At 41.6% G+C, this 135,078-nt stretch overlaps 3 protein-coding genes across 18 annotated transcripts; all 3 read left to right on the forward strand.

Annotated features, from left to right (window-relative positions):
- The first annotated feature begins 467 nt into the window (after positions 1-467).
- On the forward strand, positions 468-63,521 carry KDM7A (lysine demethylase 7A). Of its 3 annotated transcripts, XR_011147992.1 has the most exons (21): positions 468-610; positions 26,283-26,368; positions 32,294-32,411; positions 33,303-33,463; positions 35,124-35,265; positions 35,525-35,711; positions 37,649-37,811; positions 40,454-40,541; positions 41,279-41,385; positions 43,589-43,680; positions 46,699-46,788; positions 47,663-47,872; positions 49,300-49,424; positions 49,934-50,091; positions 53,235-53,332; positions 55,589-55,737; positions 55,874-56,082; positions 56,427-56,512; positions 57,610-57,886; positions 58,494-58,950; positions 61,358-63,521. XR_011147992.1 is itself a non-coding variant. In XM_069003185.1 (20 exons), exons 1-20 carry the CDS (start codon positions 495-497, stop codon positions 58,586-58,588), a joined length of 2,757 nt encoding a protein of 918 aa, XP_068859286.1. In that variant the 5' UTR covers positions 468-494; the 3' UTR covers positions 58,589-63,521. The 3 variants fall into 3 exon arrangements, 2 of the variants coding, with proteins under 2 accessions (XP_068859286.1, XP_068859287.1); XM_069003185.1 differs by having other exon boundaries at positions 58,494-63,521; XM_069003186.1 differs by having other exon boundaries at positions 55,592-55,737; positions 58,494-63,521.
- A 15,887-nt stretch (positions 63,522-79,408) lies between these two features.
- LOC138104222 (cystine/glutamate transporter-like) lies at positions 79,409-104,877 on the forward strand. Of its 14 annotated transcripts, none has more exons than XM_069003196.1 (16): positions 79,410-79,617; positions 80,681-80,743; positions 81,711-84,656; positions 86,424-86,688; positions 88,735-88,861; positions 89,417-89,488; positions 89,618-89,733; positions 90,370-90,528; positions 94,131-94,230; positions 94,319-94,363; positions 94,560-94,683; positions 95,001-95,104; positions 96,954-97,050; positions 97,860-98,009; positions 100,297-100,471; positions 101,272-104,877. In XM_069003196.1, the coding sequence occupies exons 4-16, from the start codon at positions 86,496-86,498 to the stop codon at positions 101,334-101,336; spliced, it is 1,527 nt and encodes a 508-aa protein (XP_068859297.1). In that variant the 5' UTR covers positions 79,410-79,617; positions 80,681-80,743; positions 81,711-84,656; positions 86,424-86,495; the 3' UTR covers positions 101,337-104,877. The 14 variants fall into 14 exon arrangements, with proteins under 14 accessions (XP_068859302.1, XP_068859297.1, XP_068859298.1 ...); XM_069003197.1 differs by having other exon boundaries at positions 81,711-84,482; positions 86,422-86,688; XM_069003187.1 differs by having other exon boundaries at positions 81,711-83,674; positions 84,378-86,688.
- A 417-nt stretch (positions 104,878-105,294) lies between these two features.
- Positions 105,295-113,544, forward strand: LOC138104225 (protein mono-ADP-ribosyltransferase PARP12-like). The gene is made up of 9 exons (XM_069003202.1): positions 105,295-105,509; positions 106,774-106,814; positions 107,701-107,836; positions 108,316-108,436; positions 109,461-109,545; positions 110,350-110,425; positions 111,099-111,229; positions 112,636-112,787; positions 113,213-113,544. Exons 3-9 carry the CDS (start codon positions 107,777-107,779, stop codon positions 113,491-113,493), a joined length of 906 nt encoding a protein of 301 aa, XP_068859303.1. The 5' UTR covers positions 105,295-105,509; positions 106,774-106,814; positions 107,701-107,776; the 3' UTR covers positions 113,494-113,544.
- The last annotated feature ends 21,534 nt before the right edge of the window (positions 113,545-135,078 follow it).

The raw sequence follows: 135,078 nt of genomic DNA on the forward strand, positions 1-135,078 counted from the left end.
TCCCGGGAGGGGCGGCACGTGCGCGCCCCGCCCCGCCCCGCGCGCTCCACGGGGAATCGCTCTGCCCCCCCCAACCCTGGCCGCGCATGCTCAGTCCCCGCCGCTTCGGGCGGCGCGGGGCGGGGCGCGGCGGTGTTCTGCGGGGCGCAGGCGCGGCGGGGACGGTCGCCAGGCGGGGCGGCCGGGGCGGGCCTTCCCCCGCCCCTCTCCCATCCCCGTCCCCATCCTCCTCCTCCTCCCGCCTCCGCGGGGGCCGGGTGACGCACGTGCGCGCGCCCCCGCGCGCTGTTGTCCGCTCGCTCCCGTGCCGCCCGCCCCGTGCGCGTGCCTGCCGGCGGCGGGGGGCGCGCGCGGCGTGCGGGGCCGGCACGCGCGCTGTTGTTATTGGCGGCGCCGCCGCGGCCGCGGCGGAGGGAGCGGGGCGGGGGGGGAAACGGGACGGGACGGGGAGGAGCGGAGCGGGGCGGGCGGCTCAGTCAGGGAGTTCTTTAAAGATGGCCGGAGCGACGGCCGCCGCTGCGACCCCCGTGTACTGCGTGTGCCGCGAACCCTACGACGTGAGCCGCTTCATGATCGAGTGCGACATCTGCAAGGACTGGTTCCACGGCAGGTAAGGCGCCGCGAGCCGCGCCGGGGCCGGGCGGCGCGGCGGGGCAGCCGCCGGGGCGGGCGGCCGGGCGACACCGGGCACAGGCGGTGGCAGTCGCCTTCTCCCCTCCCGCCGGGGGGGACAATGGCTGCGCGGCGGCAGCACGGGGGGAGCGGCGGGCGCTCGCCCGGTCCGGCTTCCCCCCCCCCCCCCCCCCGCTCCCGGCGGGGACAGTGCCGGCGCCGGCGGGGGCGGTCGTCCCCGGGCACATGGGTCCGCGGCTGCGAGGGGGCGGACGGGCCGGGCCAGGCGGCCGGGCGGGGGGGGGCCAGTTACGAAAGAGCAACAGATGCGGGGCTGGCGGGGCTGGGGCCACCCCGAAGTTGTGCCGACTGTGCGGAGGCGTCGCGTGTCCCCCCGCGACCCGGGGGGGTCTCTCCCGGGACAGGGCGGTCTCCCAGCGGAGAAGTGCGGGCGCTGGGGCTGTCCCCGGCCGGGTGCGAGCTCCAGGCTGCCCGTGCGTTTTGTTCGGGGGGCGGCAGAGGAGGAGAAAGAGGGTCGCTCCGCGCCGCTCGCCGCTTTGACGTTTCCAGCCTGGTCCCGAGCGGCCGCCGCCGCCGCGCGTGTGATTTGCGAGCCGAGCGTGTGAATAATAAAAGGCCCGTCGGCAGCCGCTGCGAGCGGCAGGAAGCGGCGGCGGTGGGGATTCACGGGCAGTTAAACAAAGGAGCAAGTTGGGGGCCCGCGGCAGCGGCGGCAGCGGCTCGGCCGGGCCAGGGTTGCGGGGCCGCTCGGTGCCGCCCCCGCCGTGCGGGGAGCGCCGGGGCGCGCGCGGCGCCCGTGATTGACAGCCCGGCGTTTAAATACCCCGAGCGGCGACAACAACAGCGCCGGCCGCCCGCGCCGCGCCCCCTGCCGGCCAGGGCCCGCAGCGCCGCCCCCGACCCTGCCCGCGGGGCCGTGTGCGGGGTCGTAGTTGTTTGGGTTTGCTTTTCTCTTCATTTATTGTCCCGTTTCTTCCCCTCAAATGGTAAAAGACAAACGCCGGCAAAAAGTAGGTTGTGTATCTGGGTGTTGCTTAACAGTAATTGTTACAGACGGGTGTTTTCTTACCACCTTTTAGGACGAAAGGAAGGTTCCCAGCATTTCAGATGTTTACTCGTGTGTACGTCGAGTTGGTTTGTTCTTTGTACATGGGCTTCGAACTGCAGTATAATAGAAAGTGTGAAAAGGGCTCTGTAAACAGTAAAAACTGTCAAAGCAGGATTGTTGTACCTTAAAAACAACCTCTCATTAATATTTTTAACTAGACTGCTACTACTGTTGCCAGTACTGTTGTTTAGAGCAAGACATACAACAGCTCTTTTGGGTTACAACAGCTTAATACGAGTTTGTCAGAGCTCGGTCACTGCCTGCAATAAAGGTGCAGGCATCGCCTGAAGGTGTTTGTACAGTTACAGGTTCTTTCTCTTCCAAGTCTTTTTCTGCATTTGTGTAGTTGCTCTTTCAGAATGTCCTGGCAATTGCTCAGGTTCCATGCAGGCTTAACTTAAATGCCAGCTTTGTGCATCAGTATTACTGGGGTATGGGTGAATTAAATTTCTGAAATTGTTATGAGGAGGAAAGCATTACCTGATTCAAAGGTGGGACAGACCACTTGGTAGCTTTCTTGGATCTTGATCTGCAGAAAGCTCCACACAGGCTACCGTGATTGAGCTCTGTCATGTAATGGGTAGAAAAAGCCTGCTAGCACTGAACTGCTTTGATAGTCTGAAACCCTAAGAGTGGAAAATAAACAAGCAGGCCAGCAAGAGCTGGCAACAGCCATGCTGCTTTGGGATTTAGCTGCATGCTCACCCAGTCCCATGACTAAGGAACAGGTTTTTGGGAGACACGTTGCCCCCTGCCAGCTGTGGTCTGCTCTGGGAGTGCCTTTCCCCTTGCTTTAAGAGTGTCTGAAGACTGTTACATAGCTTGTAAAAGAAAACACACTCTCAAATCTTGAAGTTTTTGGTGAACTTTGTAGTTTCCTATTTTCTTGATTTTATATTTTTTCTTTTTTTTTCCCCTGGCCTGTGGAATGGGACTGATGTGTCTTCTGTGTTAAGAAACATATGAACCCAGACTGTGGTGTGCTAGCGTGATACCTAGCACATATTATTGGATTGCAGACTCTTTGCTGCCTTCCTGTGTACAGTCAAGAGAGTGCCTGAGCAGTACAGTGGAGGCAGTACAAAGTCTGTTCTGGCAGATTGTTACTTAGTCCCTTTAAATTTTATGTGATATTTTTTTTCTCTGCGTTCTTCATGTGCTTTCTGTCTTCAAATGACTTGTACTTTGGTTTGCTGTTATCAATGTATTAGTACTATGAAATATGCATTTTATTGCTGCTGGCAAATATTTGTGTTAAAGCAAATGTTTTGTTGTGCCTGGCAAGGCTGTGAACCTGCATTGTGGGTTTCAGTTACTCTGAGTGGGCCTAACATCCAGCCACAGTCTGGTGTAATTACCCCTTGTGAACAAAAGAGCGTAACGCGGGTGCCTGCGCACTGTTTGAGGCTTCGTCGCCTTCCTGAATGGCTTGCAAGAGTGCAGAGACTACAGAGCTTTAGATTTGACAAACTGTCAAAGCTTTCAGATGGGCAAATCCATTTATATTTTAGATAATTTTTGTGTTTTCCCCATCTTTTTCTCCGCTTTAAATAAAAATGTCACATTAAGCTGATTCCCGCTTTCTGGCTTGTCTAGAATGTACTCCAGCTAGAATGCAGCATAAAAAGTCCTTTATACTGCTCTGTGTGCTCAACTTTTTCTTGGATCTGTTCCGTAGCTCTTGAAACCTCTCTAATTTCTTGGTTTCATCTTCAAATGATATGTATCATTCTATGATACTTCTCATGCTGTCTCTGCCTTCCTTCGTTTTTTGATGCTTTGCCTCAGTTATTAGGTTAACTACACGCTGTCATCTTTTCTTGAATGTGTTTTTTGCTGTGATGTATTCTGTGCATAAGTTACATATCTTTTTTTAAACTGATCTTGCAGTCAGCTCTGTTCTTGAAATACATTTGTGAAATTTGTAGAAATCCTATTGTCAGCTTTGAAATTTTTGTCCTTTTTTCTGTCCATGATATGTGTACTTGACTCGATTTACATGCATTGCGCAGATGTGACTTATTCCTGTAGACTAGATTTCAGACAGGTCAGAACAAACTGAAATTTAAGCATATAATTCAGGTTTTGTCTGCACAGTGTAATGTTGTTTGTAATGTTTCAGGAGTAAAGTACTGTAGAATTGGCCTTTTGAGGAGGTTGGCTTTGTAAAGCTGCACTGGTACCATACTAGTTGAAAAGGAGTGTGGGGAAGTCAGTCAGGTAAACTGAGAGTTAAAAATGCCGATGGCCCTACAAAGTCTTCTCTGTAGCACTTTTCTGGGGATGTTTTGTTTCTCAGCAAACACAGTGAACTTCTAACTTGCCTTCATGATGAATAGGTTAAGAAGTTATCAAATGTGTGCATGTCAATTACAGTAACGATCTCTGTTTTTTGAAATGCCTGCAACCTTTCTAATGTATATTTTTACATTTAAAAAAGATGTTTGTTTTTTTTTTTTTAAACAAAGGAAATGTTTTACTATTCAAAGTTAGAGCAATGGGGCATAGAAAGGGAAAGCATCCTTTTTTTTTGTTTGTTTAAGATTAGCACTTCACCTGAAAATTTTGTAATGGTGTCAACTTTGGTGTCTTCCCCCTCAAAACCAAGATTTTTTTTTTATGTTTACAGAAATAAATATTTAATTTCAGCAGCTTAGAGTGCAGTAAGGGAAATACAGCACTAATCTGTATGTATGTACGTGCTTCTGTTGCAGAGCAAAGTCAGATTGATTAAATTTATATGGAATTGTTTTTAAATTGATAGCTCTTGTTCTCAGGATTAATTCTGTATTTTGTATAGTCTTGAAAGAATCAGCTTTTCCCTTTCCTAGAGCAGTTCATTGATGGTATTTTGCCATTAGGTGTTTGATGTTTTTTACAGCTTTGTCATTATTAGAAAACATTTAATAACATCATTTGAAAAGAAAGGTGATTCGTGTACTGTTTGAAGATTATCATTTAAACTGCAGATGCCTTGAGGCCTTTTTTCCTCAAATAGAGGAAAAATTCAATGCCAAAGTCACATCTGAGCGAAGTTCACGTAGAACATGTTTTTTCTGATATTGTATAGATTTGAACGTGTCTTTGTTTGGTGTCTGAAGAAACACAAAACTTCTCAGCCACTCCTTAATATGATCTTGATGTAAAATCAAGGTTTCCCTCTTACAGCTGTTAGGTTACGTGGTACAGGTCTCTCAGTATGCACTGATTTGTGCTCTGAAGGCAGGCTTTCTCCTTAAGAAAAGAAGGCAATGCATGTGCTATAGTGACTACTTTTCCTGAATTGGTTCTTTGTTTTGGAGCTTTATACATGAGGTTCTGCACGATGGGCTTCGCCAACTCTTTGCTGCTGAAAGAGGCTGTCCCGCTCCTGGCTGCATGCTACTATAATTCCTCTTTTGCTGGTTCAGTGCTTGCCTGATTGGTAAATCAACTCTGCTCAGAAAACTGACAGAACCCATTCTCTTTCAGGGTTAGCTTTTTGTTGGGTTACTGAGCTGAGTGGGCTCGTCAAAGGCTAGGATGAGTCCGAGAGTGTTGCAAAACACTTGGAGGAATGTGTTGTTGGAGATGATACTGCTGGGAGAAGACAGAAGAGTTGTTCATTTTTCTTTCTCACTGCCCACTTGGGATTGATAGCTCACCCAGTTTTGTAGAGCCTTGTTTTTGTGTCTCAGTCACCATGTGTGATTCTGCCCAGACCCAGTTGCTCAGCTAGTGGGGTCCAAGGGAATCAAGGCATTTCCAGTGCAGCTGCAGGAGCACAACCCCAGAACATCATCTGTTTGCAGGGGTAGGTGAAGCTCTTGTATCTGTCTTGGAGTTGGAGAACAAGGCAATGGTGATGCTCATGTCAGGGAGATTGGAGAGAGACCTTTACAAATGTTTTCTGGTGCAGATCTCTTTACGGGAAATTAACGCCTTGTAGTTGACACATTCAGGGCTTGAACTGAATCAACAAATCTTTGTCTGGTCAACAGGGCTTTGGTCTGGCACCAGAGAACTCTCAAGCTTGACTTTCTGGCTTTTGTGATGTATAAGCCTTAAATTCTTCATGTGGCAATTTGGTGTATCTTAGGGAAGTGTTTTAGACCAAGGGAAAGCTAATGTGTTTAATCTTATTTTTCCTTGGCTTAGCCATGTTTCCTCAGAAGATGGCAGCCTCAACTTCAGTCAAATAAGCTGTGTACCCTCTGCCAAAGAATTAAGTAACTGGAAGTGACTTCAAGCTCTTCTAACAATACAAAATCTGAAACAGTTTTAGTTAAACTGAAATGAAACTGGTTATAATGAGGATGCTAGACAAGCACTTGTGTAACTGGGTGTCTGTTTCCAATCCTTTTATATTCATCATTTGGACAAACCATTTTTTTCCTCTTGGTTCCCATCTGTGAAGTGGGAAGACTTATTAATATATATTAAAGTTAGATGTGTTCTACCATAATAAGCACTGAAGAGTTGCAAGTATTCAAATTGCTTCAATTTTTGAAACTGTGTTTCAAACATGTAGAATTGTGTGCAAGTTTTTCTCTTTATAGTTTTCTTGAAGAGCTGGCTTTATTTGAAGTAGGTGTACTTTGAAAGTTAACACTCCTTTCCTTGAGATCTGTAATTTTGTACTTTTTTTTTTCATTTGATCTGGAATGAAACATAGTAGATGTTTTAGTTTATGCCTTCTGATATAGTAACTAGGACAAGAAAATAAACCATGTTGTCCAATAAAGATCTGTAAGAGAACTGAATGGTACACAATTCAGCTTTTTTCATTAGAAGTCCAACAAGATTCTGGTGAGTTTCTAAACAGTTATTAAATGGTAATAGTTCTAATTTCTAAAGTACAAATTAATTATTACCTTTTCAGTGTTAGTTAAAAGATACAGAGGTTCAGATTTAGTAATTTAAGTGCTACCTCTAATTTTCTGTAATATTATAGTTAACCTTTATTTCTGGTATAATTGTTTTTGTTTTGGCCATTCTTGACTCTGCAAATGAAAGCACTGTAAGTATTTGTGTAATTTAACTGAATTTTTAATTAGCTAGTTAATTTATGATGACTTTGTATTTCAAAATGTCATTTGTTGATGCTCATGTAGCACTTCAGTATCTTCCTTTCCCTTTGTTATGTTTAATACATAAATTATTTGACTGAAGAATTCAAATGTTTTCAGAAGGCTCTGTTTTGTGACTTCCATATCTAAAACTAAAGAGGTAAGAGGAGTCTGGTTGGGTGACTGCTGCTTGGTACACTTAGCTTCTCTATATACCTACTAGGTGCTATAGTGCAGAATGTGAAATATATTATTTTTACTTTAAACTTACCTTGATCTGTTGATAATGATGAGTTCTCTTAGAACAACACAATGGCAGTAAAATGGCCAGAGTGGAGTATCACTCTGTTAACTGCCAGTGGGCAAAATCACATTATTTTGTTTTCAGTCTTCATTTGTGGTTTCTAGCTTTTCTTTTTGTGGATAGTTTTCATATTCATTAGCAGATTTTTTTAATGATCGGTGCAGTTTCTGTGCACTTTTCTGCATCATCTTTTGAAAGACCATGCAACAATACAGTGTCTCCATTCTGTTCACATGACAGTTTGCACAAGTTGAAGATGAACTAATACTCTTCATGTAAATATTTGTACTTTCCCTACACCACCGTAAAATAAAATTCCATTGCCTCAAAACAGCTCTCAGTAATCAGTAAAGATTTCCATAGGTACAATACATGTACTTAAAACCATAAGCATGCTCAAATTTTACCTTTGTCTCATTGCTCAAGTATGAAAATTCAATTAACAGCATTGCTGTTGCTTTATTATCAACATATCAGAGATATTTTAGTGAAATATAGAGCTTTTTAAAAAGCTAAGCTATTTTTCATTTTGTCGGTCCTTTCTAATGTATTATAACATTAGCTCATGAATACACAGAACTAACAATCTGTGGAGTATGAATTGTCTTGAGATGTCTGCTGTGTGGTGGTAATATGGATTTATGTGGCTGGTTACCCTCCTCAGGTCAATTCTGCTTTTGAATGGAATTAATACTTAATACTGTTTTCTCCATTACTTCAGCATTAACTAAAGTAGACTTCAAAACTGGTGTTTCTTTTTGAAAATACTGAGTTCGTTGTTCCTCAGGCAGGCATAAATGCTGATGTTCACCACAAAAGCAAGAAAGCTTTTCTTTAAAACCCTCCCACATTATTCTGTCTTAAAAGCCATTTGGAGTAAGTATGATTGTTCTGGATTTTTAATATATTGTGGTATAAAGTCTATTTATTTTCATCTGAAACTGTCAGCTGATATTGCAGCTAGGGTGAGAAATTAATTTCATAAATTTAATTGTGTTTGTTCCATTTACATTAATACTTTATTCACTTAAAGGCTCTTAAAGCACTGTTCATGAAAATGAGTGCAAGGAAAGGTGACTCTCTGAGAAATGGAATCTTTGATATTGAAGAGATGGGATTCATCTGATTTGTCATTCTTGCCACTTATCAGGCAGTATTTTCTAAAGAGGGTGACATTTTTCTTTTGGGATATTGATGTTTGACTGCCAATAAACAAAGGCTAAATCAGATAAATGAAGAGCAGCCAAAGAAATTGCTGTCTTATTACCCAATAGTACTTATAAAACTTCTAGTTGTCTTGCTCAACATACTGATTTTTAGTTTTGTTTCAATAACAAGAATATTTGGATCTTTTCACTAAAGGATTACATTATGCTGTTGACTTGCAAAACTTGGTGTCAAGAACAAGCAGAACAAGAGAAATGAGGTGTTGGGAGTCACCATAGGGCTTTCAGGGGTACTGCTGGGCACATGTCTGAGGTGCAGAGTGCTGTACGGAGCAGTCTAGGAGCAGTACCAAAAGCAAGGTAGCTGTGCTAACGAGGCACTGCGCTCAGGCAAACATTGCCAGTCTGCCTCTCAGCATAGTGCTGTCCCTTATTTCATGAAGGTGTGCTGTGCTGACATATCACAGCCTCAAGCCCACTCTGTCCTAGGTATTTCTCTGTGCTCTATTGCTTATGTAACAGAGGACCAAAATCATGTCAAGAAAACTGGTGTGCACATGTAGTCTCTTAAATCTCAAGCTAAGTTCTGACTACAGTATTTGTCTGCAAAGGTGAGCAGCAACTTGCTGCCTCTGATGCTGTGCTCTCCTGTGTGAACTTAAGTTAGGACATCTCGGGGCATCCGTTTGCATCTCCTAACACTGCAGTAAAATGTGCTGCTCTGATGGAATGAGTATGACAGAAGCAGTTTAGAATGCTGTTCCTATTCTTGCTAAGAACGAATGGGACAGCTGTGGAAGTGAGTGATTGGACTGATGTCCTTGCTGAAAAGTGCTTATTTAACATTGAACTGAGTGAAAGCAGATGCCTTGGCTGTACCTTACACTTCCATCATGGTCAGCTGGCTTGTGCTTGAAGCATCATGAAACTGAAGGATTTAGGTATTAACTAGGGTTAGGAGTATCATTTGAGTAGATCAGAATTTGCAGAAGCAAAGGTGCAACTCTTAGGTGCTTCTGCAAATGTTACCTCCTGACCTTTATATTTTACTGGTAAGGGCAGATTCCAGTTTCCCTTTGGTTTTTGGAATTGGTGTGTCAGCTGGCATTGCCAGTGAGAATACACTGTACATTCTATTTCCTGGTCCTTATTTGACTGTGGAAATAAAGTTACTGTCTAATGAACAAACACAAACCCTCCACTTTAGAGAAGAATAAACCTTTTTACTCCTAGCTAGTTCTGATACTGAATAGATTTATTACTCTAAGAAAGAACAAAATCTTGTACATAGATGAAAGGAAGATATCACTGGTACCAGTGTTCAACCTCTCAATGTCAGGTGCTGTTACTTGCTTCTGACAAAGATGACTTGTGTACAAGTTGTCTTTTCCCAAAGGTAGTTCCTTACATTAAGGAATAGATCCGAGATTTCTGTACAATCCTGTTTGCCTATTGCACATTAGTGCTCTTGTGCCTTTTTTCTTCCCCTCAGCATAGGAATGTCAGTGCTTCTGTCTAGTTGGCTGAATCTTTGTTTTTCATAAGGTTGCACTGTGCCTAATTCTCTTTTTTCTTGGATGTCTAAAACAGTGATGTTATGTGGGTACTGGGACAAGGAAATGAGCCAAAATCATGAAAAAGTGGTAAAACATGGGAAAAATAAAGCTTAAGCCTTTCATTATGATCAGTGAAATGATTTTGAGCAGACATCTTGTTTGTCTGGACTACACTTACATGAAACAGGAATGGTGTATTTACACCATGTGATTAAGAGTGAACTGCAGTGCATTCCTTATTGCTTTTAGTACACGTGTGCAGAGAATGGAAGTGAATGCATCCCTGCACTATGTGATGGGAGTTCTCAATGCAAACTACATGGAAAATTCCCGGGGAGTTGCTAGTGGACCATAGAGCTGATGAAGCAGTAAAACCTCTATTTGCAATTTTCCATTCCAGGGCAACAGTACTACTAAACTCTAACATGATTTTCATGACACATTATTAAGGGCTTTGAATATTCTTTTTTTCTGGGGTGGTTGTTTTTCCTTTTTTCTTTCTTTTCTTGTACCGCTAATAGGGAATTTGGAGACAGAAGTAGCAGATAAATGTTTTATATAAATGTGTTGGTTAACCTAGTAAAATAAAATTCTGTTTCTTATGCCAACCTGAGGAAGCTGGACAAGCATCTTTCTATTGTGAGCATACACATTGCTCTGAGCCGCTGAGAAATTCATCAGCATTCTATGAAGCTTGTGCACCGTGATACTTTGGAACAAGGTCTTTGTTAGGAAGTGTGCTCTATCCCTTAATATGCTTGCCATGTGTTTAGAAGAAAAACTGTAAATCTCTAAATGGTCATTGTTGGAAACATACTGACTATATGCCAAGAGGATGGGAGTAAAGTAGATACTTCCTTTTCAAAACTGTACCAGACACAAAATAACTGAATGGAACGTATGGTTTTCAGGTGTCTGAAAAATTGGAACTGAGATCAGAAGATTTTTCTGTTCACATGGGGTATCTACAAAGGGAGTAAGCAGCCTCATATAGAAGAGTCTTGTAGGTGAAAAGCTGGATGGAGAGAGATCAAGAAAGTAAAGACAATGCAGAAGAAAACTGTTATCAAAACAAAGAATATGTGGAGAATATTAACTTGTACTGCAAGAGTGTGAAGTTTTAATTTTAACATTAATTTGTGACTGGAAAAAGCCTCTGTGCTAAAGTATCTGTTGCATAAAATAAATGTTGCAGTGACCAGTCACTCTGAAGTGATGTGAGGAAGATCCAAGTCCTAAAGGAGCCAGTGGGCTTGGTGATAATTGCTGATACAAATGCATGGTTGAGTTTTTCCAACCATGACTGGATGGAAGCTACTTTATGGTGTGCAGAACATAAGGAGCGATGATCAGCATTAATTTAAATTTAAAATGTAACTTCTAGTATCTTTCTCTGAATGGAATCTAACCTGAATCAGCTGCACCAAGTCCAATTTAATTTATTGCATTTTCTGAAGATAAATCATAGTTTGAGGTTGTCTTATGTAACTCTATGGCTTGAATTGCTCAAAAAAAAAGATTCCTTTTTAAAGAAAGCTGACTCTGGATGTATTTAAATTGATGTGCTACAAATTACATTGTAAGGTCGGGGAATTCTCATTCTTCAAATAGCTTGATTTTTTTTTTTAAGTATTTCTAGTTTTAGTTAGTTTCATAGACAGTGCTATGTAATATAAGAAAACCCTGATAAATAAACTTTTATTCTGTAGTTGAATTGTGAGAAAACAGCTTTATACTTCACATTCAGTGATATGTCAAACTCATAAAAGGCTCTTTAGAGATCATTGACCTCTAAATCTTTATCTAAGAAACACTTCTGGGAAAAGGTTATTCTTCTGTCAAGTATTTACTACTTTTCGCTAATTATCAAAGAAAAACCTCTTTGGCACTCTCACATAATATTAGTGGAGGTTGTAAAGAAAACCAAAACATCATTATCGCTTTCAAGCCAGAAAAGCAACACCTGTTAAGTGTTACTTATACTCCAAAAAGTCTGGCAGGTATGATGCAGGTTTTAGGCAAATTTCAAGTCCTTGCCAGTTCTTGAAATATTTAGAGAAATGGACAGTTCTGCCTTTTTTAAAAGAAAAACAGGTGCATTTGTAGTCCAGGGAATAGACTACTATATTCCTGTAGGAAGTGCTATTAAATCTGAATACTAAAAAAGGTATGAGTATGTCTTAAGACTTGGAAAAGGTTGTGCTGTAATTCATGCTCATATTATCTATTTATTCGCTAATGTCAGAAGCAGGGACCAGAACTTAAGATAATCTTGTCAGTGTCTGAGAGTTTTAACCAGACCCTTGTGTTCGGGTCATGTTACATTCTGTGCTGGGCCCATAATTCTTGGATACTTTTCTGTAGAGTAAGAAGTCCTAAGTGGGGGAGATAAAGGATATCTTTACATAAAAAGTGAGCTGGAGGTGAACATTCCCCTGAGATGTGTGGGCTTGAACTCTCACAACCTGAATAAGCACTGCTACCATCTCAGTTGGAAAAACAAAATAACTTCTCCCTTCATAACAATGTTTTAGTGCCCAGCACTTTGACAGTCTGGCAGCTGTGCCTGCCTCCTGGCTTAGATGCCAGGGAACGTGGCACATGCTGGGTAGGAACACAGGGTGAGCACAATAGTGGGTGCTTCTGGAATTTTCAAGTGAAATGCTGAGGTGCTAGCTGAGTGTAGGTACTTCTGAGGTTAGCCTTCTTCTGAATTTAAGTAGGCTTTAGGGACCCAGCATCTTTAACTGGATATTGCCCTAATAGCCATATGTAGATGAATCTTTTCTTCTGTGTTCTTGCAATTTCTTTTTTTTCCCTCCCGTTTAGATGGATTTCATGTGCTTTGATCTGTGGCCGTTGCCATTTGTCCTGTCATTGGGCATTAGTGAGCAATGTCTGTTACCTTTCCCCTTCCATCAGGGCAATTTTCACACATTGATAGTAAAACATATTGATAAGGTTGGCAATTTTCTCCCAAAGAATTAATTTTGTGTTTTTCACAATAAGTGAACCATAATGTCTCCTGTAATTTTTACAGGAGCAGTAATTCAGTATTCATTTCCAGGAGACCTTTTGCAATAGGTCCTCTGCTTCATGTTTCATATTTTTCCTGTGCATTTCTTTGAACATTCTCGTTTGAGTCATGGGAATTTTGTCCTCTATGAAGAAGAAGGTATTTTAAGAGCTACATATGTGCACACTACACATATACTGATATATGGATAAAATCTTCTTTTTCCCATATAAAAGCACTGGGGCTGAGTAGCACAGACTGTGAAGTCAAGATTACCTCTAAAAATGTTTGTGTATAAAATTTAGACTAAAACATGTGGATTTGTGCTTTTGCAAGTACTTCAGAGGACTCTAAATAGCATATGATAGAGCAAAAATGGTTTTGGTACTGGATCTGAACTCATAAGAATTTTAGATTAAAATCAGTATGTCAAATTATATCCAGAATAAAAATAATGGATGCAGATAGAATTCAGTGCTGATGTAATGCAACCCCCAAACTCTATTTAGCTTTGTTCTTCACTATTTGAAGTTTCCACATGGTCTGGAAATTACTGTGCTTCATTAATTCCATCTGAAGAGGATTGAACAGTTAGATTTCTGTAGCTAGAATAATGCGTAAAAGTAACTTCTTGATATGTTAGGATTGCACGGGTGCAGTTTTGACCAGCATGCCCCTCTGGACCTCTATAAGCAGCTGAGAATCCAATAAAGATCTCTAAATTATAGGCATTATCTAGTTGATTGAAGGAGCTTTTTCTGCTTACTGCTCTGCCAGCCAGCCAATGTAACATCTGATATTTAGACTCATTATCTGTGTATCTGAAACAGTTTGCTTGTATCATAGCTTAAATAGAAGTTAATGTAATCAGATACTCCATCTGCTTTTGAAACGAGCATGGTGAGCTAGAGATGAGCCAGTTTGCTCTCAGATTTCTTCAGAAATGAAGCATCTGTCTCTACTTGCTATTGACTGCAAATCTATTTGCCTTATACAAGTAAGGTATCTCAAAGCTATAGGAGCCATCGTATTTTTGTGTTGTGATCAGAAGATGCAGAAATTATTCAGCTTAATAAAAAAGCTTGCTAAAAAGTTCTAGCAGTGTCTGAAAAATATTGCAGGCTGGAGGAAGAGTTACTCAGTTGAGGAGCAGATGAGTTGGAAATTGTCCTTGATTTTTATTTTTCATTTTTAATTTTTCTTAAAGGAGAACTATTTCATGAGTTTAATTTTGAAGCCAATAAAAGCTTTATTTCAGGTACTGCTGCCGGGTCTCTGAATGCTACTGTGACTGTTCAGGCTACTTAGTAGAAGGCTCCAGGAGGTCTTTAAACCAATCTGGGTAAGAATTTTTTAACCCAGTTAGGGGGTAAAGTGTTTTTGGTGTAAGGAGCCAATTAAAAGGTGTGTAAAGCAGGCTGAAGCCAAGTTTGCTGTTGCTGCAGTCTGTAAAAGCAGAAAACAGACATACAGTAACCCAAGAATAAGGGATTTGCAGCAATGGAGTTTTAAGTTGTGCTAATACTGGTTGCTGGTGCTAGAATGTGGGAGACAGAAAACTGTATCTCCTAATGTTGTTAGCAAAAAAGTCCTATTTTCAAATCATTCCTGACATCATTTTTCAATTGAAGTGGCACAGTTTAAAAACAATCATTAGTGTCCTAATGATTGCCCCTCAGGCCAGGAAGTCATTGTGGGTTTGTTGTTGTTTGACTCCAAATCCTTTTTTATCACTTGAGATACTTGAGAACAAGACAGATCTGATGGTGTCTACTGACAGTGTTACTCAGGATGTCATAAGCTTTGCAGACTGTGTATTGCATAAAATAACAGTGCTGATAGTACTTGTCAGGCTTCACAATCTTTTTAAACAGCTCATCTTTATTAGGCAACATGATCTTTCTAAACAACTCATCTTTATTAGACAACCAGAATAACCAGCTCGTACTTTCTCTGTAGGAGTCTGCAGTCCGTGCACTTTGTAGATGAGGAACATTCAACACTTCTAGCTGTCAAGAAGGAGATGGAACTGCTGAAGACATACCAAAAAACTCCCAAATGAATTTAAAAATGCTTAGAGTGCAGATTGCCTAAAAGAGGTGGTTGAACTAATATTAATGTTAGAGACAATTGTTACATAAAAATAATATAATAAATGTTTTTTGTGAGACTTTGATGTAGGTAATTATGGAATTTAGAAACTGTTGTGAGTATGCAAGTCAGTGAGTATGCAAGAACCATTAGTGAGATTTTGTTTTGATCACTCTCTAAAAGACACAGGTATCTTCCCACTTCAGAGTGGTCCTCATGCATCTCTCAAACTAGAAGGTGGGAATTTAGCTGAGAGTTTGTCCTTTTGATCTTCTTCTGCTTTATGGAAAACTGTTTGATGTGGTTTAGAAGTGTAGCTTCCAAACTGTTTGGATTACTTGTTTTATAGTTACTGTTTTACTTCAATGTATTACTGGAAAGAGTGTTTTGTAGGCAAATATTATATTGGTAGTAGCATAATGTCATACACCTGCCTAAAACTTGCCTCAGCTACTCCTGTAGCTGGAGCTACAGATAATTGGTCTCAGGGATCTGATTAGACACTTCATCAGAGCAGGACTGGGATGCCTAAAAGAAGTCAGACGAAGACCATCTTTATGCTGTGCTGTCTAAGAAAGCCTTGGTTCACATATGACAGTGCCAATGCCTCCATCTCTTGGACTTGGTAATGCCTCTCTTGATGTTATGTGGGGTATGTGGTTGAAGTCAAGGAGGTTTTTCAGGTGCAGGCAGGGATGTTCCTGCAGTTTAACTGGTAAGGTATTGGCAGTTCATCTGTTAGGCCACAGTAGTTCTGAGTCTTAGTGAATAATGAAGTCCCAGCTGTCGGTCTGACCAGGGGCAAGTCCTACTTCCCGTATCCCTCTCTCCGAATTACATAGTCCTCTTCTCTCTCTCATAGATTGCCTCTGACAGCGGCCCAGCTGTGCTGTAATCTGACTTGATAAACAGGCAAAAGACTGGCTAGGTTAGTTTCTGTCAGATTAGTGAATAAAAACAGGTTGCCTTGTAACCAGGCAAGTACCAGGGCTGCTGCAGGGAAGGGGAGTGGGAGTGCCTTCTTGGAAGGGAATGAATAACCTGCCTCTTCCAGTGGCTGCAAGTCGTTGAATCAATGCAAGCTATGTCATGTAATTGCTTCCTAAAATTTGTTTGTCATTTTGGATTGAACCTCAGTTTCTCTTCATAGGGTGTGTGTTTATAATTCCATTAATTTCAGTCTTTTTTCCTTCCTTTCCAATGCTCCCTCTCTTTGAAACAAGTAACTAATATGTCTGTTCTGTGTATAAAAGGTCCTTGCTCTACCTAATAGGAAACTGCACTGAAAATGGAACAGAAATTCCTGTTGTTTGCAGTCAAAAGACTTGGTTGGGATGTGAGTAGATCTTAAAAGTGTATAATACACAGTATTTCATTAAGATGGCTATTGAGAATTGACAGGAGTCTGTGTGAAAGTTGGAGCTGAGGAAGATTAGGACAAAAAGCTAAGAACCTAAAAGTTGAGGCAGGCAAATATGTGTAGACTGTATATCATAGAATCACTAAGGTCAGAAAAGATCTCATAAGATTATCTGAGTCTAACTATTAAACTAACACTGTCATGTTCACCACTAATCCATGTCCCCAAACACCATATCCACGTGTTTTTTGAACACTTAGAGGTGGTGATTCCATTATATATATATACATATGTAATTAAGGACATGTAATAAGCAGCTTTAATTTGCTGTGTTAAAGTTGTTGTAGTTGCTTCATTCCTGAATGAGTGAACGTTTAATTAACCTGTATACTGACTTCCCTTTTCCAGCCTTTTGTTATCTCTGTAGAGCTTAGGATATTTCTTCCTTTTTTTCTGCTGGGGAAATAATGGTAGCAATTTTAGTAGTAGTTTGTTCTTGGGTAGAACACAACTGCACACAGAGGCACTCAATTAAGATGTCTGTTTCAAGATGGGTATGGAGGCTGTTTTAAATGGTTGAAGATTTTGTAGTGTGGTGGTGGGGGTTTTTTTTTATTGTTTCTGTTTGGTTGGTTTTTTTGTTTTTATAGAATCAAGACAAGAGTGTCAGTTCTGCCTTTAAACCCTCTGGTTTGAAGGTATTATTTTAAAGTACTTAATTTTTGCTTGTTGTAAGTTTGGGATTTTTTTTTTATTTATAAGCACAATTAGAATAACCCTGTCTGGGAATTGAAATAAGGCAAATTACCTAAATAAGATGCAGTTATGTGTCAGGGCGGTTTACTAGATTCTGTTTTATCTTAGGGGGGAAGAGGTTAACTGTTGACTTGTAGTCTTGAGGAGGAGATAAAAATACATCATTGAAGAACTTTCTTAATCACCTATAAAACTTTTGTCATTAGTGTATACAGAAGAAGTTATTCTCTGTCTTAAATAACTAATGTGTTTTCTTCTCTTTGTTTAGGGCCCATACTACTTAAATAGTGCTGTTCTAGACTGTGCCTTATAACCAGAACTGAAATTCATGTTGGCTGTGGTCAGATAAATTGGGACTCCAGTGTTCCTAGAATTAATTGAAATCCAATGTTAATCCTTTTTCCTGCATCAATTGTGGGAAGAACAGGATAGTTCTCATTTATTTCAACAGGCTTAAAGCAGTTGCAACTTCTCTAAGACACAGTGCCTGAAGTCAGATTGGACTATTGTTCCTCCTTCTCTTTGGGGTGTCAGTCTGGCCACGCTGGGAAAATCAATGGAGAAAGAGGAGTCTGAACTGCTATAGAGAATCTTTCTGAATTCCTTAGCAGTGTGCTTTGCTTCATATGTGAAGGGTTACACAGATTGCTGGTTTTAAAGTGCTAAAAAGAATTTCTTCATGTCAGATCAATGTATATTTTTCTTTCTTTCCTAGAAATCTTGTGTCATGATTCACCTGCTGGTATCATCCTTGTTTCTCTCAATGGTTTCACACTGAAATAAGGCCTTCAGCTATCACAGCTGCTTTTAAAATACTTTTCTTGTTTTTTTTTCTTCTCTGCTCTCACTGACAAGCTGTTTAGTTTTGAGGTCTGCTGTAGTTTTTTTATATGTTATTTCTTTGATTGTCTTGAGGCAGCTTATTTTGCCAAAATCTACACAAAAAAATTCAGACTAAAAGATTCAGGTTCCTTCAGACCTTCATTTTTGTAAAAGAGTGATTTTAAAAGGACAGGAACAAAATTAATTGTAAATACTCTTTTAAATCAGCTTGATGCAATCAGTCTGGTTGGGAAGAATAAGTAGAAATCTCCTTTGGCATAGGAAGGATGAAGAAATTTGTTATATGCTTAATAGATGATACTAAACAGAAGGAACACATCAAAAACACTTCAGTAATGTTAACTTGGCTCAGTCAGGAAATTGTCATTAGGAAAAGTAACTTCTCATAAACTGCTACACATAATGCATGATGGTTGCTGCCACTATGGGTTAACCTGGACTGCATGTCTCTTCCTAGAAGTCTTACATTGTAGTGAAAATGTTGTTTGATCTCAGTGTATATTTCTGCACATAAAGCTGTTTGGATTTTCTGAGCATTTAATTCTTTCACTTCCGTTTGAACAGTCATTTGACTTCATTCTGCTTAAATTCCTAATAGTTATATGAAATGCTTGTGTAGAAAATCAGCTTTCCACACAATCTTTTCACCAAAGATTAGAGATAAGAACATGTTGATTATGCCAAATATTCAGTTGTCAAAGTATTTTCTAAAAGTAATGACTCTCTCTCCTACCTTCATTCTAGCAATTTCAATAAATTGAACTTACTGTACTTAAAATCCAGATCTTGGAAAAAAACGTGTTGGGTTTCAAAAACATACCAGTTTGTTTTCAGACTGGACTGATATTATGGAATGGAAGAGTCAGTTTACACATAATGTACATCACTATTTTTTCCTTGAGCTTTTAGGTAACATGATGATTATGTTGACTACGTGGCTACTTTCTCAATGCAAGTAGAAAGTTTGTTGTATTTGTGACTGAATCTATTTCATTTTGTAACTTGATAGCTTTGTTCCATTGACCATAATTTTCCTATTAGGTTTCTACTTTCAGAACCATTCCTTAGAATTAGGCTTTCTTTGACAAGATGTCATATACTGATTTTATTTATTTGAACCTCTGTGCTTTGAGGGAGTGAAAAGCACGGTTACTTGAGAAAGAAATTATGTATACTGATTTTCTTTCTCAATGGAAAAATGTGCAAGAGTATTGCCATTAAAAGTGTTTTCTGAAAGGACAACACTAGAATCGCTATCAAACTTCAAATTTTATCTCAGAAGGTGCAGGAAGTCCGAGACTTTGGAAGGCCCTTTGGAATTCAAAATAGATCATGTACCTGTCTGCATGTTTGTGTTATTGCAATACCTCATTTCAGAGAAATATTACATAATTTAAAAGCAGTAGGGTTGAATTACAGTAGGGAAGTCTAAACCTATGTAACGAACATCAGTGTTTTTAATGTGCAATTTGGTGGTTAATCATAAGTAGACCAAGGCCTCTTAGGACTTTGGAAGTATCAGAACAGATGTGTCTGAGCAATCAAAGGTCAGAGTTTTATGTATATTATGGCATGCAGCATTGTTGTTCTTGGGATTCTTATCTGTGTTGAAGGATGATGCAATATTTAATAAATTAGTATATCTTTAGGTGTTTTGAGAGTTGGCCTTACGTGTCATTTTTCTGTCCTTAAGAACTTGGTTGGTGGAATGTGTTTGAGTGAATATGTGCTAAAGCTAGGTAAGCTGCTGGGCCAACATGCATATATTCTCTACATATCTAAAAAATGTTTTTGTTTTTTATTCTGGAGAAAATTGGTAATTTTGAGAGAGGGGAATGTTTGCTACAGATAGAAAAACAGAATAACTGCTATTTAAAAAATATTTTTTAAGTGTAGTTATGCACGTTCTTCGGGTTGTGTTTATATCAGTTGCTCCCTTTTAAAAGGTATTTTGCTTTGCAAAGTGAATATGGCAAAAGTAAAACCTCTAATAGTTTTATGCTGAGTATTCTGTTTTGTAATTTAAGGTAGTAATTCTATATCTAGTGTATAGAAGTTGGTCACTTTTCAAAAATTATTTCATTTCAGAAGTAAATCCTTGTAAGCTTATTGTGATTCCGAAACTGTTACCATGCTTATCATGGTAAGATGAAGAGATAGTGGAAGGAAACACCAGCTTTCTCACGTTGCTTTGTGGTTTCTTTTGGTCTGTTTTGTTTTCTTTGGTGTAACTGCATGCATTTTGAAGAGTGGGGCTGGAGGGGAGATCTGTCTAGCTTAAGGTCCAGGTTTTTAAAGCTCACTACATTTATTTTAAATTTTAAACTCTTCTTAAAGTAAACTTCATTCTTTAATCTGTTTTTGTGCTGTGGGATGGTACGGAGTCTGTCAATAGTATTATCACGCTGACTTTGTCTTTCTATTCCTAATTAAGTATTTTATTATTGTCCTGTAACAAGTGGCAGATGTGGCTGTTTGGTTGTGGCAGTGACATCTTTAGTGCTTCCATTGTTTTAACCTGTAAATATTGTCTACTTGGCATCCTTTTCCCGCTTGGAGAGCATAGGTTTAAATTAAATGACTAACCAGAATTCCTTAAAATCTGCCAGACAGACTTCCTACCCCATACTTTTCTTTGCATTCTTGGGATGGGGTAGGAGAAGCTGTTATTTGCATAACTTGCAAGCTCACTAATTAATTTTGGCAAGAATTACAATCATTTTTTGGGGTTTGTTATGCTCAAACAGATTAGGACTGAAAGTAGCAACTACAGACCTTGTTACAGATAAAATGAAAAGTTTGCTATAATGCTTGCCTACTACTTAGAGTTATTTGCTCAGTATATTAATAGAAATAGCTCTCATCCCTGTTGATTTGAAATTCAATATGAAGGCCTGATAGTAAAAGGTATATTATCAGCATAAGATTGCTAAACAGTCATCTCCTTCCTATTTAGCAATCATTTTTAGAAAGACAAAATAGAGATGAAGTAACAGAATATTTTCATTCATCTGTCTTCTTGAAAATAGCATTGTTATCTATTTGTTAAATATACGTATAAGTTATATATACATATAAGTGTAACATGCACCATTTTATTTTTTATTTCTAGGAATCTTACTGTTAAGGTTTCTAAAACCTATTTGAAAAAGTGAGTTGAGTGGCAGTTTTTTTTCTTTCGGATCAGCTTATTGAACTGACTTGTCATGTGGCTGCCTGATGGTTTAGATTTGGGGAGAGAAACAATGGAAGCCCATGGTCAGACAGTGAGAGGAAGGAGGGTGGGACCTTTTTTTCAGCAGCGACAGCTATGTTCAGTTTAATGCTATGAGAAGCTGTACCCTGCGGTAGTGACTTCAGTTTTTGGACAATTAAGGCTGTGCTGGAACTAATGAATCTTTGCTACCTCCAGAATTGCCTTGTTCCTTTCCTCATCGCTGTTAAGACACAGCAGAGACTCACTATCTATATATCTTCTTGGCTGTTCTGTGGATGACTGGAAATTGAGAAAGCATTTTGGCGATCTGCTCTGTCAGATAATAGGAAACATGCTTATACCCCTAGTAATTGTCTATAGCCCTGCCTTCTTGGTAACAGGGAACATGCTTTAATACCCTTAGTCTTTTTCTACTCTTCCAGGATTTTTGTTGATTTGTTTTCTTCCTACTGGATGTCAAGACCTGTGCTTTTTTCCTCCTTTTACGGATAAAGCCTGCAGTGCTCACTGAGGCATATCAGGGAAAGGTTGTGGGTGCCAATGCAAGGGTGGACGTGAAGAGGACGTGCTGAGTTCTTGTTCATAAACAGGATTGTAGAGAAAGAAAAAGGTTGTCCATAGTGTTTATTCAGGGAGAATATAAGGGGATCTTGGAAAAATGTAATTTTTAGTAATTTTATAGCTTGGAAAAGATTTTGAGCACAGGTTTTGTGCTTAACTAAACGTACTAGCAAGAGCCCCATACCTGCATTTTTGCTGCACAATGACCACAAAAAAAGTCAGACTGTTCAGGTCAGACTGTGGAAAACCAAGAGATCTTGGGGCCTGAACTTCATGTGTCCCAATAATAAATAAGAGACTTTAAAAAACTGTCTCAGTTTTGAGCTGTAAATCAATATCTAATTGTAAAATAATATGTATCCAACAATATCTGTTGAAGAACTGCTAGACATGCCTGTGATGTCCGGTACTGTTTTGTCATCTGCTAGGTGAAGCTTATAGGTGCAAAGGGTCGTGCTGGTTTGGAGAGAAGCAGAAGCTATTGTAGGAGACTGCCTGAAAAGTCTGAGTGCATCTAGAAAGATGAGCCTGTAAGATTGTTTTGCACATGCTCCTGAAAGAGGTGGGAAAGGACCAGAAGCAGTAGGGGGAAGGAACAGAAGAGGGAAGCCAAGAGGATGATGTCCCATATACAGCCCATCTTCTTGACAAATTAGCTCTTTTCCCTATTGATGGTGATTCATCTGTTTTCTGCTTTCTTTTTATTAGATCACTGAGAATTGCTTACATCTCTCAATTTCCAAGGTTTTATTTTCAGTATGTTGTATACAGGAAATCTCAGAATTTTCCTAGTAGGAAAATCTTCCTGGTTTAATCTAGGAATTAAACTGGGAAAATGGGCATCTACACCTTGCTAATTTCTTGACTTTTATAGTGCTATTTGTGTAATCAGTCTCTTCTACATTTGGAATCTTATATAATGGTAGAGTACATATACTACTTGTTTCAATAAATTAGCTTTTCAAGTAATCTTACACCCTTAAGAACAGTGAAAATAAGGCCTTTGATCAAGAGTGCTTTGGATTTTTTTCTTAAATCAGAATTCTTTCAGTCATGCCAGCAAAGGCAGTTAAGCAATCTCTAAAATGTTGTGCTTGGTAACAACAGAAGTAGGGAAGAGAAAAGCCAGGCTGGATTGAGAGCAAGCAGGTATTAGATGTGGAAGGTGCAGCAGCCTGTGTGGTGACTGACACGGATCCAATATTTATTCACACTGCGCTGTGGTAGGAGAGATGTGCCAGGTGCCTTGGGTGGCTTACAATGTACAGCCATGCAGTCTCCAGGGATAATGCTTCTTCTAACTGTCTTGGACTTTTGCAAACTCCCTGTACAAGACTTTCCAGCATAATTGTGAAATAGTTGTTGAATCTGTCATTCTGAATTATCAGCGCTTACCTCTTAAATTGTAAATTAATAACAATACTGCAGAAGAGAACAGCCTCTGCAGGACTTCCCCCAGCACTGTGGAAGAAGCCTTATTGGCCCTTTACCAAAAAGCAGAGGTCTACTAGTGCTTGCCAGAGATGTTAGAGAGTCCTCTTCTGATTGTTTTTGATTTAAACTTTCTGCTTTTACATAGCTACAAATTTAATGATCAAATGGAAAGCTGAGACTAAATCAAAAATGTTCGCCTTCCAGTGAGACTTAAGTCAGGAGAATGGGTTCCTCAAACTTCTAGTAGCCAGAGATTTCTTCAGATGCCAGGGATGGGCATGTTCTTGTGTGTGAAAAAACTTAACACTTCCCACTTCTTTTGGTACCTCTTGCTGACCTTGCCTTGATACTAAACACCCTCGGGAAGTTAGGAGTGTCTGACCACTCTGAGACTGATGTAATGAAATCTATTTTAAACTAATTTTTTTTACCTTGCTACTCCTTCTAGAGCATTGCAAGTGAAATTGGGCCTGGTTAGCCTTTCCACCTTCATGAGCAGAATTAAAGGTGTATTTCTGCATAGTCTTGTACCATTGTTTTTTCTTTTTAATTAGTATTACTGTATTTTATTGTGTAATACTGTAGGCCTTCCACTGTTCCTGAGGATTAGTCTGTGACCTCCCTGTAGGAGATGAGCAATTCAGAAACTAGGTAATATATACTCAAGACATTTCAACCCAAATGGATTGGGTTGATTGCAAGGTGAAGGGTAATAATATTTCATAGAGGAAGACATCAGTGGATTGGGAGTGTTGCAGTGTTTGTTAATGTTTTCCAGGCTCTCTGCTACCTCTTGGTGACCTTGTTTTGATGCTTGAGGTCTGAAGTTGCGTTTACCACAGTAATTGATTGCTTGCTAGTAGCCAGAGTGATTAATGTCAGATTCATCTGTGTGCGTTGGAGAAAGAGATGCAGGGAAGTGACTTGTAATGGTGCTGTGTGTGATTGATGTGCTCTGTGGCATCCCTGGCAATGCTTGTTCTTGCAGGTGCTGGCACCTCGTTTGCCCTTTGCTTCAGTCAGGCATCTGCTGCTGGATTCACTTCCATGATCTCCAGTTAGTGTTTTGTGTTTCCAGTGCTGCATTTATGGCATAAATAGTAGACTGAAAATGTTTGCTTCCCTTACTGAATGGCTATTCCAGCCATTATAATACTGTTCCAGTCTCTGTACACAAAATCCCCTGTGCCTCCATGAAAGGTTATGGAGTTAATCGTTAGTGCTAAGCCTGAAAATAAAGCAGAAATTCTGTTATCTGTAACATTCAATAAGAGACAATAAAATTAAGATTCTTAAACTGAATAGGACAAATAGTTGTCAAAGCTGGAGGCTATTTTTACTATATTTTTATGCAAAGTTCTTACTGTTAGCAAGATAATCTGATTGGAGTGATGATGAATGTATCAGATAAACACCAAGAAAAAGGGAAGGGAATAAATGAAGTGCAAACTTGATCAAGATACAGTTCAACATAAATATCTTTAGCTGTTCAAAAATTAGAAATTTAGCTAAAATAATGAGATTCCTAAAGATGTATAAAACCAGCCTTCTCATTTGAGGCTTTTAGAGTGTACATTTTAAAACAATTTTCTTATAATGCATAGGATTATGAGTCATTCATCTATTCTATAAAAAGAGGGAGAACACAAGCAGAAGGAAATGGGACATGCATTTTTAAAGACTGCTTCTGGCTTCCTTTTTGTTTGTATGTCAGCTGGATTTTCATGTAATAATGATTCTTGTAGCTGTGGTCTTAAAGCAGATGCTAAATATTGCAAGAATTGTGATGGACTGTGGCAGCTGATTGTATTTAGATTTTAAAATAGTATGCATATAAAAAAGCTAAATAATTTCTGGATTTCGTGTGGTATGTAGGGAATGGGGAAGTAGAACTTGCTGAATGTTTAGAGGGAACTCAGCATGCACTTCTATTTGATAGTTACGTGGGAGATGCTCTTCAGGTTCAGATTGGATTGGCTCATTGTGCTTTCAGTGCTAGACTGTTTCTTGTATTGTTTTGGCAGCATGTACTGACACTTGCTGGAGCGTGTCAGCAGTTTTGGCACAAGGCTGCTGAGGAAAAGACTTTGTTGTAGCTGGATCATTTCAAAGCTCCAGTATCTGAGCACTCATTACATTTGATATGAAATGGGTTACGTGACTGGGGTAGTGTTCCAGCTCTTATGTTACTGGAGTGCACTGAGTGTACGTACCTAATTTTGGTGTAAATGTTCAGGGTTGTATTCTTTTTTTCTGTATTAACTGTAAAGTCAGCAATTTTGTAAGTGTCAATGAACTTTTCAGAGAATGAAGAACTCTGCCAGGATTCAGACCAGCAAGCAGGGATTACTTGTTTTTTTTTTTTTTCTTAAGAACTTCGTGCAAAAGCACATGTTCTCCAATGAACCTCTAGTGTTTCAGCTTCTAAGAAAATGTACTTCACTGACTTTAAAATTGTGTTGTTTAGAGATCAGCAGAGTAGATGCTTTGTCACGACTGTTGCAAAGATTTTGCTTTTAATCACATTTTAACTGTTTTATCTGGAAAAAAAATGCACTGAGAAAATATTACATCTCTCAAATGCTCTTTAAAATACTTGCTGCTATTTTCAGCCAAAACCAGTTCTACTAGGTTATTTTGTGGTCACTTGTGTAGCTTATGAAACCAGTTCTATTGTAAAGATTTCAAGAAGAACATGAAAGTATTCTTCATTAATTTGTCTTGGGGGGTAGGAGTCAGTTACATGCTTTTTGCAGAAAGAAAAAGCAAGACAAGAAAAATATCCATGATATCTTCTATAAATTAACAGCACATAAACATGAGATTTTTTTTTCCTTGACTCATAGCTTCTGTGAGCAAAATTGCTTGAACTATTTTGTATAAACTGTTTCCTGTAATTAGGATCAAAGTTTTGGGGTCAATGGTGTATATATATTGTGGATTTGCTCATTTTTAAAGGAATTTGATTCTTGTTTCCTGTTTATGATTTTTTTTAATGGCATTCTGTGTTCAGTGATAAATTATTACTCAAAATTTATGTGGCAACCCAGTAGTTGAGATAATCTGGTATCTCATTATCATTTTGTAGAGTAAGCATGTTTTGATAAAAGCCTAAGATTTAATTATTTTTTAGCTTGAAAAGTAAACCCTGTGTGCATTCTCATTAACATGTAAAAAATATTATTCCAGCTGCGTTGGGGTAGAGGAGCACCATGCTGTTGACATTGATCTATACCATTGTCCCAACTGTGCAATTCTCCATGGACCTTCTCTAAGTAAGTACGGGTTATTCAGATTTCATCTTACACGTTTGGACTGTTTTCTCTCCATGTACAACTGCAAAGGACTGCTCAAAGAATATACAAGATGAGTTTGATTATTTAGAAGGTACTGGTTTTACATGACGAACTCTGAGCTGATTAAAAACCCACAAAACAAACAAACCATCTTGAAAGGCTCCCTGATGTGGAGATGCAGATAGAATAAAATATAAGGCATAGCTATAGACTGGAGAAATCAAAGTGCACAGAGTCAGTAGAAAACAATCTGGACTTGGCAGAGAGGGAGAAAATGAAAATTAGGGAATCACCATTTTTTAAAAAAAAGGAAAACACAAAGATGGCTTCAAGGTTCCTGTATTTTAATTATCAAAGTTCTGATAAATACCTAAGTAGGCAACTTTGAAAAAATGTACAAGTTAGGTGTCTTTCCTTTCTTGATGGTTGTAGGTTATATGCCACTATAGTCAAACACAACTTTTCAACAGTGAAAGCAGAATATGAACATCCTGTGAGTGGTGTTTGTTTGTGCTTTTTGTTGTTTGTTTTTGATTTTGTTCCCCCCCCCCCTTAATATCCTTGAAAGTTACACAGTTCCAAATCTCAGGTTATGATTTATAAACAAGGTCAAAATGAGTTGCCAGACAAGTCTGATACAGAGCAACAAGAGACATCTCTTTGGTTCTCCTTTCAGTAGATAAATTTGCTGTAGAGATCTGCAGTGGAAAATTGAAACATATTTTCTTTCGGTGACTACTGAAAGGATACTGCTTCACTGGACTCCTTAGATTTCCTCCCATGTCTTCCCTTCTCAAGCAGAAACAGTATTGTGAAAAATCTAAAAATAAATGTCACCTTTCCAACCATGAATTAAATTTCTGTGTTCTGACCTGAAAAGTATAAGCAACGTGTCTTTATCCTCCGAGCACTGAGCCATGGTCATTTGTGTTTTCTGATGTGGGTTTGTTTGTGGGTTTTGTTGTTGTTGATTTTGGGGGTTTGGTTTTTTTTTTTTGGTTTTTGGGTTTTTTCTCTTGAAGACACCACATAATGTTTTATAGTCAATGCTGACTTAAGATATATAATAGTTTCAAATCTGAATTTACTTTACGTTTAGAAATAAGTTTAAAACCACCGTCAGTGATAGTCTTGTGGGGTATGAACAAAATGATTAAGCATCAATTGCTGATGTAATTAATGCATGTTACATGATATATATCTTCTGTAATATGTGAGTTCAAGGTCTGTCAGCTAAAAGGTAAGATAAATGCTGTTTTATGTAGTTCTAGTTTTTAGTACTCCAGTGGTCATTTTCAGTTCAAAAACTTCATGTTTGTCTTATAAGTCAGAATACAAACAACAGCCATTTTTTTCCTTACCTTTCTGTCTCCTTTTTTCTGTGTAATAGAGGGACTAGGAAGAGAAGAGGGATCATATCAGACTTTTCAAAGTTTGAAATTTCTTTTTGAAATTTGAAATTTCTTTTCTCTTCTTGATTACTGGGAACTAGTCTGCTTCACCCTGATGCCTGTAAAATAACCTTTCTTGTAGTGTAAGTGCTGTCTTACCTGCACCAATTTGACAGTGAGATAAGAGGGATTTTTGTTTTGGAAGTCTTTTCAAAAAGACAAGAATCTGTGGTAAAAATTATCCTTGTTATTTCATATTGCCTCAAGTGTGTAGATCATCTGGATTTAGTAGAAGCTTCAGACATGTCAGTTACCAACCCAAACAGAGGTGATATAATTAAATATGTCTTCACATTGAATTTCATTAATTGTTCTCAGCTGTCAGAATCAAATCTGTGGCAGTTTGTGGTTTGGGCCCTACTTCCTTTAGTTTTTAAAAAGACTGATAATGTCTCATGTTCCAGAGTACTTCAGTCATATGAAATTATGTATGTAAGTAAAAAAAGCATTTTAATGTACAGCTTCATATTCTAAAATAAGTTTGTCTGAGAGTTTTCAAAGAGACGAAAATTCAGCTAAGAGGGCAAGTATATATCTGTGATTGCAACAGAATTTATAATCAAATGAGGTAGTGCAAAAAATTTACTTAAAATATACAAGAAACACATACTTTATAGTACAAATGGATGGGTACTTTCAGTATCCTACAAAATTGATTATGTAAAAGTTCCAATAATGAAAAGAAAGCTACTGAGTATTAGATGGAAAGATAAAATTGACTAATCAATTCCTTCATGTATTTAAAAGAAAAAAATCCTCTTGCTGATTTGAAAGAACAATTTTGCAAGACCTTTAGTAAGCAGCTGTGTGTATAAAATGCTAAATAATTAATCCTAAAATCCAAAATAATTTTAGAAAAGAGCAATTAAAAAAAATAGTAATACACTGTGGAGGGTTTTTTTTAGATTGTTTGATTTAGAGTATTCATATTCATTTTGTTAGTTTCAGAGTTCTCTCAGTGATCCTTAAGTCTGAAAATGCTCTATTTGCATGAATCTGAGAGTCAGATGTTTCACCAGCTTATGATGTCCAGAGCTTTGAGAAAGCACAAGGTTCAGTAAGTCCTAATAAGACTGTGGTTGTCAAAACATTACTTTCTTCACCTGGTTTTGCCTTCTCAGTTCTGTAAATACCCTCCAACCAGTATCTTTTTGTTTTTGGTATTAATGCCCATGCTTGGTCTGAGCTGAGAATATAAGATGTTGTACCAGGCCTTAGAAGGGTATTCTGTGATTTACTGTGTGCTCCTTAAAACTTTGCAGTCTTCCTGTGCAAATGTTTCTCTTGCCTTTTTGGTCACTGGGAATCTCCAGTGCCACTTCCAAGGCTTGGGGCCTCATTGTACATGTGTACACCTCTTGATGGTCTCCATTTGAAGTCTAGCAGATGGTGGTCTCTGAGGGAAGCAGTCTAGTAGTGGGAGAAGGCAGGGAGGAGTGTTTGCCTGAGCAGAGACAGTTATTGGCCCACTGTTTTGAGTGTATGAGGAAGGTAATTAAAAAAAAACCAAAACAAAACATCATCTTTACACTTAATTTTCATTAAAACTTCCAGGACACACTTTTTTTTTTTTTTTCTCACCCTCCCTGCAACTGTCTTGTGTAGTTCTTAGTGTTGTCACAACTGGTTTTACCTCAATTTTTAGAAACACCAAGGGTGAACACTGGTTCCTTCCTTAATTTGAGCATTAGGATCCATTCAGTTAAAATGTTTTTTTTTCCCAGTTGTTTCTGTAATGTCTTAAGGGGTTAAAAAAGCTCTAGAGTTAAGAGATACGTAAGCAGAGAAAGTTTTCATTACTGTTTCCTCTTCTTCAGTGTTCCCTCATGAAAGGATGATGTACATTGGCCAAGTACAAGCAAAAGAATGATTTTATTTTCTGATTTGTAAGTGTTGGAAAGACAGACTTTAAAAAGTGTTTCTGTGCTATAAAATCTCTTAAGCAGCTGTATCGTCTTACAATTTTAATGAGCTGTTGTAACAGCAGTGAATTTATGGGGAACTACTCTGCTGAAAATTAGTATTAGCCACTAATTTCTTGTATTATTATTTATGACTGAGAAAATAGCTTTGAAAACTTAATAAACCTGTCTTCATTATTTATGAAGTTTTACAGTATTTGGATAGTTGGCTCATTAAGCAGCACTGGTTTTCAGGTTAGCAAAGATCTGTAAATGTCAGTTTATTCTCTTAAATGTCTTCTAAAGGGTCCATGTTGTTATGTGTGTAGGAAACAGCACATCAATAGGAATTATTCCCTCTTAAGTGTAATGACTATAAGATGTCCATTATTCCTGTGGAATCAACTGTTTTTTTCTGGAGAAGCAGCAATTTCTTTTTCTTTCCTAGAAACTATTTTTCCCCTCCTCATACGTCCCCAGCTTCCTATTTCAGTGAGCTGTGTTTTCAGTATTGCTAATGCTTTTTTACATTTTGGATATGTCACGACTTAGGTGAATTTAAGAATGAGCTCTTCCATGAAGTTAAAATTTGTATTAATGTAGTGGTTTTGCTGGATGTTGTATTTACATTTCAGGCTGTTTGGCAGACAATTATAAAACACTACTTTTGTTGACAAATAACATCAGCTTTTTCCTCTTCTGAGTTTCCTCAGCATATATACAACTAAATTACTGTTTAATATTAGTGGTTAAATTATAGATCTGATGTCAGTAAATATTCTTGGGGCAGTCTTCCAGTAGCAGCTGTCTAACTGGGGAGCATTTGGCTTTTTTAGCAAAAACTGAAATGCAGCCTTAAAATTACTGGACCCTTAGTGTGTTTCTTAGTACTGTAAGTGATATGCTGGCAAGTCAATAGATTAGAAGGGCAGGAAGTTCAACACTCTAGGAGTTTGTTTCCCAAATGATGAGATGGTGGTCCCTTTTGCAGAGGCACCTCTTGATGACTTAATTGGGCTTCTCAGCCTGTTGAGAGTTTGAGGATGAGGAAGGTAGGTTTGTTTGTAGAGAGGGAAAGTGCTCTGAAGAGCAGTGTACTAACAAACAGATGATACCACCAAGGGCTTCCATTCAAGGCTGTAAGCTTGTGTTCTTTATAAATGAAGACGAAAAATGAGTGGTTGATGAAACTGAATCAATAAAATACCCGTTATGAAATGATTTGTCGTGAAATTATGAAAATTTGAAGACAGGCAGTTAAGTTAACCATGATATCATAAGTCACTTTGTCCTCTCCTTCACTCAAGGTCAAAAAATTCAAATGCGGAGGCTACATACAGCTTAAAATGTTTTATTGAACAATCTTCCAATATGTAAAGGGGACTTATAAGAAATGACTTTTTACTGAGGTCTTTAGTGATAGGACAATGGATGATGGCTTTAAACTGAAAGAGAGTAGATTATAGATGAGAGAAGAAATTCTTTACTATAAGAGTGGTGAGCCACGGGCACAGGTTGCCCAGAGAAGTGGTGCATGCCTCATCCTGGGAGTGTTCAAGGCCAGGTTGGATGGGGCTTTGAGCAACCTGGGAGAGTGGAAGGTATCCCTGTTCATGCCGGGATATTGAAACTAGATGACCTTCAATGTTCCTTCCAACTCAAACCATTCTATGATTCTGTGAAAGTATATATACTCTTTTTTCATTTGAGTATCTGTTGTTTGTCATGGGGAGATCACCACAACAAGTTTCTATGAGAATGTCTAGTGTTTCAATTTCCTTGGCCTTTAAAGTATAAGGAGCTGTTAGAAATGCAGTTGTTACTATTGAACTATCAGTTTTGGATTCCTGAAATTGTAATAGAACTTTAATTTATCCTTTGTTTTTTATTAATGTGTTGTAGCAGTGCATTAAAGCTTCAAACTGCTCAGAGGTTGTATGTTTTGGCGTGCAGTGCCTTTGTTACATGTATTGTAAAGATCACACTTGCCCAAAACAGTTTGCATACAAAACTATTCTGGAGACATAAGCAATGGAAATGGTAGTGAATAGCAGTAATATTATCAGACTGGATGTGGGTGTACTTATGGGGTGTTGATAGTACACTGGGATTAAGTCTTGTTAACCTTGTGTGAATATGTAAAATGAAGTCTCTGGCTATTCAAAAGGTGTCATCCTTTTGTTGATTAAAAAAAAAAAAAGTCTGAGCTTTAAAAAATTCAAGCGTGATTTTTAGTTTTGTTGCTGATTTTTTAGATTTGTGCAGCTTTCAGGCTGCACCTGTTTACTTGTGTTGGATTGGATATGGAGTCTTAAATTGTGTATAGTGTGTGCTGAGATTCTCTTATAGAAGGAGCTATAAAAGTATAGAGAGCTACTGTGTCCTGCAGATTTCATTTGTTGCAGATGGGTAGAGTTTTACCTGATTAAAGAAATAAGGTTTGTTAATTACAGTAATGTGATTGAGGCATGTCTGTCTGACTGATGGGATGACTGCTAATCTGAGTCGTCTGATTTAACTAATTCCATGTTTAATCCCTCTGAACCTTGTAGTGAAGAAGAGGAGAAACTGGCACAGACATGACTACACAGAGCCAGATGATGGTTCCAAACCAGTGCAGGCTGGAACACGGACCTTTGTTAAACAGCTGCGGGCTCGCTCTTTCCCAAGGTACAGAACCTTACTTCCATATTTTGGTTGGAAAACACAAATGTCATCTGAGTGTGTCTTAGGGGAGGTGACTGATGTTTCTCTGCTTCACAAAGTGAAGGTTGAGGATGACTTCTTCCTTCTTTGGAATTCTTCCCATGCATTCTTTGGAATTCTTCCCAGTGCATCCCTGTTTCAGATGGGTACATTTGCCTTTTCATGCAGTAGCTTCTCCTGTTCAGTTTTGCACTGGGATGGGTTGTCTGTTGGGACTGCTGCAGGGCAGTCTGAGAGGTTTTGAGTTTTGGGGTGGGTTTTTTTTTTTTTGGTGTTTTTTTTTTTTTTTTTTTTTTTTTTTTTTGGTTTTGTTTGTTTTGTGTTTGTGCTCTTACTGTCAGAATATTGCCTGTCTACTCCTGTAGTTCAGGAAGAGTTCTCAGTTCCATTCCAAGTATCGTAGAACGTTCACATGAGCTGGTAGTCTACCCATTCTCACATGCTTTAGAAGAAAGCAGAGAAGCATGGTTATACTTTGATCCTGAGCTTGGCTGGCTGTCTCACTGAAACATGACTTAACAGTTCTTTAGAGCAGCTGCTGGTGGTGGTTGTTACTAGCAAAATGTACTTTAATGCCTCCTCTGAGAATTCTTTTTCCCCATCCTTTTAAGTTACTCTTTTCAGTCATATAGAAGGATTATGAGTTTCCAGATTATGCAAGACAGTAAGTTTCTTTGCTTGTTGAGGTTGTTTATTTTGTCTTTAGTTAAATGCTTAATAAAACAGTACTGTGTATTTCTTTTGGACTCAGATGTAGCCATTCCCATCTGTCTTCCCCCAAACTGAGACTTTTTTTATTTCAGTAGTGCTTGGAGGATGCTCTTCTGCTAATACTGCATCATTTCTTTCCACCAGTGCTGATGAAGTAATTTTGAAAATGCATGGAAGCCAGTTGACACAAAGATACCTGGAGAAACATGGGTTTGATGTTCCCATTATGGTTCCTAAGTTAGATGGTCTGGGACTCAGACTTCCTCCACCAACTTTCTCCGTTTTAGATGTGGAACGCTATGTAGGTAAGAGTCACTCTGGAGTACTTATTAAAATGATCCTGTCTGTAAATTAAAATAAACACTTGCATGATTATAAGAGCTTCCAGAGTGCTAAATATTTATTCTAAACTCAAGACTAGCAGAGAGTAAAATTAAAGCTGTGGTTTGGAGTGTTTTTTTCTTCCTCTCTCTCTGTTTTTTGGTGTATATCTGTTTGGTAGATGTGTGATAGAACTACAGCCTTAGTTCTCAACTTTCAAACCTGTTAATGTCAGTGCAAGCTATATGTGGGATGCTGGGGTTTTTTTCTGCAACATGTTGTAAGCCAAGGATAATGGGAATTGAATTAATCACTCTTAGGATTAATAAGTTTAATCATTGGTTAGGCTATGACAAAACTTTATGTTTTCGACTCAGTAAATTGGCCTTTCTGAATTCAATCTTCTTGAAAAATTTCCTACCTTGGCGTCCTTTGCCAGGAAAGCTAGGGCTTCCCAAGAACCACTTCTTTCTTATCAGATCTCTTATCATTCTGTAATTGTGCCAGCTTCATGTAAGCATGCAGTACAGACAGAGACCGAGCCAGTTGCAGCAGGACATTTCCTGTAACACATGGAACAGTTGAGAAGTCTGAGTGTATCCTCATGATCACCTAATGTAATGATGGGTGCTGAAAATAGGTTTTCTGTCCATCAATATTTTACAAAGGCACCACAAGTGTTGTCACCATTGTGATGATAAATAGTAATGTGTGTTCTGTCTTGAAGATTAGTTATCACTGTGATATTTCTGAGTCTTTTCTTTTGGATTTCTGCCTCTTTGGATTCAGAGGGAAACTTGATTGTCTCATCCTTATACACACATTTTGACCTGCCAAGTGTTACAGTTCAGGGAAAAAAATAGGAGTGCCCTAGATTTACCTTTATATTATTGAAATTAAAAATAAGAAAAAGGAATAAGTACTATTTCAGCTGGAATTTATCAAGATGATACAAACTTGCAGTCTTAAAGCAAATATGTTTATAATGTACATCTAGGCCTGTTTCCAGCATTCCAGAATTAAGTGTCAAATTTGGTCATTGTGTAGCTAAATGATCATAAACCAATGGCTAATACAGTGTTGTTGTTAGTCTTTGGCTTGTCTAGTTCTCTAAATGTATCACTTCAGAATACACGGTGTGTAACCCCCTCTGTTGTCATCAGAAATGAATCACACCCCGATAATTATTCAGTGAAATTACTGCTTATTTGCAAGTTGTGCATGTATGTAAGGAAGGTAGGGGTTTGGTGATGGTTGAAAGGAAAAGTGAGGAAGAGATCTGCCTTGATAAGTTTCTCCATGCTACTCTTAGCAATTGCAGCCATAAACCAAATTTGTTTTTTTTTAAACAGATGCAGCCATTCTATACTACTCTTTCTTTTTGGTTAACCCCAGGAAAGGGGGTTATTTTAGAGTGGGATTTATTTTTAGAGTGTTTTCAGTTCTGTCCATAGTTGATTATAGTAATTAAACTTAATAAAAAGTTGGTTTATACTGATCTCTCTTCCAAGAGAATAATGATAGTATTGGAGTTTTTCAGTAGAAATGTTTTAATAAAGACTGGGAAAAAGTTAATTTTCTCTTAAATACCTGAAATGTCTTTTATCTGTGATAGCCTTAAAAAAGTCATCCTGTTTTTCACAGGTGGTGACAAAGTGATAGATGTCATAGATGTAGCAAGACAAGCAGACAGTAAAATGAAGCTCCATAATTACATTAAATACTTCACAAATCCTGACCGACCCAAAGTATTGAATGTGATCAGCCTGGAATTCTCGGACACAAAGTGAGTATTGACTTCAATTCCTTGAATGTAGGAAGTAGCTTTCACTAAGCTGAATATTATGTGTAGGAATATAATGCCTGTAGTGGGAAAGACAGGAGGAGGTGTACTTTATGTAGACAGCTACTGTGATGTAATGTGGGTATAAAACATATTTATTAGTTCATAAGTAGTGTCTTTGTAGGAAGCTGTCATTTCAAAAGACATGTGCTTACTCCTGTTTATATTAACACTTCTTTTTTGTTTGTTTGTTTTTTAAAAGGATGTCTGAATTAGTGGAAGTACCAGACATTGCCAGAAAGCTTTCATGGGTGGAAAATTATTGGCCAGATGATTCTGTCTTCCCTAAGCCTTTTGTTCAGAAGTATTGCTTAATGGGTGTCCAGGACAGCTACACTGACTTTCATATCGATTTTGGAGGAACATCGGTTTGGTACCACGTTCTCTGGGTATGAATGCTTCTTGGTTTACAGAATCACAGAATATGCTCAGTTGGAAGGGACCCATCATGATCATTGAGTCCAACTCCTGGCCCTGCCGAGGACATCCCAAGAGTTACACCGTGTGCCTGAGAGCAATGTTCAAACGCTTCTTGAGCCCTGTCAGGCTTGGTGCTGTGACCCCTGCCTTGGGGAGCCTGTTCCAGTGTACAACCACCTCTAGGATGACTATGACCATATGAAGCAAAAGTTATTCAGTGTGTAGCCTTCTGTTGTGACATTATCACCTACATGAAATTTTGTGCTTCCAACACTGAGGGAGGAACTTGAAAGTGAATTGCTGGTCTCTGGTTTTGCTTGGACAGGAGCCCTCTTTGCTGCGTTAAGAACTGGCTGGATGGCCAGGCCCAGAGAGTTATGGTGAATGATGCTGCATCCAGCTGGATGCCAGTCACCAGTGGTGTCCCTTAGGGGTCTGTGCTGGGGCTGGTTCTGTTCAATATTTTTATTGACAACATGGATGAGGGTATGGAGCTTTTCATTAGTAAATTTGCAGATGACACTAAGCTGGGAGCATGTGTCGATCTGTTGGAAGGCAGGAGGGCTCTGCAGAGAGACCTGGAAGGGTTGGATGGATGGGCAGAGTCCAGTAGGATGAAGTTTAGTAAGTCCAAGTGCTGAGTCCTGTATTTTGGCCACAATAACCCCCTGCAATGTTATAGGCTGGGGATAGTGTGGCTGGACAGTGCCCAGGTGGAAAGGGACCTGGGGGTACTGTTCAACAGCTGACTGAACATGAGCCAGCAGTGTGCCCTGGAGGCCAAGAAGGCCAATGGCATCGTGGCCTGTATCAAAAACAGTGTGTCCAGCAGGAGCAGGGAGGTCATTCTTCCCCTGTACTCGGCACTGGTGAGGCCGCACCTCGAGTACCGTGTCCAGTTCTGGGCCCCTCCGCTCAGGAAGGACATTGAGACACCTGAACATGTCCAAAGGAGGGCAGCAAGGTTGGTGAGGGGCTTGGAACCTACGAGGAACGATTGAGGGAGCTGGGGTTGTTTAGCCTGGAGGAAAGGAGACTCGGAGGTGACCTTATCACTCTCTACAGCTCCCTGAAAGGAGGTTGTAGCCAGGTGGGATCGGTTTCTTTCTCCAGGCAGCAACTGACGGAACAAGAGGGCACGGGCTTAAGCTGCGCCAGGGGAAATATAGGTTGGATATTAGGAAAAGGTTTTTCACAAAAAGAGAGGTGAAGTACTGGAGTTGTCTGCCCAGGGAGGTGGTGGAGTCACCATCCCTGGATGTGTTTAAAGAAAGATTGGATGTGGCACTCGGTGCCATGGGTTAGTTGAGGTGGTAGGGCATGGACTTGATGATCTTGGAGGTCTCTTCCAACCTGGTGATTCTGTGTGACTCTGTGATTTTTATGCTTTTATTTTAGCATGCTGTTGGTGACTTGTAGACTGTAATTGGTTGACTGATCACTTTAGTAGACTTGTGGGTGATATAGCAAGGTTTTAGTAGGAAAAAAAAATAATTGCATGAAGATCATTGGCCTACTCAATTTTTTATTCTTCTCACAAATTTGACCACGTGTACATCATAGAAGTGGCAAAGTGGTTTCATCTTACATTTTCTCATTTGGTAGGTGTGTGCATATCCATAAATTATTTATGAAATCTGGAGTTTTTTATACTCCAGTGAAAAGTTTTGCTTGGTTTGTTTACTTCTTTTAAATCACAAGACACCAACTGGTTCATGTGCTGTGTCTAAGCTCTTGGTGGATTGCAGTTGTGAGGCACTGGGCTGGGAGGCCTGAACATGCCATAGTGGGAAGATGGAATGCTTGCCATTTTGGTCAATCTGTTACTTCATTAGGAGTGACTCAGAGGTTGTAGTGTACCTCTAAGAGAACATTAATTTATTTATTTGATGTATTTGTCTAATAGGGTGAGAAGATATTCTATTTGATCAAGCCCACTGATGAAAATTTGGCTCTCTATGAGTCCTGGAGTTCATCTGTCACCCAGAGTGAAGTATATTTTGGGGACAAGGTTGACAAGTGTTACAAGTGTGTTGTGAAGCAAGGACACACTTTATTTGTTCCAACAGGTAAGATTTTACTCTTACTATTAGGACTTAGCATGTTTAATCACCAGGAATTATGAATATAATAAAATAATTGCATTATCAAAATTTGGTATCCTCTAAAATTATGGATGAGAGAATAATAAAAAATTAGAAATTTAGATTTTTCAGAACAAGTAATTAGCTTTTAAGATTGGCTGACAGTCATAACAATTATCAGGGAACCAAAGGGTATTTGTTACCCAATTAGAAGACAACAAATTAAAGTTTAATTTGATTATCGGGGAAGTAGATCCAGTTAATAGAGCACAGATTGTTCACTATTTGGTAAGTATCCAGACTGAACTCTTATTCAATTTTATAATACAGTTTTATTTTTACAGATTTCAATATTGCAAGGCCTACTAGGCATAATTATTACAACAACATCACATAAACTTTTTATGCTGTAGGCTAGAGTATTAAAAATACAAGTTGGGTGTTTTTTTTGGTTTGCTTTTGTTGTGAGAAAGGCCAAAACAATTCAACTTCTTTATTAAAGAAGAAAACACAGAAAAATCCTTCAAACTAAATACCCCACCCTACCCAAACTCCCAAATACTATAAACTTACAAGTCTTTAATAAATCAAACCATATTTTGCCAATAAACTGACTGCCAGTTTTTTGTATTTTTGCTTATCTGACCTATCCCTATAAATGGTTTTTATTATTTTATTATTAAGAATTTGTACTGGTGCTGTCTTCCCCTGTTTTTGGGGAAAGAAAGCTTTAAATGCATGGAGCATGAAAATGATTTACAATTCTACTTGTGGAAGAAGCCTTGAAGATTATGTGCAGTATGTTATTCCATCGTGCACTTTCTAGACTACTGCATTTTTCTCATAGCTCAGTTCTGTACCTGTGAGGTTCAGTGTTTACTGTTCTAGTTTGCAGCTTGTGCAGAATAAGTACTACCTGATGAGCACCTCTGTGTGCTCTTGACATTCCTGAGCAGCAGAGCTTTTAAAACCATGTCTTTCTGGCAAGAGATGGCATTAATTATCCATGTATGTAAGTTCATACATTTATGAACAAAGAAAGCAGAATTATAGAATGAAGAACTTTATTGTGACTCACAGAAAATAGTTACTGCTTTCTCAGTAATCAGCTGCATCTGAGCTCTCACTGTATTTCAGCATGTAAACACATAAAAAAATGATACTTTCAAATATAAATGTGTCTACACATGTGCATGTATGTGTATGCACACATTCATATACATATGATGGAATACAGTGTAAGAACCAATAAATTAAACCAGGTTTCAAGCCAAGTGTTTAAAAAAATTGGAAATTGTGTAAGACTGAGTAAAGACTTTGAAAAAATCCAACTCTGATCTTTGGTGGAAACCACTTGCTGTTTCTGCTTGCACTGATGCTAGAGAGTGTCATAATTATTTTATAATCTTTGAAATATATTCAGAGTAGTTTTCTGATCTAAAATTTATCTTGCATGTAGGTGAATAGCATCTACTGGGAGGCTCTTTAGAGTTATTTAAGTATTATTCAAGATATGCTGTGTGGTCTACACCAAATTTTCATTCCTTGTTATGTAGACCTTGATCAAAAGTGTAGCATAAAAATAGCAAGAAGGAATGTAAAAAAATCAAAGCCTTTAGTTGATGCAGGTATACCATAAAACTGTTCATTATTAGCTGAATTAGGATTGTATGCTAGTTTGTAATACATAGTTGTTTGTGATTTGGTCTGATCTTTTCTCTAATTGGGAAGCTTCCTGTGTTTGTTCATCTTGCCTGCACTCAGTGAAGCCATGAAGTAGTCTGCAAATGTCTGGCCAAGTCATCTTGTGTCAAAGGTCATCTGTAGGCATGCAAAATCAGAAAAAAGATCTTGACAGAAGAAAGTCTACTTGTAATTTATTTACATTAGAGCTCCACAGTATAAATTTCACGGATAACTTTTTTTAATCAGGAAGCTCGTGTAATGTGTTCTTTTGTGTACTTAGTTGAAATTATCCAGTAGTAATTAGCTAGATCGATAGCATGATGTTGGCCATGCTTTACCAAGTTGAATAGTGGATTTTATAAGGACAATATTTCAATTATGTGACAAATTTTATAGAGTGTCTAGACTGGGTTTTAAACTGATCATAATTTCAGTTGACTTAGAATGACTGTATTTAGAAAATTTGTGGGACCACTTCTGCATTTCTATTTGAGAAACTTCAGTATTTCTAAATGACTTTATGTTGTGCAAACAGCCCAGTTACTGTAAGCAACATGCAAATATTGAAAGACATATAATTTTATTTTTATGACTTGATCTTTTGTTCATTATATTTTTCTCCTCCTGAGCTGTTTGTATTTGTGGATTGGAGTGAAAACTTTAGGAATTTTTACTTGAAAAGTTGGCTTTGCATCCTTACCTCCCCTCCCAGTGGTAAATGTTTTAAGCTTCACTTGTTCAGAAAATTACAGTTCCACCAGATTTCTGAAACACTGTAGTTTACATGTTGTTAAAATTTATATTACTTGTTCCTAGCACAGAATACAAATTCATTTGCTTTTTTTCCTTTCAGGAACAGCATTTTTACTTACATGTGTATTTAAAAGCAGTCTTAGAATAATTCATACGTATGTATTAAGTTTCACAATCTGTCATTTCAGGCTGGATTCACGCTGTGCTCACATCTCAGGATTGTATGGCTTTTGGAGGAAACTTTTTGCACAACCTCAACATTGGCATGCAGCTCAGGTTAGTCTCAGCTCTTCCTGTACTTTTGCCCCAGTAAGTAGGATATTCTTTTCATAGAGATTTTTCTTCATGCGCTTAACCAGGATCAAATTGGTACAGGCTCTTTAACAGACAATAGTGGCATTTTCAGTTAGAATGTATCAAGTACATTCCCTTATTTTACTTCTGCAAAGTTTGTTTCAAAAGCAAAATGAAGGCTATGCAAGAATTTAAGTGACTAAAAGGAGGGAAAAAAAAAAGAAAAAACTCTACTTTGGAGATTAGTGTAAGTGAGTAAAACAAAACTAAGCAAGCCCAGGTGTGCGACACTGAGTTGAAATGAGCATCCTCAAGTCAGCATTGCTCTAAGGGCAGCTGTATTTAGTTTTTGTCCAAGATGTAGAGCTGTCTTCTAAACATATTGTTTTTATTTATTACAGTGGAATCCTGATAAAATTCCATCTGTTAAAAGATCACACATTGGGTTTGTATCCTAGTTTTATGAAGTCCAACTTTATTCTTAGAAGTGCCGCAGTCAAACTTGATAAGGTCAGAGCCTGAATGAGACCAGAGTTCAATCTTGTCTGTGGTCTTGTTGGGGTTTAACTATGTGGTACTTGACTTCTTTTATTTATCATGGCCATGGTTATTTTATTTCATTTTATTTTGGACATTGTGTCAATTTAAATGATTACATAGTTGAATAATGAATCTGATAATTACAACATTCATGTTTTGTAATATTTGCATTTATTCAGGTGTTATGAAATGGAGAAGAGACTAAAAACCCCAGATCTTTTCAAATTTCCTTTCTTTGAAGCCATCTGTTGGTTTGTGGCCAAAAACTTACTGGAAACATTGAAAGGTAATGCTTGTTTTCTTTTAAGAGATGCACATGTATCTGCTTTTATAATTCTTTTTCTCCTAAGTGATAATGGACCATGGCATTAGTTTTTTTTCTCAGGCTTCTTTCATATCAGTTAAGATCTTTTAATGTCCTTTAATAGCCTTTCCTTTGAGCAAATGGTTCTGTGAAATGATCCCACTAACTTACATCTATGGATTTCTTCTTGGTGGCTTCACAGCTGAACAAAGAAGTTTTCTTGCACTTCTACAAATTATCTCTTCTCCTTTCAGCAAATTAAAGCCTTGAACACCACTTGTTTCCTAAGTGAGCATTTAAGGTCTCGGGGTGAGCCTAGAGAAACTCAGAAATCTTGCCAAATAGAACAAACTTGCAGAAAATTTTTCCTTCCAAGAAGAGTATTTTTATCTTGAAAGCTTGCGTTGAGTTGTCTCATTCATGCATATTTAGTGTTTACAAACTCGTCAGAAGACACAGGAGCTGTGTTCCTGCTGGAAAAGCAGTGGAACACGTATGTTTCTGTAAGATCTAGCTAACTATACACTGTGTCTGTTTGCCCCACTCTTCCCCCTCCCCTTTTTATCCCATGACTCCTTGAGTCCATAGGCTGGGAGCCTCTTATGGCTTGTGTTTTAGGGGAGGGCTGTGAAGCTTATTCTCATGTTATGTTTCATCTTTGGTTTAGCAGATGTTTTGTTGCTGAACAATGCTCTGACCTATCAACTCATCATAAAAAATAACAATTGATGTTTCTGTGGCTAGAGTGAAGGTTATATTGGATTTTGGTATCAAGACTCACATGAATTAGGCATTTGCTAGTCAGAATCCATTGTTTTATGAATAAAGGATGATGCTAGTTTGGTTGTATTAGGGTAATGGTGATGTCCAACTGTTAGCAGTACTTTATATGAAATTCAGGTCAGTAAGGAAAATCAGCACAGCATGTCTTCCTGGTTCTTTTCATAAAATGGTAGCAGGGTCACAAACATTTTGATTGTGACTTTTTGCTGGCAGAAAGTGTTTCATAATAAGTATTATTGCATTCACCTAAATTATTTTTCTTAATTCTTGGGGTTTCAAAATAGGCAATTTGTGCTGTTGTTAATGCATCCTGTACTCATTAATTTGAATTACTTTCAGTTCATGCAGTTGTTTCTATTGCATCTAAAAAATTCAGCCTGTGGTACTGCACTGTATTCTTAAAATTTTATCAACTGAGTCAGCTAATGGGCAGGAAGGTTTCTGCTGCCAGTACCTCTCATACCCTTTAACAAGTAGGAGGCCATTGAGAGAAGAACAGCTGTTTACTCACAGAACTTCCTTTTTCTGCCAGCTTCCTAATACATTATCCATGAGAACGGTGTTTTATTAGTGTATTCTTTTAAGGGAATAAAATGAGCCAAATGGTTCTAGTGTTGATCCATTTGCTACTGACAAGTGGAAATATTTGTCAGGAACATGAGGAAAGGTTTTAATCTACTTTTGTCTGTTTATGGAGGATTTGTCTTTTCTCTACTTTTTTTACCCCCATGAAGCAGAAGAGAGAGTGAAAAGGAATTGCAATTGCTTGGGAACACCATCTTCCTTCACTAAGAAGAGAAGCTTCTGTGGCAGAGTGGTTTCCACCCCCTGTCCCGTTTGATTTTGGGAGGAAGAATGATGTAAACCATATGAGGGGGAACTGTGATAATTGGAAGGGTGACAAAAAATGTTTGGGAAGTGGAAGTATGCTAGTGTGAGCCATTTGCACATGTATGGCGATAAGCAATGCAAATTCTAATTTAGAGATACATCCCACATCCTGCTGGTCCCCTTTGACTAAAATATTTCTCAATGAAATAAAACTGACTTTTTTCTTCAAATGTTATTTTTCGTTCTGTATTTTAGATCTGTGTTCTTTTTCCCTAATTGACCTTCAGTATGTTGTAAACTAACCCTGATTCACACAAGAATAAGTTAAGAAAAGGTTTTATGTAGAAGCACTTTAGGGTTGGATTTGGTTTTTTTGTTGTCATTCTTGTTGTTACAGTATGCATGTAAATGCAGGATGTCAAGTTGCATTTGCTTGCACAATTTTTCCTTTACTGTGCTGTTGCACAATGGCAGCTTTATTGACTGAAGGGTAGAAGAAGAAGGGTAGAAGGGTAGACTAAAGGTCTTTGCTGTTAGTGTGTTTCTAAATTGGTTTCTGTATCCTTTTTAGAACTGAGGGAAGATGGTTTCCAGCCTCCAAGCTATTTAGTGCAAGGAGTGAAGGCTTTACTTACTGCTTTAAAGTTATGGATGAAAAAAGAAGTAAGTATAAGTGATTTTGTTTGCTATTTTAGTGAGCTCTGTTTTGATTTAGAACTAAGTGAAGGTCTATGCCCTTTTAAAGTTTATTTTTATCTGTTAATGAGTACTGAAAAAGTCTGTTGAAAGTATATACTGCTGATTTGGGGAAGAATCATAATGACAATTTTATATTCCATGATGCTAATAAAGTCTAATAGACCATTTAATAAGCTCAAGTATTGTAGCTGATTGAAGTAGAATCTTGCTTTGCCTCAGGATGGGATAAGAATGCCAGAGGATAAGGTGATAAGGTGGGGCTTTTTCTAAGAAATGTGTTTATATAGTCAATTAACCCTAGGCTGAGGCAGTGGAGGGATGGAATGCCATGATGTTCAGCTTCTTCCATTCATGTCAGGGGTTTGGAAAGCACATTTCAGCTACACCTGCTGAAGAGTAGGTTTAGATTCAGATTGAGGAATATTAACTTCAATTGAATACTGTCCTTGCTCAACATTGATTGACTCTTGTAAAATCATAAGTATGCCATCAGTGCTGGCTTTGCTGGTGCTCTTCTCTCCAGGAAAGCTTGTTTGCTTTGGCACAGAACTGGCTCTGGTCTAACTCCATTTGTTTTTTCATGTGTCTGTGCTAATAAGCCCTCTTGGAACTGGTGCTCCTGGGAAGTGCTGTTCACTGACAGGCAGTTTGGTTCTTACTGAGGGTATTAATTCTGCTTTGTTGCTGCCTGGGATGATTTGAACTGGCTCTTTGAGATCTCTTTGTTCTTTCTGGCCACAAGTTCTACTTGTAAAAGAACTTACTATACAACACTTATGATAATTGCACAATGCTGCATCCAACAGTATGAGCTTTGTGGTAGTGAACATGAGGTGCAAATGCAGAAATGGTTTTTATGTGTGGAATGTGCTAGGGTCCAGCCAGTGTAGCACTACTGATCCCAGATGAAGCTCTGGTGGCCCTCTGAGTTGGTTCTCCAGTATCTCTTGGTCTCTGCTGTTCAGAATGAAAGCTTGCTAATGAGTAATGTAGTAGTGTTTACAGGATGCTGGGCCTAAGCTGTTAAACCATGTGTGAATCCAAGCTATCTCTGCATCTGTGGCATGGATAATAAGCAAGCTAAGTGATCAGGCTACTGAACTGAGATCAAACATAGCCTATATAAATCCTTATTGTGATTTGAAATTGGATTCGAATTCCTTTTTTCTAGATTGCTGTAGCATTTGTATACTGTTGTAGCATTTGTATACTGTCTAGTAGCCCACGAAGTATTTTGATTAATACTTCATGTGGAACGTGATACGTTTTCTGCTTTTCTGTGGAAGAGAAATCAATTGCACTTGCTGCATTCTGAATGCTTGTTAATGAGGCCTGTGAGTATTCCCAAACCACTGGATGAGCAGACACACCCGTTGTGGGTGTCACCCCAAGACAGTGAGGAAAGTGCAGAGCATCAGTGATTTAGTCACAGTGCTGTCTGCTGTCCACCAGCTGTCCTGTTTCATACCCTGCATCCATCTTTTCTAGCTACTGCCTTGTACACGAGCCAGTCCTGTCTGTGCAGCAGACCTTGTGTGTGATAGCTTTGTAGCTTAGGCAGGTGAGGACAGGAGGAGCTTTGTACATTGCTGCTTGGTCTGCTCATGCTGAGGATTTCAGGCAGTTTCTGAAAAAGGAATGACAACTACGTGCTCCTCAAATGAGAACCCTACTCATGAGGTTTCACATTTGTGTCATGGAGTATGTCTTTCCAACGTAGGTGAATTGTCTTAGAGGATTGTTTCGTGCCACTTTCTAGAGAATTTCAAACTCATCTTCTTTTGAGAGAGGGAAGTAGGAAGGATTGGATGATCCTAAAATGACCAACAACTTGATGGAAAAATTATACGGTTTAGTGACAGAGGTGCTGTTTTCTCCAGGGTGAATGTGTAGAGGTGATACATTCAAAGAATGAACAATGGTAAATAATAGCAGCTGATTTAATCTTCCCTGTAGAATTAGAGGCACTGAAATGAATGATTATATCATGATTGTATGTTGATGTTGGGTTTTTCTGGGAGGGGGAGAAAGCATTTGTTTTAATGACTGAGAGGAAGCCAGGTTCAATGAAATGCACATACAGTATTGAATTGCTTCTAGCAATCATTTTGCTGTTGAATCTCATTTTTGAAATGTGGCTAGCTGGAAGTGTTTGGGATGTTTTTCAATTTAAATAGTTGATTACAGGAATTCATGTCGGTCATTCTAGCTTGTGTGTTAAGTGATGTTTTATCTGTTTAATCCTAAGTAAAAGTGTTTTGAGGGACATTTAAACTACATACAAAATATTTTTTGCTAGATCTAACTGTAGAATGTTTGGATTTTTGTTGTGTGTGTGTATATATATGAAATCTGTCTCTGATATGGTTTCAGAGGATTAAAGAGAACATAAACTCTTACAGCTTTCTACGTTTTTTTTAATAAGAAATGGGTATTTTTTCTGAGTTGCATTTTCCAACCTACTACATTATAAATAAGCTAAAAAGGTAATTTGTAGGAATTAGATGTCAGGAAGATGTCTCAAAATCTGCATCTTGGTTACTCATGATTATTCTTGATTTGCTCTTGAGATTTAATTTTTGTTGGGGTGAAATTGCCTTAGTCTTAAGATGTTTTTAAAGTTGTGACTCTAATGAATGTCAGAAGTATTGTTCTATACTGACCAAGGTAAAGGAAAAATAGGTGATTACTGTACTGAGGGTAAAAAAAAAATTAAGTGGCTGTCAGCATGGCTTTGTCTTATCTCTTCTTTGGATTCTTGGAGATGTTGAGGGATATCTGCTGACTACTAAAGCTTGGACTGGAAGCTACTGTGTATGTGTATCAGTCCTGGCAGTTTGCAGTCATTATTACAGAAACGAATCTGCTTTTTCTTTTACTTTTATTTTTTTCCCTTGTAGTTTTATTTCATACTATTTTTGCTTTTATCTGGAAAAAAAACCCAAAACAGCTAAGTATCTTTTCTTCCCCCTTTGCATACAGCTTGTAACAGAACATGCCTTTGAAATTCCAGACAACATTAGGCCCGGGCATCTCATCAAAGAGCTCTCTAAAGTGATTCGTTCTGTAGAGGTAAGAACGGAGGCAACCCTACGTAAGCCTGCAGGAAATAAATCTTTGAATCAGGGAACTCCATAGTAGTTATGCTTCTGTTTGACCATATTCACCTTTTAATTTATTTAACATTCATTTAATAATAGAACATCAAGAGGAAAACTGTTGGGAACACTTAAGCTATGGGTATTTCAGATAAAGAAAATGAAGAGAATGGATAGCGAATGCTCTATGTATTTTTTGTTAATTTTTAGATTTTAATGGTGAAATCAGTTGTAGGTTAGTATTTCTAAAATGTAGTTACTTATAACTACTTAAAATAAATACTGTTAATGTGTTGTTAGAGATTTTAATCTGAAATTCTGTGCATATTCCATTCTCCTATTCACTTATTTGTTAGTTCTGGTCCAGTTGTCATCTCTTCTGCTCACTTTTATGTTTTGTGGCTGTTTGTTACATAGTCAGTGGGGGAGGGTTTCCCTTTCGTTTCGTTTTTTTTTTTCTTCTCTCCCATACTGGTGTTCTGCTCCTTTATTCCTCAGTGATTATTGATTCTTGAAAAATTCTCATATTTCCATGTGAAGAGAACTGATCTGAGGGGATGTGATCTGTTGTGTACAACACATGTCTATCCTATGCTGCCTTCCTGAATAAAACCTTGTGTTTTGTTGGCACTACTGTTGTGGAGTAGCACAAAAGCCTCAAATGGGAAAGAGGTGTGCAGTAGAACTAAACTTTGGACATCAAATCCAAATGAAAGATGTAGTATTTCTCTAAAAGGTCTTACAATTTTCCTTACATAATTTGCATTTAATTAGATTAATAAGAAGCAGCACTTAAACGTGTGGATTTATTCCTCTGAGACTATTCTGAAAAGTACTTTTAATTACAGGAGGAAAACAGCAAATTAGTTAAAACTCAGGGAATTCTTGGTGTGTCTCCAACTTCACGATCTTCACATGAGACAGCTTCCCCTCACCACTCCAGACGAAGGGTGAGGAAGCTGCGAGACCATGCTACCAAAACTCCTTCTAATCTGGACATCCTGGAACTCCACACTAGGGAGGTACTGAAAAGGCTGGAGATGTCACCATGGGAAGAGGCAAGTATTAAGTCATGTGCAAGGAAAAACAAAACCAGAGTAGATTTCTAATCTCTGTTGAAAAGAAAATGGTTTTAAGATGCATAGGAATACAGAGTAGAAGTCTTTGTCATATGAGATATGGATAGGTTTGGTTCTGGTTTCTTTTGATTTTTCCTGATAGGAATATCTCTTTTCCTTGATAATTTTTTTGTGGAGGTTCCTTCAACATTTTGTTTCTGAGGGTGCCCTGAATCCACTACCCACTTGAAGTACAGTTTTTGAATTAGGTCTGATGTTGTTGTCAAGTGGTACTTTTAATCAGTTCTGTGAAGGAAAGGGAACTTGGAAAGCCTTGACTTGGTGAGGCTCTGAGCCAGCTTGCTTCTCTGTGTTTTTACATAGCTGTTTCTTATAGTTCAGTTACTATGATTGATTAGCCTTGCTTTTTTGGTCATGTTCCTATTTCCTTTATTACTGTACCTACCTACCAGTAAGCCTCAGGCTACCTTTGGGGCTGAGGACTTTGTGGTTGTATTGCAAAAGTATCATGAGGCAAATGAGTGAAATGTAGTATCTTGAAAAATACTTTTTTTGAGGTTTGATGATGTTATTTCAAAGAACAGCAGCAGAAGCTGAAGGGCTAAGAGAATGGAAATCAGTAGCTTTCTGAGAATAAGAAATTATGACATATTTAGTTGGGACAGGATGGACTGTCATAGTGGAGATAAAATTATTTGGGTCCTCATGTTGGTCTTCATAACGCATGGAACAAGAGACATTCATTTAGCCCCTAGAGACATGAAGCTGAATTTAAAATTTACCACAAATAGTTAACCCATGCAGTTCATTGCTCCTAAACAAAAGTTTAGGAGTATCAGTCATTGTTCTTCAATGTAGAAATAAAAGGATCATTATGAATATGGATTTGTAAAAAAGAAAAATTATTTTACATGGTCCTAGTTTGGGACGTAATTGTCTTGCTGATTGCTTCAGAGTATATCTCAAATGTAAATTGCTTTCAGCTAAAAAAGTTCTGCTTATGGCAGGTTACTTTTCATACTGATGTTTTGCTGTGCTCTAAATCAGTTCTGAGATACTAATTTCAGAGAGCACATACCCAATCCAGGAGTTGCTGTAGCAGTTCCAAGCCTATCTTTCAGCTGGCCTGTCTCTATTGGTATTTCTCCAAAGGAAACATAAAAGGAGTATTGTAGGAAAGTTGTATTTTTTTCAGATGCTTCAGGAGAGTATAGATGGTTCAAGGAAGGAGAAGGTGCAGTCATCTTCTGAAGTTCTTTACATCCAAACATGTTTTGTCTGAGCTTTTTTCAGTTGGTTATCCAGGTGGTAACCATCCTAGTAATGAATTTGATCTTTTATGGAGTGCAGAAAAAAATTGAATTCATCGGAATAAATAATTAGCAAAATTGGTTTTACTTCTTTAGGATATCACAAGCTCAAAACTGAATGGGAGGTTTAACAAGCCGTTTCAGCCCTCTTCTACAGTACCTGAATGGAGAACAAAAGACAATGATCTTCGTCTTCTGCTGTCAAATGGAAGAATAATTAGGTATAAAGGATTGATTATGGATACTTTTTCCTGGTCATTATGGTCTGGAGTATGCTAATTGTTAATATTTCTCTTTGTAGAGCTCTAAGTTCTTACCAGTAAGTGTCAGGTTAGGAATACAGAAGGAATGTCTGTGTCTGCTGTCCCCTAGTGGAGCCACAGTTAGGGAGTGAAGAGGAAGGGGGATTCTTTGCATGTTCCTTTGTTACAGCATTTCATTCAGTTGGCTCAGTGGGGTCTGTACTGAAGGGAATGCTTCAAAGTAGAAAAAGTTGTTATGTATCTGTCTATTAGAGTGCCTCTCATTAAAAGTACTCTGGTGTTAAACTTGTATCTTTATGGAAATGACAGTTACATAGGAAGTAAATGGGAATACCTACAATTCAGAATGAAGAGATGAGCATAAGACAACATTACTGTTATATCTTGAGAGTGTGTTGTAAATAAGAAAAGGAAAACAGTTGCTTAAGGTTTTTGAGTAACATGACTTTTTTTTTTCTTGTGAGAAGAGACGAGAGACGTCCCTTTACAGATCGAAGTCTTTACACAGCAGATAGTGAAGATGAAGATGACAGGACAAGGTCGAAAAAGACAGCTGTTAAGGTAGAAGACCAGCCCTCAGGATGTGAAGGAGAAGGGAATGCAGATGCCCAGAAACCACTGAACAGTAAGATTGTCTCCAAGTCCTATCAGCTGAACATTTTGATGGCCTCAGTGAGGGTCTAACTACTGTTAGTTAGTCTGACTGAAATATTACAACATATGAGGAGGATAAAGAAATAAATTAGAGGAGTAGTATTAGAAGTTACACAAAACATTTCTCAAATATTATCTGTCCACTGAAGAAGCTAACAGGATAGAAATGAAAAGTAAAACTCATCTTTTTATGTTAGTGCTGTCTTGAATGCTATGGACAGCATTTTTCACAGTGGAGGTTTAATTGGCATTCTGAATGAGTATTTGTTACTCTATGTCTGCTTCATAATTTAAGAATGCTGATTTGATTTTGTTTTTAAAACCAAAATATACCTTATTGTGAAAAGCTCATCACATCATTTCACTGTAGAGAATGAAAGATCATATTTGTAGATAATTTTAAAGCTATCTTATACTTCACTTTTCCTGTTCCATTTGTCAATTTCATACTTGCTCATACAATTTTGTGTGTTTTACTAATGAATTGCTTTATTCCATACAAGTGATAAGACATAGTTTAGCATTAATAAAATCTTACACTTCCAACCTTTGTAACCTGCAAGGTTAGGAAAGAATTTAGGTAATCTGTAAAGCACTTTAATCCCACTTTCCAGTGCTTTAAACCATCCTTCACTAGGAACCAATCTTTTTTTGGTCTTTCTGTAGCCTCAAGCTCTCCTGCCAAGTGTTCAGCAGTGTATTAGTAAAGTATCAATATTGAATGCCTGTTGCCAGTGCCTACTTTTAACATCACTATCTGTGTGCAGATAGAATTAGTCCTTGACACAGCTGTTCAGCTCTCTGCTTAATTGTAGGTCACATGCTTTCACAGTAGAGCTTACAGGGGCTCAGGAGGTATGTACTAGGAAACTGAAGTCAACACTTAAAATAAGACTCCTCTAGAGACTTACAGTTCCCTGAGTTTCCTGGACAACAGTCCATAACATTTGACTCTGCTGTCAGCCTGAAAAATTATTTAATTATTTTCATTCATAAAGCAAACTATAATCCCTGTTGACTGTGCTTCCAGATGTCACAGAGGACAGTATTAAAAAACCTGCACATGAATGAGGTCTTTCTTGGGTATTCTTGAAACAACAGGGCAAACAGCTTGTTGAGTGAAGGCTTACTGTAGTGTTTTTCCACTTCCAAAATTAAACTAAGTAAATCAAACTAAATTTTGCACTTTAATCAAAGATTAAATCATACAGAGAAATAGTAAATTTTCTTCAAAGTTGTTGCTCTTATTTCATACAGAATGAATATGGCAGTGAGTATCCAAATGTATTAAATGTACTTAGAACTGGAAGTGAATGTTGAGATTGTTCTTCCAAAAATTGAGTGCTCAGGACTATTGCTGATATTTTTAATTGAGCATTGAGCGTCTTCAAACTTCCCTATTACCTATGTGTGATTATTTACCTTAACTGAGCCTCTAGGGAGAGGGGTAAGGAATTGTCTGCAGAGATTTCCAGAAAAGGAACTACCTGTTCCTATAACAGCTGCTGACTTCCATTGTTCTTTCTGGGATTGAGGCCAAGAGAAATATCCACAGACAGATGCCTTTAAACAGATCAAGCTCTATCTATCTTTGTGTGTCATGCCAAGATGATGGTTTTAAATGGTGACCCAGAGGTATCAGAGACACAAAGATCAAGTGCTGTCCTTTGTGTGCTTTGTGTGGATGAAGAGAAGGTGATTTGAGATTTTTCTAAATTCAGTGTCTTGGCCTGATCTCACAGATGATGACTGGTCTCATTCACCCAATTTCAGGAATATTCCTCTTGGTCTCTGAAGGCATACAGAGCCATAGATTTTCTTGGAAGAGACAATAGTCTAAAGGAAAATTCTTTTGAGCTCTAAAATTATATTTTCTGTATTGTTCATGCTGTTGCTTATCCTAGAATCTTGTTTGCCTTTTTGAAATGAGCCAAAGGCATGAGTTATCATCCCTCGGGTTGGTTTGAGCTGCAGTAGTTAAAAATATTAATTTTATTGTTGTATGTTGAGCAATACTTTATGTGGCTTAATTTCCTATACAATGGTGTTGCTCATTTAATGTGCTTGGATATTCCTCCTGGTTCTTTCTAATACTATCTTAAGTTCAGTTATAGTCTTCTCTAGCTTCTGGTCCCAGCTATTCAACTCACTTTCTGATAATAAGTCTCATTCTTAGCTTTCTTCTGACTCTGAAAATAATTACCACTGTGTAGTGTTTGGAAATCAATAATATCCCTTGAAATAAATTTGATGCCTAATTGTGATCTTTGCTACAGTCTTCAATAGGAGGAAACCTCTACTAGAATTGCACTGTACATAGGGTTACAGGTACATCCTTTATTCTTGCATAATTATGGTTAGGAAGAATTGTGTTCTGTTTATGTGGTTTCATATAAAACTATGCTGAAAACAAACCAACATTTCAATTTTACTTGTCTTCATTCCAGAGTTAATTTCTGATCTGTGTAGCTTTACGTTCAGCATAGTTTTGTATGAAACTATTAATCCTTTAAAAGTCATGTTTCTTTCTTTATCCCCTATTTTCTTGACACAGTCATAACTTTTTTTTATTCTACCTTGCTTTTCTCCAAAAAACTTGTGCTAGCTAGACTGCAGATTGTCATTTTTAACGAATTTGTACTTAATCCAGATTTTTGCCAGCAGCCTTGACCCAGGTATACATACAGCTCACTGGCCTTGAGCCTTGGAATCCAAACACTTAGAAATGTGTTTCCTGCTTGTGGTTCTTTGGGACAAATGCTGTCTTTTAAGGGTACAAGCTGTTGAGATCTGCTCTGATTCCAGCTGTACACAAAAGCAGAACTGCCCAAAGTGCTACCTCTGGAGTAGGTCCTCTGTGGGAGAGGAGAAACATAAGCTCCTGCTGCACCTGATTTCTCTTCCTGTCTTTATCTGCTCAGTTGCTTGAGGAGTCTATTAGATAACTCACTGTAGTTCTAAGCAAACTTGTGAACCAGATCAGTGTGTGCATTTGCCTTTGTTTACAGACTGTTAAAAACTGAATATGTGTTTCTTGGTTTTTGCTTCAAAAATAATTGTTAAATATTAATGTAGTGAGTCTCGTGTCTTATACTTTAATTCTTCTCTCTGCAGTGTTCTTTGAAAGTGTGAAATCAGAACTCAGGAATGGATCCTCAGAGTACTCTGATATTTCTGATTCAGAAGAATCTGAGCCTGATTGCACTACACAGGTACATCTAGAAAAAAGTCACAGAAATTAATGATGCAATTAAATGTAATTTTGCTCACGTCCTTCACATTTATCTGGTCAAAGTTTGTGTTAAAGCAGCAATGACAACGTATTCTTGTTCAGATTAATATCTCAAACAGTGTTCTGCTTCATTCTTAATTTATTCTAGTATTGAGAAAAAAGATGATAAGATATGCTATCCTGAGCCAAGTTTTATGATTTCATTGTCATTGGGGTGGGGTTGGCAGAGGATGAGCCCTGCTCTGGAACAAGCAAAGTCTGAGAAAAGTCAGATCTTAATTGCTTTATTTATTTCTTTAATAACAAGTCTAAATTTTATAATTCGAATTATGATTATCTCCCACACAGTTTCATTTTAGAGCATGGTTAATAGGAAATAATCTTACAGGTATTCAGTTTTATAAACAACCTGAAGTGGCTAAATCATATTCAGGTATTTTAGACTATTGGAAATAGATGGGAGTTCTCATTTGAGAATTTGAGGGTCTAAATTGTGGTGATTTCTTCAGAACTAAACAAAATATGAATGCACACGTATGTATAGATATTTACAAACATATTTTAATATAACTTCTAGAATTTAGAAATGTGTGTATATATCTATAAATACTTTAAGTTTTTTCATTTCATTCATTTTCATTGCAAATTGGGTTTGTACTTAGTAATTAAAATTTTTATTGTTTAGCAGTAAGGTGATTACCTCACATTTTTGTTTCATGCTTCTGGAAGGCTAATGCCTTGATCTTTCTTTTAGTTGTCAGCCTATTCTAAGACTTCACAAGAAGTCTTTAAATTCCTCCTCTTTCCATGGTGGTTGAGATTTTTTTTTTTTTTTTTGATACTTGATGTCTTTCATCAGTACCTAATCTAGATGTTGGAATAAGTGATAGGAACCTTCTGGTTTCCTAAACTATATTGCTAGCAATTTTGGCTCACAAGGTTTCCTTTTCTAAGACAGAATCAGTAGTTACTCGGAAGTGATGTATTTTATCTTCACAGGAGAATGTTTTATACTTATGCTATACTTACTCTCTTAGTTCTTTCCATATTCTCCTGCTTTTTAATTTCTGATAGTATCCAATGGAATAACTTTTCTGCATGTTTAAATTTGTCTTTTGTAATGACATATCCAAAATTAATTCTCTTGGTAGCACCTGTCAATCCTTTTAACGTTTTTATATTGTACTGAAGATGATCTTAACAAAATAATACCTTTTTTACTAACACTGAATCATAGTTATAATTTAATTGCCCATTTGTGTCACTTTCTAAGGGTCAAAGATTAGGAAGCTGCTCATGTGAATGAAACTATTGTATAAAAATGCCTCTTGGTGATAAAATGCACTTCATTCATTCCAGTTCTGTTTTTGATGATGAGGCTAGTGATGTCAGTCTTTAAGGATTAGGACTGCTCCATGTTCTGCTCTTCTGTTTTCAGCACTTCTGTTGAGTGTCACATATATTCCTTGGCTTGAAAAAAAAAATTGTGATGTTCTCTGTACTTGTTGAAAATAGATTAGTGTGAATTACCAAGATGGAACATATGTACTGTAGCCCTTGCTTCGTGTAAAGGCATATTGAGTCACATATGGTTGCTCCACCTTTGAGAAGCTCCTGCCCATACAAGCTGTAATCTCAGCAGGAGCTGAAAAGCTCTTTCATTCATGAAATGAGGCTGTGCCTCTGTAAGAGAGGCAACAGCTGTTGTGTCTCTGTTCCTGCTGTGTTCTGGATTTACCTGAGAGCATCTGTCATTCATCAGAGATGGTGCTGTTGAAAGTTACATTTTGTGAGAGCAGGAACCAGAAGCAGTTTTCTGGGGCAGAATGTGTCCTGTTGTATATAATAGGCATCAATTCTGTCTGCTGCTCGGAACCATACTTCTGTGGTTTTTCCCTGTACTTTGATATTGAAGATAAGAATAATTAATGCTCTCATTAAAGAGAATGCAGTGATTTGTGTATGGTGTAATGTGTGGTGGCTTGTAAGAAATGGATTTTGGAGATGCTTTCTATATTGTGGAATATGTACTTATCAGTATTACAAAATTTGGATGTACAGCATCTCAGCCACTATATTCAGATTAACTGCATTCTGGATACTATAAGAATATTTATATTTATATAAATAAAAAAAAAGTTGGACCTCAAAGCTTTTGAATTCTTCACTTAGTATAAAGTAAGGTAGAGTCTCCACTTAGAAGGTCTGGTGACCATTCTGTTTCCTCTTGTTTCAGCAGAAGGATTCCTCCACAGAGGAGTCAGAAAGCTCAGGTGAAGAAGAGAAGCAGGAAGTAACATCAAATGTCAAAGAGGAATCTAAGGTCACAAGAGACCTTTGTCAAAATACCCAGAAGCCATCCAGAAATGAAACTCCCAGTAAAAAGTAAGCAGATGGTGGACATTTTTATAAACTGTTAGACCTTTTAGCATGTATTTATGGTTTTACTTTATAGCAATGTAAAAATCAGTTCTTCATAGGTTCTGTTTTGAACTGCTTACTACTACTTTGATTTTCCTAGGGAATGTCCTACCTCGACAAGTACAGAAGAAGAAGCTATTCAGGGCATGCTTTCTATGGCAGGATTGCACTATACTACATGTTTACCAGGTCATACTCAAAGCACAGACTGCACAAATAAAAGAACCTCTCTTCAGGAACACAGAAGCTACCCCAGGAGTCGGCATAAAGACATGAAGACATCTCAGAGCCACAAAACCATAGAATGTGGTAGGTATCTGAACTAACAACACTGCTGCTCCCTGCTCTTGGACACAGTGCTCAGAATAATCGCTCAAAGTTACATTTTTAGATTTGTAGTTATTAGATTAGTAGCTTTTAAATAAATCAGACTGACATTTAAAAATATGTGCTCTTTGGTTTTGCTTTGTTGTTGATTTTTTTTCTATAAAAAAGTAAATATTACTTTTGAAAACTGGGGCAAACTTAGCTTGTCATTAGAACACCCCTTCTAAATATTTCTGTCTAAAAGTTTTGTGGCATCCTTACAAGAATGAGAAAGTTGTGGCAAGATTGAAAGTATTAAAATTTAAGCTTGTTGTACTTCTCTTTAGGTAGGTCTGTGAAGGAGGAGGAAGGAGACTTGGGAACTTCAGCATGGACTAGACACCTGAACGAAGCTTCGAGGATTACCCCTCAGGTAAAGCAATACTTAAAACATACTGAACACATTTTTATAGGAGAAAAGATAATGAAATTTTAAGTACAAAAGGCATGGTGGACAGGTCTTTATACACTGTGTGTGTGACAGATACTTCTGGTTCTAGTAACTGGGTTATTTTTGTCATTAATTTTTTCACTGTTGTTGTTTTGAATTTTTGCCTTTCAAATTCTCTTCTCTCGTGGTGCCTAATATTAAGGTGTTCAGGGCAGTATCTTGAAAAATAAAAAATATTGCATTAAAAAAGTGTGGATTTATATTCATTCTAACTGGGGAAGCACTTTGTTGTTTATTCATTGTTACTCCCAACCAGAACATCAGAACAAGTGGAACATGTTGATAGTATGTATAGTAAAGATACTTGCTTAGGAAATTGGTACTGCCAAACTGATAGCTTTCAACAGCTAACAGGTAGGAATATTTTTGTTTTCTGATGTCCAGATGGAATCCTGCAAGGAATGAAAGATTGTGTGTGTCTTACACTCTGGACTTTTCTAGTATTTCTGAATTTCTCTGTATTAGAATAATTAATTCAATAGAACAACTGAAGTTGCAAAATTACAACCTTTAAATAGCAGTGTTTTTTAACGGCATGCTTTGTAGTGTTTGCTTCCTAGGAATATCTAACTACATGGTAGTTTGTAATTCCCAGTTTGTAATTCCCAATTTAGCATTTGTATTCTCATCAGCTGAATATTGAAAACAAATTACCTATTCAAGTAGTCAGTGGTTACGATATGGCTTGTTATAGTGGCTGGTTTAATCAAGAACAATTGCATTTGTTTTGGTCACTGCAAGCTGCAAACAAAACATAGAGAAATTGAGTACATTAGTATGTGTACTTAAACTGTAGAATTGCCCTTAGGTGCATATGGAAAAGCTTGCAGAGACTATGTTGTATGCTATCTTTAAGAGGTATCTGTACTGAAAGAAATGATGGACTCATAGAATGGCCAGATACTGGTGGAACTGAAACACCTGTTTCAAAGACACGGTAGTATAATTGAAGAAATTGGGGTGAACCCGTAGCCAGAAGCCACTAACTTGTACATTTTTTCTTCTCATTTCCATACTAGGATGCAAATAAAACTCACAAATCTATCAAGAAGGAGGGTGCATCAGAAGCCAATCTTAAGGTTCAGGAAAACAGAAGCATAGTCCACAATAACAGCTTGAGTTTTCAGCATGGCAAATACGCGCGAGACTCCAGCCTAACGCAAGGAGAATGTCAGCTGAGCGATGGCAGCCTTAGCCCTGACAGGCCCTATGGTGAAACGTCCCTGTCTGTACCACTGCACCCAACAAAGAGGCCAGCATCAAATCCACCCCCTATCAGCAACCAGGCAACAAAAGGTAATGCTTATCTCCATCCCCTTGCCCAAGTGGTGTGGGGAGGAAGGGAAAAGACTAAATGCAGAAACTGAGTAAAGGACAGGATTAGACCTTGAGGAAAAACACAAAGTGAGCATGCTGTAGACACTCAAATTTTGGCATAGAATATGGGGAGGTGGAATTAACAGAGATCTAACTGGCTTGAATCAGATTTGCTTATTGAGATGAAGGTTTAAAAGTTCTAACACTTCAGAAACAGTCTCATGAGCATACTATGTAGTTCTTAGTTTTTGGTTTATATTCTGTAATTTACTCAAGGGAATAGCTTGAGTAAAATTCAGGAAGCTCAGTTTAGGTTCTCCCCTACTACACCCACTGCCCTTCATAAGCTGGAAATATTTGTAAATAATATACTCATTTAATTTATGATAATTCTAGTCAGAGTTTGGGGAAAACAGTTCCTGGTTTGTTTTTTTTTTAAACTATTCTGATTCCCTATTTGCTTTTCAAACTAATTGTGGTGAAAATTTTGCCTGCTTCAGCTTGAAAGCTGGCTTTCACTGTTGTTCTGCAATGATTAAAATTCATTCTGAAATTCCTGACTGAAGTCCTTGCTTGGGTTTTTCAGGCAAACGTCCAAAGAAAGGAATGGCAACTGCTAAACAGCGCCTTGGGAAGATCCTGAAGCTGAACCGGAATGGCCATGCACGCTTCTTTGTTTAATGTAGCTGCTACTTCTACTACTGCTGTCTTTCCTACACAGACCAGTATTGAGGGCAACAGAGCCTGGAGCTACTGTTATTCCTCTGCTTGAAGCAGACTTGCATGTACCATAGAAAACACTGCCTGATGAACAAAAGAAAGAAAGAAAAAGAGAAAAAAAAAAACACAAAGAAAAAAAACCACACAAAAAACCAACCCAATGCTGCATTTTCACTGTGCCACACCTGCTCAGCAATAACCATATGGGAATGGGGAAATCTTCAGAGAGACACGGACTGTGAGAAATAGTCTCTCATCAGGGCTTGAATATCATTTGTTGCTGGTAGTTTCTGACCTAAATTAATGAGGGGAAGATGATGAAGGTGGTTTATCAATAATTTATTTCTGATAGATTTTTCACAACTTTAAAATTCATTTAAGAAACTATTTATTTGGAAGACTTTTTTCTGTGGGGGGTTATTAATTTAGATTTAATAATGTGAAAGTTTTAAATTGTTTTGATAATGTGTGTTTGGTGCAGTGGAGAGCCACATTCATTGTGATCAGTCTGGACTCATAAATTTGATATTCAGGTTATAGTCTTAAATAGGGGTGAGATGCTTTATTAATTATTTTTTAAATTAAGGCATAAGGAATCTTATTTTTTTTCCTGCTTTTTGTAAGCTATTGGCTGGGCTTCTGTTGACTTGCAAGTTGCATATTCTCTGCCAGCTTGATTATTTTTTGACCTGTCCTTTTTAATATCAGATTTATTTATTTAATGGACTAGAAGGGACTGCTAAAGACAGAAAAGAATTTTCTTATGTCAGTCCAGGATCTAACTTGTTTTAAGCAGCACCTCTTTCCTCCAAATCTGAGTGCATATTTTCCTCCTGATGATCCAACTGTGATGATTTTCTTCTGTAAAAAGACTCCCTGAAATTTGTATTTGTGCAAGTTATTTAAGAGTTGATACAAAGGAGGAAGACCCAATATATCTTTTGGAGGAACGGGGGCATCAGTTAAGATGTTTCTTCAGAACAGTTGCTCTCGAATAACTCGTGAGCTATACATTGCAGTCCTAAGATTTGGCATTTTACTTAATGTAGCATGGAAGAAGCATTGAAGTGTTGTTATTGTACGTTAAACACATTTTATTGAAGAGTCATGAGAGCAGGAGAACGTGTGTTGCTTTCAAAGCTGGGTGAGACAGCAAATTAAAAGTCTTAACTGGTCCATATATATATAAGCCTTTAAGTAGCTTACTGGTATCAGAATGACCATTTGTGTCAGGCTTCACACAGAGCTGATAGCAAATGCCAATTCTGAATTGCTGTAAATAATTTTGATTTAAAATTTGTATTTTTCTGTAATATAAAATTAAATATTTAACTTTTGAGGGACGGGGATGAAGGCAGAAAGGGGAATACTTTTACTTGATTCTGGAAAAAGGGCATTTTGCAGGGTCCAGCCAAAATGTAAACATTAATATGCTAGTGACAACAATATTGTTGGTTGGTTGGTTGGGTTTGTTTTTTTTTTTTGATTGGTAAGAGTAAAAATATTCCTGCATAGCTGTCCAAGTCATGAAGTGGATTTAATTTTCCACAACAGTTTTTCCTTCCTCCATATTCTATACTGGAATAATTTTCTCTTGTGGTTTAAAAACAAAGTCAGTTTTATTTTCCAGAATATTTGTGCAGAGTTATTTTTATTTAGGCTAGATTATGAATGCCTTTAGAAATTTGTGGAAGTAGTTCTGATGTCAGGTGTTCTTTATTGCTGCAGGGTCAGAACCAGTTACAACTACGTTACCCTGTTTCTAAGCAGAGAAACATCAGAATATAGTGCTACTGCAAAAAAGTCAGGTAGCTTTCATAGCTTTACTTCATCTGGAGCTTGAAAATTATAATTTGGGAGTACTTTTTGCAGCCCTACTTTTACTTTATAATGACTTGACTTGTTTTGTGACTTGTATGGGTGAATTTTTAGACTTTTTTTTTTGTTTGTTTGCTAATTAATGTTCCACAAAAGCAAGTTTTGAGTCTTTTAATTTTTTTTTTAATTTAACACAAGTTATCAACCTTTAGAATATTGGGAATGGAGGTAGTTAAGGATTTCTAAAAAGCAGAAGATAAGCTAAGAAGTACTCTACAGGTGCTGAAGATGACTATAAGGACTTGCTGTTCTCAGGTGCTACGTTTTCTAGATGGAAATAGTTGAAAGAGAATATTTTAACTGTCTTCTAACATGTTCTCACCAAAGTTAAGTCAAAGAAATAAATGATGTTGTCAATATTAGTTAAAATTATATACCTGTATAAATTTTCTCTTTGTTTAATCTTGAGCAAGTGGTTTAATGCCTGCCAGGCTTTGGAACTGTTTTAGCTTTAGTATATTGAACCAAACTGTTTCCTTCCTGCTGGCTGGACGATTTCTAATGATAGAGAACTCCAGGTTAGGGCAGCAGTCAGATTCGGAGCAGAATGAAGAATGAGTTCTCTCTCCTTAAAGACAGGTTTTTGTCTGAAGTAAAAGTATGCCAGAATAGAATCTGGAGTAAGGAATTTTAAAATACGGAGTATGCATTCTTGTACATGTGACTGGCTTATTCAGAGTCTTTTCTGACCATCCACACTATTTATCTGTATCTTACTGTTGAAACAGAGATATGGCTGGACCCATATATATTATTTTTTCTTGATTTTATCCTTTCTTTTACTCTGTTTTCTACCTTTTTTTTTCCCAAGTGGCTCTCCACTGTCATGAATTTGTAATATTCTCTTCACAGGCTGTCAACAAGCAGAGGTTCATTCCCATTTTCTTCAAATATCCATGCTTCCAGCAGAAGTTAAATCTGATGTTCCAACTCAGAACAAGTAATTTAAAAGAAATTGCCATGTTGAGCAGTATTTAAAAAAAAAAAAAATAAAAACAACAAAGGGGAGAAAAGAGAAATCTCCTGGTAGCTCATGAAGAGGATGTGGTGACCTCACTTGTTTTGTGTACTTGTATGTGATATATATTTATTGTGTTCTAGCTGAAATCACTTCTGCACCAGTCTTTCTGTAGATGGACTGAACCTTGTGTTGTACTGGAGAGAAGCAGCCCAGTTTTTTTCCTTGCTGTCTCACTTGGGGTGGAAGAGGGAGGGAGCAGGGAACACTGGCTGGACAACAGCAGATTATGCCTGCTCTGGTAACTTGTTTCAAGGATAATCTTTTTTGAAAAGTCAAAGAACTCGGATTTGGCATAAAACTCAATTTTATTGTTTTTAAATTTTTTTTGTAGACAGAACAGTAGGAAATGAAATATTGCAGGGGTTTTCCCACTCCCTTAAGTTCTCACGTTCCTACAATTGCAAAAAAAGAAACAAACATGAAAATGGAAAGACCACCCAGAAACTATATCAAAGACTCTTCCAGCAACTTTCCCTTTTCTTCTCCTACTATACTTGCTAATAAACCCTGGCTACAGGGTAGCCTTTGTTGACCTCTGAGGTAGATTACCTATGCAACCTATAATACTCTACATGAATTCATTCTTAAAGAGAATTTTGGAAGGGTTAGATGTTGAGAGTTAAAATTGTTGTTTTCTGATCACATGGGGGGTTTTGGGGTTTTGATTTTTTTTTTTTTTTTTGGTGGTTGAAGTGCTTGTGTTACCTTTGGTAGAGATGTAAGAGAGCACAGTGTCATGATCACATTTTAGATGCTTCAGCTTTCCCTGGGCTTTGCTCTAAGGCATAAGCTACCTTCATTCACAAGGCCATAAATTTTAAGTGTTAAAAATTTTTGCAGGATTTCAAAGCCAGAGCTGGTGAGAATCTTGCCTACCCCCTCTTTGGTAGCTGTGGAGACTAAGCAGAACTGAAACTATGACCCAGTGAATGACCCAGTGACTAGTGCCCTCTTTAGGCTCCACATGCCCACACTCCCACCATGACCCCCAAGTCTTGTGTCTTTCCAGAGTGTCATTCACAGAATACTTCCAGACCATTAGAAGCTGTTTGTAGTTCTGGGGCTGAGTGAGCCCAGTGCTACTCTTTGACAGAAGAAATACAAATGGAACCAAGGGCCTTACTGTTTATCGTTAAACAAGATGCAAAGCTGCAACATCCATTTTTCCAAAAAATAAACCCAATGAAAAAGCACCCTGGTAACCCTCTTAGTGGGAGAGTATGAATGAAAAGTCATGCAGTGGATGGGAAATAAAAGTAGCACTGATAAGGAAATGCATGTTCTTCATAGGCTGCATTTCTGTTTGGAAAAAAAAAGACTTTTTCTACTTTTAATATAAATTAAGCCATAAAAGTTTCATGCTGTGGGAAGGGAATGAAAGGGATCACTTTAAGAGATTATATTGATATGTGTTGTCACTTCTGCTGGGAAATGTCTATTGCTGCCAATGCTTTGGTGAAACTTTTTTTTAGAAAAAAAAATGAACGTGGAATTTGAAAAAAAAAAAAAAAAGGGGGGCTAGTTCTTGGCTATATTTACTAGTTTTGTAGTAATGTTTTGCTGGCCCATTTTGTCTTTTCCTCCTTTTTCTACTCTCATAGTCTAATTTCTATCTTTCCTTCTTAATGTTTCTGAAAATATTAGCTTGTCTGCTCAGTAGGGGTCGGTGTATGTGTGTCTTCCTTTTTACAGAAACGCACTACTGTGTTAAGTATTTGGCTGGGAAATGGGATGCTGCAGCTTTAAGAGCATTTTTTTCAATTCATAACAGTATTTCCCATCCTCTTTTGCCTGCAGGCAGGGAAAGTGTATGTACAGTATTTATTTTGTTTTGATTTTACTTTAAATTTGTAAGTTTCTATAAGTAGTTCACATTGATTATTCTAGGGGAGGACAAGTGGCTTTGTTTAAATTTGTATTTGATATTCATAGTTTCCACTTTCTGTACTTTAAAATACTGAAATTAAAAAATTGTATGCTTATGTTTTGATTTTAGCACTCGAAAGTGTTTAATTTCTTCAGACTTCTGCTCATATACTTCAGTGTAAATACAGTAAAATGTACAGAATATCGTCAGGAGAAAAATGCTTTTCTAGGTCCAATCTCTGTGCCCTTTGCTTGTCACATTTCAAAGAAGAAATTTTGTGGAGAAATGTGAGGGAATATTCTCATGCCAATTTAAAACAATTTTTTTTCAAAGTGCAAGTTTCATTTCAATCCAGGTATATTATATGGCAACTAAATGCATTTTGTGAAGATGTGTATATTCTTTTTGAATCCTAATATAAAAAGGAGATGGAAGTGTTTGTGATTCATCATATTATCAGATCTAGATCTGTAAGGAGGGTGTCAAATGGTATTTTTGTATTCCTGCTCTTGGTTTTTGTTGGGGTTTGTTTCATGCTACTGATGACTGACTCATCTCTTGATTTATTGGTTGTTTTGGTTTTTTCTTTTTTCCTTGAAGCGCATGCAGTATCTGGAAGATGAGCTTTCTCTTTCACACTTACATATGCTTAGTCATACTTGCTTTTGTCCTGGAGGGCTTCCCTGCTGATTTTTACCTCCAGACATCATCATCTGTTTTGCAGCTGCCAGTGCTCCCTATTGTGACCCTGTGGCAGTGCAGTGTTTGCGTGTGGGTTCTGTACTAGGGGAGATGAAAGCATTGCTGCCCCGCACTGCAGCTTGGTGTGATGCCTTTTCTTCTGCACCACTGACCTGCTGCAGTGCTGTGCTGGGGGTCATTTCTGGGAGCTTGAGATAAATGATGCACCAATGGCATTGGAAGAACCAGGTGGCAAAAGGGGTTTGATATGAACATCCTCTTCAGCTGTTCAGGTTTCCTTCTTAGCCTGACTTCCAGTTTACAGAGAATTTATGGTTGATTAAAATGACTCGGAGATGTGTTCATTGACTTAATTGTGCCAGGTGCTTTACAGACAAAGAACAAGAATGCCAACCTCATGAAACCCTGTACTGCTTAATGGAACAGTTTAAAAAACCACAACAAACTGGGAAGTTCTGTGGCCTGAAGTTTAAAACATGATAGTGTTATAGATTTTGGGAGCAGAACCTTCTGTGCTGTTTCAAAAACAAATTTCATTTGAGTGGAGTAAGAAATCATGAGGAAAAATCATGAGTCAAGTACAGGGGTTGAAGATGAAGTATTTATACATCCAGAAATCTGTTCCCATTGTAGTTTGACATGTCTTTACACCTTTTCAATTAATGTGTTAAAACTGATTTTAAATTTGGTTAGCCCAAGATTTGCCAAAGATCTGAAAGAGCTGTTTGTCTGTCAGAGCAACTGCATATTTTGAAAAGGTCTGAATCACTGTGATTGAAGAGCACTGCTACAACCTATGCATTTTCATCAAACTCTCATCTGGATTTGTCACATTCAACTCACTGCTTGTAGTAATGTGTTGGTCTTAGTGATAGACTTCAGAGAGCTCCTCAGTGGGCCACAAATACGAGTTTCATACCCATATAAAAACCTACAAAAGCAGCTTTACTATTTGGCCTTCTGTTTTTTGCCAGTGACACTTCAGAGATTTTTTTCTGTGACAGTGGATAATACAATAATACACTGGAAAACATGAAATGTCTCAAGTGCTGCTTTAAATGCTACTGGATAGCCTTCAGCAGCTGGAGCCATATTTTCATTAAAAGTCAGAGTTTCTGGTCTTCTGCTTTTCTGTTTGCAGAGGATGGAGAAATAATTACCTGGATTGTTCTTTCCTAAGGGACAGATGGATTTTAAAGATTTCAAGGCTACCAAATCCAGCAAAAGAATTGAATTTCTAGTCAGGGAATGAACAAGATACCCTTCTTGGTATCTGAAGACTAAAGTTACTGATTTTGGTTTTTAATTAACAGTATTCTGCTGTGTTTGAGGTAAAGTACCCCCTTGTAAAGTGCCTACAGACTGGCTTTTAATTTCTGTACATTTAGTAAAGTTCAGCTCTCTCTAGAGGGTTTGTCCTGACCTGCTTAAATTGTGAAGCTTTTGTGGTGGCAGCTCATTAGTTAACATGTTCAACCAAACCTTTTCTAGTTTGTTTTGTTTAGGTGGAACATCAGATTGATGATGGAAACCTGACTAATAGCATGAATATGGTGAAGTCAATCATGCTGAGTATTAGTTTCTGTAGAAACTTAGTTTTTTTTCTTTGTACAGAAGTATTTGTCCTGGGGGCTCTTGAAATTACACTTTTTAGTGCTGGTAAGTAATGTCAGCTGTCTCAAGCCAAAAGTTAATGAGCACTGAAACTGTAAAACCAGAATGTTATTGTTACTCCTTCTGATACAGCCAGGATTGTTAGACACCTTGGTTTCTACAATGGTAGTGAAGTTTTTACCTGCAGAAAAAACAGCTGGTGATCAAGCCAGTGAATAAAATCTGTCATTGCCAGAGCTCAGTATTCCACTTAACAGCTGGCTAATAGCACAGTTTGCTTTGTCTAGACTAAGGCCTGATTTCTCTAAAGCCAATTATATTCAGTCTTTAGAATAACTACTGCAATTTTTTGAAGAATTGTGTTTGGCTTAATAGATCTATTTATCTGTACTGCTTCTGCTGTATTTGCTTTGGTCTTGGAAAAAATTCTACTTTGGAACATATAAGTCAACTAAAAAAAAACAGTATACAAAGAATCTGCTTGTTTGTGATGCTTCGCCCCAAAGTTTATTTCTTGTAAGAAATTTTTGCTGCAATGAGTGTGAGTAAAGTTCCCATCCATACTCGGAGAATGTGGTATCTATCTGGAAGAAACATGTGCCCGTGAATCATGCACCTTGGTGGTAAGTCATAAAGATACAAGTTGGCTTTTTGTTCTGGTTAAGCTAAAAGCCAGCAAAACTCTAGAAACGGCTACTCTGCTCTCCTAAAATAGGATGTAGGTTATGGAAAATTTGGTTTAACCTGGCAGCAGCAATTTCAGCCTATATTAGTTTGAAGGAGATACTAAATCTTGTGCTTCATTCTTAAGCTGATTCCTAGTTACAAGGGGTTTTTTACTTTTTTACAAAAGGTCTTTGAATAGCTCTGTTACAGTTCTGGCCTAGTAAAAAATTTCCTGTGCTCAACCAGCTCTTGTAGAAAGGGTTTTGAATTCCATCATGATGTGGTTACTGGACAGACCTGTTCCCATGTGTTAAAGCATTGCACCTCTGGAAGGAGAGCATTCAAAGTGTATTTGCCATGCCAGCTGTCCTAAAAGTAATGTCAGAAATGATTGGTCAGATGAGGTTCCTCCTTGAGGGGAACCATTTTGCTTCCAAGTCTGTTCATATTCAGCCCAGGTCTCCTGGGAGTGGGGAGAAGAAAAATCTGTGAGCTGTGCAGTCCACTACTGTGAATTGAGTTGATGATATTGGCAAAGACTGCTGGAGAGCTGTGCCTGTCATTTAGCACCACAAGTGATGCTGAATTGTTGCAGTCTTGGGAGGGAGACCAAGCATTAAATGGGACATGGCATGTGAAGGATCCCTTTTTCCCCAAGCTTTTGCAGCAGCTCAGAAAAGAGGAATTGGTGAGGTGCTTTGGGAAAACTCAGAAACACTGTATAACCTGCCTCTTCTGGTGCTACAGGAAGTTACTTCAGACACTGGTTCTGTCAATGCATTTTCTCCACTATTAAGAGGATTTCACTTTAGGAAGTTCAGTTTGTACAGAACCCTGAAAGATACTTCGTGTTGCACATCCCAGTTTCCTTATGAATGAGGTTTGTAAGGGGAAGTGATCTGTACTGGAACAACTGAAGTATTTGGAGAGTGGGAATTCTGTGTAGCGCTCATGGTTCCCATGTAGGACGCTTCCTCCATACAAACCTTATGTATTCTCAATACAGGGCCACTGCTATGCCCTGGTAGCTTATAGACTGCTTTCAGTAGTGTTGCCATTCATTTTCTGTTGCCTCTAATATCAAAGAATTTTGAATGGTATAAAATGGCAGCTACCAAACTCCAGTAATATTAGCTATGATTAAAGGAGTGTCTTCGCTAATCCTTTTATTATACATTTCAATAGACACCAAAATAGTGCTGTCAATACTCTTAAAATACTTAAATTCTTTTCCACTTGGTCAGGACATTTAGCCATTTCTGTATTTTTTTTCTGCACTGATGTGAACTCTCGCTGTATTTTACAGCTCATGGCCTGAAGAAAAAGCGGAGTTACTGTTCTGTGCCACCCTGTTGTGGTTCACTGAAAAGGACTGAAAGATTGGGAACAACACAAAAAAGAAATCACTGATCTGTTAAACATTCTGTGGAGCCCATACCTCCAGTCATTAGCTGAAGCACTAGAGCACAGGTTGTGGTATAACTTGATGTCTTAAACATGTCATGTTGACTAATCAGATCAAAATGTAGAGAGTGGTAGAGAATAGAAAGGAAGTCATATGTATAAAATGAAGTAATTTTTTATGAATTAGCTACAGGAATATTCGATTTTTCACTCTCACCTGCATGAAGGAGTTGAGCTGAATAGGCTTAATACCTGAAATACTTCGACTAAGGTGATAGAAATCACTGCAAGTATCAGGGCCAAAATAGGGCTTGTTTCTGGCTGGAAGCACCACTCTTTGTTTTTTTTTTAGGGAAGAATCTGCTTAGATTTGCACACCTTGTCTACCCTTTATTTCTAACCAGTTCATATACTGAACATGCATATGACAATTCTGATGAGGTTAGTATTACTGCCTCAGCTGATGTAGTGACATATCTTTAAATATGTAGCTGTTCTTCTAAGGGTTTTCAAGTGATGCTGCGGTTTGCTCTGTTGGGATCCGTGGCCAAGACTTAGGATGATCCAGAACTCCCAGTGCTTTTCTGGAGAAAAGTGATCTTGCTGCCTCCTAGCCTGTTGTGGCAGGGAGGCAAGATGACCCTCTCTGCTGCCTGGGAGTTGGTTTCTCCTATGCAGGAATTCATTGTAGGGGAAGGCTTTGGATTGTGATGCTGAATGTTAACCTTTGTTTTGCTCATGTGGTGAGGGCCTCAGGGATGTACCGGTGAGGGAAGGGGTCAGAGTAATCCAAAGTCAGCAGAGTATTCCAACCCTGGCAGCCCCTGTGGTGCAGAGCATGGAAAGGGTGGGATCCTGAAAGACACCCCTGTGTTCCCCTGTGTGTGGGCATAAGCAACAGCCAGGCTGAGGCCTGACCAGTCTCACCAGGGTCATCTGAGAGGATGGCTCCCATCCCCAGCCACTGCCCGCTGGGGACTGTGGCCTGATGGGGAAGGGTTTTTGGTATTCCCTTCCTTCCGTGGCCTCCTCTTGTCCTTTGTATGGATGTCAGGTCTGGAGAGGTTAAGCATATTCCTGTGATAAACGTGACAAAAAGTAACATGGAGTTATCCAAGCTGCTACCTGGAATGGTGTGAGCTTTCTTATAAATGCAGCCTCTGGGGTCAGCTTGGGTTTTGAGTATTTTGAAGTGTTAACTTAAGTCTTACTTTTCCAAACAAGTTTTTCACTTACGCTACTGGCATAATATGGAGGGAACCTCTCCATTTGGCAATTTTGGAAAAGTTCTTTCTAAACAATTGCCATTTTAGTATGTTTCATTCTCCATTGGCTACTTTGAAACTGAGTGGAATGTAGCTTTGTCCAATGTTTGAGTCACATAGTAATGTGGCAGCTTTGCCTGGAAAGCCATGTGAGCAGCACTGAATCATCAGGATTTCTGTCACTGCGGTAATGGGATGGAAGGAGGTTGAACAGACACATTTTGTTTTTGTATAAAAACATCTAATCCAAACATCTCCTGTGGGGAATTGTTTAAAAACTCTGGATCCCTCTGCTTGAAGAAGATTGGGCTATAATGATTCTGGCTGGTTTTGCAAAGGATCTGAATTGGAGGATATTTCCTGACTTAATTTTTTTTTTTTTTGTCTATTTAACTTTTCATGTTTTGACTAGTGTACTGTTGCAACCAAGTTTGATACAAGTTAAAAGTCAAAAATCTAATAAATCTTAAATGCGTTATTTCTATAGATTTTTAGTTTTTGTAGCTGGAGGCTACAGAATCTCAGTGAGCATTTTAGAGATCTATGATGATTTTTACTTCTCCACTTAATTTGTTTGGCTATGCTTTGCAGTGTTTCTGCACTGAAGTACTGAGTCCTTTTCTCTGATGTGATTCTCATGTGTACTAAGACATCTCTGGCCTTCCTTTCTACATTTTTCAAATATTCCAAATCTTTGGGGATGTTTCTGAATGCAACTCTTGCTAGCTGATTTTTCTGTCTCCTCAAATGCTATTGATATTCTAAGATGCTAATTAATGACACAGTGTGAGCCCAAAGGTTGGGACACCTGTGAACAACTAGTAAAACTCAACAGCCCAAAAGAACTTCCAAATCAACACCATCAAGATCATCATCAATAACAGCAATACTTGGGAAGTTAAAAAAGTCTAACAGTAAAATTTAGAAAAAGAGGTTTTTCTCTCTTGGAGATGTTGTGGCAAGGGACTTTTAGATCACTTTCAAACATAGAACCTGCATCACTTTTATTTTGCAAGGTATCTTAGAGGTGTGCAGAAGAAAAGGTGCATATTTGTGTCCATGTGTATGCAGCTTACTTAATTACTTCATGTTTTTCCCACAGGTAGGGATTGACTTCTGAGGGTAAATACTGTCTACACAGGAATGCAGTTGGACACAGGGCCAGGCTGGGCCTCTGATCCATGGTGTAATCCACTTCTGTCTCTATGACAGCACCTGAGCAAAACCTAGGTTTTGGAAGCCCATAGTTTGCTCCTCCTGTGTGGAATAAGGGATAGTGATCATGTAGAAGCAGCAAATGAAAAAAAAAAAAGGAAAGTATGCTGAAGATTGTGGGGAAAAATGAACCCTCTGATGTTACTCAGGTCAGCTGTTGAACAATTCTGTGCCAAGCCATCAGAAGGATGTCCTGGACAAAACATTTCTAAAAGGAGCCTTTCTAATGCAAGGTGCTGGGTTTAATAGCTCTGATGTGAGGCATCTTGGGTGTGTACAGAAAATGGGCAGGATTAACAACAATTTCTACTAGCACACCCTTAAGAAACTGCCTCATGCCTCCTGAAATTTCCCAGTAGATCAAGTCAGTTATTGATGGCAAGGTTCTGAGCAAAGGCAGATGTGGTGCCAAGATTGTTTCTACGACCTGGCTGGTAGAGTGTGCATAATAAAATAATATAAATTCATTTATACATGTATTCACATATTCATATATTTAAATATCTTTATAAAGAAATCAGAAGGTGTTCTGCAGTGCTATAATGTCATATTCTAATGGACAGCCAGAAAGGGAGTGGAGACCACTGCTAGTGACAGTCTTTGCAAAAACTCTTTTATTGTTTTCTTTCCTCCCTGTTGTTTCACTTGGGGGTTACTGCTTGTCCTTTGTGATGTATCCTTTCTGGGATGGCAGCTGTTGGGCGCTGGATGCTTGTGCAGTGCCTAAAAAAGAGATTTAGTTAACACCTTGAGCCAGGATTAGTTATAATTTAACTTTCTGTAGTATTTTTACCCATGCTATTTAAGTAGAACAGAATTTCCCATTCCTTCCATTCCATTCCAATCTCAGAAGATGGTAGGGGTAACTCCTTCCTCTTTCCCTCTTGCTGCCCTGCAGACTCAGCATGAAGAATGCTTCAACAGACATAAATATTTAGGAAGGATGTATTTCCTTGGCTGTGGGTCATACAAGACTGGAAAGCACAGCAAGTGAAATTATTTCTTCTGCTAGAATAAGATGTGAAACTGTGATTTTTATGAAAAAAGCCTTAAATGGGATAAGGATGTGTTCATTCCCTTTAGCCACATCTGCAAGCAGTGAGGAATGAAAGCCTTTACATCACTCCCAGAATATCTGGCTCGTTTTATGCTTCCGCTTCACGCGTTTCTTGAGTATAGAAGAGAATAATGTCAGAAAGCTGTGTTTTTATTCAAAGCTGTATTTTTATCCTTGAGCTCTTAACACAGGGAAGTTAGTCCAGTATTCCTGACCACCAGGAGGAGCTCATGACACAGCCTGTAGCGTTAGCCTCCTGCCTCCGAGAATTTCTCCAGAGGGAACTTCAAGTCCGAGCAGTGCAGGGGCAGCCATCCCCTTGCAGCTGTCAGTGCTGGCATTTGACACAGGAATGCACAAAATAAAACTACACCTGGAAAAGGTGAAACGATCCAAACCCGGGGGCAGGTGGGACAATGTGCCATGGGCAGATGCTGGGAAGTGAGAGAATGTGATTATCCATCACATTGTGATGGCTTTGTTTATGCAGAGAATCCTGGCCTCAAACTTTACTTCCAAAATGTTTTTCCCCTTGGTAAAAAAATAAGGCGTAAGATGGCATAAAGACCAGCTGGCAGCCAGAAGAGGGGAGTGTTCCCGTGGTACAGTGCTTTTTAAAATTTTAGTAAAGCTCTTTATAGGCGAGTCAGTAATGCCACTCTGCTCACTAATGGGAATGTTCCCAGCTATCCAAGGGTGGCAGAACAAATTTGTAAGTTAAAGGCTGGTAGTTTTTATTGTGGAAATGATTCTTGATTTCACAAAGCACAGAGCTTTACCTTGCAGCTAAGTTTCCTCTGTTCAGGACAAAGCAGGACAGAACCACCAACATTGAAATTGATGAAGAAATGATTTTAACAACTTTCTGCAAAACTGCAGGATGAATGAGAAGAACCCACTGTCTGTCACATCTATTCTGCTCTCTGTCCGTTTTTGTACTTGTTTTAAAATTTAGTATTCAACATTGCCTCAAGACTAACCAGTTCCCTTTTCACTGAGGCAAGAGACTAATGTCTGTAACCCAGTGACTGTGGGTACCTTTCTTCTTGCTGAAATAAATTAATACTGAACAGAGTCTTTTTATCATAGCCATGCTCTTATCAGACCATCTCCCTTTATATTGCTTCCTTCCCCAGCCATTGTGGAAACAGACATCCTGCCCAAGGCATCGAAATCCGCAATCTGCTGCTTCTTCTGTGGAGCCTCTGGATTTTTGCCAGCAGCCCCTTGAGGTGGTCCCAGATGTGATTGCTTTTTCTGTGCTACCCTGAAAATATCCGGTAAAAACAAAGAACTGCACTCACCCCAGTTACTGCTTTGGAGGCCAGCACTTCCTCTGCTCTCAGGGATGTACAGTGGGAGATGTTAGGCGTGATGTACCCCAGAGAAACCAGGACTAAAATGGCAGGGTCACAGTCAAAGGGATATTCCTACAATAGAATAAAGCCAATCTTTTGATTGCATCTCTCAGCTGGTCCTCAAGTTTACTTCCAGTTCCCATAACCCAGGAGATGTGTATGGGGGGTGCCTTTCCCACAGCATTCTTCTGCAGGGAAAATGCAAGTTCCTTGCACCTACATTGTGTGTCAAAGGAGATTAGATTGGGTTTTAAAACTGCTTTCCTTCAGTGGCGGTGGGGGGGGGGAGCAAACAATTATATTTTTATTTCAAAGTAACTTGGACTTAAAATAGCCACTGCCTTAAACGAAAACCAAAATTTTTTTTTTTTTTTGACTCAATAGATTTTTTGGGGAAAAGGCTGGGGAAGAGAGGAGGGAAATACCAGCTTGTGACAGTTTTTGTGGCTTGGATCTGTGGGGGGTTTGTGCTATTCTGGTAGGCTTGGAATTTTCAGTAGTCCTGTCTATCAGAAAACCAACATTGTAGTCCTGGCTGTTACTGTCAGTGGTTGAAGATGCCCGTGTGAAGGCAGAGCAAATGCATCTTCCTGCAGGTTTCCCTGTGTAATGTCTTAAAACCTTTTACTTTTTTCTTGGTTCTTTCATCTTCTCTGCAGCTCCCCTGCTCCAGATTGCCTGACAGATTTCCCATAGCCTACTTTGCTCCATAGGTGTTTGTGCATGCAGTAAAATATTTAGAAGGATTTTAGACTGGTCATCAATTTTTAGACATTCACTCCTCGAGGAAGGATGGGTGAGAATCCAATGCGATCTTTTCTGTGAGTTTGTGGTTAAAGATACTTACTTGGGTGTCACAAGAGAGAAAGAAAAACTTCAAGTGGCTCTTTATTGGGATCCATCTTGCAATCTATCTGTCACTAAAATGAAAAGATTGGAGGGAATTCAAATGAAGAGAAGAAAAAAATGGATCCCAGAGAAATATACACATGCCATGCCTCAACAGTTCTAGAAAGCCATGTGTTGTTCAGCTGGGCTGAGGAATTGTTACCATTGAAGGCACTTTATTGCTACTTTAAACTATGAAAAACCTCTGCTCTGCAATTTGTTTTCCTAACTGAAAGTACGTGGAGAAAGTTGATGTTGTCCCTTGGGTTTTGCAGTGTCTTTTGGTGGAAGAATGTTTATGCAGACTCTGGAATTACTACAGCTTTTCAGGATTGCAACTTACTGAGTTATTCTCCCTCATGTCTCCTCACCAGTCTGCAGATAAACCCAGCCAGCTTTCTGAGATCCAGCTATGGCTGTCCTTGGGGCCATGTGGTAAGTTCGTCATGTTGGGGATGTGAGGGCTTGTCCAATATGGCCTTCAGGTTTATTTCCAGAAACAGAAGTGTATCTCTGTGGCATCTGTTCTGTTAAATATTGACTTTCTATCAGCAGTGTTAGAGGTAAGGAACCTCCCTAGAAAAAACCAGAGATTTGCATGATGTTTCTATGACTGCAGCATGATTTTTTTAGTTTGGTTGGGTTTTTGTTTGAAGTTGGGACAGAGAAGTGTTTTGAAGCATCTTTTCATACAAGGCAGGAACGTCACTTTGACAAAGCACAGGGGCTGGTACTCAGTCCTTTGCAAGCAAGACTGGTAAGGCAGAGCACCTCTAGTGACTGTAGTTCTGAGATGCATTTTAAACAATGCATGCCTATTTGTTGTTACTTTTCAGAAAATGCCCTGACCTTGCAGAGTTTTCTTAACACTGTGTGCAATGCCAGTTCCAGCCAGAAACACAGCACCCTCTGTAAGCAAACAGCCTGAAATAAAGGGCCAGAGATGGGTTGTGAAGAGTCTAGAGAGCTTGAGCCTAAAGCATGATGAAAACTTTTACAAGAGAGGAAAATGCAAGAACTAAATCTGATGGTCCATGAAAAACTCGTGGTAACACATAAATGGATGTGCAGCCAAGAAGGAGGCAAGTATATTTGTGTAGTTGCAAGAACAGTGGCAACACAAGACCAGTCTACAGTTGTTGCATGTGGCACAGTCTCAACTCTTTTACATCAGAAGGAACACTGTGAAATGCTGTTAGGTGAGACCTGTACCTGTCCCTCTACCTATGGTATGAGCTGACTGCTAGTCAAGGAGAGCCCATGTCAGATGATGGGAAGAGTGGGTTTTAAAGGGTTGATGCACCACTTGGTACCCATTTATTCCTGAGCTCTTCTGCAAGGCTTCCATGAGGAAACCAAGTGTGTGGGTGGGAGCTCTTGCCCTGTCTTTCATACACGTGTGTTACCCAAACCACAGCAAAGGAGAGACACAGAAGCACTGCTGTGTAAAGACATCACAAGAAGCTGACTGCAGAGCAAGGACCTCTGCTGCACCCCCGGGTCTCTAGCCTGGCAACCTGAGAGTTGGCTGTAGTTTTTTCATTTCCAGGAAAGAGGCTGATGCTATTGACCCTGAGTATTATTTGCCTAATGAAATACAGGGAGCTGAGGGGTGGGAGCTAGATATGAGCATCTGTGGCTTGCTGTTTTTCCTCCCTCTTCTTCCCTGGAAGAGTTTTGCAAGAATGCCTCGGCACTGCCAGAACATGAGTGCTGATGGCTGGTAGAAACATCCCTGCTCCAAGGGTGTCATATCTTGGAGTGCTCTACATTGCTGTCTGCAGCTCTTACAGATGCACACCACGTGGCTGGAGCCTTCCTGCCTGACGGAGGAGCCACAGTCTCAGTACTCCAAGGATCCTTGTAGCAAGATGTTGTTTTGCCAGATGCCCTCAGCCTTTAATGGTTCTAGAGACCCCCTCATGTCTGGAGCCCTGCCTGTGACACTGAGCCCAGCTGTCACCTCGTCTCTGGCCCAAGCAGAGCAGGGGTGCTGCAGGGACTCGGCTGTGGAGCAGACTGGCCTCAGCCTGTGCTGCTGGACCAGGTGGGCTCTGCCAGAGCTGCTTGTTTCAGCAGCTACTGCCACTGAAGGCAGAGGGAGGTAGGTCATGTATCAAGCTGGTTTCTGGATAGTGTGACATCTTTGTCTGTTAAAAAGCCCAAATGGATGTGCAGATCCCAAAGAAAACACCATCTGCCTCATTACTGAGCTGCATTCTGTTCCTGCTCTACCCCCCAGTTATATTCCCCAACAGGGATTTATTGTTCCTTTTCAATCTGATGTTTTAATCTCCTATTCCCCTGTCTTCCTGTGGTTGCCCCTGTTGATTGTCTTTTCAGAGCTGCTGCTCCTACTTGTGTGTCCCCTGCCTTTGCCAGCTGGAGTGAGACACTTGAGAGGGAGTGTCTCCCTCAGAAGGAGCTTACCTGCCCACCCCCCCATCTGCCAAAAGAGAGGAGCTGCTCTGGAAACACAGCAAAGGAAAATACTGCCACGAAGTTGCACCGGTCCTGCCCTTGCCTCAGCGTTCTTGTGAGCCAGACATTAAACACCAGAGCTGGTGTGCACAGGCCCTGGGCTTTTCAGGAGACACCAAAACCTGAGGGGGGGGGCATTGTATCGTGCTGCCCCTAGTCCTGTGTAAGACAACTCGCTCCAAAGCAGAATAAGGAAGGGGAATGTACACATGTGCGTTGCTGTGACATGCACAGAGCTTGGCCAAGGTCCGTGCTGCCTTCGTGCTCAACAAGTTCTTGCTCTGAAGAAGCTGCAGCAAAGCAGGAAGAAAAGTGGCCCTGGCTGCTTGCTTTGCAGAGATAAACAGTTGGTGGCAGCTGAAAATGAGGCTTTTAGTGACAAGGCTGTCTTTCCCTGCAGATGGAAGCGGTCTGGGAAGAAGGACCAAGGCACTCTTCACTTGAAGAGCTTTCAGGAAAGCCTGACAATTACATATTTCAGAACATGAACTCTTAGATGAATAACCAAAATATTTGAGACTAAGGTGGCCAGCGATGTGGCACAGCAGGGACATAGTGTTTGCACTCAAGTGCCAAATCTACACCCCTCCTCTGTGTTCCAATGTCTACGGCATGTGCTGTACAAGTCCTTTCTGTCCCAGAAAGGGACGTGTTTCCTGTGGTTTGTCCTCTGGTGCCTATTTTTTAGCTTTTCCTGCTGAGAGGATGCAAGCCTCCAGTGATGCTGTTGGCTGGAAGTGAGTGAGCGGCTGCGGCGGGCCCGCGTCACCCCAGGATTGTCCGTGTTGGCTGCGCAGCCCAGGCGGCATGTGCCAGGCGTTGTGCAGCTGCAGGGCTCGGTGCCAGCGGCAGGGGCTCTGCCTGTGCTGCAGAAAGCCTGATTCAGCAGCAAAATCCTCAAGCTGTCTCCAAGGCCTTCTGGAAAAACCATCTGCAGGCATCCCATGTGGGTGGAAACAGTCACTGCTGGATGTACTTGCTGGCTCGCTCCATCTTCGCACGGCATTGGGACAGGGTACCCCCAAAGGCGTTACCTCGAAGATCCAAGGCTCCTTGCTGCTTGAGGGTTTGAATAAAGTGCAAGGGTTTGTGTTTTCTTTCCTTCCTTACCCTGGAGGTCTTCACCTGAAGTTTGCTGAAACATAGGGAAAGACTCGTTGGCTTTCCCTTGTCTTGGGACTGAAATTACGGCCTGCTTCTCCATCAGCTACATGTGTGTAGCATTGTGCTGACACCTTTTATAATTGCATTTCTCAGGATAAAACAAAAAGAGTGTAGGGGAGGAAGGGGAAAAAACCACAATAAACTTTTTCCTTCACCTTTCCTTCGCCTAAAAGAGCATTAGGTGGCTGGGGAGGGATGAGAGGGTTACAGGAATTGCCAGAACTTAGTGATTTGGTATCCTCTGTTCCTGCTGCTGAGTAGTCAGCAGTTAAGTAGAAACAGTTGAATGCATGTGGGATAATCTCTTATTACTGCTCCAACTGTCTTGTCTCCACTGATATGCAGGATATGTTGCATCTTCTTTCTGGATGTGCTTTATAAAAGTACAGCAAGAGGCTAGATGTGCTTTGCATGTGAGTACAGTTGCATAATGTATGACCTGGGGCTCGGATCTGGGCTGTTTGATCTGGAATAGTAACTTTTTCCCAGCTTTTTGCACCAAACTGGTGTTAGGATGCCTGTCAGGGGGCAGCCAAAGAGACACCAGGAAAGGAGAGGGTGATTGTTTGACAACCTTGACCATGCTGGTGAGTCCAATGAGCAACACTGGTCATCACCTCCCTCTTTGTTTGTCCCTGTGTCTCTCCAGAGCTCAGCACCAAAGGGCCAGGTCAGCTGTTATCAGAGGCTGCACTGGGGTGGAAAGTGGCTGGCAGGGACTGGCAGCTTCTGGTAGTGGTGGTAAGGTCTGGGGATGCTCAGCAAAGTGCTGACTGAAAGCAAGCATTCTTGGTGGCCCATAGGTCCAGTTCTGAACAGGGCTGAGGAGTATTCCTGACATCTAGTTAACTCATTCCAGCTGATTATGTTTCAGTCCCAGGCTTTGACAAGTGCAGAAGCCCAAACTGTGGCCAGAGGACTTGTCTCCCTGAAAACCCATCTTTGTGTGTCAGGGGAGGTCCACATGGTTCACCAGCACTGTGACAGGGAACAAGGGCTTGACCCCAGCTGTGTAGTTGCTCCCCTGGAAGTGTTTTTCCTTCTCCGGAAGCAGTGCCTCAGCTGGTGCAGACTGTGCTGGTCCCAGGGACATGTGGAGGCTGTTACGTGCTTACAGTTTATCTTCTTTCTCCTTAGATGTTTTGTGATGCCTTCCCAATTCAATTACTAATGTTTTTCATAATTACATTTCAGCAGCTGCATCAGTCTGGAATTTGTACAGATGTCCTGAATTTTGCAATGTTCTCACTTGCATGAGGCACCTGTCAAAAAGCACTGATGCCACGGAGAGGGTGTCCCACAAGGCAGCCAGCACTGCTGCAGCCCCTGCCAGAGCAGTGATCTTCCTCAGGCAAACAGTCTCCTTGTCCCACCTCTACCTCGTGAGCAGTAGCTGCCCTGAACAGTCCCCTTGCTCTCCTTGTCTTACATGGCAAGTCAGCTGGGGACAGAAACAAGCAGAGGTTTGAACCGCTGGTGCCTGCACAACAAGGACTCCTAGGATGGAGCCATGTGGAAATGCCAGGGGCTAGGGATACACTGGCTGATATTGTTTAAAGGCATCCAGGAGGGGAGCTGAATTCAGATCTTCCATATTCAGGATGGTAACTCCTTGGTACTGGCCACAATGACCCCAAATCTGAGTGCCCCACAGGGCTACAGTGTAGTCCTATAAGGGAAAATCCTCCCTTCCTCTCTCCATACATATTCTGCATTTGTGCTGAGCTACAGTGATAAGGAAAAGAAAACACATGGTATTTCTTCCTTTGTGCAGCCTGCAGCAGAGCCTTGCTGGGCTGCCCTGGCTGTGGACAAAGGAAACTTCCTCCCGAGACACCCCGCAGGGCTCAGATTTGCCACTGGAGCAGGAGATGTGGTGACCTCTGTTTCAACATGAATAATCGCAATTGTAGTTCCTGCCCCTCCACTGATGCAGGTCTTTATTAGACCTGACTGGGTCCATAACCTCTGCTGGCTACAGGTTCTCCCAGCTGCTGGAGTGCTGTGTGAAGTGCTGTTTGTACTTCCTTCTATTCATGCTGACCTTACCTGCCATGAATGATGCAATCATGCGGACAAGATCACAGGGAGGTTCAAAGTCCAGGATGGAAAAAGGAGAGGGAGGAAAAAAAAAAAACACGCCAAAAATAGTTTCCAAGGCTAAAGGTCATTTCAGTGTGGGGGTCAGAGGACATCAGAGACATACTGGAGCCTCCAGATAGGAGGGGAACATCCACTTGGTGCCTTTCACTGCTTGTAGCTCTCTGTGCTTAAGCCATCACAGCTTGCAGCAGTGTTGAGTCCACAGACTTCAGGGAACCCCAAAGAGAAGTGAGTCTCTGGGGGCTGGTGGAGCCCTGGCTGCTGGAGAGGGAGGGGTGACAAGGCCGCTATGAGCTGATCTGTGAGGGTGAGTACCTGGAGGCCTCTGCAGTGATAGATGACATGGCCATGGATAACAGCCACATGCAGTGGTTGGGATGTTCTGAGTGGCCATTGGGAAAAGCTTCTCCACAGGACAGTGGTGCAGCACTGGAACAGGTTACCCAGAGATGTCAGGGACTCTTGAGGGGGTTTAAGACTTGGCTAGACAAAGCAATGGATGATCTGAGCTAGTATTGGCAAAAGTCCTGCTTCTTATGGGAGACAGGGCCAGAGGCACTCAGGTGTCTTTCCCAGCAGATACTTCCATGACTGTACTTACATTAAAATTGAATAAACATGCCCTTGTGTTGACTTAACCTTCCCAGTGAGCATGTTGATCTGGTTTTGTTGACATGCTTGTTCCTAGAATCTGATTCTCACTAAATACAAGTGAAAACGGGGGGTGGGCTGTATGTTACCCGGAAAAACACGAGTTAGGTGTTTGGTTAGTTTCTGGTGCCATGCCCCTGGCTCTGGGAAGCTAGCAGGGGCTGCACTGCCTGAGATGATATGGTGCCATATCATATAAAAAGACATACGCTGTCTTTTTAAAAGTCACTGCTCCCTGTTACCCAGGACAGACCAGGATGTGTGCTCCTGTGCTGTCTCATGGGGGATGAGGTGGAGGTCAGAGAAAACCCTTCTTGTTCCCCTTCCTTCCATCAGAGGCTGGGGAAGGGTAAGGAATTAATCTGAAACTTTGTGTAGTAAAATACAAATCCCCATTGCCTGAAAGTTGCTGGATAAGAGCCAAAAAGGCCTAACAAGGATACATGTTCCTTCCAGCATAATTGTATATTTGGCGTATATTTTAATAAATGAGTAACAGCTGAGCAGAGAGGCCAAAAGGAGAGACTCCCCCCACTCTGAGGTATGTTCAAGGCAGAGGTTGGGCTGTGTGTGTCAGGTGCCAGAGTGGGTGATTTAGCATAAAACACTGAGGTTTAACTGTGGATTAGACCATGAGTAGCAATCAAAGTGAGGGACTAATGAAAGTGTAAAGGGTTGTTGTTTTTTAATGTTTATATTTTCTTTTGAATTCCTTGAAGGTGGGAAGAGAAGGAGCAAACCCAGGCACTGAGGTCGAGTCTGCAGGAAACTGGAGGCCTGAGGTGATGAATCATCAGCACTGCAGTGAGATTAAGGGGGAAACTAATGTAATGTATGAAGCAATATAGGAAGAGGAATTTTATTACTTCAGTCAGCTCTCAAAGGATTCCATTCCAGATGGTTAAAGCTGGGTAGATCAGGAACCCCTGTTGATGAGGCCCACCATCTGACAACAGCAAAAGCAGCAGAGGGTTTCTTCTGACTCCAGCAGAAGTTTCACCAAGAGAGAGCTGTCTCCATAGCAGGATAAAATAGCTAGTATTAGCGAGGAATTACCTCTTTGTGAGGAAAGCTGGTGATGAGCATGGCTATTTTGGTGTTTTCCCCCATTCAGGAAATGTGTCTTGTCCTTGCAGAATATTTATGGAGAGGCTTAGGCATTAGTCTGCAGCTCTAAAGCACTGTGGGGTTCTGGATGATGGTGCCATTGGCCTACTGCTGATGGGAATACTGGCTCTGATAAAGACCCCACCATAGCGGCCCTGCAGAGCAACAGCCCCAGGGATGAGTAAGAGCTCCCCAGAGAGCAGCCTGAGGCTCTCAAACTTGTTTTTTTGTTAAGTCACTAAGCAGTGTCTAGGAAGCAGTATCTTTTATAGCCCTCAGCCAAGGCCTGAGGTAAAACAAAGGCCTGGTTCATGGAGGAATTTTCCCTGCAGGAGCAAGAACTGTTGAGCATTGGCACTGCCCAGCTCCAGGTCAAAGGCAGACAAACCCCAGACCTCAGCACTGCTGCAGTGCCACAAACCATTGGAATGAGGGGCAATGTTTCTCTATTACGATTTTTTTTTTTTAATTTGAAGTGCTTGAGAAGAATTCTCATTTGGGGAGTTTGGCTGCACTTTGCTACAACATTAGACTTCTCTGTTGGGTGTCTTCTGCTAGAAATGTTTAGATTTATTTTTGTTTTTGTTCTGTCTTATGCAGCTAAGAAAACAGTTTCAAATAGGACAAATTGTCTTGTTCCAGGGAGGAGGTCTGATCTGGAGAGTGAAAACAGCTTGCTTCTTGGAGGACTGTCTACAAAAGAACAAAGCTCTGAGGACACTTCCCTGCACTGTGCCCCACTAGAGATAATGTAGAGCCAAGATGCTGGCCTCAGGAAGAACAGCTATGTGAGACAGTCTCTTGTTAAGTGTTTTGTTTTCTTCCTTGCCTAGGGTTCCTGTGCTCTGGGTGTTGTTGCTCCTTTGGATCTGATGGGCTGGGGGCCAAATGCCTTGGGTATTCCCTGCTCCTGCTTGTAAGAAAGAGGAATCATGTTAGTTCATCATGCAGGGATGCCAATGCACTCTTCTGACAGTCTTCAAGAGCTGGTGCTGTAGAAGAAGACTGGAGTCTTTTTTAATCAGGTGTGCATCTCTTCAGATTTGTGTTTGGTATGTCACTGGCAACATGTGAGGAAGAAATACTCATGAAAGGACCAATGCTCCTGCACAACAACATTAATGGGAAATCAGTTCTGGATACACAGAAGTGCAAGTTCCTTGTGGCAGTTTGAATGGTGCGTTATAATCGGATGCCTAGAAAAATGAGATGACATTATACAATTGGTGCATCCTGTGAAAATCCATCAGCACTACTATTGTAAAACATCTCCATTTGTAACATCTGCTTTGGCAGACTGGTTGTCCTGAAGAATTTTAAACTTGGTGTAGAATATAAGTCCTGGTAGGAAGGAACTCTGAAGCCAACAGGAATTTAGCTACTTGAAAACCTTGCTCTTGGTTTAGTCCAATTTTTAGCCAGAGTGTGGAGTCAATACCTTTAATTTCTCAGTTGAAAGGTCATCCTCATATCACTAAGAGGTCCATACTCACCATACCATCAGCCTGTTTTCTAGAAGAAGTTACCCTTGTCTGAAGGATAACTGGAAATGCCTATATGAGATTATAGAAGTGCTGTGACCTGAGCCAAAAGCAATTTTGCTGTCAAGGCAAAAGAATTTTTTCATTAAGACAGAAATGTTAGGAAATAGTAGTCTTTTGATAGACAGTTCACAAGATGATATTTGTGAAACTCTGTAGAAGAAGCCAGTGGAAATTATTTTTACATTTACACCTAAGGCAATTGCATGGATTTATTATTACATCTGGGGCTGCAAGCCTGAGCCTGATTTATTAACTACTGTTCCTTTTGGTTTCTTATCCAGGGTGGCAAACCAGCTGTAGAAAGTTGAAAAGAAGTTGAGCTTCACGTCTTGTCCTTTCAGCCTGTTTCTCGTGTTCATTTTGGTCTATAAACAAACATCTCTCAGGTCTCCTAAATAGATATTCTGATTGAGTTCCCAGAACAGACCACCATCAGCCTCATTAAAGCTTATTTATGTTACTTTCATGCATGAATAAAAAAGCTCCCATTCACTGCTGATTTTATTTAGTTAGATTCTGTGCCTTGTGGTAGACATTGAATTAGAATGGCATTTTTGGCACCAAAAAAGAAAAAATAGTGAGACTGCAAGGAATAGCTTGATGCCTGCATTCTTGCAGTACGAAAACGAAGGGGTTAACCTGTTCTTGGCTGTATGATATTGATTGAGGACACAAAGAAAACACAGCTGTAAATATTTAGGAATATTCCCTAGTAGCTGGGGTGGTTTTTGGGGGGGTAGGTCATTGAAGTGGGACTCTGGAGGTACAGTCTGTTTTCCCAGGGAATGCACCCACTTCCTGCGTGGTAGGAGGAGGAAAGTCACTCGTTGTTCTAGGTCTCAGCTCCCCAGCTGAGAATGATGCTGTCTCCCTCCTCTCCTTTTCCAGCTTGCTTGTTTATCTCACTAACTTTTCATCAGAGTAACATCCACTCTGCCTCTGTGCTGAGCACAGTGGGTCCTGCTCTTGGCTGGGGCTTCTAGACAACACTACGAATAACAGACATGATTCTCTCTCTGTGCCTGTCTTCTCCCTCTCTGTCCATGCTCCAGTGCTTGTGAGGTAAGATTAACAGCTAAAAATCCCCAAATCAACAAAAAAGCCAGTGTAAATGAAGAATGAGGGAGGAAAGATCCAGTATGTGTGATAAGTTGTGAAATAGGTTTGAGTAATGTTTTTCTCCAGCCCTGCTGACTGATGATCTATGTCATGTAAAGGTACTGCATTTTGGGACAAGAAGGATTTCAGCCTATCGTTTAAGTCAAAGGGGCGAACAAAAAGCAGCTTTGACTGTTTCCTTTGTGCTAAGCACATTGTGAATATTCTTAAGCATTGCCCCAAGGATTAACATCCCTGAATTTTAATGTGCCTGGTGCTGGAATGTAGCTGGAAAGCAGAGCAGGCAGGAATGGTCTCTCTGGGCTGGAGGCTCTGCTAGGTGACTCTTTGAAGTTTTATTCAATAGCTTTCTATTACTCTTTATGGTTTTTTTCCTTTTCTGCCTTTTCCCCCTCCTCCTTCAACCACTTCTGGAACAAGTACTGATAGATTTAATGTTTCTAAAATTTACTGGACTGGACTCTTTTATCTCCACATACTTTTGCATGGCGGTAGTATTAAAATTAGGAAAAAAAAAAAAAAAAAAAGCATGGGGACAGAAGTACGGAGTTTGGTGTTTACTTTGGATCATTAACCTGGCCTGTAAATTTGATTTGATCTCTCCTTTTTTTTTTGTTCCTCCCCTGCTCTCTCTGTGTAATTTCAGACTCTGCAAAGAGACGCTGTCTTCTGCTGCTTTGGGATCCCAGCAAGAAATGGGAGTCTGATGGATTGTAAATGCACCTGCTTTGTTTAAAACCCAGCCAAACAGATAAGTGCACTTTCAATTATCTCCAAACAGTGCTTTAGACATAGCTCTGCACAGCTTCTCTCTTCAGTTTGGGTTCAGTTTGATGAGGCTCTGTGCTTCACGCCTGCAAATGAATGCTGTGTGGGTCTCATTTCAGCTGAGAAATACCAGACGATATTGGTATTTCACATTAAGGTAATTAATTGGTGTCTGAGGGAACTGCAGCTGAGGGGTTGGGAGGCTCCCAGGGGTCTTTCTCTGCTCTTCCAGAGCTGCTGTCTCCAGCAGCCCTGTGAGGTTTTGGGACTCTGAGGAGCAGCTCTGTGGGACCAGACGAGGCTGACGTGACCCATCTGAGCTGTAAAGAGTCCTCCGGGACTCATTAGAGGTTTAATAACTAGACTTGGCTGGTTTGATTGAGAAGATGTTTGCGCAGGCTTGGCACAATCTCAGAGAAACCAGCTCGTGCTGCTGGCAGGAGAAAGGGCTTTCTGCATGTGCTTGTCATATGTGTGCAGAGAAAGTGATAACCCTGCTTCCTCCTGCCGGCTTCCAGGTGGGAAAAGAGCTGGGGATGGGGGAGAAAAGACCTTGGTTACACCGAGTATGCACAGGGCAGGCAAAGAAGTATTGTGGGTGAGTGGTAACAAGAATGGTCCCCTCAAAGTTAGGGGACCTAACTCTACCATCTCTCTACCAAGAAAGCAATTTTTGGCTGCTTAGGTCTGCTTCTAGAGGTGATCACTGTCTCCTTGTGGACACACCACTGCAATTACTAAATTATTCAAGAAACTCATAAAATAGGGTCTCATGTAAAGCACAACTTTGCAATAACGTACAGCCATGGGGCTGGGGCAAATATTCACCATAATGCAATTTACTGTGTTAGAATAATGAAAAAAGCAGTGAAGCTGGGTGTGTGAGCGTTGTTGGGGATGTGTGGCAGGAGGCCGGACAAGAGCCAAATTATCTACTCCAGACTTGTCTTGCCTGCTCTGCCAGGGATAATTACCAGTGTAAAACATCTACCCGGCTATTAGGAAAACTAGAGACCTGTTTGCTGCAGCAAATTAGGCTGCAGTAACTGACCTGAATTCGTGTTACCTTCCTAAACAAAAGGTGAGTTTCTTGGTGAAGTTGCCAATTTAGGAGTGATAGAGATGGGAGAGACAAGGAGGGGAAGGGGGAGGCTGCTGCACTTTGCGAGAACTGAATCTGGATCAACTCGTGATCCCTGAAGTGTCTGAAGTTCCTTCTTTTCTAGGAAAAACCTCACTGCTGCTATTACTGGGAAATTTTTTATGTTAATAGAAGAAATGACATGTCTGTTAGTAATGACTAAGTTGTCTCTTACAATTGTAAACAGTACTTGTTCCTGACTCTTCAATACTTTGAAAGCAAAAAGGCTTCACACTGTATTAAGAAACACTGATAAAATGGAGCTCTAGGGAGAAAATCAGGGCTAGTTCATTCAGCAAGGATGGATAGGAAGTTAAAAAAGCTTAAATCATCTCTGTGCACCAACTAATGCAGCTTAATGTTTTTCTAACCTCAGAGATTCTCAAGGTCTTGATTGTTAGGTTTGCAACTTTAAATCTGTTTTTTGCCAGTGAGCTGAAATCAATGTACCCCCATATTAGGTCGCATTAAATTAACCCTAAGCTGGCCAGTTCCAGTCTGGGCAATCTGATATTGATCAAAGTCAAATTTGGAAATCATCCTGAAGTGTGGCTGGCATGCAACATGTGGTGCCTGGAAGGAGAAGCAGCAGAAAACACTTAGAGTGTCTCTTGGGAGCTGTACTGATGAGAGAGATGATACCAAGGGTGTTCTATGCACCTGTGGTTTGGCTGGTACTTCCAGAAGCTGAGGAGAACAGATTCAACAGCTCTTAACAGGTTACTGAAAAAAAATTTTGTCCAGAAAAGAAGATCCTCGAATCCCTAACTCCTTGTCTTACAGGTGAACCTTGAGGAAACTTGGGAGACTGTAGCTCCTGAATGCGTGACCTTCCCCTGTGATTAGACAAAAGCCATGGGGAAAGACAAGAAAGAAGAGGCCATCTTCCTGAGGAAAAAGATAACTTTGCTGCGGGCTTTCTCACTGCTCATCGGCAGCATGGTTGGCAGTGGCATCTTTATTTCCCCCAAAGGAGTACTGAAAAACTCTGGCAGCGTGGGCTTCTCCCTGGTCGTCTGGTTCTCCTGTGGGCTTCTCTCCATGTTTGGTGAGTGGTGAGCTTTGGCAGCCTTTGCTTAAGCACCTGGGAAGTGAGGGGAGCCTGCTCATTTTTATGTTTAGAAAATTGGGAGATGAATAAACCCAAAATTCCTGGTTCCTACTGGAACAAAGGTTTAAGAAGTCAGGGAGTGACAGTGACTGTGAATGGAGGCAGCATGATCTCTGCCAGGAAATCTGGGAGAGAATGTGGGGACTCCTTCTGTAAGGTGGAAAGGAGATGTAGGCACCTAAAAGGGAATCTGAGGGCTGTGCTGTGCTTTTCACAGACACTGTGAAGGGGGCAGGAAGGGACAGTCCCAATATGCCATATGGGATCCCCTTTCTGTCGGGGAGAATAGCGAAGCACTGAACTGGAATGCCTGCGGAGCTGCAGGGTATGCACCAGCCTGGGGTGGGTGTCTGGGCGTCTGTCAGAAATGGTGTGAGTATGTCTGATGCTGCCTGGGAGCAGGAGATGGAGCAGATCAGCCCCACTTTCTGTGTGTTACTGTTGGATTGATTTCTGTCATTTAATACCAGTCTTTTCTCACGATAGTTGTCTTTTTGATGGCAGTTTCATTCTATTTCTTTTGAAATAACATAGCTCTTAGAAGTTACAGTGGATAAAACACATGGCTTTTAGTTTCTTTCATTAACTGTGTAACATCACCACCTCAGAAACTCTCTAAGGGCGCTATTAGGACAACTGCAAGTTCTTCCAGCCCAGAAGAGGAATCTGATGCTTATTACAGTGCGTGACTTTAACATTCTTCTTCTGTTGTAACTTACTTAAAGAAAAAAACAACAAAGGAGAAATACTCCATGTGAAAAAACCACTCTGACACTGTGACATGTACATGCACGTTTAGAAATTGAGACATTCAATTGTTAATAGGGCAACAAGTTGTTCTTTCTCTTAGTATACGTGTACCAATATTTCACATTGCAACCTCTGTGGGGTCGTTTGGTGAATTATACACTTCTGCTTAAAGGAAAGCTTACAATATAATGGGAGCATGGTGTTTCTTTTAAGCAAGAAGAGCAGTAAATGATAACGTGTGTGCTAATGACATAGCCAAGCTCTGCACTTGCAAAGGTTTCTCCCTCTGCAGCATCCTTTGATACACTCTGCTGGAAGGGCCTTGGGAGCCTCTTTATCAAGTTATTGCATTTTGTAGCTGGATTTGTTGGTTTGTTCTTCCCTTTTATCAGCTTGACGACCTCCCCATATAATTTCTCTGACACTTCTTTGCAGTATTTTAAAAGGCCTGCTTTCTTTTATGCTTTTTTTTTTCTTTCAACCGAAGCATATATACAAGTACTTTGCATGAGTTCAGCAACACACTTAGATGCATGCTTGAAGCATACATGTCTCAAGGGACCCACTGGAATAAATGAAATGGGCTGTCTGCCTATATTTGATGCTTTGAACAGGAATTCTGCACGATTTTTCCAACAGGGAGGCAGGAAACATTGAGGTTGTCACCATCCTGCACGACCTGGATGTGGCATGATTGCCATGGGACTTGGAGGCATGGCCATGTCACAACTGGATTCAAAGGAGGGAAGGGATTTATGTGAAGATGCAAGATAAGGACACGAGAATGTGGCCTGGGATTAAAAACATGATTGGAATGACCAGTTCAGCCATGGCTTGTGGCTGAGCTGCTGTAGCTGCTTTGTAAGCACCCTTTCACCAGTCTAACTGTGAGGAGAAGCAAGAATCCAGGGCATTTTTCAAAGGAAATTTCTTGCTGCTCTGTGCAGCATTTCTATGACACACCCTTCTGTGGAGCTTCCATGGAAATGTTGTAACATTAACCACAAAATAGACAATTTCTTTACACCTGACAGGTAAGCCAATTACTTCAAAACTTACTTCACAACATGGTAGTACACAAAAATAGGGAAAAGTAGTTCTGTTAAATCTCTTTCTCTTCCTCTCATTCGCTACTTATCTTAAATGGATTTGTTCACTCTCTGAAGAATCACACAGAAAAGAGAAAATCCATGGGATTATTTGCTTGGTACATTTCTACCTGAACTTTTCCAGGTGCCTTGTGCTATGCAGAGCTTGGAACAAGAATCACCAAGTCTGGAGGACATTATATCTACATTTTGGAGACACTAGGGCCTCTGCCAAGCTTCTTATTCCTGTGGGCAGAGTTTTTTGCTATCAGGTAAGAGATTTGGTTTGCTTGTCTCTTCCTGGATGCAGTGATAATTTGAAATACCTAAAGTTATGGCGCCAGGTAACAGTCCAGGCAGTTCATAAAGGAAAGAGTAGAAACAAGTTGAATGATTTTAAAAGATTTTTCAGTGATAAAAGGAAGAAGATGCAAAGTAGAAATAGTTACAAATGTTAAATGTGTTCTGTACTTGAAGAATAGCTCTCTTCTGCCCTGGCAGATGGTATCCCCCAAGAGCTGTGGTGTATTTCAGAGGCTGACAATAGATGCCAGATTTATTTCAGATCTTCTGTTTTCAGTGTGAAACTTCTTTGATTTTTCTAGATTCGGAAAGTGGCGACAACTTTCTGACTTAGTCCCAAGTTAAATAATTTATAAAATTGTGAGCTACTTCTTTTTTCAACATTAAAAAGGAAGTCCTCACCTCTCAATAACCTGTATCCTTCATGTAAGCTGAGATGAAGCAGGACATATGAACCACACTGCTTTGCTCAGTATGATTAATCTCAACTTTTCCTTTCAAGTTGGAAATTAATCATTTTGCAGCATGTGGTTTTTAACCCATTTCCTGAGAAAAGCCTATGAGAAAAACTCGATGGGAATTCACCATCTGCATGGGTGAGAGGATTAAGCCAGGTGGGGAAACTTGCTCCCCTTCCCAAGTTTAGTGCACTTTTAACTCATGCCAATTTTCAGCCATCCTCAGAGCAGTTTGTGCTTTGTTCCCCCCACACACTCCCCATCCAGGCCTGCCAACAGTGCTGTGGTTTCCTTGGCGTTTGGACGCTACATGCTGGAGCCATTTTTTGCCCCCTGTGCTGCCCCTGTGCCTGCGGTGAAGCTCGTGTCTCTCCTGGGCTACTGTAAGTACTAACACTTATGGGATTGTCCATCCTGGCCTCTCTGCCCTAGACTAGGAGCACTTATGGGCTTTCCTGGCACAACTGTGGGATAGGGGTCCTGTCTTACCTCCTTGGCCATCCAAAATATTCTGATTCAAGGTGATGGTGTTGGGCCACTATATTTTCCAGGAAGGGGAATGGGCCTCCCTCTTGACCAGCTGGAGCCCTAGGTAGGGGGATTTTGCCAAGTGTGGGAGCAGAAACTCTCCATGTGTAATTGTGCAAAAGCCACATGGGTTGTGGGTGTAAGGCTCAAGGTTTTGGACTCCTCCCCTGATGCATCCAGCCCATGAAGCTGTCCTGCCTGCTCCAGACTGGTGTGGACTGGCACAGGGAATGTGCAAAGTGGGCTGCTGAGATGTTCCGCACCCTTCCCCCAAGCAGGTGTGGATCACCCAGCAGGAACCAGGTTCCTGATGCCTTTTAGGAACATAACTCAGCTCCCTCTTTAAACACTGTATGCTGGACCACACCTGTAATGTTTTCTGACATCTCTCACCCCAGGCATCCTCTCTAAGGCATAAAGATGTGGCCTTCCCCCAGCATCCCCAGGGCAGGGAGAGCTGCTGTATTTTTTCCTGTGTGTGTCGAGCACAGGTGGCAGCTGTAGCAGTGTGGTCTTCTCTCCAGACACGGTCCTCACCCTCAATTCCTGGAGTGTCACCTGGAGCGCACGGCTGCAGACGGCTCTCTCTGTTGTCAAACTCCTGGCTCTTGCACTCATCATCGTGCCAGGGATGATGCTGCTGGCCCAGGGTAGGTGTTGCTGCATGGCTGAAGGAAGGTGCTTGCTGTTCCCCTCGTCATGGCTTTTATCGGTCCCAAGTGACAAGTGTGGTGCTCGCTTAGCTGCCAGGAGCTTTCTCTGTCCATGTGCTGGATGTTGTAGTGGGTTGGGTTTGTAACCGGGCAGAAACACCAATTTAGTGTAGTCGTTTGGTCCAAAATACTCATTACTGTTTACCTTCTGTGAGATAAGAATTAGGAGAAACGCAAAGCAGGCACCAACTTTGAAAGAATATAAAGAAGTTTATTAACAGCCTTAAAAGAAGAAAAGAAAAATCATACCACACTTTCAGAACTCTTCTCCTCTCCCCACCTTCTTCCCTTCTCCCACTGACAATGTAAAAAGACAACTCTTAAGATGTTCAGTCTGTTTACCACTTCCATAATAACCTTGTTCAGTCCATTTAGGAAGAGGAGTCTCTCTGCTCGCATGCGAGTCCCTTCCCCCGACTTGCAGCTTTTCCCATAACTGCTTTTGAGGGTCCACTCTTGAAGGTTTTTGGGGTAAAATTTTAAGGTTGAGCCATTCAGAAACAAAAGTTCTCTTCATCCATCCCTGGGAGCATTTCATCTCTAAGAACAGAGGCCCTTCTCCTTCCCTGGGAGCAAAGGGTCTTCCTCATCTTCATCTTTAGGACTATCTCTGGGAGCATGCCTAGGAGCTGAGGTTTTCTCCTTTCCCATTTGGAGCAAAAGTCCTTATCACTTCCATCTCTCCCTGTCCAAACTTCTCATGAAATTACAGCTGCGTCAGCATCTGCCTATCTCAGCGCAGGTGCTTTTGTTAACAAGCACGAGTTGAACACTCCACCCCCCAGATCTTCTTGAAATTACAATGGGTACTCTGATATATCATAGCTTCACAACAGAATTTCAGCTTTAAGCATCTCCTCTTTCTCTTCTCTCAGGTTTTTAGCTCTTCACAGCACTAAAAGGGTTAATCTCACCTTGGCCTTGCAGCTGGAATGTGGCTTATCGAAGTGGAGAGAGGCGGGAGCTGAGCCGCTCTGGCTGCCAACAGCAGGGCTGTGGGGGGGGGTCCGTGGGTGGAACAGGTCTTTGGGCTCCAGGATGGCCGTGGCCTGGCCTGGCCTGGCCTGGCCCGAGCAAGGCCTGGGCTGGGCCCACTGGCCCCTGCACGGGGCCGGCAGCCACCTGTCCCAGCACTGGAAATGAGAGAGAGCTCTGCCTCAAGGTTTCTATTCTTAAGTGTGTATCACAGAGGCAGTCACAACTTTAAGTGGCTCAAAGAATTGTCGATATTCAAACTGGCCAGCTGATAGGTTCTGTCAGGTCACAGAGGAAGCTGTAAGAAGAATATCACTTCCGAGACTTAGCTTGCTAACCTATGACAATGTGAATTAGCTGGGAGCTGAGACCGGTGTAGCTGGCACAAGCTGCATCATTGCACTGCGCTGATGCACCTGGCTGGGTGGTGCTTTCTCCAAAATTTAGTGGGTCTTAGTGCCAGAGGATGTGTGATCCTACCCAGGGTCATACAGGCGCCTTCCTCTGCAGATGGTCTTTCTTTGGAGTCAGGCTTGCCTGTTTCCAGTGTGGGTCAAAATCTTTCCAAAGCAGCACGTATTTGATGGACATTTAGGATGTGACAGCATCCTCTGAGCCAGTCACGCTGTGCAATGAGTTACCAGCCCTCAGTGGAACCCTGGTAATGGCATCTCTAACCTTTCTGTGGCTTAAGCTAATGTTTTTTACCTCCAGATTGAGATGGGTGGTAATTTAGTGAATTTACAATGATCTTGGTACAGGATTTCATGCCCACATGCAGAGTGGGAGAGGAAAACCCTACCAGTAGTATCTTCTGTGAACAATATGAGAGTATTGGCTTTAATCCAAGCCTCGGTTTATAGAAGAGCCCAAGGCATTCCCACTCAAGGGATGAAGCCTGCTCCCTCTTCATGCTATTACTTTCTTCTGCAGAGAAAACACCACAGGCAGTGGGTTCCATGTTCATGTTTCTTTCTGATGTCTGGAGCTGGCTCCTTTGAACATGCAAAGATCCCCTTGGGCTGGCAGCGCCTCTGAACTAAATGACTGCCCTGCAGCTAGGAATCCTGAGCCATTATTGTTAGGAATGCCTTCAAATGACAATCTGGAGCCCTGGCACCCGTCCCCTGGTGGGGAGGATAAGTGCAGGTGACATCTGGAGGGAGAATTCACCAAGAGACTCCAGTATGACAGGTTGTATTTAATGTGACTCATGGGGGACTGTAAATTGCTCATTAATGCATTACAGGCAATAAATCCTTTTCATGCACCATCACTTACCAGCCATCATTTCAGAACATAAAAAAAGTACCCCAACAGGCCCACTCCTATATTTTGGGTGAGTTTTCTTCAAACCTATTTTCAATTTGAATTTTTTTTGTGCTTAAAAATCAGTTTTGTGTTTTTGAATCATTTTGCCTAATTCCTCTGCCTTATGCTGCTTTTTTTGGTTGCACTTTTGTCCTTTCCTCTGCCATTACCTTCTCTTTGGCTCAGGCTTATTTTAGAGACTTGCTGGGCCAGCGTTTCAAACCCAAGTGCCCAAATCTCATCACTGAACTTCTTGCAGAAGCACCTCCATAGAAGTGGCCTGACTTTCTCTGTATGCTCCATGCCATGTCACACTTTGCCTGGTGAAGCCCAACTAGGCAAGCTTCACACCTCTTACTTTTAAAGAGACTTTATTATGAAAAATTGAACATCAACGTGGAACTGAACCTTGGGTTACCTGGATTTGAAAATGTTGGGAATGCAGCTCCTTTTGAATGTGTTTGAATGGGAGGCCATTCAGCATTTGTCTCTTCCTTAAGTGTTTTTTTTTTTATTTAGAGAAAATCCTGACTCTGGTTTTTTTTGTTATGTTTTGGTTTATTATTTCAAGCAGAGAACTGGAAGGAAAATTAGGGGACTTGATAAATATCTGAGACACCTCTACTTCGAAAATTTTATTTGCTTTGCGCTCTGTGTCTTTTCCTGTGGGTGAGTGGTGGTGGGTCAGACTGGCAGTTCCCTGCTCCTGTCCCCTCCTCCAGCCTGGTTCCCATGCTCTGGCCGGCACAGGGCTGGGGTCAGTGCTCCAGCAGCAGGAAACAGGAGGGAGCATAGTGAGAACTGAGTTAGCCGCCTCACTGGCTGCACCACATCAAAGGGGAGTGCGTGTCCAGCTGCTGAGGGGGCTGGGGATGGAACATGGGGGTCAATCCAACAAATTAATTTTGGGCCTGAGGAAAGGAGAGGACAATGTCGATCCTCTCATCTCCACGATCTCCTGTTCCCATAGCAGGGGCTGTTGGAAACAACTAGCTACTGTTGTTGCCCTTCCTGAAATGCCTCCCGTAGCTGGACAAGGTGTAGATTTTTTTTTTTAATGTCGCTGTAGGAAAGTAAACCTATCAGCAACAGCACTGAAATTAAAGCAATGAAATGAATTAGAATACCTGGCTCCAAGGAAATCACACTCTTCCCAGGTCTGGGCAAGCGATACAAGGGATGTTATCCCACAGGGAAGAAAGCCTGTCTCTGACATTTTCCTGCTCTGTGTCCGTTGTTTATCTCCTCTGCAGGCCACACCGAACACTTCCAGGATGCTTTTGACAGGCAGTCTCTGGTCCTGGATAAGCTCCCCCTGGCTTTCTATGCAGGCATGTTCGCATACTCAGGCTGGTAGGTGCGATGGGAGGGCACTTCACGGCAGCAGACAGGTGCCCTCAGCATGACTCAGACTCTCACCTCGTCTCTTCCCATCGTGCAGGTTTCAGACCAGCTTTGTGCGTGAAGAGTTGGTCAAACCTGAACGGTAAGGCTGGGAGGAAGCTGCCCTGGGTTACCAGCCTCGGGGGTAGCACAGCTTTCCCAAGTGCAGTACGGGAGGAATATGTTTGTGGGTTCACCTGACTACAATCAATTGTACCACCAGATAAAATCTGCAGTAATAGTGTGCATAACAAGGGATAGCAGCTTGTTCTTTGTGTGTGTTTTCTCCTTTCTTGTAGAAATATCCCCCTGGCTGTCATCGTGTCTGTGATCACGGTAATTGTGGGGTACATGCTCACCAATGTCTCGTATTACACAGTCCTGGGAACACAAGATGTTCTGGCTTCTCCTGCTGTGGCTGTGGTGAGTTGTCATTGCTATTGTTATCTCCTCAGTGTGGCCAGCTTATGCTGTGGTCATGGCAAGTCTTTCAGAGATGATTTTCCAATAAAATGCTTTATTGCTTTGTAATTTTTCTTAATTACTGGGCAACAGTAACTTCTTCTAGTTGTGTCTAAAAGATAATGAAAAATAACCTGCAGATGACAGTAGAAAAGGTGAGATTTATGACTCATACATCACTCCTTCAATGGAGGAAGTTTTTGTTTTTTTTTTTTTTGACCCTGATGTCACCTAGAGATCACCACATGTTCCTCAAGTCATGTTTTTTCTTCCTCCAGAGCTTTGTGCAGCGAGCCTTGAAAAGCCTGATCTCCGTTGTCCCTGTCCTTGTCGCACTGTCCTGCTTTGGAACCATGAATGGAGGAATCTTCACATTTTCAAGGTCACATCCCTAAGGATCTATTATGCTTTTGGCTTACTGAATCAGAGGGAAGCACCAGCAACCTGAGCAGCTACCCATCCACATGGTGGTATATTAGCCACTCTTGTGGGAAAAATAAAGCTTTTGACTCCCAAGTTGTCAGCTACAGGATGGTCCCTTTTGGCTAAGAGTCTACTCTTTCTATTTCTGGCCAGGTCCAGACTTTGGTATCTAGGTCTGGTCACAAAGAAAGATTTTTATCTTCTCCCCTACCCTTCAGTTTAAATCCCCAGTTTAAATTGAAATGTCAATGTTTTTGGTGAACTAAAGGCTTTGTTGATGTTGGCAGCTGCTCAGTGAGACCGAGTCTTCTTTCACTGGGTTCACCCAGCTGTGCTGCTGCAGGGCATGGGCTCCCTCTGTTGTGAGGCTCTCTAGGCAGACTCTCCCTTGAGGACTTTCCTTTGAAGTCAGTGAAATGTCTTTGGGATGGGCTACCCCTAAACCAATAGTCAAGGTTCAAGAAGTCTTGTTATAGCAATAAGAAAAGCTTTGTTCCATGGAAAAATTAACTTGCCAGCTTCAATGTCTGACACAGTCCATGTCCTTATTGGAGCCTTGAAATTGGAGAGGAGGGCAGACCTTATGAAGAAGGATGTTGTGCTGGTCCTGTGGAGCTGAGCAAACTCTGTGGTGGGTTCTGCTTCACAGCTTTGATTGCAAAGGGAAAAATCAGTTGATCTGAAAGGAATGTTTCATAGCATGAAAGCTAATGAATTATCTGACCCACTACCCTGAAGTCCTGTATTAAATACAGGTGTGGACGATCCTTCCCATTAGCTGCTCTAGATAGTGGTTTTCTTTGAGGATGGGAAGTCTCTGCACAGCACAGAGGTTCTTTGCATCCCTTATCGACCTTCTCTTCCCCATGCTGGCATCATTAACATAATCACTGCAGAAAGCTCATATAAACACTGATGGGGCCTCCCTGGCTGCCTGCCAGCCACACCCTTGCAAAGCCGCAGAGACAGCAATAAAACTGGTTGTACACTTGTGTCCCAGCTGCTTTGGGCCCTGCTCCAGCCCAGCTGATGCTCTGGCATGGTTTGTTTGTGGATATTAAATTTATAAAATTGGATGTGATTGTCTTCTCCTTAATTGCTCTTTCACGAGTCAAAGAAGGATGGAAGCAAGGAACTCTCCTCTCATTTTGTAGCTGTTCTTGTGTGTAGCCAGCCTCTTGGCAGTATGACAAACTGTATTTTCCAACAGCTGACCAGAGGATTGGAAATCATCTGCCATTTGAGGAGATTGCACTTTATATTTTCTATATATGTACACACAAGAATATAGGCTTCAAAACTCACAATCCCCTTCCATAAACTCACCAGCTTCTCTTATAAAGGACTGAAGTTTGTAATCCCTCCATTTCCTTTTCACTGGAAAGATTAATTACTTTTCTGATGGCAAGAGACCTTCTTACTCCTGTTTCCAGCCTGAGACCATTCATGATCACTTTGGACGTGCCCGAAGGTTTCCTCTAACAAGGCACCCAAGGAGACACTGCCAATGGTTCTGATGGTGGGCGCTGCACTGCATTGAACTGGTCCTGAGAGAACTATGGGAACCCAGCCTTGGGGTTTTCTTCCAAATGCCCCCAAAGTGGAAGCTGTCCTTGCCCATGGCAGGGGGGTTGGGTTCCAACCCAAAACATTTGATGATTCTATGAAGGTGCAGCTAAAGGCAGAACTGTGGACTTGTGCTGGGAAAGGGAGAGGGTGCCCTGATACCTCAAGTCAGTCCAGTGACTGATCTCATTTCTAGTCTGGATGTAGGATGTTAATGCACAGGCCTGCCTGTCTTTTCCTAGGACTCTGTTTGTGGCTTCCAGGGAAGGACAGTGGCCTCCCCTCTTCTCCATGATCCACATTCGGCGACATACACCCCTTCCTGCTGTGATGTTAATGGTAAGGAGATCTGGCTGTGTGACGTGTTCTGCTCTTTTGCAGTCTTGTCTCTCTTGCAAAGACTGGTTAAACTGAGGAGTTTTAAAGGGTGTTGAGACATTAAATTACCCCCTGGAAAATAAAGAAGGCAAGATACAGGAAATGGCTGCAAAGTACTAAGTCCCCTTGAGCCAGCAGTAGTACCCAACTGTACAGCCTTGAAGTCCCTGCCTTATAACCTTAGACAGCTTTTTTAAAAGTACGGTCCCTACCATCTGCCACAGGTGCTGCTTGATATTGCATTATGAAAACACCTCTGCCTGGCTTTTGCTATTTGGAAATTGAAAATTCCCAGGTGTGGTGGAAATGCAAGGAATGAATATTTGTAGGGATAATCTGGTCTGATACTTTGGTTTGTTCAGGTGCTTTTTTTTCTGGCAGGGGTCCAGCTCCATCCTAACTGTGCTGCAGTGCCTGTTGCAGCTTGGCTGACCTACTAAAAACTTAGCAGGTGTCGTTATAGACAGCCTGTGTACATGCAGTGCAGGATTTTGGATCATGCATGTTTTAATTGCCCTGTCTTGAACATGAAGCATCAAAGATGGTACTGATTTTGAAATGATCACTCCCTTCTGTAGCACTACAGAATAGCGCCTTTAGATCTTTTTCCTTCAGTCTGTGACATTGTTTTGTAAAGTTCTCTGACTTCCAAAATGTTGGGGCTGTGAAGTAGTTGCAGGGGAGTTGGAGGACGTGATCCATATTACCCTTCCTAATCAGAGTACCATAGCAAGGCTTTAATGACTATATTTCATGTTCACAATGCTCAGTTCCCTTTGGTCACTGCCATGGTGTGCATTGGAGACATCTACCATCTACTGAACTTCTTCAGCTTTTCCCGATGGCTCTTCATAGGATTAGCCACCCTCGGGCTCATCGTCCATCGCCACCGTCACCCAGAGCTGCACAGCCCCTTCAAGGTAAATGCACAGCACACACCTGCAGCCAGGAATGTGCAGGCCTGTCATTCCTCTCTTTGATTTGCTAATAATTCCAGCATTATATGGCCATGGTAGCCTTTAGGCTCTGAGGGGTCTCAGTCCCTGATGCTTAGTAATGCATATGGGGAGCTCCTGAAATTGGTTGATGTGCCCAGTCAGATGTGGTAAATCCTATAAAGCCAGTTCTACATGGAGTCACCAGACCGCTTGCTACAGGGGACCAAGTTTCAGGCTTGTAACTGGCAGATGTACAGAAAGCAGTGCTCTCACTCATCTCTTGTGGGATACAAGGAGGGACTCTTGCCTGGATGTTATTTCAGTGGTAGGTAAGTCTCAGCTCTAGCTGTGAGAAGCAGGAGTGTATCAGGCTTGGGGAAAAAGGAGCATGGGCAGAGGTGTCCTGGGAGAAAATCTGACTTGGGAGGAATCATCTGCTGGTATAGAAATACTGTCTATTGTAAAGCAGTGGGCCCCTTTTGTGGCCTTTCTTATGCTGCCCGGTGCTGGGATCTTCCTCATGTCAGTGGGGGATGCTGGAGCTGGTGCTGGAGCTGGTGCTGGAGCAGCTTTCCTGCGCTCAGGCACCTTTCCCACTGCTGGATAATGTGCAGAAGGTATCAGGCTGGGGCGGTGCTTGAGGCGGGCACAGTTTTTTCCTGACTCTGGTCACCCCTGCATGGTGCCTCCAGCCAGAAGCTCCAGGGGAAGAGAGAGGACCTCCAGAGCTGCTGGCACTAGGCAGTGAGGAGCTCAGGGGTCAGAAACACTTCCTGCAGCCCGCAGGGCTCCTCCATGAGCTGTGCGTGTCCTCCTGCAAAGTTTGGGGTAATTTTTCTTCTCAGTCTTTGCATTTAGCAGAGACCTGGAGGCTTCCCAGTTTGTTGGTTGGCTGTATTCGTGTACTCCTCCAGAACCAAACTGAATACATTTTTGCTTTTTCTTTCAAACCAAGCTTCTCAGGGGAGGCTTATTAGTGGGTGGCGCTGCTGCTGCTTTCAGATGCTGAGATTTTGCCCGGTTGTTTTGTTTTTTTAACAGAGATTCAGACTTCTAGCGGGTCCTAAATGCTGACTGAGCGAGGGAGGGAAGGAAATACTGGCCTTTTGGTCAATTCGGCTGATTTCCCTCCGCCTTTTCCCTAGTTTTTATCAGCTCTGTGCAGGAGGGAAGGGCTGCGGGCAGGTGCTGCGCTCTAGCGGCCGCACACGGGCCGTCCCCTGCCGGGGCCCGGTGGCGACCAAAGCGCGACATACGTGTGGCTCTGCTGGTACTTACGCTCTCGATAGCATTTTGAGTTAAAAACGGTGAGAAAACACCGGAAGGAGGAGGGAGCAGTCTGCTGGCACACCTCTCAAGCAGATGTGCAGTGTGACTGTGTGCATGTAGGAATGGCTGGCAGGGGATGCTCTGGCTGGAAAGACAACAAGAGTACCTAAGTTTGATGGCTGGATGCCTGCCACACCTAGAGCAACTGATCTCTTCCAACTCAGCATGTTGAGCATCCAAACTACAATCTTGGTAAAGACTGTCACCCTAGATAAGAGCAGCTCCTTCATTCCACCAGCCATGGCGAGAAGTTATTTGGCTGAGTTTGGATCCAGAGACAGAGGGATTGTTTCACAGTTTTATTATTTACTGCAGCAGTCCTATTTGCTCTCCAAATAACCCAGATGAATTGGCTCACCCAATAGGGTATGCCTGAAGTGCTGAGTGCTGCTTTGATTTTCACCATGGTGTCGCTGAATCTCATGTTCTTGGTGCAGGTACTACAGAGATAGAGAGTCTGGTTTGTCTTGGTTTAGTCACTATGAGTTTCAGGCGAGCTGGAGGAAGGTCAAAACAAGTCATGAGTTTTATAAGCAAAGAATGGTTTGATTCAAAGTGTCACTACTTTCTTGGCTTCAGATTTTCCCTCAGCAGATTTTAGGTGGCAAGTAGGGGTGTGTGTGCATGCACAGGAGCAGGACATTCACAGAGCAGTGGGGTGTAGGGTGGCCTCTCCCCTGCTTGGCTCCCAGTTGCAAATGGAGTTTAAATTTTGGTGCACATGAATATAGGAGGCATGCACCTCACAGGGCACACTGGGCTCTGAAGCTGATGCAGTTGCTTGCAGTCTGATTGTACAGAGACACTCTGCAGGACAGGGTATGATTCTTCTCATCTTCTTTAGGCGGAGAAATGAATACAGCGTGTGTTGGCACATAGAGAGGCTGACTGGCTACAGCCACCAGTTTTCCCTGATAGTCTTCTGTGCTCTTTTCCCCAGGTTCCCCTGTTTGTTCCTGTCTCTTTTACCATCATCTGCCTCTTCACAGTGGCAATGTCTTTCTACTCAGACCCTGTGAGCATTAGCATTGGATGCACCATGGTTTTGAGTGGTTTTCCAGTCTACTACCTCATAATTCACAGGCAGATGTCGGACCGCTGCCGCAACCTGTTTTGTAAGTATGCACTTGACTTCCAGTACTGTGGACCTAAAGAACCTCAGGGGTGGGGATGCTGGTTTGTTCCCAGGGCTCATCCCTAATGCAAATGGCTCCTTGACCAACAGACCTCATGAAACCTAAATCATGACCCCTGGCGCTCCTCCAATGTCTTTCCCAATGCACAGCCTCCATGGCCAAATTTGTTTTAACAAAGCTGAGGTCTACCAACAGGGGGAACAGAGACGGTTGCTTTTGCACTGCATCCCTGGTTCCTACTGAACTTCATCACGTCTTTGGGATCACTAGGTCTGGGTCAAATTTGTCTGACACGGAGCAACAAGACGAAAAGTTAGGATGGAGAGACAGGCAGACACTGTAACCCCATGCACAAACTTACTAGCTGAAAGGCTGGGGAGAGGACTGGTAGGAGAAGAGTGCTGCCAGAGGCCTGTCCTCTTGGTGAAGAGGCCAGGATGGTTTGGGCACAAATGTGGCCATGGAAATGAAGTACATCTCCACTCCATCCACACTTTGGATGTAGGCATGGTGGCACAATGGTTTTTTCAGATATGAGAGCCCAGGTTTTAATTTAATTTGTTATTTCTGTTACAAGTCTTGTTTTCTCTTGATCTGGTGTTGGATGGAGGAGCATCAGTAACCACTGAATAGAAGAAAACATATAGCAAGAAAGGAAACAGATACAGTGGTCTGCCAACATAAAGTGCTCCAGCCATCAGTGCTGATGCTCTGATTTTCAGCCATATCTCCGGATTTCCTCTGGACTAAGCTTCCTTCCTTTTTTTCCACCCTTTCAGATTATCTTACACACAAACTACAGTTACTGCTGGAAGTTGTCCAACAAGAAATCAAGACTTACTGAGAAAACCATCAGAAACTCACAGAAGACAATAAAAATATATTACTCAATTTTGGACACCTTTGATCCTACCAAAAGCAGGCCATGCTTTTATTCTCTTTAGTCAGTGAAAATGAGGATGACTGAGCCAAAACCATGCTGCAAGTGTTCCTAAGCTTGCCAATCGGGATCTCTTCCTGCCCTTTTTCAGAAGAGGAAATTAGTTCTCTGAAATGAGCTTGTTTTGCCTGCAGTGTCTTTGAAACCAAGATCCTAATTTTGCAGCCTAGCCCAGTCTTGAGTAAAACTGAGTGTGTGTGTGCATGTGTGAGTACAGAGACAATATTTTGTTTTCCTAACTTGGCAAATAGAGGAAGGGGGCATGTTGCAGAACTTAGAATCCAATACATGGAAGCCAAATGCAAGTTTCAAACAGAACCACTGTAGTAGCCTCGTTGTAGACAAAGGGAAAGGTTGGGGACAGCAAGTTAGAGATAGGGCAGATTGATTGGAAAGGGGAAGGCAGGGGGATACAATTTTATTCACCAGAAAGTGAAGATTCAGCTAATGAGAAGATATTTGAAATTCAAGTATTAGCAAAGAAAGGTCAGAATGTTTTGCTTTGATTTTTGTATAAGCAGGATGAGGTTTTTTAGCTTTCAAATAATCTTTCAACTTTGAATTTTACTTTTCTGGAATGATATTTTAAAATGTACAAATGCATTAAAAAAATCAGCTAAATGTCAACTAGAATATGACAGAATAGATCCTGGTCCCACCCCTGACTTCCCAGATCTACTCCTCACCAGTGAAGTTGAAAACTCAAAATTTGGCCCAGCTCCAGTGAAATACAATTCCTCCTTTAATTAGACAGGACCACTGATGAGACTTGGGCAGATTCCTGAATAAGCGCATCTTTTAGTGCTGTAAGAAGAAGTGAGCGACTTCACATCCAAGCTTTAACTTGCTGATTGCACATGACTTGCTGATTCAATCCATAAATCTTAATTTGAGATAATGGCATGAGAAAGGTTTCCATTATTGGATTACTTTGGTTTACATTATTAATGTGGCAATGTTATGTCCAGATAAAACAGTAATTAGCCATTTACAATTGTGTAATTGTTAATCGGTTCCTAAAAGATGGGAAGTAGCATGCTGAGACTCCTCTAATGACTGCTGGAAAGAGGAACAGCAGAACATGGAGCATTTTTTAATCCTTTGTATCAAACATTTATGTACTTAAAATAAAAACAAAATACCATTTACAAACCAAACGTAATCTACTGAAACATGTAAAATTTTGGAACTAAAGTTGGGTTTTTTTCAAAGCAATTGAGAATTATTATTCTTGTAATGACTGCTTCCTGTTCCTGTGCTGAATTAAGCTGGGAGAGCAACAGTGTGGTTGCAGGGCTTGTTTCCCCACTAGCCTCCCACAATTTAATTTACAAGCTGCTGGACACTGTCCAACAGGAAATACAGTCTCACTGGGAAAATCCTCACTATGGAAACCATCACAATTTACAGGAGAAGGTACTGGCTTTAAATGATAGAATGGATTCAAGAGAGATCTGGAAATGCTTCCAGGTTCCCAGACAAGAGCCAGTCCCTCCTTGTGCCAGGCTTTGCTGAAGCTGAACCCCCTGGAACATCTTCCCACCGTGGCCATTGTCCCCAGGGATGGTGATACCTACAGCTCCCCATGGCCAGGATCCAGTGTGGGTAGCTGGGGGACCAATCTGCAGAAGACTTTGCAGAACCAGGTGAGCCCAACCACCCCAACATTTCCTGAGACCACCCACTTAGGTATTGGTTTGGGGGATTTTACACATCTTAAGGTAGAAGCACAAGGTACTGCCAGCCTGGTCCGAGGCTGCAATACCCCTGTGAACACAGTGTGCACGTGTTGTGGCATCATTACTCCCACATCTAACCTTGGAGCAGTCTGAAATTGCAACAGAGCTGCTGTGTGTCACAGAGGCACAGAGAGAGGGTGAAATGTCCCTTCTTTGTCCATTTCCTCTGAAGAGAAAAAGTGAACGAGAATTGAAATTCCTGGGAGGAGACTTCGTAACACTACCTGCTGGACCATGGTTTCTTTATAAAGGATAAATCATTTGACATATGCAGGGAAACCACACTTGGGTGTCTCTGCTGACTGTGCAGGAATATGATCTTGCAGGGCTATACATAGCGTGACTGCTCCAAGACCTGCCAGATACTGGAAATGCAGACAGATATAGTACCATGGTTGAGAAATCAGAGGTTCAACAGCTCCACAGATGACATTGCAACTAAAAGGGATAATAATAAAAAATACTATGTTCGGAAAGTATCAGTTTACGGTGAGCTCAAGTTTCTAGTTTGTGGAAAGTTGTTTGTTTTTAGAGAGGATGGTGTGCTTCTCCCAGCAAAGATACGTAAACATTTTCTACCAAGCCAGAATGCTCTTCCTAAAGCTGCTATTTCATGCTTACTGAAACTCCTAGGCCTCAGTAGGCCTCAGTAGGCTTAAGAGCTTCAAGAACAGCCAGAAGCGAGAGAGTTCAACTTCATAATCGCATTTGTGGGTTTTTGTTTTGGTTTTTTGTGTGTGTGTGCGTGCAGTAGGGGTTTTGTGGTTTTTTTGGTTGTTGGGTTGGTTTGTTTGTTTGTTTTAATGCTACGTCTATAGGATGCACTCAGAGTGCACCTTTTCCAGAGACTCAGAAATTTGTGTTTCAGCAACTACTAATCTGGTGTGACCGGATCACCAGGAAAGAAATATGTTCTGGGCAATTCAAGAATGCAAACTGTGAAAAAAAAGGTCAAAGAAATGCTTGTGTCTGAACAAGTTTGCATAGTCAAGACTACTTGACTCGTTGTTAAGCTTTATGCCTCAGAGCTCTGCTGGGGAACGCTGTCAGCTTCTGAAAGGCTGGAGGTCAGGCTGGAAAGCTCCTAAGCCTATCTGATTTCTGTGGGGAAGAGCAGAGAGGAGCACCAGACTTCAAGGTACAGGAACATAAACACTTGGGACTGTGCAGAGCTCGGAGGGCTGAGTGAGCCTGTCTCGTGGGGCTCTGTGCTCGGCACACACGTTTGTGTTGCTCAGTGTGGCTCTGCTTGCTGCAAACCCCCCACCAGTGCCATCACTAACCCTGGGGAGAGTGGCACCCACTTTCTGCACTGAGATTTGGGGGTCACTTTGCAAGCCAATGCCAGCTGTTGGCTTTCCAAGAATGATGTCCAGCAGAAGCTGCTCCTTGCAGGAAGGAGAAGGTCTGGAATACCCCCAGCCGCTGGCAGCCTGGGAGCGTGGGGGTTCAGAATGTCGCCACGGAGAATGGCTCTGTCTGGTGTGGGGCCTTGGAAGAGACGGGCAGGCCGTGTTTGGCAGAGGAAAGACAGAGAGCAGGAGGCGAAACAAAGAGTAGGATAGTTAAAGGGAAATTGGGAGAGGAGATATAAAACGTGTAACCTTAGAAACTGAAGTTTTGTAGCCGCTGAACTGTTAGTCTGTAATAGCATATAAAGATGTGCCTTGTACAATAAAAGTTGGCTTTGCATGCACCCGGCGAAGTCCGTGTTCAATCACCGACAGGGAGGAATTGGCTTTAGGTAAGTGTTGGTGTGCAGTGACAGGAACCCAGAAGTAGGGATAAACTCTGGTTCGTAGTGATGTTGATTTTGCAGATTATCTGCCAAAGCCCTGGGCTGTGCCCGGCCGGCCTGCTCGTGCTTGGCAGGTGCACATGCGCCTGTCGCATTAACCAGGAGGAAATGTTACTCAGCCCCGCTTCCTAAGCTACCGTGAGAGAGAGGCAGCCGTGGTCCCACGGCAGGAGGCTGCGAGGGAGGCTGTGAGGTACACATGTGCTGTGGGGAGTTCACAGGGAGCTCTCACAGGCCAGCTGTGTTTTGCTTTCGAAGGCGTCACTGCACCCGGGGCACCTTTGCCATGCGGAGCAAGGGTTGCGCAGGCTCATCCAGCCTGGCCGGCACGAGGCTGATGCCCTCAGCTCCCAAGGGTGCTGACAGGGCAGCCCGAGGACAGAGCTGTGTCAGGGCAGTGGCGCATGCTGGGCTCTGACAGCCTTCCCAGGCTGCAGCTGAGCGGGGAGGGTCGGACACACAGGAAGTTCAGGATTTTATAGCTTGTGGGCTTGGCTTTAAGGTCTGCTGGAGGAATACCTGCTTGCACTTTGTCATACTGTAAGTTGTATCTTCATTCATTCGTCTTTTCTTCTTGTGTAAGGGAAAAGGTAGCATGATGTTGCTTTTTAAGTATAAAATTTCCTCTGTATAGAGTTACTCCTGTTAAGATATTAAAAGCAACTTTACGATTGCACAAGAGCACGTAGCGAAATCTTCAGCTAAACGTGAAGGGCACTAGCTGTCTTGCCAGTGAAATATTTCTGTCTGCTTTTTAAGTCTTTCACCTCTGTTTATTTCTAGTTGGGGTTTAGTTGGTGAGTGGAAAATCCCAGCATGGAGCAGAAATGCTGGAAAGTGAAAAGGAAAGTGAGACACAAGCGGACATTTTTGAAAGCTCATGTGATTAGGGCAGGCTGAGAGCCCCCAGTCTTGGCAGGGGTTGGCATCCATCTCTGGAGTGGGGATAGAGGGAAGAGAGAAGGGGACAGCAGTGGAGAAAAGCTGGAGAAACCACCATCCCACCCCACTTCCCTGCTTTTCTTTCCATTTTTTCCTCTCCCCACCTCCCCCCTCAAATCCCACCCTTCAAATCCACAAATTTCAAATTCTACAGCCATGCCAGCAGCAGCAGCAGCATGGTGCTGTGCAGAGGGGAGAAAAGGGACAGCCATGTCAAAAAAAACCCCAAACTCCTGGTAGTGCTGGATCTCTTGAATGTCCTGCAATGGGAGAGAAGGAGAATTTGGAGCATTTTTCTAGGAACAGGCCTGGCCAGTGTTACTGTGTACACAGTGCCACTGTGGTCTGAAGGCAGCACTGGAACAAGCTCCGTCTGCGAAGGGGACCCGGGTTCTTCCTCGCTCTTTGTTCTGGCAATCCAGGGCTGCCAAGCCTTTGTTTCGTGGACCTTTGCACTGTAAACAGCTCTATGAGAGAGCTGCTCCTGTAAAGATTTCCTCCCATTGGCCTGCTCTGAATACCCCTGATCCCTGCCAAAGAACAAAGGGCGTCAGAGCTGGATACATGATCATTTCCAGTTTCTGTTTCAATATCGTGCTCAGATTCTTCAGGCAGCTCAGAACAGCTCTGTCACAGACCCTTGCAATCTCGACGGCTGGCAAGTGGGCAGCTTTTGGCTATGGATATGTGATCCATAATAGGCAACGTTGTAGGGGCAGTAAAGTGATGAGATACACAAAAAAGTGTTGTCTTTTGGACAAAAAAGGTCCAAAACTGGGAGAATAAATGGAGGGTGAAGCACAGCAGGAAGCTGTGTGAATTGGAATTATTGGTGGCTAGCTGTTTCATCTTCTCTTTATAGGTGCTGTGTCTAGGATAGAGTGCAAAGCAGAGACTTTGCTGGTAAGTAACGATATCCCCTCCTCCAAGTGAGAGCTGCTCTCTCGCTCCCCATTCTCAACAGGACAGCAAGGAGAAAAATAAGATGGGAAAGTTCATGAGCTGAGATAAAGACAAGGTGATCACTGGGAAAGACAGACTTGACTTAGGGGAAGTTAATTTATTGCCAGTTAAAATAGATCTAAATGATGAGGAAAAAAATTAGATCACCTATTTCCCCCTCCACGTATTCCCAGGTTCAACTTCACTCCTTCATTCCTGACTTTTCTATCTCCCCCTACCAAAGCAACGCAGAGGGGAAGGGAAATAGATGTTGTCCTCAGTCTGTAAGATTTACCATCTACTCTTCCATCATTCTCAAAAATTTCTCACGCTCCAGCATGGTTCATTTCCCATGGGTGGCAGTCCTTCAGGATAAACATGCTCTAGCATGGGTTCCTCTCCATGGGCTGCAGCTTCCCCCAAGGCCTGTCCACGTGCTGCAGCATGGTGTTCTCCATGGGCTGCAGTGTGGATCTCTGCTCCACGGTCCTCCACAGGCTGCAGGGGAACAGCTGTCTCACCATGGCCTTCTCTATGGGCTGCAGGGAAATCTCTATGTCAAGTGTATTTTCTTACAATGCGTTTTTTAGGAAGATCCATTTTAGGGAAAATCAGTGGCACAGGTCCAAGCCAGAGAGGTCAGGGTCGTTTCTGTGGTGCTTACCATGACCCATAAACGTCCAAACACCAGGTCCTCGGTTCTGGGGCAAACCTCCACTTCCCAGCTGAAGGTGGTCTCCTTTTTTGAGAAGTTAAAATTAGATTTCTGAACAGACCAGGGATATTGCATAGTTTGACAGCTTTGGAAAAGACCCCTACTTTGATCTGTATTTCTTTTCTGATGCAGGGCAGAGCAAGCAGCCAGGTGCCCATCAGCTCTTCTGCACTTGTGTTGTCTCCTGACTAATCTGTGTGCTCCTGAAATGGAGTATGTCTGGTATTGGCTCGATGATTCCAAGCAGTGGATTGAGTATGGGAAAGAGGTGAGATTCATCTGCTGTTCATGCCAAAAGCTTTTGTTAAACCATCTTTGGAGAGTTACTTAGCGCATGTTGTTCTGCAGCTGGTGTGTTCTGCACGCACCGCTGGGTGCCCTTGCAGTGCTGCTCCAGTGCCTGGGTGGAATTGTCTTATTAATTACCCCTCAAAGCAGGACTGGAGCTCTGTGAAAGCTTTCAAGGGACTGGCTTTGAAAGCGGGTGCATTTTCCAGAGCTGACAGACATCTTTTGGCTGGAGCTGACCACACAGGCTGAAGGCTGCTTTGTTGCTGTTGTTAGAAGCAGCTGTGCTCTGTGGGGTACCCCTCCATTGCTGCAGAACAAAATGCTTGAAGCCTTAGAGACGTACTTCAGAACATCCTCCCGTGATAGGGACCTGGGGGAACATTGGTATTTCCCCACAGTAACACCTAAACCAAAGGGTGGTTTCTAACAGGTGTAATTTCCTTGTTCTTTCTGCAGCACCCAGATCACCTCTCTGCCACTGTAACATCTGCATTTCTGGAGAATGAATACCTAGCTGACAAGAATGGTGTTATTTTTTTCAGGGCTGGTTCTCAGCAGTATATGTTAGACTTTGCAGGTGAAGTATCTCCTTGTTTTAAGTTCATTACACAGTGCAGCTGGCTTGAAGGTTTTCACACTATGTCTATCTCTTTGAACAGCTCTTTTTCCTCCTGCAAATTTTCTCCAAGTAGAACTTGAGCAGCAGGTAAATTTCTCTGCAGCTTTGAGATGCCCCACTTGAGCTTCTACACTTGGGCATCTGTAGTCAAAAAACCATCCCTGACAATATTGTACATTCAGAAGAAGAGTTGAGAGTACATGCTTCATGGCACCTTATGCATTTGTGTTTATACAACTAAAAAGGAGAAATGAGAGAAAAGAAAAAAAGGCACTGAAAAGTCAAAAGGTGAAGAAGTGAACCCATGGTGAACATCTTGCAAGCTACTTAGGAGGAGAGAAAGCACAGAATGCAGCAAACAAAAATTTAGGGCTGATTGCACAGAGAGAGAAATAGGAAAATTAAAAATGCTTTTCTGTTTCTAATTTATTTACCCGTCTTAAAACTCCTGTTAGCTTTCCAAGCTTTAAATGTTTCCTGGTATGAATAAAGAGTGCTGTTTAAAGGAGGAAACAATGGTTAATTAGCCATGTCACACAGCATGTGCTCTGTGATATTGTTACAGGACCAAGAAGGGAGGGCAGGCTTTCCTTTTAGCACCATGGAGCAGCCCTGTGCTGCCTGGAAAGCCAGGTTTGTGGCCCCCATTGCACTGAAAACTCTTTCCTGCTATAGGCCTGCCATCAGATGTGGTTTTCTCTGGCCAGCAGCCTGGATGTGAATACAAGTGCAGGTGCAGTTGGTGTTTGGTTGCCTTCAAGTTTCACAGCCTGTGCTAGCAGGTGGTCGACCTTGCTGATCTCCAAGTAGGAGCAGTGCAAGTGGGAATGGTTATGAAGTTTGGCCTGGGTGGGTGAGATAGAGCAAGTACCACAATGCAATATTCTGGGCTATCTCCTCTTTTATTTTTACTTAACATGTAAGAGCCTGTCCCTAGACAATGAATTATTTCATTATTGAGTTACTGTGTTTTTCTTTCAAGATATGGTCCAAACAAATGTGCTCTTTCAAACTCAAAGAAGAGTTATTCGACTGCCTAAACAGTCTGAAGGTGGACAAGATGGAAGGTAATACACATTCATTGCTTAACAGTGTCTCTAGAGGACAGCACCTTTCTGCTAAGAAGTTCCTCCTACCTGCCTAGAATGCAATTTTATATTTCTTAAATTCATTTCTAGATACTTTTTGCTGACTGGCTTAACAGTACATTTTGTGGTGACAGTATTTGTAAATTATGCAATGCGTCTGTGAAGCTCTCTGGAGGGACATTTGGTGGCAGACTCTGGCAGCTGTGAGAGACCACTAGAGTGGATTTGCTCTCTCTGTGAGAGGCAAGGCCACATAGGGCTGACACAACCGTGCCAGGAATTTTTATTCCTTGATTTATGCCCCAACACTAATAAATAAACTGTGCAGTGATTAGGAGTGAGGGACTGCCAATCCCAAGAGCTGTGGTGCATATGGATGTCATCCCTTGGAAAGCTGAGGATACATTAAAACACAGAACAGGCAAATCCACTGAAATGAAGTGAACTAGAGGCACTTGAGATACCCTATTTTATGGCTTTTTCTAAAGGAAGTTCAGCTTAACAGAATTTGAACACATCTGCTATAAATGTTATTTATCCTACTGATTTATTTGAATAAGAGCTGTCTTTGTTTTAGAAAGTCACCAGCAGACAGTGCATGTGAAGCTGAGGGTTCAATTAAAGTTTTGGTTGAACCAAAGATGTGTTCATTCAAAAAGAAAACAAACTATAGCTCCTGAATGGATGCCCGAAGGCTGCTTTAGAGCCTATGGTTGGATTCTCCAGGAGGAGGATTTGGTTAGGAGTATCACCAGCTGACTGGCTCATTTTTCTATTCTGTAGCCAAAATACGACTCTATCACATCCTGTCTATCCTCCACACTGGGACCAAACTGCGCTACCTGATATCGGGTTCAAGGTAGGACTTTCCAGCTCTCCAGTGGGTGGGGAGAGCTGTGTCCTGTACTGATTTTTCCAAGAGCATGATTCAAGGCAATTGAGATGTTACCAGCTTTTAAATGTGTCTTATAAAATAAGCAACTACGATGTGAAACAAGACTGACAGTTTCATATTCAGAACAGACGTGCATTTCCTGGGAGGCTCTCTGAGAACCCCTATGATACCACACAGGGTAAGGAAGGCCACTGCTGCTCATACCTGTCCTTTGTACTCTCCCAAGGCACTTCATCCTCTGATAAATCAGATGAATTGCATTTTAAGGGGGTATTTCCTTTAGCCCTGTAGGGAAGGAGTTAGAATGTCAGATTAAGGTGAAACTTTCGCTCTGCGTCAGCCTGAATACTACTGTGCATTTCGACTTCAGGTTACTCTGAGCTAAAAATAGTCCAGATGTCGAGGTGCATCCTCTAAAGGAAGCTCTCATGGGATTGTACTGATTTTCCTCAGTCAGTGCCTGTGCTTCCACATGGGGAGTGATGGTAAAGGAGGGTTAACAGGAAAAACAGAAGCAGCTTGTGATTTTTGTGGTAGGGCTTTTCAGCAGATCTGAGAAGGTTAATGATTCCTTTGGAAGGACTGGGAGTTGTTACTCTCAGTAATACCTTATTTTTGGTGCTTTAAAAATTTTCAGTTGATACAGCTCAGCCACGATTCCCAAGAATATGGAAAAATCAAGAGGCTGTTTGAGAAGACAATGAAAAATTACTGCATCAACCAACTGCAGAGGATCCAGAACCCAACACTTTGGGACATTTTTCAGTGGTTTGTATCTGTTTTATTTCATTATCCTTACTGTCTGAGAAGACTGGTATTTCCTGATCTGTTGTCCCCCATAGTCTACATTTGGAGCTGCCAAATTCAGCAGCCCAGCAGAGGTGAGACTGCCATGTATTTCTCTGCCCAGGTCTGGCTGGTGGCCCAGACTTATGACTGCCCCAAAACCTGGCTCCCAGGCCAGCTACCCTCCTCACTGGCTGTGCAGCCTTACACTGGCTGGTGATCACATGCTGGCACAAGCCCTCACTTGCTGCAGTTGCTGGGGCTGTGGACATCTGACCCATGAGACCCAAGGTCCTATTCCAGTTGCTCCATCCAGACCCCCATACATGTGCATGTACACAGATTGGGCCTCCATCACCAAGGTAAGAGTCAGAAAGGGAGTTTAAGGAGAAGACAGGGTAGACATGGCCAGACAAGCCTACTAACCAGGCAGTGGCCTGTTTTTACACAACCAGTCATTTTTGCCCCCTTATCCATCTGTTTTCCTGTTTGTCCTCCTTGGACTGCCTTAATCTCTCCATTCTCCCACCTACAGTTCCTCTGTAAAACATTCCATTATAAGTCCTGTGCAACCTCTAAATGCTCTTCTCTGTGCCGTAACAGAAAATCCATTTTTTCATGGACAGTACTCTCTTTTGTTTCTGATCTGGTCTGGACCCTTTCCATTGCTCAAGTGCTGGGTGTCCCTCTGATCCCTGGGGCTGAGGCTTCCCTAGGGCAGTCCTGGAAGGGGACTGGGGCTCCTCTCTCTGTTTCTCTGTTACTGGGTTATTAGGGTTGCATCTGTGTTCTTTTGTATGTGTAGAAATGAGCCTTTTATCCCTAGCAAGATGTGTGTGTGATTCTTGCTAGTGTTACTCAAAAAGTAAGTTCTTTTCCTTCATAATAACTGAGCTTTGGTGCTTCAGGTTTATTCTTTTGGTTTTAGCCTCTTCCACACAAGAGTTAAGAAAAAAAGGAGGAGACTTTTTTTTTTTTTTTTGTGATAAAGATAGGGGCAGGGATTATACAATCTTCACTGTGGCTTCATACAGCTCAGTTTCATAATCATATTTATGTATTCAGGATTTATATAACACGGGAACTGACCAATTTCCAGTCAAGAAATGTTCATCTCTTTACTCTCTCATGTGGTGTGAAGTTGTGGGTGACACAGTCCATAGTGATGCTGAGAACTTCTTGTTTTGCTGGCAGGAGCCAACTGTGCAGCAGGGTACCAGCAGAAGTGCAAAGCAGGCAGTAACCCCACTGAGAGCAGTTTGTGTCACTGTTCCTCCATGACCCAGAAGTAGGAGGAGCTGAGTTGGGAAATTGTCCTTGTTTGAACCAGGATAACAAGTCTTTTTTTTTTTTTTTTTTTTTTTTTTTTTCTTTTCTCCTGCCTGTAGGCAAAAAGAAAAGATGAAGAAGCTCAATAAATTGAAAGGGGTGGACGAGCGTCTCCTGTTCCATGGCACAAGTCCATCCCATGTGTCTGCCATCTGTGAGCAGAACTTTGACTGGAGACTCTGTGGAGCTCATGGGACAATGTATGGAAAAGGTACAAGTGCAGAAGGGTGTAGGGGCTGTAGCAGTAGGGGCTGCAAACCCCAGCCAGGCTGGGGGATGTGGGTGCGAAGTGACGGATGGTTCCTGACCCATGCACTCCTGCCATTAGGGCACTCTCACCTGTGCGCATCTGCATTGCTTCAGGTAGTACCCACAGCAATCCCATTCCAGGAAGGGCTAAAAATACCTCTCTTTGCCTCAGGTACCTGCTCTTGGAGAGGTGGGACTGGGAAGTTGATGGCAAAATGTGAACTGGAGTTTGTCGGCGCTTTAAAATAAGCCGATGTGGGAACACCTGGCAGGAATGTCTATAGGGCCAGCTGGGGTTGTTGAATCGCTGCCTGCCAAGGTGCTGTTAGCACGTGTTTGTCCCTTGGCTGGTGTATTGTCTTACCTGTGGCTTTTTCTGTTCCCTAGGAAGCTACTTTGCTAGAGATGCCAGCTATTCCCATGAGTACTGCTCCTCCCACAGAGGGTGCTACAGCATGTTTGTCGCTCAGGTTCTTGTTGGAGACTTTGTGCGGGGAAACCCCGAGTACTGTCGCCCTCCACCCAGAGCCAGAAATTCAAACAGACTTTATGACAGCTGTGTGGATGACCTGACAGACCCTTCCATCTTTGTCATCTTTGAGAAGCAACAGATTTACCCTGCCTATATCTTGGAGTACAGTCTCAAGACCAGCTGTGTGGTCTTGTAATGAATGGTGGAATCTCCTTTGAATTCACACTGAATAAATCACTTTTCAGTACATGTTTTTCAATGTTTGTTCAATTTTAGTCGTAGCTTTAAAACATTGACCAGTATCAATCCCCTGATGGTTTTTGGGGCATAGCTTTTTCTTAGGGTTTATTCTTTCCCCCAAAGAAGTGCTAAGCTTTAACATTCACCGTATCTCTAGCCTGGAATGGGGATGTACCTGCCTTGCATACCATGATGCAGTGACACCTGCTGAGTTACAATTACCTTGATCCGCTGATATGGTCACTTAGGGTTGATTCCTGCCTGTGGTGGTGCTGATTATGCCAGAGGGAGGCTGGGCAGGGAAAGTGGAAGAAGGAAAAGTGAAAGTACCTGCGTCATGGTGCTCAAGAAAGGAATCATGGCCTGTCTTTCAAGTAAATGGCAGGAGGCTCCTGCATCCTGGAGGCTTTGTAATTAATGTTGGCAAAGAACTTTGCTTTGTTTCCTGGTCACATTGCTGACATCTCTTCTCACCTTGTTCTGCCATGTCTCTGTGACACCCTGTCCTTCCTCTGTCCCCACTGGATTTAGGTCAAGAAAAGCAGGGGTATTGCAGCTGCTGAAGTTGAATCCCCACCATACCATGCCACCAGCAGTGAGGAAGGCCATGGTGAGCTGAGTAATGACACACAGCAGTGTCCCACCAGGGCTGTGGAGCCAGTTCCTGCAGCAGTGAGGGGTGAGACACAGGGGCTCTGTGAGGGGTGGCTGCTGGCACGGCCACCTCCTTGCCACCCTGCAGGCTGACACTGGTGGTGGCTGTTTTGAATTACCCTGCTGCTGCTTGACATTTCTCTGGGGGACTGAGAAGCACCCCAGTGATGTGTGCTGCAGCTGGGATGGAAAGCTTGAATTATGGTCATAGTACTTGGAACTTGATGGATAATGGGATAACATTTGAGATGACTGATAGCATGGAAACAAAAATGAATGGTTTATTTTAATACAGTCTTGATGTGTAAGTTGTAATTCAGCAGAGGGAGTCACAAGTGGTTCACTTGTGTATGCCATAGCTGGGAGGAACCAAGAGGAAGGTGTGTAGGATCTCATCAGCTTTTCTATAGCCTGATATCTTCAGGAATAATTGGTGCCCTTTTCTTTCTGAAAATTGAGAAAGATGGCTGCAATAAATCCCTGAGCTGCACTAATTAATGCACTTCTATGTCTCACTGCTTTTGCAGAAGCCTAAAGGTTGTTCTTTTGCAAATTAGTGATGTAGTCTTGTCAGCCACAGGTGAGCAGAGAACTTTCCACACAGTCAAGAAGTAAAAATGAAAGTCACTTAAAGTGACTTTTTCCTGAATATATGGTATATTTTTTATTTAAAAAACCCCCAACATATAGCAGCAAGTTATCTGCCACACACCTTTCTCCATTGAAAAACTGCAGTGATTTTGGAGAGCTGTTGCCTAGGATTTGTCAGTTGTCCTAGATCTGCATCCTGTGCCTTGCATAAACATGGATCTGAGCATTATTTGTACAAGCAATACCAGAAAGTCTGTTTTAAGATGATAATTTTGTAACTAGGTGGGATTACATAGAGATATTTTGTTTTACAGACCTGCTGCCTGGGTCTGGCACTCAATGGGTGCTGTGCATGGGCAGCCTTCACCTCACATTTGCCTTCCCCTGGCTGTTCCCAAGCTGCAGGCTTGCAAGGATGGGAAGGGACTGAATAGTGACTGTTCTCAGTTGTCACCCTGCCTTGGTCCTTGCAACATTCCATAGATTTCCTGCATGGCTTCATCAGCTTAAGGGGGCTTGCATGTGCAGCCTTTGGGCAGGACAGGGGCTGGGAGATGGAGGGTTTGAGAAGACTTTTGCTATTAGACAAAATGCTCTGTGGAATGATGCCCTTGTATCAATCATCTTCCCCCTTTCTTCTCCTCCATGATAGAAGAAACCACCCATCATATGGGAGAAAGTTGTTTCCAGCAAGGTGGGCTTCAGAGTATGATTGCCAAATTCATCAGAGCCAGGAGAAGGTAAGGAAGAGCCTGCTGAGAAGCAGGCCAGGCACTGGAAAAGGGGGGGGTGTTGCTGTGAAAAAGAGGAGGCCAGGCAGAGAACAGAGGACAGGTGCAAACATGCACAGTTTGGAAGAAAATTTGGTTTTCCAGTAAGTCTAAACTATTTCTGACTGCAGGGAGAGTTTCTCACAGCCTCCAGCTGCCTCCAGAATTAGGTGCTATTAGGGTGTTATACTGAGAAGATCAGGCAGGGTCTGATGCAAGTGGCTGTAACTGTGCAATGGTGTGGGACTGCTGTGGGTTCTGCAGGTGCTGGAGTACCAGATCTGCCATGGAAGTTCTCCTTGAGGAGCCCATGCTCTTTCAGGGTCACTGAAACTCTCCCTTTGTGCCACTGCTCAAAGGAGCAGCCCTGCATCCAGTGGGGTGCTGCTGCTGTTTCCACCTTGCCATGGCTGGATGGGGGGGACCAGAGGCAGGGCATTCACCTGCTTGAAAACTGACCTAGCCAAAACCCCCACAAAACCCAAACCCAAAATATGGTGTTCAGCATGAGCAGTTTCCAGTGCTGCTTGTGTCGACACCAACAAAGAGCTGAGCAGGCTGCAGCATGATTTTTAACTGGCATAAGATGATCCTGAACCTCTAGCCCAAGCAGATCTGGGAATCTAAAGCCAAAAGACTTGGGAATGTTTCAACCAGTGAGGTACTGGGAGAAGAAGCTGCTAGTAAAAGTGAAAAACAACTTAATCTGGACTTTTGTTTAGTATCATGAATTTGCTAAAGCTTCTTCCCAACCTGAACCTCTGGCTGCCTCTGGAGTAGCTGGGTGCCTTCAAAGTACTGAGCAGAAAGCATTTCTCAGCACCCTTTTAGATGAGAAATGCTTGCAAACCATCAGCAATATGTCCAATAGTTGGCAGGCACCAAGCGTGGATCTATTGGCTCTTCATTCACTTTTTTTTTCTGTTGAGAAAGGGTTAAATTGTTTCTGACTCATGCATGTGACTGACAGTTCAGAGTCACCAAGATGGTGCTGGAAAAGGTCTGGCCTGAGGAACACTGTGAGTAGCCAAACTGATTTCTGAGGGCTTTGCTGCTTCATGTTTTAGCCAGACTGACATGGGATGGGCAGGTGCTGGAGTGGGCTTGTTCTGCAACAGCAGACTCTCTTTGTCATCTCCTGGACAGGCTGCTGTGGGCATCAGCAGCTTCTCCAGTAATTTCTTTAGCAATTGCTTTTGAGGAACTAGCAACAATTGAGAAGGATCAGTTGATGCATTTTGTACTTACATAAAGAATTTATTTTTTCTACCTGTTCAAAGGTACTGTCTTTGTCTCTGCCTGCAAGGATGTTAGCTCAAGTGATCTTTTCATCATCATGTATTTCTAATTGATTTTATTGTGGTTCTCTTAGGGCTTCACAGCATCCCTAGCTTTAACACAGTTGGTTACATATTCATGCAACTGGTCTAGGCTTTCTATTAAATAACACCTCAGCAAGTTTTCAGGCTTTCTTTTCATTTAGGGGTGCTGAGTATGACTTCTCAGCATTTTTAAGAAACCTTTTTAACAATTTTGACAGAATTTATTACAGGATGATTAAACAGCAGAAACCTAATGCTTGATTGAACATGCTGAATGACATACTATTTTCCAAAATGTTCAAACTGTTAAAAATCAACCTGAGCCCCATAACCTGGCATGACCACTGTATGGGTGACAGGTGAAGAAAACACAGATATTGTTCTTGGCATGACATGCTCAACAATTGCATTATTTAACAAGGCTGTTTCTAGATTGAGGGAATAATGATCCCAGATCACTGTGGTAATGATGGAGGCTGAGGGTTTGGGGAAGGGTAGGGGTGTTTAGTTAGGGGCCTGCAGGAGACAGGTCTCAGGCAATAAATTTTTCTATTTGCTCCTGTTCTTTTTCAGTGCCTTTTGTCTGGCATGTTGAGTCCTAGGCATTATTTCCCAGAGCAACTCAAACCATCTTTACAAGGTTGCTTTTACATCTAGCTTACAAATAGGAGCAATAGGGAAGGCTGACCTGGTTCTTATCCATCTGTTCTTAATAAGTTTAGATTTTCCTTCCAGATGGTTTACAGCGATGTCAGAGGGCCCATTAATTGGTGTGCCCGTGTTCAGCTTAGAAATGCTTGGGAAATGTCTACACATGATATCCCCACCATTGTGGGGAGCTTTGTCTTTACCCACTCCCAAGGAGAAGTTTTATTTCAATGTGTGTTCTGTAAATAATTTTTCTTGGTCTGTATCTTCAGCTTTGGTCTCCTTAACTGTATGTTTTTTTCAATATCATTTTCCACTGACTAAGTCCAAAGGAGGTGTTAGAAGTCACATTGGTCTCTGCTTAAACAATTTGTGCACCTTTTCATTCTTCCTTCTTGCAGGCTCTTTTTGAGTGCATTTTGCAGATAGACCTTTGCAACTTCCAGTTTGTTTTTCTGTTAAAAATTCCTGTAGGTTTATGGGTTTTTTTTACTATGTTCTGTAGCATCCATGTCAAGCTGTGATCCATTCTGTTGTCCTGAAGGCCAGCTGACCTTTGTTTTGTCTCTCAGCTCAAACAAGTTCTTCTAAGAGTCTTTTTTCATATCCTTTTTCCTCTTTGATCGTTATACAAACTGATCTCATTTTAGCAATGACAAAACCTGTGCCTTCACATAACTTATTTGACTGAAGGTCCTCACATCTATCCTAATGTCTTTAAAAACCCCATTTTTGTGTTTGTTTGTTTGTTTTGTGGGGTTTTTTGATTGGTTGATTGGTTTGGTTGGGTTTTTTTCACTGAACAAGTCAAATTCCTTACTAACAGAATGTTCTCTGTACATTTCCTTAGTCAGAAATGTGATGAGTTTCATTGCATGAAGCTGTGGGCTACTAACTAAACCTAAACTTTGTGACAATGCTATCAATATAGTTTTCCTATCAGGATCTCCTCCACCTGCTGCTATATCTGCACAGTCTGAGTAACTCCATGATGTGTCCTGCTCATTGGTTTTTCTTTTCCTTCCCAGATCGACCTTTGGATTGGTTTTCTTTTTTTCCCCTCAAGTTTGAGTTCTACTTTTTCCTGTTAACATGTGGCATCTAGGCAGTTTCCTGAGCTGAAACATAATTAATGAGACTCATAAGTAATTCTAAAGCTTCATTTCATAACTGGGAAGAAAACTTGCAGGACTCTTCTCTATTTAAATGCCATCAACCGACATAAAAATTAACATAATCCTCTAATGACTATGAACTCAAGATGATTGTGAAAGTTGTTGTTCACAAGGAGAAGCAACTCCTTGCAGTGGCACGAGGGACATGGACTGGGTAGCCAGGTGATCTATTCCTGCACCTGTGGAGGTTTTGTTGGGGAACTCAGGCAAACTCAGAAGTATTGACTTCTACAGGTGAAACATGGTTAACAACCAAATAATACTATTGTTATCTAACCAGGCTCAGGTGTCTGCTCAGTGCATATTCTGTGGGCTGGCACACTCAGAGGGCAGAAAATGGCATGCCTGGGTTTGAGCACAGGTAAAAAGAAAATCCAAACCTTTTAGGACTTGTTTTCTTCCCTGAGGATTTGGAAGCTGGACAATTTTCTGGGCTGTGAAATGATGACAATAGTCCAGGAATTCCTGCAGAGTTTGGGTTTCCCTCTCAAGGCTGCTGTTAAGCAAACTGCCAGAAGCTGATAATCTTTTTCTTCTCCCTCCCTGTCCGTGTTCTCTCTGCATGTCTTGTGCCTTGCTTCAGTGTTTCCCTACATGCATTTTGATGTATTCAGCGGTATCTCATAATTTTACTTATATCACTCATGAGAGGACTATCAGAGGCTGATGTCTGAATGTTGTTTATTTTCTTAACCAAACCAGAGCCTTTCAAAACAGCTTTAATGGGATTTTTTTAAATATATGTTGTGTGTGCATCTGTGAGGAGAGTGCTCTTTTCTACTGGGATTCCTAACAACTTACAGCAGAAGACAGTGCCAGAAAGCTCTCCTACATGCTGACAATTTGACCATTTTGAGACCTTTTTCAGAGCTGTGGTCATGTTCTCTTTTCTGGCGTGGAAGAGCTGAGGAGAAGGCAGCAAGCACCACAGACTGCAGAGATGGGTGGGACTCTGGGGATGCACCAGTCCTCAACCGCGTGTGCTGTGGTGAGGAGGGAGCAGGGTCCAGGAAACAGCTTCTGATGGGAGGTGGGGTTCAGCTGGAATGCACTGGGAAACTCCAAGTTGTAGGCAATTACCTGTGGTTAGCAAGTAAAATGCTGTTCTGCAAGTCCTTTAAGCCACTTTTAAAAATGATTGATAATTCCTCTCTTTTTTTCTTCTAGTCTCCAAATAACTGTGCTCCTGCTTTAACCTCTACACAGTCAGAGAAGACAATTCAGGTTGACCAGACTGGCACTCTCCAGCTTCAAGCAGGTTATTGGCAGTATGAGATCAACTTCAAAGGTGAAATATCTGTTTGCTTGATGTCCAGTGCAGGTGGGATGTGAGTGGTGCTGCAACACAGCGTGTCTTGTAGGGGCAAGGCTTGCAGGCCGGGACACAAGAGGAGTGAGAAGCTCTTTATTGATTTTAAGCAGTCAATGCTACAGCAGCATGGAGGAGAGTGTGGGAAGAAGGGGATTCTCCACTGAGCAGGCACAAGGACAAGTGCAGATGTTGGTGCAAGGAAGCATAACAGCCCAAGCAGAGGGAGATGAAAGGAAAATGAGAGCTGAGGGTGGTTTTGGGAAGCCCCTGAACATGGCTGCAGGACTGACTGTGCCAGGTCTCTTGATCTTTTGGTCTGGACATCTCCAAGAAGCGAAGTGCTCCTTGAAACAGGGCAAAACGATCTGTTCTTCAGCTGTCAGACAGGTCTTCACGTGTGCGTTCAGAGTCATTGCGAGTGACACTGAAAGTGGAGATGGCACAGGATAAAAGGGCAATACAGACTAAGCATACCCCCAAAAGAAGGTGACCCGAACTTCCCTGCGTTGCCGCCGGTGCCGGGGTCCATGGAGCGCCGTCAGGACGCTTCCCGGAGCCGCCAGCCCCCTCCAGAGCCCAGTTCCTGTCCCTAGGTGGCGGTGCCCGCCCGACCCAGGAGCCCCCGCCCGGAGGAGCCAGCCCAGCGCCGGAGCCCCGGGGCGGGGGCGGCTGAGGGCGAGCGGGGCGGCACCGCACTCGCCCAGCGCTGACTGACAGCAGGGCAGGATTTGCAGGGTCCCGTCCTTCATGGGCGTCTGCAGCGCAGCCAGGTCAGTGCCCCCTCCCCAGAAAGTCACGGTTTCATCGCGGCTCTTGAGCACGAGGTACGGGTTAGTGCGGAGTGGGACCCACATCAGGCAGAGCTGGATGAGGATGTGAGAGGCAGGGAGTGCTGCAGAGTGCACCGGAGGGCTGCAGGGTTACTGCAAATGCTTTTGGCACTGCCAGAACCTCATCTGCCTCAATCATTGCCCGTCTTCATCGTCCTGCACTATCTGCCCATCACTGATGCCCGCTCCGTGGGCAGGAGGGAAAGCTGCCCGATGGTGCTGGATGGGCACAACCACTGGGTTGAATATGGAAAGCAAGTGAACACTTCCCTCTCATGCCCGGCGCCCAACACCAGTCTCTCCCTTCCTGCTCTTCTTACCCCAAAGTGTAGGAAAGACTGTATCATACCAGGACAAGAGCTGTACCAGAGCCCGCCCCTATCACTGGATGACAAAGGTCCCCAAACAAAATTAGAAACTCAAGGCAGGCTTGTAGCAATACTTTTCCAAACTGCTCTGCCTGCCTTCAGCAAATTTTGGCTTGGAAATCTCCTGCACCAGAGTTGGTATCTATATATGTAATAACCCTGGATGTGTTTTTCTTTCAGTAATTATTCCATCATTTCTTAAATCTGTAGAAAATTTTAGCTTCCACAGCATCTTGTAGCAAATATTCCCAGAGCTGAACGGGATATTGCTTGAGGGAGGCTCTCCTTTGTCTTGCTTTCAACTTAGCACTTGCTAGCTTTGTTTAATAAAAGGGATGCAGATATTCTCCCAGTGCTTTCTTCATCACCTCACACATTTTTGCATTTTTTTCTGATTTTCCTCAATGCTCCCAGGAAACTCAGCTCTGAAAACAGGCTGCCTTTACAGATGGCTTGGGAATTTGTTGAAAACTCATTTTAATGTGAAAGTTCTGGTATGTGAGAAGAGCTCACTTCCTGCATACTTCTGCTGAAAAAAAAATCCCAGAAAATCACCTGCTTTTCCCATCAAAACCATCAAATCCGGAGCCATCCCCATCTCTAAGCTCACTTGGAAATAACTCCAGAGCCCGGATTTGCACCTTCTTCTTCTGGGAAGCCTCTACTCTACCTCTGAGTCAGAGGAGGCTGAAGGGCATCAGGGAGCAAGGAGGGTGGCACTGCACAAGGGTGGTGAAGGGAGGTGACATGCACGTGTAATCAGATGGCACTGCAGTCACCAGCAGTCCTTAGTGGGGGACACAGAGAGAAGAGATGGGCATAAGAGAGACCCTCCAACCTGCTGTGCTCCAGGGACTGGCAAAGGGTGTGAAGTGACAGGAAAAGGGGTGGCGGCTTTAAACTGAAAGAGGGTAAACTTAAGTTAGATATTAGGAAGAGATTCTTTACTGTGAGGGTGGGGAGGCACTGGAATAGGATGCCCAGGGAAACTGTGGATGCTCCATCCCTGGAAGTGTTCAAGGCCAGATTGAACAGAGCTTTCAGCAGTCTGTGGAAGGTGTTCCTGTCCATGGCAGGAGGGTTAGAACTAGATGATCTTTAAGGTCCCTTCCAACCCAAACTATTCTGTGATTCTACAATTCCAGGAAACACATCAGAGAGACCCTGACACAGCTCAGACATGAGTCTATGATCTGACAGGTTTAGATCACTGGCCTTTCCCCATAACTTGTAATGATGCTGAATCCAACCTGTCTGTGACACACTGTGGCCCAAAGCCAATTGCTAACAAATATCTCTCTGCTTTGTCCAGAACAAGGTGCTGCCCCTATAACTTCTGCAGATGTGGTGCCATGCTTTCAGATGCACCTGTGCGCTTTTGAATTTCAAGTTGGTTCACAGAAATACGTGATAGACTTCAAAGGTAAAAAATCTGTGTACTTACCTCTTGACATACTTATGGGACAACTGTCATGCAGCTTCTTTTCCAAAATGCCATTGAAAATCCTTTTCTGCTTGAATGTGAAAGCAGTGAGGAAACATTTCATGGAGTACAGGCAACCTCTATTAACACTGGAAGAAGAGAACGGGAAGGAAGTGAAACATAAAATAAAGAGAATGGAAACAGTTTTTGTGAACTAATCAAAACTGGTGGTTCTGGTCTGAGTAGAGACTTTTTAAAGTAGTGTCTCTGTCCCCTTGATATTATGATATGCTGAGCTAAGATTGTAAATATGGGAACCTTCCTTATATATTTGCAATTAGGAAATAAAGGGCTGAAATAAGGACACAAGTATATTGAAGAGCATGATACTGGATAATTCATGATCGATGTGGTGTCCCTCTTGTGCACACACATTGTGGCTGGTTGTTGCGTGCATTGTAATTTGACTTCCTGTATGAATTCAGTGAGCATGACATGCTGGTGACTCTGCTTTTCCTTGGGTGTGACTATTCCAAGCAGAAACCCTCTCCCCCCACCCCCCACCCCAAACTGTTGTGACCATTGCCTTCGGGGATGAGGAACAGGGAAGGAAAAAGGTCAGGGGCATAGTAGCTTAAGCCAATTATGAACTGTATTTGAGTTTCTCTGGTACATATGCATCCTGGGCAGAGCTTAAAAAGAAATTGTGTGCAGTGATGGTCGCTCATGATATCTTTTATTTGAAGGAGACTGTAAGCTGTGGAAGGCAGCCTCGATTAAAACGTTAAAAAGTGTGTACGTCATTCATGTCTAGAGGAGGTGGTGTGCATTGCCCTATAGTACTTTCCAAAGCTAATCCAAGGGAGCAAGAGGTAGGTAGGATGTCTCCTCGGGTCTGGGGCTGGAAGAAGTGCATGGCTTCTTTGGTGGCCTTGTTCAGCAGCTGGAAAAAGAAGTTTATTCAGGGCAAGTGAGCTGTAAGCAGACCAGGGAATCAGTGCTCAGACAGTGGCCAAGCACTGCCTCGGCAGTTCCTTCTGGCTTGTATCTTCTCATAGCTCCACTCCATTACTGTGCTTTTGTAAGTGAGTGTGTGCTCTTCTCCTTTCATCTTCCCTGGTGACAAAGCTGAGCCTGAGTCATCCAGCATAATCCAGGCACGTCACTGCATGGGAGCTGGTGGATCTGGCATTCACCAGAGAGGCTGCCAGGCTCCTGAGGCCTCTGCAGGCTCTGGGCTTCCCCAGCCTCTGAAGCATCATCTGATGCTGCTGTCTGGTGGGCAGCACCAGCTGCCAGGTTGTGAGGAGAGGCAGGAATTTTCCTGAGCAACTCTGGCAAGCAGCAGCACAATGAGAGCACCTGGGATGGGGATTGAAATACGAGGTGCTATGTCACATCAGTGGAAAACAGAAAAGATGTAGTGTGAGTAAGGCAGAGTCTAGAGGCCTGGAAAAGGACTCTGCAGTTCAGAGAGGCCTGGTTTTGTAATAGGCATCACACCACTATAAATGGATCAAAATATTTGCTCTGTATCACCACTTGGAGTGAGGCAAAGTTAAAAAGATGTCCATAAGCCTCCCCATATCTTTCACAGGCAGCACTTCAGGTGACTGAGAGTGTTTTCCCTATGCTTATCATCACAAGATCAGAGAGGAGACGGTCTCTTCTTTCAACACCACAAGAAGAGCTTGTGCTGGTTAGAAGTCAGGTCAGCAACCCTCTAAGGCTTGGTGTCTTTGGTGACAGATTCTGTGTGAAGGGAAGAAAACATGAAGTTGGGATACTCAGCTCCTCAGGCAATCACTGAGCATGAAAAGGCTGCACAGATACCTCCTTACAGACGGCAAAATGCCTGAAGCAGAAGCAGCAGGGAGCAGAGGAGGGGCTGGATGTAGGAGCAGCACACGAGGCTAATTCCACTGTGTTTCACAGTGACATCTGCTCTCCTGGGCAGCATTCCCAGGAAACAAAAACCTCCTTTCTCATTCATAGTGCATTATCTTCTCTTTCAAAAACTGGTCCAGAGACACCTGAATCCTCATTCTGTGATAAAAATCTGCAGAAGTCCTAGCACTGCAGTAAGTGGCAGTAAGAAAGAGAACAAGAAAAGGTATGGGGTGTTATGCTCATTATTTTCTTGACTGTGGAAAATAATGTCTGTTTATTGAGTCCTCTCCTGCTTCAGAGTGACTCATTGATCTGCTGATGTAGACTGGGTGCAGGTAGGCTGGGTGGTGGGTTTGACAGCGTTGGCAGGCTGTCACTGTGGCAGGCATGCTGAGAAGGGGAGTGCACTGAGGAGACATCCCAGCGGCCTGGGGACTGCCAGGACAGCTTCCCACTTTCTGCTGATGACAAGTTACATGGCTGGGGTTGTTCAAAAAAGTCTGATGGAGATGGAAAAACACCATAATGGAATTTCTACAGTTGTGTTTTATATTCTTCTATTAAGGCTGGTACAGTGACAAGGTGGAAGAGCAGGTCCAACTGAGGCATGCATAGCCATAGAGCCTGGAGAAGACACAATTTTGGTTTGCCACACAGCCTGCTAGTGAGCTGGGAAGATGGGGAAATAAGGCTGACATCCTGGCTGCTGTAGCCTAGAGCAGGAGGAAGAGTGGGACTGGAAAAGCAGAGATATCAGTTAGAGAGAATTTGTACAGTGTTGTTGGAACAGGTATGGGTGGAGTCTTATAACAGTCAAGAAAAATAAAAGAGAAGAAAATGAATGTTCTGGTGGGAGCAAAAACAGATGTTGGTAATCTGTTGTGGTTTAGGTGATCTTTTCCTGCTCTGATTCCTCTCCCAGTTCAGGAAAGGGATAGTTGTAATAATTTCTTAGGGTCTCAACACACATTGTGTGAACAATTTGTACCACAACATTTTTTTTTTTCGTTTTGGCCCGAAGAGGCCGGTATGGCCTGGCTGTGGTAAGGAGATGTAATGCAGGGATCATGGTTGAAGAGCTGTTGGTAATTTCTTTAGACAGGTCTAGGTTATGATATTATTAGGCATATTTATAGGCATGTAGCCAAGGAAGGAGAAGCTAACACTTTGCTGAAAGGCCAGTGTGGTGCATCTTGCTTCAGAGCTTCACTATAACACTGGACATTTGCTTCCAGCTTGCATTAGTAAGAGAGAGCAGTTTATATAGAATATAAAGATAGAAGTTTTCTGAGGCAGTCCCTGAAACATGACCAGGAGACTCCCTTGTGGAAATCCATTGAGTTTGTTAATCTTGGTCAAAATTGTTTCAAACAGTCAATCAGATGCTCCTTCACATACATCATTTTTCCTTCAGACTGGGACCATCCAGCACTGCCTGAAATAGGATATGAGGTAAATAAATATCTCTTGACACCTTCTCATCAGATTGGGAAAGGTTGTAGTATGTAACAGCTTGCATCAGGTAAATCTAAAATACATGCCTGAGTCCAGGAACTGGTTTTATTAGTTTGCAAACATATTACTCCAAAATGTGCAGCTACAAGAGGGACAAGGATGGTTGAGCAGAAGAGCTTTGTAGGGGACACAGTTTTGTCCATTCACACCATGGTACTGTGTATCAAAATGGCCAGTGCACAGAAATGTTGGTTTATCCCTTGTGCCTTCAGTTTAACCTAAATGACAGCCGATGATCTGATCTGGAGGTTGAGCCTCAGCGCTCACTATTCACAGGACTGTTTCTCTAAAAATCTGTCATGCTCTTGAATTTCAAATCAAAGCATGAGCTTTGGGAGACCATCAACTCATTTAGTATTGCTATAATTAGGTTAGGTCTTGTGTGTTTTTAAAACATCAGGCAGAGTGATTATAAATAAAGTTGCTTTGATGACTCACTACAGTAACACCAGGGCTTGTCTATGAGGATGAGTCAGTGCACAAGAAAGATAAATGTGCACTTGATATAGAGCAACAATTTCACCTTCTCTTTTCCAGCTGGACACCTGTTCTGAAATCCCAGTGCTTTGCTTCAGCTTGCTTAGGATTGCAGATGTTCTCTGCATAGAAGAAATGTGCTCCTCAGAGTCCAATAGCTCCTTTGTATTAATGGACAAGCTCTCAGGGGAGGACTTTAGAACATGCTGGGACAGGAGGGAGTGTGAGGGAAGGACCATGAACAAGTGAGAGAGGGCTCTGAAAAATCCCAGGCCATGGTTGCCCCCCCAGTGGGTGTTGGCGAGGTCCTTTGGGAGTGACCAGGGAGGTGTAACCAAAAGTGTTGTAACCCCTTGGTCTGTGTTGCATGAAGTTTTTTTCCAGCCAGTGGCAAATAGAGGCAAATTGAAAACCTACTTCAGCAGACAAGGATCGCAGAATCCACAGGGTCTGGAGGATTCGAAGCCTGACACTTCGGCAACATTTCCAGCTGTTTGTATCCACTTTACTTCATTCCCCTGGGTGGCAGTGGAGCCATTCACATACTGGCCAGGCCCCCATCCCATTCTTGCAGTGTGTGGGTGGTTCCCCCTTGGCAGAAGGCAAACCCTCTTCCACACAGCCCCGGATCCCAGGCGCATTCCTCAGGAGCCGACCACTCCGATTCTCTGATTTATGATGGAAAAATAACCAAATCCAAAAGTGGGAGGGGAGATGAGGAAAAGGGGTTGGGGCCCTGTGGAATTAGATCTGGGTTTATAGAAAATTTATGTTTTAATTAGGAAAGCCCAGCAACTGAAAAGATTTTTTTTATAATGATGGCTATTATAAACCTGGGGTTTATACTTGGGGTGCATTCAAATTTTGTTTTGTAAGTCTGGTTTTATATAAGACATTGTTAAAACTATCAGATTCTATGACCTTTTTTAGGAAAAAAAATCAGCAAACCACTTTAAGTTCAAGTTGTACATACCCTCCCTGTTGGTAGAACAACATGAGTTGGGGGAATGTTTTCTTTACTGTTTGGCTTCTTGCAACTGTCATGTTCTCATTCACAATGGAGAAGGCCAGAATTTTTTTTTTTTTCTGAAATCTGAGAGGTTGATTAACCACAGCCAGAGGAGTGAGAGGACTGTTTCCCCAGGGTATGGAAGACCTACATTTAATTCCATCCTTGAATGGAACCTGAAGTTCCCTGTTTTGGGTGCCTACCACTATCATTTCACAAATGGAGAGAGAACAGGATAGGATCACTTGGGCTCAAGGGTAGTAACCAGAGATGCCAGTCCAGATCTGAAGTTTTCCAAGGAAAAAACAGCACCAAAACAGAATGTTCCTGGAAAAAAAGAAGTGGTTCCAGTTGGCATGAGCATTTTCTACAAATTCAGAAAAAGCATTTAGTCAAAACCCTGGTGGATTGATTCTTTGTTTTGTAGGTATAATGTGTAGTTTTACACATTTTCTTGTGTCAAACTTGATCACAATTGAACAGAGCATGTGAAATTAGGAGACAGGTTTGATTTAAAGGCCACTGATGGGATAGGTATAACTTTTTAAATGAATTCTACCCCTCTCATAGAGAGAGAGACTGAAAATGTTTCAATACAAATGACCCCTTCAGTTCTTCTCTGAGGACATGTATGCTGGATTTTCAGAAAATGTGGTCTGCTTGTTGGCCAGTGTTTTGTCAGAAAAACTGTGGTCTGATGCCAAAACATAGAGTGTTATTTCTGTTGTTACTTAGAGTTCAGGGCTGCAGAAGAGCATGAGAGAGCAATGTTTGACCTGTGATCTAGTTTCTTTATCCCTGGATGAGATGTGACTGGCATCTACCACATTTTTTTAATTCTCTTCTTCCACATCAAGACAATATTGTATTTCTGCATTAGGTTCTGTTATACTAGCAAAGTTTATTTTAAATATATCTGAAGCACAGCGTTTTCCTGTAGGTAGAAAGAGTACATGGAAAAGAGAAGCCCGGGCAGGAGGTGAATGAGTATCTCCTGTTCCACAGTACAAATCCATCTGATATGCCTGCTGTCTGTAAGCAGAATTTCAACTGAAGGATCTCTGTGAGGCTCATGGGAGTGTAGGGAAAGGGTACAAGGACATGGAATGTGTCTGCATCAGAATTCTTGGGGGGGTTTCCAGAGTGCAGGGAAAATGCTGTGCTTCTTACTGTGTGGGTTTGATCCTACCTCTTTAGATTTTTTATAAGCAGTAAAGCAACAAAAATCAATAATGAAAGCTGCTAGATCAGCCCCATGTGTTGATGCCTTAAAACAAACTCAAGCAGAATCACCTGGCAAGGGAGCTACCTGGGAAGGAAGGAGAAGAAGGTGCTTGTTGAGGAGTTGGCTGCCAAAATACTGGTAATTGATATTTGTTACTTTGGTTATGCATTTTCTTACCCATGTTTTTTAACGATTCCTAGGAAGCTGCTTTTCTAGAGATGCCACTTGTTCCCACTGATGCTGTCCATCCAGCACAGACCACCACAGTATGTTTGTAAGTGAAGTTCATGTTGGAGATTTTGTTCAGGGAAACCATGACTACCACTGCCTTCCAACCAGATCTGAGATTTCAGACATTTGAACTGCTGTGTGGATAATGAAAAAGAAATCCTTCCATCTTTGTCATTTTTGAGAAGCACCAGATTTACCTGGCATACATCTTGTAGGATATGCATTTATCCTGATAAAGATGATGTCAGAGGTAACAATGTCTCACCTGGAAATAACACTTCAAGGTTCACCTTTTTTGAACTCTGTGTTGCATATAAGAACCTCATATCTGACATTCAGCTATACTGCAGCTGTTTCACTCACAGGAAGGAAACTACAAGTATAACTTATGGAATGGCTGAGTCCACTAGGAGAGTTGTTTTCCTTCTAAACAGGCTGGTAGCAGTTAAATCATAATAAATAATACAACCATTGCAGCGTGGCGATGATTTGGATACAAGTGCAATATAGATTTAAATGTGCATTGTGGTTAATTTCTAAAACTAATTGCTTCCATGTAAAGTACGGTACACAAGTAGATGTTTTTTAGGACGTACTTGGGGAAATGAATATAGAAATGGGGAAAATGGAGTATAAAAAGCATGTTTGAGGGGTGACTCTCTGGAGTTGTTTTTCCATGGAGAGAAGATCATCAGCATTTTGTCAGTGTAAGAAATGTAGACAATAGGCTCTGAGCTGTTTTTGTCCTGTGGTTTGGCTGCTTCAAATTTTGTGGCGAAAAAAGGCTTTCAGATCATATCCTAAAGGACTGTTACATCATGTTCCCTAATTTCTCTGCTGGTCCCATTTGGTTATCTTGCAATAAGAATCATAAGGGCTTTAATTCAGATGGAAAACAAAATATTCCTGGATAACGAAGAAGCAAATGACTCATTGATCTTCCTCAGCTTGCCTTGGCTATTGATTTTGTCCTGGAGCCAGAATGATGAGACCCATCTCCACATAACCCTTCTGCGAGAGCAGGTAGATGCCACAGCCTGTAGTGCAGTCCAGTTGTGCCACAAATCAAAACCACAATCATTTCCTGCTCTTCTAGAAAGAGTGAAGTTGTTATTTTGCCAGTGCCCTCCTGAACCAGGCTGGGCTGGGGTCTCACTTTGAAGTGCTTACACAACCTCCCTCCCAAAACTTGAAGGCTGAGTGTGAAAGATTCCTTGGATTCACAGTGGGATGTTGTGGTGGATTTCTCTCTGGTGCTGCCACGCAGGTGGGCAGCAGCCTGCTGTGTGCCTGGCCCGCCCATGTAGAGGGCAGTATTTGGATGTTAAACTGGGTCTGTTGGGGAGCAGTGGTGGTGCCATTGCAGGCAGCTGTTGCTCAGTTTTTGCTCACGGTGAGGGAAGAGCAAGTAATTTAAGGCTGAGGCGACAGCGAGCTCTCCTGTGCTTGCCTGAGGGTCAGTCATGGGCCAGCTGGAAGCAGCTCCCTTCAGTTCTGCCCTGGTGCCAGCCCTTACACTCAGCCATCCCCCGTGTGCAGCCCTGGCCCCTGTGGGAGCACTTCAGGAGACCCATAAAGGGGCCAGGGGTGCAAGGCACCATGGCTGCTTTGAGTCATGTTCACTCTGCTGGGAATGAGGTCTCCCACTCTTGCCCAGAGCTGAGTTTGGGGTCATAATGTTGGAAACACCTGAGTGTTGGTGGCCCCCATCCTGGCCAGCCACTGGGAAACACTGTGAGGAGGAGTTCTGCAGCCTCTGCCAGCGGGTAACCCTGGGAATGTAGGAAAATGATACTAGAAAACATCATGGGAAGCCCATAACTAACGTTGGGGATGGAGTTTGCTTTGTTCCCTGATTGCTCTCGGGACTTCTCACCCGGTTTTTCTGTGTGAAGTCTGCCAGTTCCTCTGGTGACACTCTGTCCCAGACCAGAGCTTCCCTGAATTTAGGTCAAGAAAAGCAGGGGTATTGCAGCTGCTGAAGTTGAATCCCCACCATACCATGCCACCAGCAGTGAGGAAGGCCATGGTGAGCTGAGTAATGGCACACAGCAGTGTCCCACCAGGGCTGTGGAGCCAGTTCCTGCAGCAGTGAGCGGTGAGACACAGGGGCTCTGTGAGGGGTGGCTGCTGGCACGGCCACCTCCTTGCCACCCTGCAGGCTGACACTGGTGGTGGCTGTTTTGAATTACCCTGCTGCTGCTTGACATTTCTCTGGGGGACTGAGAAGTACCCCAGTGATGTGTGCTGCAGCTGGGACGGATGAGAGATTGTTCTGCCATCTGAACTTTCAGCTCTTTTCATATTTTCTGTAGGAAATCCCCAAACTAAATTAGCCCCTGGACTGGACTGTTGCATTTGGTTTAATTCCACTGTCTTATGTTTCTGAGGGGAGTTGGGGGATTTCATCAGAAACTGAAGGTTTTTCTCATGCAAACTAGTGAGCTCATCAGCAGCTTCGTGGACATAATAGATGTGTTTGCCATGTCTAAGCACAGGCCTTTTGAAATCAGAAGGTAAAGGTGAATTGGAAGGGGTGATATTTACTAGACAACTCTTCCACTTGTTGATAAGATTGTTCTTTTAACTTTCCAATTATCAGCATGCCAAATCCAAATCTGTTCTTGCTCCTCTAGCTCACCTGTCCTGCTAGGTGGTATTGGGGTTTGCTGGGATGTAGGTGCTTTGTGTTGCACTGTTATCAAATCTCATGTTCCTCCCCCTGAGGTGTTCCTGTCTGTTTGGATAGCCAACATTTCACTTCTGTGCAGTGACAGCCTGAGGACCCCATTTCACTGATTGAGTAGTTTCTGACCAAGGGCTGGAGGTGCACGAGTGTGGGTATCTGAGATGGACTCGTGCCATTACTGGGTACAAATATATTCTCTGCAATGCAGAACACCCCTAAGGGATTTTAGTTAACTGCTTCCTGTGACTGACTGCACACATGGGAGTCTGGTGTTACGTTTTGTATGGAAGTCACTTTTTGGATTCCCCGTTTAACAAAAACTCCCTGCTTTGACAGGCTCCTAACAGAGCAAACACTGTTAGTGAAAGCCCATGCATGCAAACTACTCCTTCCTTCCAGCTCTGTTTTTAAACCTTGTAACTCCAAATCCAGCCACCTAATTTCATGTTTTTCTGAAGCTGAGGAGGGAGATGACTATAATTCAATTTCACAAAATGCTATTGGGCAGAGCATTTTGTATTTTTGAATGTGCAAACTCTTCTTTGCTAGTGAAGTGCTGGAGGACTGAATGTAATATCGTGCTATTTGCATCTTCCTTGCTGTCTGGCAAGCTTTTACATGAGGGGTATCACACTATCACACCATTAGAGCACACTGTCCCTTCACATGATCAAGTCCCAAAGGGGCTATTATAAATTTACTGTTATATATTGATTCAATTATTGTGTCACAAAGGTAAGAAGTGACTTCTGTTTTTTTGTGGTGGAGAAGGAAGTGAAGGAGATAGACTTTGACCATTACTGGGGAATGAATACCTGCTGGGCATAGATGGCACAGCTGGCTGCATTACACTTACTGGAAGAGGATTTTGTGTCTGACAAGTAGATAAGATGTTGTTTAACCACCAGGAAAACCCCATGTATCTTAAAATGATTACTTATTTACCCACCCCACAAATAACTCACTGCGTCCCTATACACAAAGAAATGACTGTGATAAATGTAACTGTTTTCACTGCATGGGATTTATAACGCTCATGGGAAAAAATTGCTTTTGGTTCCTGCAGGTCTAGGTAAGCTTTCTGCAGGTTTAGGTAAGGTTCATAGAAAATGCTCTGGTTTAGTATTGGGGTGTCATATCATGGTGCCCCTTTTCTGGCACCAAGTATAGCTTGGAAGTTCAAAAAAGACCTTAGAACAATTAAAATTCCCTTTGAAATATTTATTGGGGGGGGGGGGGGGGGGGGGGAAGAGAAGAGAAGAGAAGTACTTAAGGAACCAGAAGGCAAAGCAGAAAGAGAAAGAAATCCAGTGGATTTTATGTCGATTTCAGGATCTCCTTTTCACTCTTTGAATTGTCTCAATATTTTTTTTTTTTTGTAAAACATGCCTCCATCCCAAAGCTATGCCATCAACAGTCCTCCAGTCATTTTTTATAGTGAGGTGGCAGTCAGAGCAAGATTAAGGTAGTTTAATATTATCCCTTTTTAATTTAATTACTATTCATTATCAAATACTCTGTTGTTGCTGCAGAGAATTGCAGCTCTGGTCCATATTTTTCTCTTGGATGCAGTTAACTGTTCAGGGTAAAATTAAGCTCCATCAGTTGAGTTCTGTACTTTAGACTAAAACATGAAAGAGCAACACTAAATCCCCTCAAACCTCTGCCCTCTCAAAATTGCTAGCAGGTTAGAAAGCTGACTCAAATGTTGGGTTTGGCCCAGAAAGCTGACTCAGGTGGAATTGCTGAAGGTCAAAGCCTTTGCCAGGATGCCACCTGCATGAACAGCACCAATTAGATGTTCTATCTTGTGTGAATTACTCAACTCATTTGCTGGTATTAAAATGTAGGTGTTGAGATGGCTATCACTGATGCCACCAGTGTGGAAAGTTCTTTGAATATAAAGACTGGATATGCAAAGTCGAAATTTACAGCAGCAAATTTTAGATTTTCAGCAACCCTCCCTAGTTTTCAGGAAATAAGGAATCAAGTTTTTTAAAGCTGAAATTGAATAGAAGCAAAGTTCCCATGAAGCAGCCAGAAGCATTTATTTGTGTGCTTCCTTGACACTTATTATTTACAGCTGGTCCCCTCCACAGCACCTTGGAGACAGCAGATACCTAAATGTGAGCTGGACCCTGAGGTCTGAGGTACTTCAAGCACATTCATTAATATGTCATTGTGGCTGTTCTAAATGAGTTTGCTTTGCTATCAGATACTGCAACATGAGCACAAAGCACTGCCTATTTTCAGAAGGTACAGGGTGTGTAAAGACAAGCACCTTAGATAAGATAAGCAAGACAATCTAAATGTCAATATTTAGAAAATGCATCCCCATCAAATACACCAAAATAATACTGTTCTTTAAAGTGCACCCCTCAGTCTCTACTGTTGTTCAGTTGGTTCATTGTTCAGAAATCCTTGGATATTCCATAGACCAGAGGCTGAGATTCAACTGATCGTTGCACAGAAAGGAGTGCAGGGTCTAAATAAATCTGAAATGGTTTTAATATACCAAGGACCTAATCATGCTTAATTTCCTTTGGTACGTACATGAAATTTTCTTTCTCATCCCGTTGGTTCCAGTAAGCCTCTCTGTTCTTGGTTGTGAATATTCTCTGCACACTGTTTGTTTCTTGTACAGGTTACAAATGTGTTGTCTTTACACAACTTTTACTGCATCATAGTTATTATCAGAAGGAAAGGGAAGGATATTTCAACACACACTAAAATAAGTATTGGGGTTTTTTCAAATTTGAACATATTGCAAAGACACTGCAATTTACTTAATTACTATGAATTAACTCTAAATTTTTATTTGAATAAATTCTGGAACTACTTTAGTTTTATAGTAGCACACACTAAATACATAAGCATGTAAAATTTTTCAGCCTTGACAGGGACAACCCTTTTAGCTGAAGAAATTGATCATTCAGTTTTTGATTTTTTCCCCAAGGATTTTCTCTCCAAGGATTTAACAACATACAGACCTTAATAAATGACAGAGACAAACATCTGTCCTTAAATAGCAGCAATTTCTTCTGCCAATAAAATTGGTTTTCTTCCCCTGCACTGAGCCATGAGTTGGCAACACAAGGGCTGGGTGAGCAGAAGACAGCACACAGAGAGACCCCCATTTATTTAGACTGGGGATTACCATCTGGTTTTCTGCTCCTGCCACAAAATGAGTCCTAATAACAGTGGGGGGGTGGTGTGTGCTCAAAACACAGAAAGAACACAACGTCCTTTCTCTAGCTGAGCAGGTCTTGTAATTTTTTTTTTAACAGTATTTTAAAATACTCAATCCCTTTTTAGCAGGATGTATGTTCTTTGCCTCTTTAATTGGTCTTATTTTGCAAAGTTGAGTGAGAAGAAGTCCTGTGGCTTAGGTCACACTCATCTGGATATTATT

Source organism: Aphelocoma coerulescens, chromosome 1A (assembly GCF_041296385.1).
Source record: "Aphelocoma coerulescens isolate FSJ_1873_10779 chromosome 1A, UR_Acoe_1.0, whole genome shotgun sequence".
Classification (NCBI taxonomy): domain Eukaryota; kingdom Metazoa; phylum Chordata; class Aves; order Passeriformes; family Corvidae; genus Aphelocoma; species Aphelocoma coerulescens.

Bases quoted from the DNA above. Each gene is read 5' to 3' on its own strand.
- KDM7A (XM_069003185.1), top strand. From the start codon at position 495: ATGGCCGGAGCGACGGCCGCCGCTGCGACCCCCGTGTACTGCGTGTGC. The intron at 35,266-35,524 runs GTGAGTATTGAC...GTTTTTTAAAAG, and splicing joins CTGGAATTCTCGGACACAAA to GATGTCTGAATTAGTGGAAG. The intron at 40,542-41,278 runs GTTAGTCTCAGC...GCATTTATTCAG, and splicing joins AACATTGGCATGCAGCTCAG to GTGTTATGAAATGGAGAAGA.
- LOC138104222 (XM_069003196.1), top strand. From the start codon at position 86,496: ATGGGGAAAGACAAGAAAGAAGAGGCCATCTTCCTGAGGAAAAAGATA. The intron at 89,734-90,369 runs GTAAGTACTAAC...TGTCGAGCACAG, and splicing joins CGTGTCTCTCCTGGGCTACT to GTGGCAGCTGTAGCAGTGTG. The intron at 94,684-95,000 runs GTGAGTTGTCAT...TTCTTCCTCCAG, and splicing joins CTTCTCCTGCTGTGGCTGTG to AGCTTTGTGCAGCGAGCCTT.
- LOC138104225 (XM_069003202.1), top strand. From the start codon at position 107,777: ATGGAGTATGTCTGGTATTGGCTCGATGATTCCAAGCAGTGGATTGAG. The intron at 111,230-112,635 runs GTTTGTATCTGT...TCCTGCCTGTAG, and splicing joins CTTTGGGACATTTTTCAGTG to GCAAAAAGAAAAGATGAAGA. The intron at 112,788-113,212 runs GTACAAGTGCAG...TCTGTTCCCTAG, and splicing joins TGGGACAATGTATGGAAAAG to GAAGCTACTTTGCTAGAGAT.